At 42.4% G+C, this 144,179-nt stretch overlaps 1 protein-coding gene across 1 annotated transcript; it reads left to right on the top strand.

Annotated features, from left to right (window-relative positions):
• Window positions 1-60,976: 60,976 nt before the first annotated feature.
• LOC115155023 (zona pellucida-like domain-containing protein 1) lies at window positions 60,977-133,404 on the top strand. The gene is made up of 11 exons (XM_029701811.1): window positions 60,977-61,238; window positions 61,876-61,989; window positions 62,733-62,953; window positions 63,681-63,862; window positions 64,298-64,370; window positions 68,055-68,152; window positions 112,346-112,426; window positions 112,527-112,698; window positions 112,863-112,965; window positions 132,049-132,078; window positions 132,667-133,404. The coding sequence occupies exons 2-11, from the start codon at window positions 61,884-61,886 to the stop codon at window positions 132,840-132,842; spliced, it is 1,242 nt and encodes a 413-aa protein (XP_029557671.1). The 5' UTR covers window positions 60,977-61,238; window positions 61,876-61,883; the 3' UTR covers window positions 132,843-133,404.
• The last annotated feature ends 10,775 nt before the right edge of the window (window positions 133,405-144,179 follow it).

Here is a 144,179-nt window from a genome sequence, read left to right as displayed (position 1 = left end):
TTCTGTTACTATGCCATACGGCAGAAAACAGGTTTTGGGTTGAGGGGTTCAGATTGAAATAAGAATTTAAGTGGGATGCAATTAAGGTTGGTGTAGGGTTAGAGTTAAGGTCAGTGAAAATGTGTGTATATCTGTAGGTGTGGTGTTATGTGTTTTGCCTACCTTTGTTGTAATCTTTGTTAAATTTGTGGAGCGATGTGTTATCTGGTTGTCCCACTGTAAAATTATGGGAAGTTTTGGGTTGGGTTTGCTGCTGGGTTTGCTGCTCCTCTAGTGTTTGGTGGGTGTGGCCCAGTTGGTGTGGACCTTTTTGGTTGGTCCGTACTGTTGCTTTGCCGTGTGGCAGAGAACAGGTTTTGGGGTAAGGGGTTCAGATTAAGGTGAGAATTTGAGTGGGATGCAGGTAAAGTTGGTGGGGGGTTAGAGTTAAGGTCAGGCACACATGACAACAATACATTGGTGACCCAATATGACAAGGCTTGTTAAAACGTTATTCGGGATGGATAAAACTAAGGAGTGTGACAAAATGGGGATCACAATACATTATAAGGGGCAGACACATATACCCAACTCCATACATGCACACATGTATAGGGGTTAGGGTTAGGGTTGCGATGGTGGTTAGGGTTAAGGGTTAGGATTGGGGTTGGGATGGGGATTAGGGTTGGGGTTTAGGGTTGCGATGGTGGTTAGGGTTAAGGGTTAGGATTGGGGTTAGGGTTGGGATGGGGATTAGGGTTAGGTTTTTGTTTGTAAGGAATCTACAAGGTCGATCTGATGCCTTCAAACTAATGCAGAGACCGGGGAGGAGGGATGCACTCCGCTTGCCGAATGGGGGAGTCGAGGGGTCCGGGCACAGATCCGCCCAGGTTGTAGAACCCTATAGTTGCCCACTTTAGTAGAGTTGGTCTTACGTTCGTTTTAAGTCCAGGTAGGGGGTAGGGTTACGGTAAGAGTGAGGTTAGGGTTAGTGTTAGGATAAGGATAGGGTTAGGGGAGTCCTTCTATTGGTCAAGGTGTCAATGGTGGTGAAAAAGATCCACCAGAGAGGAAATTGCCCCCGGAACCGTCCTCCACTGCGTCTGTCAGTCGTTGGGTTAGGGGTAGAGTTAGGGTTGGTTAAGGTTAGGGTTAAGGATGGGGGTTAGGGTTGGTTAAGGTTAGGTTTTGAATTTGGGTAGGGTTAAAAAGAGACTGGTTTGTCTTGTGGTGCGCAGGCCTATTTTTGTGTGCCCCTCCAATATAATGCTCTAAAAAATTCCACTGTTAAAATTAACTAGATTGCCTCCTAAGAACCTCACCAAAAGTAAGTAGGTTAATATTGTTTCTAAAATGATAGTCTGAGTGGTTACCTATGACTATGAAGGGACCAAGATATTAAAATATCAGGGTTGAGGTCAGGGGAAGGGGGGGATTTGGCAGTGCCTCCAGAACCTCTATAATGAAGGATGGGGTAAGAAAGAATGATGGACAGACTTGTGTTATGTGAGTGTGTTGGCTGAATGGGAGAGAGGGCCACCTTAAGTGCATGAAATAGTGTTTGAATTCTGTGTGAGGCTAATTTCTAATAATTGTATGAATTCATTGCCTGGTCTATTCCTATCTGGGTGGGCATGGAAAATATTTCTGACTGTCTGTATTCCTGTTGCTATATTTATGTTGGTGTATAAGCTATCAATGTCTTTAGTGAATATGTGTGTGTGGGAGGGAACAACTATGGGTCCAATCCTCTCCATAAAGTGGAGATAAAGTGTCCCTGAGAAAGCTGGGGTGCCTGTGGAGAGAGGGTTAATATGATGATCTATATATTGAGCTATGTTGTACGATTCACTATTGCAATCTGATACGATTGGCCTGCCAGGAGGAACTTCGTGGGGAATTGTCCAGGTTTCTGGTTCTTTGTGAATTTTGCAAAGCAGGTTAAACAGTCTGGGTCGTGGGGTGTCTGGTCCAAATAGAAAGTCTTGTTGTTTCTTAGTGATGTGCCGTTTATCATGGAGTGTTTGTATGATTCTACGTAGTTTATTCTGAGTCTGTGGTTGTAGGCTGTTTTTTATTGGTACATAGTACTTGGTGTTAGATAACTGTCTGTTTGCCTCATATGTGTATTGATGTTTGTCTAGGATCACTGTTTTGGATCCCTTATCTGCTGGTTTCAATATTATGTGAAGGTTGTTTTTAAGTTCTTGTATAGCTTGTCTTTCTATGCGAGTGAGGTTGTCCTGTCTATCTGCCTGGGTGTGGTAGTTGTGAAGGGTGTCTTGATCGGTTCTGCTTAGATTCTATCTACCTGGGACAGTTTAGGTTCCCAGGTTGAAGGAAGGGTGAACGGTAAGTAGTTGTCATTTGCCTGATAGTTTAAGTCGTCTATGGTATTTGTGGGTGTCCTGTCCCTATGAAGTTCCTCCCAGTTGAATTTGAAGGGACAGGGAATGAAGGACAAACCTCTCTCCAGGAGTTGGGTCTGTGCTGCTGTAAGTTGAAAAGACTTTGACAAGTTCATGATGTTGGATAAGGAGGGGCGAACTGCCCCCTCTGCTGGGGGATCTAAGGAAGGAACTGGGGGAGGAAGGGAGGGGGAGAGTGAAGGAGGTTGGGGAGAAGTCAAAATGGCGCAGCTAGGTTGGTCCAAAATATGGGTAGAACCTATTCTAAATTTAGCTGATCACACCAATTCTTAAAAATGAGATCTGCTGTGGTTGTTGTCCAGTGTATCAGGTCTGTTGTGTGAAATGTGTCATGCTGTATCTCCAAGAGAAATGGGCTATGTGTGGTGATGTAACCATTAATGACTTTAAGGTTTTGTTTCTGGTCTGGTGAAAGGAGGTGTGAGTGGTTAATGATGGGGATGTAGATAATTGCATTAGGGAAAGTGACTCTGGCTTCCTTGTGCATTGGTGCATGCAGCATGCAATCTGTTTGATTGAAGTTTTGTATGGGTCATTATCCATATTGTTTATGCCCATGGATAGAACCACTATGCTGGTGTCTACGTGAACCTCTTTTCTCCAGACCTTTGTGAAATGGTTAAAAGTTGCTCCGGGGTAGCTGTCAACTTGTATTTTTGGGTTATGAAATGGAGGGATTCTGTTAACATTGGAGTCTCCCAACACCAGTATTGGTTTATTTCCCTGGAAATTCCAATCCGCCACCTTGCCTTTTGGTCTGGCTTTATGGTACGATGGTTTCTGGAGGGTTGCTGGGGTTGGGGGTTGATGCTGAGGTTGGAATTCGGACTGGGGTCGGTGTGTTGAGGCGCCAGTTATACAGGGGTCTCGGACTGACAGTGACATGGTGTCTTTTTGGGAGGGTTAGTGTTAGGGTTTTGGGTTAGGAGAAAATTGCCCTTGAAGAGGACCAAATACATGGGCACATGTTCTCTAATTCTATTGCTCCTAGGGATAAATAATTATTCTACGGGAAATTAGGAGATATTCCCCAGAGGAAGGGGTTTTGGTTCATACCTGAATAAGGATAGGTAAAAATAAAATGTTCCTCTAAGAGGATAAACACTCAGACAGTACACCAACACATGCTCTCTAATTACCTGGCTCCTCGGGATACATCTTTATGGAGCCAGGGTTAGAGGTTAAGATTCAGGTTAGAGTTAGAATGGTGTCATGGTTAGAATTAGGGTTAGAAGGGTTAAGGTTCTCTCATACTTTTCATTCAGGCCTGAGGGATTCCTGATACCCACTTTTTGAGTCCAAGGGGTTAAGCTTGAGGTTAGGGTTAGGTTTGAGGCTATGGTTAGAATTAAGGTTGGTGTCAGAGTTCAGGCTTAGGGCTTGAGGTGGAGTTAAGTTTAGGATTGTGATTATGATCAGGGTTAGGATTAAGGTTATAGTCAAGGTTAGGTTTAGGATTAAGGTTAGGGTTAGGGTGAGCTGGGGTTTGGATGGTTCAGGTTAGTATTCAGATCAGGGTTAAAAAAAAGGTTAAGGTCTCTAATACTTTTCATTAAGGCCTGCAGGATTGCAAGTACCCAATTTTTTAATCCAACATCGCTCCTTGATCTGTCTGTTTTAGCGACCACCCCTGGTTAGATTCCAACCCTGCTATTCTTAACTAAGCTACTGGATGAGATCTAAAGTGGGTGTATAGTGTGGTTTTAACCGACTCTTTACTTATATGATATAGATGTTCGAGTCTGACTTCCAAGGAATTCCTAGTTTTTCCAATATACAGGTTTTTTTAGACATTCAATTCCATATACAATGTTGGTGGTCTTCAATTGAAATACCTCCCATACTGGATCCCCTAGACCCGACCATTTATTCTGAATATATTTACTTGTCTAAAATGTGATCCGCTTCTCCCTGAATCCAGAGTGTACCAGCACATCTTTCAAATTTTTATTTCGCCGATATGCTGATATTACTCTGAACTGTTGGAGAATCTCCACATCCTCCCTTGTCTGCTTAAAATGATCCTTCACTATGGAGTTAAACTTCATAGAAGCCTGTGAATATGTGGTGACAAATGGGATAGTACATCCGTCATTACTAGTCCTAACATGTATAGGTTCAGTTACAAAACATAGTGTTCACCTCTGCTCTTATAGTGTGGAGGAAACGCTTCGAGTATCCTCTGGGTCTGAGAGCCTTAAAAATAATTCCTATAGCCTCCTTGACATGTTTTCCCTGTGTACAAATCCTGTGAAATCTGATACGGTGCGACTTTATCAACCCTCTGTAGGTGTGTTTTGGATGAAAACTGGATTTATGTAAGAGGGAATGAGTGTCTGTAGGTTTAAAATAAACCTTTGTTGCTAATTCCTTCAGGTTATCACTCCCCTCTACAAAAAATACCTCAGTGTCCAAAAATTCTATTAGTTCCGGCTGAACATTGTGTTTAATCGTAATTGACGGATGATGCGTATTCAAAATCTTCACAAATACCATAAATTCTGAGAGGGAATGTGTCCATAACCCAAATATATCATGTAGATACTGTAAATAGAAGATTGGAAGTTTTATGCATTTTGGGAAGGCTGATTGTTCCCATTCCGCCATATAAATATTGGCATATGACAGGGCAAACTTCTTCCCCATAGCTGTACCATGTGTTTGAAGAAACCAATTATATTTAAATTCAAAGTAATTTCTTGTTAGGCTAAGTTCCAGTAATTGTAATAAAGCCCCATCTTGTCTACCTAGGTCTGGATATTTATGTAAGATGTTTTTTGATTGCTCTAAGACCCAAGTTGGTGTACAAGTAGTCAATATCAATTGAAAAAAAACAGTTGCTTGAGGCACACTAATTTCTTTCAATTTGGCCACAAATTCATACCTGTCTTTAATGAAGTCTTTAATGATGTTTTCGTGACAGAGGATTTATGAAATAATCTAAGTACTCCACTATTCTATACGAGTTCGAACCACAGTCCGATACAATCGGCCTACCACATGGAACCTCTGAAGGAATTGTCCAAGTCTCAGGAGGTTTGTGGATTTTAGGCAACAAATAAAATTGTCTAGGGCGTGGGGTATCTGGTCCATATAGGTAAAACATTTGTTTGTCTGTAATGTAATTATTCTCATAAAGTTCCACCTATAATCTGCCTCTGGGTCTCCTGCTGCAATGAATGAGTCAGTGGTCTATAATGTTTAGAATTACTCAATTGCCTTTTCGCCTCTATCAGATACTGGGTTTTATCCAATATAACAATCTTTGATCCTTTATCCGCAGGTTTTAGAACTGTTGGAATTCTTACTTAAGGATTTACGTTCTTGTTTTGTAAGATTATCTTTCCCTGCTATATAAAACCTAAATGTACTAAAATAAATAGAGTCCCTTTGAATTAAAGTCTGGGTTAGGGTTACGAGTTAGGGGTTAGGTTTATGGGAAATTCTGTTTATTGAGGTTTTGCACCTTGAGTTGCACTGGCCTATTGTGAGCTCCTCTGTTATTATTTCCAATCCTGGGTTTATGGAAAGATCTGTGTGTGTGAAAATGTAAAATGTTTGAATAGTTGACCTACCCTTATATTTTGCCATTCAGTCCAAGTGGAGCGAAAGATCTAAGGGGGGCTATCCACTTGGATTCTGTGGCCTTTCTCTGGGCTATGGTCCAGGTGGAGACAGTTTCTAGCCCAGGTGGAGACAGTTTCTAGCCCAGTGATGTTCAGGTGTATAATGGGGTGTGTGACTAGATGTGTGGACAATTTATTATTAGTGATTGTATATAGGTGTTGTTTAAGATGTGTTAAGATTGTAAACCCAGTTTCCTGACATAATGCACAGGTGATTGCATAGATGATATTGGTGCTGTTTATGTTCATTAGTTGTTTGATTGGGCTGAAGGTGTGTGCGTGTAGGTTGTGTATGTTTGTTGTTTGTCTGTAGTAGTGATATTCCATGGGTAATGAGGGAGAGGGCCTGTTCAAAAATTTAGCATGGACTAAGAGGTCCTTTAGGTTGGAATTCCTACTGTACGCTGAAATGGGTCGGAATGGTTGTAGTGGGAGGAAGGCATGTTGTGTATTTAAAAATGCGCTTTTTAATCTTGAATGTATACGTTGATTTGTGTGTGAATAGGTGCTGATGATAGGTAACCTCTGGGGTTCAGGCCCTGTAACCAAGATGGGGAGTGGGGGTTCTAGGGAAAGTCTGAGGGTAGCGGAAAGGAATTGGATTGGGATTTAGACCCTGGTTAGGGAAAGGGAGAGTAAGGGATATAGGTGGCTGGCCCAGAGGTCTGTGGTGGTGGTATTGAGGGTGAAGGTCAGAGTTAGCCCCAGTGTTCTGGTGGTCCTTATAGGCATTCTGGTCCTGATCCTGGGGGTTAGGGTAAGGGTTGGGATTAGGGTTAGAAACCGGGTTCTGTGAGTTAGGGGTTTAGGGTTAGGTTTTTGTTGTTTAAGGAATCCACAAGGTTGATCTGATTCCTTCAAGCTGATGCAGAGACCGGGGGGGAGGGTTGCACTCCGCTTGCCAAATGGGGGAGTCGAGGGGTCCGGGCACAAATCCGCCCAGGTTGTAGAACCCTATAGTTGTAGAACCCCACTTTAGCAGAGTTGGTTTTGGGGTGCGTTGGTTTTAGGAGTCTTCATCCTTGGTCATACGTACATTTTAAGTCCATCTAGGGAGCAGGGTTGGGGTAAGGGTGAGGTTAGGTTTTATATTTGGTAGGGTTAAAATAAACTTTTGTCTTTTTAGGTGCACAGGCCTGTTCCTATGTGCCCCTCCAATGTCTTAATAAAATCTTATTCAAATGCAGTATAAGAGTTGCTAGATGGCAGCATAGGATCATAAATAAAACAAAGATGGTACTGAGTGAGTCTGAAAAGCAGTAGGTCAGGCCTCTGGAGGGCTGAATTTTTCTAAGTCATGTATAAACAAGATCATGCTCTAAAATCAATCAGACTGTTGGTTTTAGTACTATTTATTAACACCTTTCTTTCCTTTGTCATTGACATGTTTGTATTACAACTAAAAAGGTTCAATCCCTCCAACCCCTCCTCACCGCCCTATCCCGGTTTCTCATTTTAACCCTCCAGTGTAATGGTTTTTAAAACTCTGATCTAATTGCGTTCTGCTGCCCCTCGCTGTCTCCCGGTCCACCCAGGACGCGACTGCAGACCCGATACACTGAGGTTGGTGATGTGATTAAAGTGATTAACCAGTACTGTATGTAACTATGCTTGTTTGATGTTGTACAGATGCTGTTTCAACCGGGTTTCTATTGTATGTTTTGTTTGACCGATATAGGGTTTATTGCATATTGTACAGGTGATAATATAGATAACATTGGAGGTGCTGAGGGAGAGGCTATCTGTGATCGGGGCAGAGGTGTCACTGTGGGGATTGGAGATACATTTTCTGTCTGTAGTGGTTGGTATGTTACTGAACTTTGCCTGACTGAGTAAGTCTGAGATTTTTATTCTTCCTGAATGCTGAAATGATTCTGTAAGGTTGAAGGGGTGGGTAAACCTGTTGTGCTATGGAGAAGTTGTGTTTTATTGCTTGATGTAGGGGTCTGACTCTATGTGAAAATGTTGATACCAAGGGGATGAGTATTTTCTGTTGATGGGATGATGAGGAGGAAGGGTTAGGGTTAAGGTTGGGAGCGGGATGCAAACCTGGGTTAGGGTTGGGGTGGGAGTGGGATGCAAACCCGGGTTAGGCTAATGGATAAGGTTAGGGTTAGGGGTGGGATGCGAACCCGGGTTATGGTTAGGTTCTTTGGTAGTTGTGGAGTCGGTTGATCCACTTCCATCTCTGCCATGTGGAAACCGGAGGGGATTAGGGATTAGGGGATTCACAGCATTGACGCATGAGCGAGAGGGGACTTGGTACACCCGGCCAGTTGTAGACCCCTTGGTTGCCCACCTATAATAAAAATGCCCTGGGGTGCGATGGCTGGGCGTTAGGGTCAGTCCGTCAGTAGGGTTGGGGTTAGGGTTGGGGTGAGGGTACAACACACATACAGTTGAAGTCGGAAGTTTCACACACTTAGGTTGGAGTCATTAAAACTCGTTTTTCAACTTTCACTCCACAAATTTCTTGTTAACCTGTTGGGGGTAGGGGGCAGTATTTACACGGCCGGATAAAAAACGTACCCGATTTAATCTGGTTATTACTACTGCCCAGAAACTAGAATATGCATATAATTATTGCCTTTGGATAGAAAACACCCTAAAGTTTCTAAAACTGTTTGAATGGTGTCTGTGAGTATAACAGAACTCATATGGCAGGCAAAAACCTGAGAAGATTCCTTACAGGAAGTGGCCTGTCTGACCATTCCTTGAGCTTCTTGCCTCTGTTTATTGAAGACAGGATCTTTGCTGTAACGTGACACTTCCTACGGCTCCCATAGGCTCTCAGAAGGCGGGAAAAAGCTGAATGATGTCATTCCAGCCCCAGGCTGAAACACATTTGCGCTTTTGGCAAGTGGCCGATCAGAGGACAATGGGCTTAGGCGCGTGCACAAGTCGATCCCATGCTTTATTTTCTTTCGTCTTTTTACCTAAACGCAGATTCCCGGTCGGAATATTATTGCTTTTTTACGAGAAAAATGGCATAAAAATTGATTTTAAACAGCGGTTGACATGCTTCGAAGTACGGTAATGGAATATTTAGAATTTTTTTGTCACGAAATGCGTCGTGCTCGTCACCCTTCTTTACCCTTTCGGATAGTGTCTTGAACGCACGAACAAAACGCCGCTGTTTGGATATAACTATGGATTATTTGGGACCAAACCAACATTTGTTATTGAAGTAGAAGTCCTGGGAGTGCATTCTGACGAAGAACACCAAAGGTAATAACATTTTTCTTATAGTAAATCTGACTTTGGTGAGTGCTAAACTTGCTGGGTGTCTAAATAGCTAGCCCTGTGATGCCGGGCTATGTACTTAGAATATTGCAAAATGTGCTTTCACCGAAAAGCTATTTTAAAATCGGACATATCGAGTGCAAAGAGGAGTTCTGTATCTATAATTCTTAAAATAATTGTTATGCTTTTTGTGAACGTTTATCGTGAGTAATTTAGTAAATTTTTTGTAAATTCACCGGAAGTTTGCGGGGGGTATGCTAGTTCTGAACGTCACATGCTAATGTAAAAAGCTGGTTTTTGATATAAATATGAACTTCATTGAACAAAACATGCAGGTATTGTATAACATAATGTCCTAGGTGTGTCATCTGATGAAGATCATCAAAGGTTAGTGCTGCATTTAGCTGTCTTCTGGGTTTTTGTGACATTATATGCTAGCTTGAAAAATGGGTGTCTGATTATTTCTGGCTGGGTACTCTGCTGACATAATCTAATGTTTTGCTTTCGTTGTAAAGCCTTTTTGAAATCGGACAGTGTGGTTAGATTAACGAGAGTCTTGTCTTTAAAATGCTGTAAAATAGTCATATGTTTGAGAAATTGAAGTAATAGCATTTCTAAGGTATTTGAATAACGCGCCACAGGATTCCACTGGCTGTTACGTAGGTGGGACGATTTCGTCCCGCCGACCCTAGAGAGGTTAACAAACTATAGTTTTGGCAAGTCGGCTAGGACGTCTACTTTGTGCATGACACAAGTAATTTTTCCAACAATTGTTTGCAGACAGATTACTTCACTTATAATTCCCTGTATCACAATTCCAGTGGGTCAGAAGGTTACATACACTAAGTTGACTGTGCCTTCAAACAGCTTGGAAAATTTTCTGGAATTATGTAATGGCATTAGAAGCTTCTGATAGGCTGACTGACATCATTTGATTCAATTGGAGGTGTGCCTGTGGATGTATTTCAAGGACTACCTTCAAACTCAGTGCCTCTCTGCTTGTCATCATGGGAAAATCAAAAGAAATCAGCCAGACCTCAGGAAAAAAATTGTAGACCTCCACAAGTCTGATTCATCCTTGGGAGCAATTTCCAAATGCCTGAAGGTACCACGTTCATCTGTGCTGTTGTTCTGGGATTGATTTGCACTTTTTGCACCAAAGTACGTTCATCTATAGGAGACAGAACGCGTCTCTTTCCTGAGCGGTATGACGGCTGCGTGTTCCCAGGGTGTTTATACTTGCGTACTATTGTTTGTAAAAGACCTTGTGAAGATACTGGAGGATACAGGTACAAAAGTATCTATATCCACAGTAAAACAAGTCCTATATCGACATAACCTGAAAGGCCGCTCAGCAAGGAAGAAGCCACTGCTCCAAAACCGCCATAAAAAGCCAGACTACGGGTTGCAACTGCACATGGGGCCAAAGATCGTACATTTGGAGAAATGTCCTCTGGTCTGATGAAACAAAAATAGAACTGTTTGGCCATAATAACCATCGTTATGTTTGGAGGAAAAAGAGGGAGGCTTTCAAGCTGTAGAACACCATCCCAAAACGTGAAGCACGGGGGTGACAGCATCATGTTGTGGGGGTGCTTTGCTGCTGGAGGGACTGGTGCACTTCACAAAATAGATGGCATCATGAGGGGTGGCCATCATAAGGCCCTGACCTAAATCCTATAGAAAATTTGTGGGCAGAACTGAAAAAGCATGTGCGAACAAGAAGGCCTACAAACCTGGCCAAAATTTAAAATAGCTTGTGGAAGGCTACCGAAACGTTTGACCCAAGTTAAACAATTTAAATGGCAATGCTACCAAATAATAATTGTATGTAAACGTGATTAAAGAAATAAAAAATTTGAAATAAATAATTCTCTGTACTATTATTGTCACTGTCACGTCCTGACCAGTATAGAGGATTATTTGTATTATTTGGTCAGGGCGTGGCAGAGGTATGTTTGTTTTGTATGGTGGTTTTTTTGTGTGTATAGCTTAGAGGGGTGTGTTATTTATGTGTTCCGGGGTTTTGTGGTGTATGTTTTAGTTTGAGTAGGTTCTAGGTTAAGTTTTCTATGTGCAGATTTGGTTGCTGGACTCTCAATTGGAGGCAGGTGTTTCTAGTTGCCTCTGATTGGGAGTCCTATAAGTAGGTGTGTGTTTTGTTTGTCACTTGTGGGTAGTTGTATGTTAGCACTGCTTTTGTTTAGCCTGCTACACTGTTCCTGTCGTGAGTTTTGTTTATTGTTTTTTTTCCTCGTGTTCACATTTAAAATAAAAGATGATGAGCACGCAGTCCGCTGCATATTGGTCCACTTTGTCCGACAGCGATTTCAACATATCTTCTGACGAAGAGGAATGTGACAGTCACGACATCCACCGAAGGTGGCTCCTCTCCCTGTTCGGGTGGTGCTCGGTGGTCGTCGTCGCCGGTGTACTAGCTGCCACTGATCCTTTTTTATTTTTCGTTTAGTCTTGTCTGTTTTGTTTGTGCACCTGTTCCTTGTTTAGGTTGATTAGTGTGGTCATTTATTTTCTCTCTGCCCGCTTTGTTTCGTGCGGGTTTATTTTCATTTCCCTGTTTTATGTTGGGTGACATTATTTTTGTTCATAATTTTTCATTCAGGTGTATGTCCTTAGGATTTTGTTCTATTGGTTATTTTGGACTGTGTATTTTTGGTCCTGTGCCTGTATGTTTTTGATGGACTTTATTAACCTCTCTTGAGTAGGGGGCAGTATTTTCACGTCCGGATAAAAAAACGTACCCGATTTAATCTGGTTATTACTCCTGCCCAGAAACTAGAATATGCATATAATTGTTTGATTTGGATAGAAAACACCCTAAAGTTTCTAAAACTGTTTGAATGTTGTCTGAGTATAACAGAGCTCATATGGCAGGCCAAAACCTGAGAAGATTCTATACAGGAAGTGCCCTCTCTGACCATTTCTTGGCCTTCTATAGCCTCTTTATCGAAAACAGAGGATCTCTGCTGTAACGTGACATTTTCTAAGGCTCCCATAGGCTCTCAGAAGGCGCCAGAATGGGGAATGATGACTCTGCAGTCCCTGGCTGAAAAACAGCAGCGCATTTGGAAAGTGGTCGATTTGAGAACAATGACACGGGGGCGCGCGTGCACGTGAAGACACCATTTTCTTCTTTCAGTCTTTGAACAAAAACAACATCTCCCGGTCAGAATATTATCGCTATTTTACGAGAAAAATCGCATAAAAATTGATTTTAAACAGCGTTTGACATGCTTCAAAGTACGGTAATGGAATATTTTAAAAAATTTTGTCATGACATGCATCCGCGCGTCACCGTTCGGATAGGGACCTGAACGCACGGACAAAACAGAGGATATTTGAACATAACTATGGATTATTTTGAACCAAAACAACATTTGTGGTTGAAGTAGAAGTCCTGGGAGTGCATTCTGATGAAGAACAGCAAAGATAATCCAATTTTTCTTATAGTAATTCTGAGTTTAGTGAACGCCAAACTTGGTGGGTGTCAAATTAGCTAGCCCGTGATGGCGAGCTATCTACTCAGAATATTGCAAAATGTGCTTTTGCCGAAAAGCTATTTTAAAATCTGACACCGCGATTGCATAAAGGAGTTCTGTATCTATAATTCTTAAAATAGTTATTATAATTTTTGTGAACGTTTATCGTGAGTAATTTAGTAAATTCACCGGAAGTTTTCGGTATGTTTGCTAGTTCTGAACGTCACATGCTAATGTAAAAAGCTGGTTTTTGATAAAAATATGAACTTGATTGAACAAAACATGCATGTATTGTATAACATAATGTCCTAGGAGTGTCATCTGATGAAGATCATCAAAGGTTAGTGCTGCATTTAGCTGTGGTTTTAGTGACATTATATGCTAGCTTGAAAAATGGGTGTGTGATTATTTCTGGCTGAGTACTCTCCTGACATAATCTATTGTTTTGCTTTCGTTGTAAAGCCTTTTTGAAATCGGACAATGTGGTTAGATTAACGAGAGTCTTGTCTTTAAAATGGTGTAAAATAGTCATATGTTTGAGAAATTGAAGTTATGGCATTTAAGGTTTTTGAATATCGCGCCACTCGATTCCACTGGCTGTTGACTAGGTGGGACGATTTATACCTGAGAGAGGTTAAACTCTTGTGATTGCATTTCTCTTCTCCTGCGCCTGACTCCTACACCCACCTCTCGTAGAGAGACGTGACAATTATTCTGACATTTCACATTCTTAAAATAAAGTGGTGATCCTTATTGACCTAAAACAGGGAATGTTTACTATGATTAAATGTCAGGAATTGTGGAAAACTGAATTTAAATGTATTTGGCTAAGGTGTATGTAAACTTCCGACTTCAACTGTACTCATCTGCCAAAACAGCAGCTTCAGATGCAGTCCGTACTTTATGTTCATTTATATAGTTAGCAAGACGATCAGGGATAGATTCTTTAAATTGTTCGGGGACAAACAGGTTGCACAAACCCTCAAAACTAGTGACTGCTGACACAGTACACCAACAATTGAATTGAGTTAACAAATCCTATGAAAACTCAACATGGGACTGTTTTTCACCTTTCTTCAGCGTTCTGAAACAGTGTCGATACGCTTCAGGGACCAACTCGTAAGCGTGCAGGACAGCAGTGTTAACCTTCGTGTGATCGTCACTATTTGTAGGGCTAAGAGATGAGTAAGCCTCCTGAGCCCTACCGGTCAAAACACACAGTAGCAGCAAAGTACAGTCTGTATCAGGCCAAGCCCGAGAGTCTGCTACACTTTCAAATCTCGTAAAAAATAGATCAGGATCCTTTTCAGTAAATTTAGGCAAAAACCGGAGATTACCAGCAACATCAAAAGGCGGAGAACAATCAAGGGAAGAGCGTCCCATTGGGGAAATTGAGTAGACATTCTCAAAAGAATTCACCTGAAAGCTTGCCTTCTGACAAGTTCTAACCGCTGATGTTGCAACCGCAGTTCAGCTTGTTCCGTATCCTCATTCAACATTTCCAGATCTTTGTCATGATTTAGCTGCAATAAAAGTAACTATTTTTTTTCTGCTAAAATGTCAAACTAGCACTAGACACAATTGGTATATCCAATAGAGCTGGACTAGGTTCACCCAATTCTGCCTTCAAAATACCAGCTGAAAGCAAATTAGCTGACAGAATAGACCTCACTGTAGCCTTGAGACGTGTGTCACTACTCCCAACATGATAACTCTCTCAACTTCAGCTGTTCCTCTGTAAACTGCATAAGCAACTCTTCAGAAGGAGCATAGGACAAAATCCTCAATAGATGCCATAATGCTACAACCAAATGAACAGATTAGTTGCCCAAACTTTGAACTGCCTTAGTGAGCACATCGACTACAGAATAAGAAGTACATAGCTGACTTAACAATGCAAAAACAGATGAGTATTACTTGAGTTTCCCCAAATCATATTGTTTATCTAACCCTAGTCTTCGGTGGCTTTGTGGCGGGTATTGATGCACTAGAGCCCGCTGGCACGAAGGAGGAACCAGCTTGCTGGTAACCAACCCCGAACCACGGATGTGCTCCCGAGACAACTGCTCTGACCGCTATCACCACACAAAAATAACAAACGACGCACAACGTGCCCCCAGTGGGAACATGCCACTATACCTAACAGGGTGAAAGACCAAAACTCTGGGCAATGAGTCATGTCTGCCTCAAAACTTCTCACTGTCATACAATGCAAAGACATCTCACCTCCATAATCCGATGACCCAACAGGGAACAGAACAAAGTGTCTCTAGACTGTACAGGAAAAGTGGCTTTGTGGTCTTCTCTCCACCGATGCACCAAATCAAAACTTGTAATAAATAAACAAGTCTTCAAACCGATACCTTAAAGGCAATTTCCCTAAACAGCTACAAAAAAAATCTACATGCAACCACCAATATACAATAGGGCATACAAATGGACAAATAGTCATACATGCTTCTGGGACAATACCAGAACTAAGCAAATCACAAGAACCACCAGAGTCACCAATTAGCTCTAATCAATTACCATGTATACTAGGGATAATGTCAAAATAGCCAAGGCAAGATCCAGGATGAGCACCCATTTGTCACAACCTGGCTCTTAGATGGTGACAAACAAGGGAGTCCACACGTTGGCAGTTAAGGACTAACAAAAATTACAAAGGAAGGCATGTGAGGGGTGTAATGGAGATGCATGGATGAAGGTAAAATGTGTGTAGCGGTATTTATTAGAGAGGGGTAAAGAAAGATTTTGTTGGGGCGCCAGGCAGGCATTAACCACGTCGAAAGGTAAAGAGTAGAATAGAGAGAGTACCGGTACCAGACCCACAGACTACCTGGAGTGCAGCCTGTTTTCCAGATAGCCAGTGGATAGAAAAGACACCATATAAAACCCACGTCACACCACAGGAGTAACCCCACCAATAATACCTCATACAATAATAATAATAATGGCAAAGCAATTTCATCGAAACAATGTACAAGAAAGAACCCAGTCATCAACATTAGAGGATTTGCAATAATCTGTATTACCTTCCTGTGGAGGAGTGCAGAGGGTATGAATGTGGGAGTGGTCATAGATAAAACAAAGGCTTTAAAATGTCCAAAATCTTCTGGCCACATGCCATTAGTACCACATCAATACAGTTAAAATACAATACACAACTTACAAGTAGTGGTGACAACAGGCACCGCTGTCTCACCCCATCTTCTTTAAGTACTGGTTTACTGAGAAACCCGTTAATTTGCACTCTACTATATGCTTTATTATACATTGTCCTATTCCAATTAACAAAAATCATACCGCAATTCATTCTTTCTAGAAATGAGAACAGGAAATCATGACTGACCCTGTCGAAAGCCTTCTCCTGATCAACATTCAACACGCACAAAGGTAAGTTTCTGTCTTTGGCCCAAACAATCACATCCTTGGTTAACTGTAGGTTGTATGTTGCGGACCTATTCATAACCCCGCATGTCTGGTCTTCATTAACCAGGCTAGGCATCACCTCTTTCAGTCTATTTGTTATTACTTTCCCCAAAACGTTATTGTCCACATTTAGCAAAGTAATGGGTCTCCAGTAATGGGTCTCCCTTCTTGTACACTGCTCAAAAAAATAAAGGGAACACTTAACCTGTTACATCTAGGGGGCAGTAATTTCACGGCTGGATAAAAAACGTACCCGATTTAATCTGATTATTAGTCCTGCCCAGAAACTGGAATATGCATATAATTATTAGCTTTGGAGAGAAAACACTCCAAAGTTTCTGAAACTGTTTGAATGGTGTCTGTGAGTATAACAGAACTCCTATGGCAGGCAAAAACCTGAGATGCTTCTGTTCAGGAAGTACCCTGTCTGAACATTTCTTGCCCTTCTTTATTATCTCTGTCGTTTACAAAGGATCTCTGCTCTTACGTGACACTTCTCACGTCAACAATGGAGTCTCACAGCCCGGGAAAAACAGGAATGATGTCATTCAAAGCCCTGGCTGAAGCACACGAGAGCAAATGCTGAGTGGTCAGTCAATGGACTAAGCCTTAGGCGCGTGACACGCCCCGCCCCCGGCTTTTGTTTTTTTCCTCAGTTTACAGACAGGCAGATTCCCGGTCGGAATATTATCGCTTCTCTACGAGATAAATTGCATAAATATTGGTTTTAAACAGCGGTTGACATGCTTCGAAGTACGGTAATGGAATATTTCGAAATTTTTTGTCATATTTTGCGTCATGCTCGTGGCCGAGATTTAGCGTTGGGATAGTGTCTAGAACGCACGAACAAAACGTCGCTGTTTGGATATAACGATGGATTATTTGGGACCAAACCTACATTTGTTATTGAAGTAGAAGTCCTGGCAGTGTATTCTGATGAAGAACAAGCAAGGTAAGAACATTTTTCTTATAGGAAATGTGATTTTGGTGAAGGCTACACTGGGTGGGTGTCTAAATAGCTAGCCCTGTAACGCCGGGCTATGTACTTACATTATTGCAAAATGTGCTTCATCCGAAAAGCTATTTTAAAATCGGACATATCGAGTGCATAGAGGAGTTCTGTATCTATAATTCTTAAAATAATTGTTATGCTTTTTGTGAACGTTTATCGTGAGTAATTTAGTAAAATCACCGGAAGTGTTCGGTGGGAATGCTAGTTCTGAACGTCACATGCTAATGTAAAAAGCTGGTTTTTGATATAAATATGAACTTGATTGAACAGACATGCATGTATTGTATAACACAATGTCCTAGGTGTGTCATCTGATGAAGATCATCAAAGGTTAGTGCTGCATTTAGATATGGTTTGGGTTTATGTGACATGATATGCTAGCTTGAAAAATGGCTGTGTGATTATTCCTGGCTGGGTACTCTGCTGACATAATCTAATGTTTTGCTTTCGCTGTAAAGCCTTTTTGAAATCGGACAGTTTGGTTAGATAAAGGAGAGTCTTGTCTTTAAATAGCTGTAACATAGTCATATGTTTGAAAAGTGTAAGTTTTCGGATTTAGAGGAGTTTGAATTTCGCGCCCCGCCCATCATTGGATATTGGAGCAGACGTTCCGCTAGCGGAACGTGTAGATGTAAGAAGTTAAACAACACATCCTAGATCTGAATGAAAGAAATAATCTTATTAAATACTTTTTTCTTTACATAGTTGAATGTGCTGACAACAAAATCACACAAAAATAATCAATGGAAATCCAATTTATCAACCCATGGATGTCTGGATTTGGAGTCACACTCAAAATTAAAGTGGAAAACCACACTACAGGCTGATCCAACTTTGATGTAATGTCCTTAAAACAAGTCAAAATGAGGCTCAGTAGTGTGTGTGGCCTCCACGTGCCTGTAAGACCTCCCTACAACGCCTGGGCATGCTCCTGATGAGGTGGCGGATGGTCTCCTGAGGGATCTCCTCCCAGACCTGGACTAAAGCATCCGCCAACTCCTGGACAGTCTGTGGTGCAACGTGCCGTTGGTGGATGGAGCGAGACATGATGTCCCAGATGTGCTCAATTGGATTCAGGTCTTGGGAACGGGTCGGGCCAGTCCATAGCATCAATGCCTTCCTCTTGCAGGAACTGCTGACACACTCCAGCCACATGAGGTCTAGCATTGTCGTGCATTAGGAGGAACCCAGGGCTAACCGCACCAGCATATGGTCTCACAAGGGGTCTGAGGATCTCATCTCGGTACCTAATGGCAGTCAGGCTACCTCTGGCGAGCACATGGAGGGCTGTGCGGCCCCCCAAAGAAATGCCACCCCACACCATGACTGACCCACTGCCAAACCGGTCATGCTGGAGGATGTTGCAGGCAGCAGAACGTTCTCCACGGCGTCTCCAGACTCTGTCAGGTCTGTCACATGTGCTCAGTGTGAACCTGCTTTCATCTGTGAAGAGCACAGGGCGCCAGTGGCGAATTTGCCAATCTTGGTGTTCTCTGGCAAATGCCAAGTGTCCTGCACGGTGTTGGGCTGTAAGCACAACCCCCACCTGTGGACGTCGGGCCCTCATACCACCCTCATGGAGTCTGTTTCTGATCGTTTGAGCCGACACATGCACATTTGTGGCCTGCTGGAGGTCATTTTGCAGTGCTCCTCCTGCTCCTCCTTGCACAAAGGCGGAGGTAGCGGTCCTGCTGCTGGGTTGTTGCCCTCCTACGGCCTTCTCCACGTCTCCTGATGTACTGGCCTGTCTCCTGGTAGCGCCTCCATGCTCTGGACACTACGCTGACAGACACAGCAAACCTTCTTGCCACAGCTCGCATTGATGTACCATCCTGGATGAGCTGCACTACCTGAGCCACTTGTGTGGGTTGTAGACTCCGTCTCATGCTACCACTAGAGTGAAAGCACCGCCAGCATTCAAAAGTGACCAAAACATCAGCCAGGAAGCATAGGAACTGAGAAGTGGTCTGTGGTTACCACCTGCAGAACCACTCCTTTATTGGGGGTGTCTTGCTAATTGTCTATAATTTCCAACTGTTGTCTATTCCATTTGCACAACAGCATGTGAAATGTATTGTCAATCAGTGTTGCTTCCTAAGTGGACAGTTTGATTTCACAGAAGTGTGATTGACTTGGAGTTACATTGTGTTGTTTAAGTGTTCCCTTTATTTTTTTGAGCAGTGTACTTTAGTGTCTGAGGAGGGGTGCTTAAGTGTGGGTGCCCCGGTTCGCCTGGTGTGCGAGGTTATGGACGGGGGGTGGCCTCGGCTGGGACTCGGGGCCCAGAGAGAGGGGTGTTACCCGGACAGGGAGTGTAGGCCAAGAGGCCTGGAGGTACTTACTTCCAGGGAGTACAAAAATAGGATTTTGCATGAATTTTATTGAACACTGAGCAATTCTTCTATTAACAGCCGTGCTTGGCAAGCATTTCTGGGTATAGAGGCAAAATTGTAGTGTCCATATTGAGTTTCAAGGGAATGTAGCACGGTTGTCGTCGGGAATGGAGGACCAAAACGCATCAGGAATGTGGAATGCTCATCTTGTATTTTATTTTAACCAAGAAAACACCAAAATAACAAAAGAAGAACGAACAACAAAACAGTCTTGTCAGGCTCACACACGCAAAACAATAAACAATCTCCCACAAACACTAAACAAAAACAATTACCCATATAGAGGACTCTCAATCAGAGGCAACGAGAAAGCACCTGCCTCCAATTGAGAGTCCAACCCCCCATTAACCTACACATAGAAATACACCAACCAAGAAAGAACATAGAAGTACAAAACATAGAACATAAACCAAAACCCGGAAATAATAAATCAAACACCCTACTAAATAAACCACCACCCCGAACCACATAAAACAAATACCCTCTGCCACGTCCTGACCAAACTACAATAACAAATAACCCTTATACTGGTCAGGATGTGACAGTCATTACATTTGGCAAAGTTCAGTGTTGCGTTCGAACGGCATATTGTTCCAAATGTCACGGGATCACCGATACCATATTCATGGAGTATATTTTTCAAGGCATTTCCTATTGTGGTCAGTGGTTTGCCTTTTGACCCGAAAAAAAATGTCTGTGACTTCCCATAACCATTCAACGAGGGCAGTATTTGTTGAAAACGCGTGAACCAGGCTACTTCCTCTCGGGATAAGACGATTCTGGATCCGTGTTGGTAAACACACATTTGGAAGGTGGTTCCGTCCAGGGCAATGCCATTAAATTTGGCTTCTTTGAAAGACATTGGACATTAGCGTTCCCCAACGAGATCCATTAAAAATGGCCAAGCCCTCCGCAAAACATAATATGTCTTTGTTTAATGGAAACTCTTCCAATCAAACTGATGAAATGCTTTTATCCGGAATCGTGTGAATTTGTTCTGCGTTCAGGATGGAATCCTGGCATTTAGTTCGATATTGGGCCCGCTCTGCTGCCAGACCCATCCTGCAATCACGATCTACCAAAGTTAACAGGGTCTTCCTAACTCTTGGGGCATTGGCTGCAAACCTACATGGCTGAAATTCCAGGCAAAACTTTATAAATTGTCAAATATCAGCACGGTAACTTTTTAATGTAAGTTCCGGTCTTGAACATTCCGAAACCAGTCCTTTGGTAGTTTTCCAGAGATTTCAATCTGATATCGGGGTCCGTACCTGCCATTGTACTTAGGAATTCTCGAGATTGCCGATTGGGAGTTATCTTTACATTGAAATTAAGGATTTGTTCCCATAAGGTTATCGGCGTATTCCAATAGTACATCTTTATGCGTTCCGGATCGTTCTTTATCCTCCTCGGGTGCAGAAGCTCTCAGATTCGGACTCAGAGTCACTAATTAATCTCTGAAAGTTGGCTCTGTTCGGCAGCGGGAAGTTCCATCCCTTCGGTCCCTGGAAGTTGCCCGGGTGGAAGTTGGCTCTGTTCGGCAGTGGGAAGTTCCATCCCTTCGGTCCCTGGAAATTCGCCGGTTGACGAAACCACTTGCATAGTGTTTTTGTAAATATGGCTATAAATTTTAAGTTGGTGAACTGAGTGTAAATGTCTATCTAATCTTGCAAGTTTACGTTTCCCACAGATCACACAGTCTCGTATTGGTCTGCCCATTGTAACTCTTGTACGCTAATGCACTTCCCTTCCAGCCATTTAACCTAACCAGGAAGGGAGATCAGGTGCAGTTTGACGTGGAAGAGGATCCATCAGATATAAAAACCAGCATTCGGACACCCGGCCCCGTCTCGCTCATACTGATCCGACCACTACAAGACTTGAACAACATAGCGACAACACCTCACTGGCTAAGAATGACACCCTATGGGGAACCACGATCCTGGAAGGGAGTGGCCTCACTAGTTCTTGCCATCTGAACCACTGAGTAAGATGGATTGACACTTGGGGTTGATGCATGGCAACCATAGAGGTTATACTTTCTGGGTTTTTGTCTGCTCAAACTCTCAAGGCCGACTGACTGACATGCTTGGGAAGGATACATGGCAACCGACTGAGAAGCTGGGTCCATGGAAGGGAGCACCCCTCTATGGTTTTTGCCTGACCCTAAACCAAGTATGTACAGTATCTACGAGGACGATGGACGGAGCATGCATGACAACTGTAGAGAAGGTTCACCTTCAGGGTCTTTGTCTGCTCAAACCACAAGAACTCAATGACAGACCGTATTGGTATGGACACATGGCACGCAACAGACACCGGACCCGCACAGGGTACGCAACTCAACCGCATTGCCTGATCCTACACCAAACACGCCGCGACAGCACCAGCTAGATGTGAATACACTGCAATCGCTTCAGAGTAAGGATCCTGGAAGGGAATTACTCTTAAACGTATTGACGAACTAAAACATCCACGACCCAATGACGGATGTACACGGAGTGACACTCGGCCAACCAGCGGTGCAGGACGGCTCCGGGGGCAATTTCCTCTCTGGTGGCCGGTTTTCACCACCTTTGAAACCTTGACCAATAGAAGGACTCCCCTAACCCCACCCTTATCCTAACCCTAACCCCCACCCTAACCCTACCTGGACTTAAAATGGATGAAAGACCAAGTATAACGACATCTAAAACCAACGCAACCCAAAACCAACTCTACTAAAGTGGGCAACAACAGGGTTCTACAACCTGGGCGGATCTGTGCCCGGATCCCTCGACTCCCCCATTCAGCAAGCAGAGTGCAACCTTCCCCCGCATGGGTCCTCAGATCCTCAAAAGGTTCTACAGCTGCAACATCGAGAGCATCCTGACTGGTTGCATCACTTCCTGGTACGGCAATTGCTCGGCCTCTGACCGCAAGGCACAACAGAGGGTAGTGTGTACGGCCCAGTACATCACTGGGACTAAGCTGCCTGCCATCCAGGACCTCTACACCAAGCGGTGTCAGAGGAAGGCCCTAAAAATTGTCAAAAGACCCCAGCCATAGACTGTTCTCTCGACTACCCGCATGGCAAGCGATACCGGAGTGCCAAGTCTAGGACAAAAAGGCTTCTCAACAGTTTTTACCCCCAAGCCATAAGACTCCTGAACAGATTATCAAATGGCTACCCGGACTATTAGCGTGTGCCCCCCCAAACCCCTCTTTCACGCTGCTGCTACTCTCTGTTTATCATATATGCATAGTCACTTTAACTATACATTCATGTACATACTACCTCAATTGGCCCGACCAACCAGTGCTCCCGCACATTGGCTAACCGGGCTATCTGCATTGTGTCCCGCCACCCACCAACCCTTCTTTTCATCATATATGCATAGTCACTTTAACCATATCTACATGCACATACTACCTCAATCAGCCTGATTGACCGGTGTCTGTATATAACCTCGCTACTGTTATTTTATTTCTTTACTTACCTATTCACCTAATACCTTTTTTGCACTATTGGTTAGAGCCTGTAAGTAAGCATTTCACTGTAAGGTCAACACCTGTTGTATTTGGAGCACGTGACAAATAAACTTTGATTTGGTTTGATTGACAAACGAAAACATCCAGCACCCAATGACGGATGGACATGGAGTGACACCTGGCCATCCAGCAGTGGAGGACGGCTCCAGGGGCAATTTTCTCTCTGGTGGCCGGTTTTCACCACCGTTGACACCTTGACCAATAGAAGGACTCCCCTAACCCTAACCCCTTATCCTAACCCTATCTCCAACCCCACCCTTATCCTAATCCTAACCTCACTCTAACCCAACCCTAACTCCCACCGTAACCCTAATCCTACCCGGATTTAAAATGGACGTAGATACCTAAAAAGCAATGCACCCCAAAACCAACTCTAATGAAGTGGGCAACTATAGGGTTCTACAACCTGGACGGATCTGTGCCCAGACCCCTCAACTCCCCCATTCCGCAAGCATAGTACAGCCCTCCCCCCGGTCTCTGCATTAGCTTGAAGGCATCAGATCGACCTTGTGGATTCCTTAACAAACAAAAACCTAACCCTAACCCTGCCACAACATTTATATAGGAGAAACCGGTCAGTCTTGACACGCCTCAAACAGCACCTCTGCACAATTGAAAAAAACATATTACAAACACACCTGGTCAAACATTTTCAAATCCACCCAACAACCTCCCTCCGCATTACTTTTCTCTGGTCCACAGGCCAGAGAAAAGCAGCCGAATCCAGGTGGATTTCAAAACGTAATACTTTGGCCCCACTTGGAATGAATATTAAGGAGTAGTATAAAACACTAACAGTGGGAGTGGGTGGGGGCCTAATTAAGAGAGCTGGAGGGACCACCGACACGAGGAGGAAGTTCAAATAAAAAATGATGCATTTGATTGCTCAACCTGGTTGTCTTTTTTAATATTATGCACTTTAGCATGGCATCCCTTCATCCCCCACTTTTTTGGGGCGGGATAACTAATAATATACTTGATTATTTAATTGATCTTGTATGCATGTTTTGTGATTTTATATGAAATTTGGTTTCAAGTTAAACCCTTTACTCACAGGTTTTTATTGATGATTGTCTTCCTCCTGTTTTTAAAATTGTTGTGAGTGGGCTCTCGGCCTCATGTCCTCCCACTTTCTCCAGACCGGTCAAATGTACAACACAGAAACAGGGTAGAAAGTTGCAATAGGCCCATGCAACCAAGGTTTGATACCAATATAAACCCTCTTAACCCCTAACCCAAGTGGATAGCCACCCTTAGATCTTTGGCAAAATATAAGGGTAGGTCAACTATTCACACATTTTACATTTTCACACACACAAATCTCCCCATAAACCGAGGATTGGAAACAATAACAGAGGAGATCACAATAGACCAGTGCAACTCAAGGTAAAAAACCTCAACAAAACAGAATTTACCATAAACCTAACCTTGACCCTAACCCCTGACCCTAACCCTGTTAGACATCCCAACACAGGGAGAAAGAGATTGGTGATTAACCTCTTACATCTAGACGTTCCGCTAGCGGAACACCACTCCAATATCCAATGATTGGGCGTGGCGCGAAATACAAACTCCTCGAAAATCCGAAAACTTCCATTTTTCAAACATATGACTATTTTACACCATTTTAAAGACAAGACTCTCCTTTATCTAACCACACTCTCTGATTTCAAAAAGGCTTTACCACGAAAGCAAAACATTATATTATGTCAGCAGAGTACCCAGCCAGAAATAATCAGACACCCATTTTTCAAGCTAGCATATAATGTCACAAAAACCAGAACCACAGCTAAATGCAGCACTAACCTTTGATGATCTTCATCAGATGACACTCATAGGACATTATGTTATACAATACATGCATGTTTTGTTCAATCAAGTTCATATTTATATCAAAAACCAGCTTTTTACATTAGCATGTGATGTTCAGAACTAGCATTCCCACCGAACACTTCCGGTGAATTTACTAAATTACTCACGATAAACGTTCACAAAAAACATAAATTATTTTAAGAATTATAGATACAGAACTCCTTTATGCAATCGCGGTGTCCGATTTTAAAATAGCTTTTCGGTGAAAGCACATTTTGCAATATTCTGAGTAGATAGCCCGGCCATCACGGCTAGCTAATTTGACACCCACCAAGTTTGGTACTCACCAAACTCAGATTTACTATAAGAAAAATTGGATTACCTTTGCTGTTCTTCGTCAGAATGCACTCCCAGGACTTCTACTTCAATAACAAAATGTTGGTTTGGTTCCAAATAATCCATAGTTATATCCAAATAGCGGCGTTTTGTTTGTGCGTTCAAGACACTATCCGAAGGGTAACGAAGGGTGATGCGCGGACGCGTATCGTGACAAAAAAAATCAAAATATTCCATTACCGTACTTCAAAGCATGTCAAACGCTGTTTAAAATAAATTTTTATGCGATTTTTCTCATAAAATAGCGACAATATTCCAACCGGGAAACCCTGTTTTCGTTCAAAGACTCAAAGTTGAAAATGGAGTCGTCTCGTGCACGCGCGCACCCGTCTCATTGTTCTCAGATCGACCACTTACCAAATGCGCTACTGTTTTTCAGCCAGAGACTGCAAAGTCATCATTCAACATTCTGGCGCCTTCTGAGAGAGTATGGGAGCCTTAGAAAATGTCACGTTACAGCAGAGATCCTTTGTTTTGGATAGAGATGACAAAGAAGGCCAAGAAATGGTCAGACAGGGTACTTCCTGTACAGAATCTTCTCAGGTTTTGGTCTGCCATTTGGGTTCTGTTATACACAGACACCATTCAAACAGTTTTAGAAACTGTGGAGTGTTTTCTATCCAAAGCTACTAATTATATGCATATTCTAGTTTCTGGGCAGGAGTAATAACCAGATTAAATCGGGTATGTTTTTTATCCGGCCGTGAAAATACTGCCCCCTATACATAACAAGTTAAACCCATTGTAGTTTTGTGAGATTCTTATTTGTCACGTATCCCGACCTTCTCGGATGGAGGTGGACAGCTTCCCGGGAGCTGCCTTTCATCATTTGAAGGGGGTTTTAGAGAAGTTAGAACCAAACCCGGCAATAGAGAAGGTGATTCTGTTGGTAGGCTTAAACAACTGCCTTTTGAGACAGACATCGAGTACCAGCTGGAAACAGCTACAGCAGTTGCTGAGAGTGTGTAGGAATAAGTCCCCCAATGCAAAAACTTATGTCCCACTCATAAACCTTTTGGATAGGCTGGAGATCAACAGTCCCTTATAAATAGATTGAAATGCAATTATTTACCGGAACTCAATAGACTCCGGTTCCATCTATGTCCCCGTGATCCAGAGACAGCAACTGAGATGCTTAAATCCTGGCTAGATACATTAAACATGTGAGGGGAGATCAGTGTCAGGATACGGCTCCCCAATCGAACATTACCAACCTCTCCCTATCGTATAGACTCACAGAGATGGAGGGAAGTTTTGGAGCGAGGACTTACTTTTATTCCCACCAAATCAGATAGACCGCATGGAGCTTTGTAGGGACTTGTATACTTATCATAGGAGGCTGAAGTTATTGGACCATTTTGAGTACGAGACAGAGTTTCCTCATATGCCCTTTACGGACAGCTCCACTTGGGATCCTGCATTAGAATCCGTCTCACATCCCATACAGACTCTCATACGGAGGGACTTGGAGTCCTTTGTGAAGTTTAAGCCTAAACCAGCTGCTAATTTTAATCTTACTCAACAACAATTGAATACTATTAAGAATCTTGGTATAAAACCAGCTGATAAGGGGGTCAAATTGTTAAGTGATGAGAAATATTATGCCATGCTACCCCACACTTGGAGACACAGAGTAGGATCCGCGATGTAGTATTAGAGTTGTATGAAAATAAACTTAATTACGGTAAAACAAATGTTTTATTTGTTGGGACCGGATTTACCCAGACCTAGACAATTTCATTTGCTCCCCAAGATCCACAAATCTCCAGAGAGTTGGACAGTTCCCTTCCGGGTTCCATGCGGTCGTCCGATCGTTAGTGACTGTGGCTCAGAGTTGTACCGAGTTGCAGAGTACGTTGACTCTTTTATTAATCCTCTTTCACAGAAACACGCATACGACTTCGTAAATAAACTAAAAGGCTTGAAGTTGCTGATGGAGGCATTTTTTTTCTCTATAGATATCAACTCACTGTATACTAACATTGAGACGGCTCTGTGCCTACAGGCAGTTAAACATGCTTTTAATAGATTCCCGGACCCTAAACGCCCAGAGAGGATTATTTTGGATTTGTTAGAACTGAGCCTGACTAGGAATGACTATGAATTTAATGGCAAGTTTTATCTCCAGACCCATGGAACAGCTATGGGGGGAAAAATGCCCCAGCTTTTGCCAACCTGTATATGTGTTTTTGGGAGGAAACAGCATTGATGAAATGTAAGACCATACCACTGCTTTATTGCAGATACCTCGATGACATCTTTGGTGTATGGGGGAACTCCCGTTTAGAGTTAACCTGTTGAGGATCTTATCCCGATCTTATCCCGGTATTGGGATTCATTGTCATGTGACCATGGCGGGGAATTCAAAACTGCAAGAGTAATCATTTCAAAAAATCAAATAATCAACTATTTTCCTCCATTTGAAAGATATATCTCCTAAATCTAACCACGCTGTCCGATTTTCAGAGGCATTACGGAGAATGCATAAAGTTAGGTTATGTGAGGAGAGTACATTGACAATAGCTGCGTGTAATGTTTAGCCAATTCAAAGAAGGGCATCAACAGACAGAAAACTAGCTAGAATTATGCACTTACCTTTGACAATCTGCATCAGATGACACTCATAGGACATTATGTTATACAATACATGCATTTTTAGTTCCATCAAGTTCATATTTATATCCAAAAACAGCATTTACAGTCGCGGTGAAATTCAGAATTTTTTTCGGCTCGAATGCACCCAGTGAATCCAGCATTACAAATCACGGAATTACTATTCGAAAACATTGGTAAATTATAATATTGTCATTCAAAGAATAATATATTATCATCTCGTAATTGCTACCGAATGGCCAGATCTCAAAATAACTTTACTGGGAAATCACATTTTGCATAAACTGGGTACTATGCTAACAACAATAAGCTATATGCTAAGCTAAGCTAAACCGTTAGCATTAGCATCATCTAATATCGATAATAACATTCTAAATATCCCCTTACCTTTGATTATCTCCATCAGAAGGCGCTGCCAGAGATCCCAGGTCCAGAACAAATGTGGTTTCTTTTGACAAAGTTCATAATTTATGTCCAAATAGTTAGCGTTCAGTAGGCTCCCACAAAATGAGGTGGGCAGTGTAAAGTCACGTCGAAAAGCTAAAGAAAACCTAGTAAATAATCTATTTACGTTTGTTTAAACATGTCAAACGTTGTTTAGCACTAATCTTTTGTTCCATTTTTAACGTGAAACATCAGTGAACATCAGTAATATTTTCACACAACCTATCAAGTGTCTAGAATAAACGATAATGACAAAGGCACTCTTCTCAGATTCATGCGCAGGCGCAAAAAATGAAGTGATGACGTGTCAACTTGTAAGCTTTCTAATTCGGTCTGTATTCATGACAGATGCTTCCAACAACTTTCTAAAGATCGTTGACATCTAGTGGAAGCAGTAGGAGTTGCGAACTGAATCCTTTCTCACTGTGGTATCTTTAAAACAATGACACTAAATAGTACAGTCACAAAATTCTCATTTTTTTAAATCTATTTTTCACAGGTTTTTGCCTGCAATATGAGTTTTGTTATACTTACAGACACCATTCAAACTGTTTTAGAAAATTCAGAGTGTTTTCTATCCGAATGTGTTAATAATATGCATATCCTAGCTTCTGAGTTGGTGTAGGAGGCAGTTAAAAATGGGCACATATTTCTTTCAAAATTCTCAATACTGCCCCCGTGGCCCGTAGAGGTTAAGAATTTTTGAGTGGGTTAAATACACACCATTCAGCAATTACCATCACACTTAACATACAGGAGGAGAAACTATAGATACTAGTATTTTTTATCCCCGAGGGGGGAAAAACTAAATCATTGGCAACAAGAGTTTAAGAAACAGATAGACATGCTCTTTGCCCAAATCCAGCTTCCACCCAAAACATACATACAGGGGGTTGATTAAGTCCCAACTGATACGCTTCCATAGAATTTGCAGTTCCCCTGAGGACAGAGACCACAAGAATACTCTTTTCAGCCTTGAGGCCCAGGGGCTATTCCAGGCGTTTCCTGAGGGAGGTTAGGACTGAGGTAAATCAGACCTTCCAGATTCATGGAGCATATCAGATGGAGAGTGACAACCGCCCGGTGGTACCATTTGTGGCGACGTATTCTCAGGCTTTGAGGGGACTCAATTTTGAAATTAAATCTAATTTCCAACGAGCCCAGAATGATTGTGAGGACCTGAGAGGGTTAAGGGTAATTTCAGCGTATAGGAGGAATAGGAATCTGAATGATATCCTAATACATTCAAGTTTGACTAAGAGTAAATTGAGAAAGAATAAACATTTTACTCAAACAAAGTTTCTGTCCAATAGGTATTCAGGCTTGGGGGCCCTAATTAGGCATCATGTCCAACTGGACACTGGGAATATGGTATATGCGATCAAGTGCCTGGTCTGTAATAAACTTTATATTGGAGAGAGACAGAACGCACTAAAATGCAGATTGAAACAACACCTGTACCACATTCAGAAGGGTGATAGACCTACTGTGTTGTATGCCCACTTTAGGGTCCATACAGTTGAGAACCTTTATTGGTTTGGAGACAAATACAGGGTGGTCAAACACTCAAAGACAAAAGGCGGAGATACAATGGATTAGAGCAGTAGGAACCATTGACCCTGCTGGTCTCAATGAAAAATACTAGGACATCTAGAATGTCACTTGGAGTCCCTATTGGGACTTCTGAAATGGTTTAGGATAAAGTCACAGATCTATTGTACTTGTTATGATGATGTACTGCCTGTATTCCTGCAGAATCCCATCTCTTTTACTATTTTTTACATGGTTTGATAAATAACCCCGTAGATGGAGATTTTAGTGTGAGTGAATTTGTATAGGAATTGAATTTGTGCTCCCTCTTTTAGGGATTTTATTTTTTACATTTACATTTAAGTCATTTAGCAGACGCTCTTATCCAGAGCGACTTACAAATTGGTGCATTCACCTTAAGATATCCAGTGGAACAACCACTTTACAATAGTGCATCTAAATCTTTTAAAGGGGGGGGGGGGGTTAGAAGGATTACTTTATCCTATCCTAGGTATTCCTTAAAGAGGTGGGGTTTCAGGTGTCTCCGGAAGGTGTTGATTGACTCCGCTGTCCTGGCGTCGTGAGGGAGCTTGTTCGACCATAGGGGTGCCAGAGCAGTGAACAGTTTTGACTGGGCTGAGCGGGAACTGTGCTTCCACAGAGGTAGGGGGGCCAGCAGGCCAGAGGTGGATGAACGCAGTGCCCTTGTTTAGGTGTAGGGCCTGATCAGAGCCTGAAGGTACGGAGGTGCCGTTCCCCTCACAGCTCCGTAGGCAAGCACTATGGTCTTGTAGTGGATGCGAGCTTCAACTGGAAGCCAGTGGAGAGAGCGGAGGAGCGGGGTGACACAGACGGGTTGCGGCGTTCTGGATGAGTTGTAGGGGTTTAATGGCACAGGCAGGGAGCCCAGCCAACAGCGAGTTGCAGTAATCCAGACGGGAGATGACAAGTGCCTGGATTAGGACCTGCGCCGCTTCCTGTGTGAGGCAGGGTCGTACTCTGCGAATGTTGTAGAGCTTGAACCTACAGGATCGGGTCACCGCCTTGATGTTAGTGGAGAACGACAGGGTGTTGTCCAGGATCACGCCAAGGTTCTTAGCACTCTGGGATTTGCACTTTTGCACTTTTGACTTGCACTTATTGTAAGCACTTTGGATGTATTATCCTTGACTGGCACTTATTCCCCATCCCTGACATTCCTATTGGAAAGCACTTCGGATGTACTACTCTTAATAAATATGTGTTGTTGCGTCTTCTTTTTAAATATATATGTATAGATCTTGTGGCTATTACCTGACCCCCCTGTCAAAGCCTTTACCACTCTTGAGCTCCAACCCTCCTAATCTTAATCATCTGAGTCCTAATCTGAACCCTTTGACCTTTGTCTGACCTTAACCATCCCGGACACCTGAACCCTAACCTTAACGCTCAAGGGTGGTTAGGATTAGGCCTGGGGGGCGGAGAGGTTAACTTAAAACTCTTTGACCTCTATGTCTAATTCTAACCATCCCTGAGGCCTGAATCCTAATCCTAACCCCTAGGTCTAAATTTAACCATTTTGGGATATACCTAAACATAAATCCTCTCCTTCCCTTTCTTATTTTTCCTCCCCCCTTTGTTTACCCCCCTCTTCTTTTATCCTTTACCCTTGTTGGGGACTCAATTGTAATGTCTTGTCTCTCCCGTGGGCGGGGATATCGCTAGGTTCATTTATAACAAAGCCTTGAAACTGAACTGAAAAGCAAACAGAAGAAAGAGGAGTTTAACATACAAGCCCTTGAAATGCCATAATTTTCCCATCTTTTAGTAGCTCATGCTGGTAAATTGGACCAACAGGGTAACAGAATGATAGAGACCCCCACTTTGGGAGCAGTGGGTGGGTCTCTCCCTCCTAATTGTTCCCATTTTAAAAGGTACGGGGGTTCTCAGTCAAGGAAAAGATCCCTCTGAAGAAGCAGAAAACTCTGCGAAATGTCAGGGTTTGTAAACAGGGCTTCACAGTGGATTTTAAGATTGTTTGGCTTTTAATCACCTTTTGATTTTAACCAATGGTATTAAAAGTTACATTTTAGAGTTAAGATGTGGAGGGGTAAGGGGGAGCTCATTGCCTAAGGTGCACAGACACTTGGAAAAACAATCAGGATTTTAACCTCTTGACGGTCGCCTAGGATAGGGGCGCTACAGCGATTTTTGAAAAAAAATTGTGCCCATTTTAAACGGCCTCCTACTCAAACTCAGAAGCTAGGATATGCATATAATTAATACTTGTGGATAGAAAACACCCTAAAGTTTCTAAAACTGTTTGAATGGTGTCTGAGTATAACAGAACTCATATGGCAGTCAAAACCCCGAGACCGATCGTAACAGGATGTGGAATTCTGAATTGCGGACTCAACTTCATCACTTTGCCTATAAATCACACCGTGAGCAATGGTTCATTGAGCACTTCCTGTTGCTTCCACTAGATGTCCCCAGTCTTTACAAAGTGGTTTGAGTCTCCTACTGTGAAAACTGACAGAATGAGAGGCTGTGGAAAGTGGTCACATGAGGAGGGCCATCACCATTATGACGCCGGTGCCCCTGGCTACCCTCCCCTTTCGAAACGTTTAGAAAGACAATGCAATCGTCCCCCTTGAATCTTATTGGAGCTCTGGTTGAAAAAGGCCCTAAAGATTTATGTTATTCAACGTTTGACATGTTTGAACGAACCTAAAAAAAAATGCTATTTATTGAAAGAGGAGTCCCGCGGCCGACGGCGCTTTTGGAGCAGCCTTCAGAACGCGCTAACAAGAGCAAGCTATTGGGACGTAAAGGATTAACTTTTTCGAACGAAAATACATTTGTTGTGGACCTGGGATTCATGGAAGTGCTTTCTGATGAAGATAATCAAAGGTAAGGGATTACTGACAATAGTATACAAGAGTAGATTTGATATGCGATTGTTCCAAGATGGCGCTGACCTGTAACGGTAGCCTATTTTTCTGAGTATCGCATCCCCTTTTATCGCAAAGTGTGATTACCCAGTAAAGTTATTTTTAAGTCTGGCATTGCAGGTGCTTTCAAGAGATGCTAATCTATAAATCTTAGAATGACAATATTACATTTTAAAAATGTTTTCGAATAGTAATTTAGTAAATTGTAGCGCTGTTTCACCGGACGCATTTGAGGGAAAATAGTTAGTCAACTTTACGTGCCGATGTAAAATGCTGTTTTTATATATAAATATGAACTTTATCGAACAAAAGAATGCATGTACTATGTAACATGATGTCCTAGGAGTGTCATCTGATGAAGATTGTCAAAGGTTAGTGCTGCATTTAGCTGTTTTTTACGGGACGGAGCCCGACCAGGGGTTAACCTTACATTTTACATTTTTACATTTTAGTCATTTAGCAGACACTCTTATCCAGAGCAACTTACAGTAGTGAATGCATACATTTCCTTTTTCATACTGGTCCCCCGTGGGAACCGAACCCACAACCCTGGCGTTGCAAACACCATGCTCTACCAACTGAGCCACACGGGACCTGTGTAGGGTCTGGAACCAGATCTTTTAACAGGATTGGACTCCCAGAAAGAATGGATCACAGCCCTGGAAGCAGCTCTGGAACTCGGGAAAGCCAAGAAACAACAATTGGTAAACTCATCTCCATATCGCAATAACCCGGCCTACAAAAACACAAAAGTCTTGTGCTGTTCAGGCCTTCACATCTTTTATTCTAAATATAGTATTGCCCTGCTTTTTTGAATTACACTGTCCGGTCCTCCTCGACTGAGAACACCCTGGTTGTATTGCATTAACGAGGAAGTATAGTATTTAGTTATTTTAGCTTCATGGTTTAGTAACTATGCAGTCATTAATGAATGACAGCCAAGTCACATGACAGGATATCACAACCCCAACCCTACGCATACAGACAGCCTGGCCTATACAAACCCCCAGATGAGGAGACAAGGCAGACTGCCGAACTGTACTTTAAATTAATACAGGCAACCCACCACATGGAGGTGGTGAAGGCAATTAAAAATCATGCATTCCCTACTGGTATGATGAGACAGGTGCATCGTGTCACCAACTTTATCAAACCATCTTCACCCACAGACTACACCACACCACAACTATCACAGAACACACACCAGTGGATGCAAAACAACATGCACATACTACCAGGGGTGGAAATCCCGGGGGGGACGGGGGGGGACACGACCCCCCCCATCCTGGGAAAAATATGATTAGTCCCCCCCAATATATCACTGAAACATAACTATGTAATTTAAATAATATTAATAATACGCAATGAAAGCAATTGTGCTGATTATAGACACTTAATAGCGCGTTTTTAAGTTTCAAAAGATTGCGACCCCCCCCACCCTTTGCCTCACAATGGTTTGATCCACTGCCAGTTCCTTAGTTAGCAAGGAAACAGAGGGGTGGTATCCACTGTCTGAAAGGCACTCAATGAATGTAACTGACATGAGGTTAATCCAGTCAATCACGCACACACACTAGCTGAATATGCAGAGCTAGCGGGCAAATATTAGCTATTAAGCTAGCTAGTACCTATTCCATTTATGTGGCCTCGTCAAAGATGGAATCTTTGCTATCGTCAATTTATTCCAAGATCAGCATGCAGATGATGTAAGTTAAGAGCGTCTGCTAAATGACTAAAATGTAAATGTAAATGTAAAATGTAAGTTAGTGCTTCAAAGTCCCTGTGATAAGGTTAGCGATAAACTGAAGTCCAAACTGAACAGAACTACACTCTCTTCTACCATTGTCTTAAATATATTTAATGGTCTCGTTGCAAAAGCTAAATTGTCGCAAGGGAACTTTTATTTATTTATTTTATTTCACCTTTATTTAACCCGGGTAGCAAAGATTATTGCAAACACCACTGAAACGGAATTGGTGCTCACTAGCTTTGCAAATTCAGCTATTGTTGGAAGCCAGCCAATATGAAACAAACGATTAAAATTACAAAAGGATGCAGCATATGTTGTGTAAATGATAAACTCATACAGCTGTCAACTCTTGTCGCTGCAATCCGTTTCACATTTGCTAGCTACCTTTTAGATTGAAGTCCATATAGAATGATATTAGATAAGATGATAGAAGCCCATCTCCTACTGTAAATAACCTACACACTGTGTGTGTGTGTAGCCAGCCAGCCAGCCAGCCAGGTAGAAAAATGGCAGAAAAAAGAAAAAAGACAGAGTATTTTTCAGTACACCAAAACGCATAGTAAGAACCCTAGTAGCCTAATATCTCAAAGACTAGTTGATAAAATGTTCATAAGAAAGAAGTGAAATGCTAATAGAAATGTTTCACATTGATGTCATTAGGCAGAGCAGGCAACAGATGGCACACAGACAGCAGAGTTGGGGACAGATATGCAGGGACAGACTGGCAGAGACAGGGAGTCTCAGGTAAGTTTGAGTCTTTGTTTGGCAACATTATGAAAGGTTCTAATTTTTTTTAACTTGTAAAATAGGGACATAATTGGAAAATGCCATAGATACCCACACTCTCAACTTAAACAAATCTTAGTTCAGTCACCAGTTTAAGGCAATGGTATTGCTGTTTTGATTAATTGTGTAGTTTTGGGTACAGGTAGTTAGGAGTACGGCAAACACCTTATTTATTTTCTAGGAGACAGACTGAGTCAGTGAGGGTGGTGAAAGGGAAAGAGCCAGGGAGAGAGACTTCAGAGGACAGTGTCACAGCCACGGCAGAACCAGGTGTCACCCTTGTTGCCAGCAGCACCAGTATAGGGGACAGTGGCACAGCATTGTCCAGTTACCTCAGTGATGGCACAAAACCATATCAGCCACACCCACAATTTATAGAAGCTTCAAAACTCTTGCCAACAGAGTGTTGACGTTTCAAGAGAGATGGTTTCACGATTTCCCCTGGCTTCATTATAACCCATCAATAAAAGGAGTGTTGTGTTTTCACTGTAGCCAAGGGTTTTCAAGCCAGCAATCTTTTGGCCAAAGAGCAGATGCTGCCTTCATTAGTGCAGGATTTAGGAACTGGAGAAAAGCCATTGAAAAATTCACAGCACATCAAAACTGCCAAACCCACCGCTACTTTGTAACTGTAACAGCAAACCAGCTAAATCCAATCAGTGCCCAGTTATCCAGCACGTGGGGTAAACAGCAGGAGGACGCAAGGCATTGCTTGATGAAAATTGTTAGTTCGGTGCGGCATGTAGTAAGACAGGGGCAAGCCTTTAGAGGCCACACGGATGACAGTGGGAATTTATACCAGCTTTTGAAACTTAGGGCAGAAGAGGATGATCCCATTTTACTGAAGTGGTTAACAGAGCGTACCACAATGTACACAGGCCCCAAAGCACAGAATGAAATTCTGAACATCATGGCCAATACAGTCATTCAAGGCATTGCAGCTGAGATTAGGTCTCTTCCGATTGTACAATTTTCAGTAATTGTTGATGGTACTCAAGATGTCTCTGGTGCTGAACAGGAGAGTGTCTGCCTGCGTTATGTTGACCATGACCTTGTCCCTCACGAGGAGTTTATTGGGATATACAGGGTGTCGGAGACAACAGGTGAGGGCATTGCGAAAGTGGCAACTGATGTGTTGTTGAGGCTCAATTTGCCCATGTCTGGCTTATGTGGGCAGAGTTACGATGGTGCCTCAAACATGGCAGGAAAATACACAGGTGCACAGGCAATTGTGAGGAGGCAGCAGCCATTAGCCCTCTATGTGCATTGTGGAGCACACTGTGTAAATCTGATTACACAGGCTGGCTGCACAGCCTCCCCACTGATCCGGGATTCCCTTTCTTGGGTCCATCAGTTAGGTGTCCTCTATGGCCAGTCAGGAAAGTTTAAGAGCATGTTTGAATCAATTGCCACGTCCAAAGATACAAATCTGACCACCCTGAAACCCCTATGTCCAACGAGGTGGACTGTGCGGAATACTGCTATTAGAGCTGTGCTAGGGCAGTATGAGCGGGTACTAAGCAGCCTAGAGGAGATGGCAAAAACTGCATCCAAGACAGCTTCAACTGCCAGTGGCTTATTCGAGCACTTCAGCAAAGGCAAGACTGTGTTGGGCCTCACACTTGCCTCTGCTGTTCTTGGAGAGCTTGAATGTTTAAACATTTCACTGCAGAAGAAAACTCAGACTGTCTCTGGTATGCAGGCTGCAGTCGAGTGTGTGCGGTCCTCTCTTAGGGGCAAGAGAAATGACGAAAGCTACCTTGCACTGTATGAGAAAGCAACAACATTGATTGACTCTATTGAATCCATTGAGACGCACTCAAGACGATTTGCTGGCAAAGCAGTGGATCACTGTAGGGCAGAATTTTTTTAAGTGTTTTAACCTCTCCCGTCTCTCCCGTTTTAATCATTAAAGCTGTGATTTTAGGGTTAGGGTTGATTCGGAATAGCACTTTTTTAAACAAATTTACTTTAACATGTTTTCATGTCTAGAATATTTTTTACTTTGTTAAAATCATTCGTACACATTTTAAATGGCTTTTACAATGGGATGTTTTACAAGAAAAAAATATTTTATTCATGATTGTTTATTGTTTAACACATTTAAATGTAATATTCAAATGCTGTTTTTATGTGTATACATGTTGTACGAAAAGGAAATGTCACAACTTTTCAAAAAACATTTTTATGTTCTTAGTGTAGTTTCTTGGACACTTGCTGTATTTGGCCGGAGGGCGCCCGGTTAATTGTGCTCTGAGTTTTTTTGTTAACCTCTTTGGGTAGGGGGCAGTATTTTGACATCCGGATGAAAAGCGTGCCCAACGTAAACTGCCTGTTTCTCAGGCTCAGAAGCTAGGATGAGCATATAATTGGTAGATTTGATAGAACACACTCTAAAGTTATATCTGTGAGTATAACAGAACTGATATGGCAGGCGAAACCCCGAGGACAAACCATCCCCCCAAAAAAAGAAATTCAGCCTGCCACTTTTTTCAATGTTTATCACTTTTATTATAAAGGCCAAGTCCTCCCAGATTGCAGTTCCTAGGGCTTCCACTAGATTTCAGTCTTTAGAAAGAGTTTCAGGCTGGTTTTTGGAAAAATGAGCCAGAAATTTTCGTTTTTCTAGGTGGCTCCCATTTTGGCTGTAGTGTTTCCAAGCGCGTGGAAGAGAGCGCGTTCTTTGGTATTTTTCTTCGGTAAAGACTAAAGATTCTCCGTCTTAAATGTTATCGTTTATTTACGTATTAGGGTATCTAAGGTTTGATTACAAACGTTGTTTGACTTGTTTGCGATTCATTTTGTATGTATTTTGATGGAGGGAAACTGGGTGGATTATTGACTTAAGCGCACTAGCTAAACAAAGTTATGGATATAAAGAAGGACATTATTGAACAAAAGGACTATTTGTGATGTAACCTTTTGGAGTGCCAACAGAAGAAGATCAAAGATAAGGCATTTTTTATATCGCTATTTCTGACTATCGTGTCGCACCTGCCTGGTTGAAATATGTTTTTCATGTGTTTGTATGCAGGGTGCTGTCCTCAGATAATCGCATGGTTTCTTTTGCTGTAAAGCCTTTTTGAAATCTGACACAGCGGCTGGATTAACAAGAAGGTAAGCTTTATTTTGATGTATTACACTTGTGATTTTATGAAAGTTAAATATTTATAATACTGTCGTTTGAATTTCATGCTCTGCAATTTCACCGGATGTTGGCCAGATGGGACGCTACCGTCCCACCTGCCCATAAGAAGTGTATTATTGTTGTTCTGTTTCACAATTGGTTAAGGGGTAAGGCGGTGGTCTTGGTGGTAGACTAAAGGCCCGCTGGTCCTTTTCCTTTCTTTATATTTAGTTTTTCTTTTTTGCTTGTTCTGTTTTGCATTTCCCCTCCCCTGTGTATCCTTTTGTCTTCCCTTAGCTCTTCCCACTGTCTTCAGTTTTGTGTTGTCTGCTAGCTGGGGTGGCCTGCAATCTCATCTGATCTCGGAAGCTAAGCAGGGTCAGTGATTGAAGAAGTTGTTGCAGGCAAGTTGGTTTTGTAGGAGAGGGAATTGTTTGCTGCTTTTTGGTATATATAAATATATTTTGTTTGGCAATTTGTTTGAAATAGTTAGTTTAAAAAAAAATTCTTAGTTGAGTTGATTTTCCCCTAGCAGCTTGTGGTGTTGGGGGAAAGGTCTCTTTGGGCATCCGGACGGATTACAATGGCTTCTATGACCAACGTGAGGAAACTGAAAGTGTGCGGGACATGGAGAAAATAATCCTGGTGCACCACCATCGAGGGAGAAGTCCTATGATAGGGCTTGTACTGTGGCGGTGGATATCACTGGGAATCGTAAACTAATGATGGAATTGCTGCGAGGGATAAAGGAGGCATGCGGAGCGGTGACAAGGTGCAGATTCAAGGGGGATCAGAAGTACGAGATAACGATGTCGCATGTCCATGGGAAGGAGCGATTGATGGATGGACTGAAAATCAAATTGTGTACGGTAATGGCAAGGGACATTTCATCGGAAGAACTGGTTGCGTCCTTCATGAATATATCTGTGTATATTAGCGATGATGCTATTGTTACCAAATTGGAAGGATGGGGTGTGTCGGCGGTTTCTGATTAAGAGATTATGGCTGGTAACGGAGATTACGGATGTCATAAAATTCTGCAAGGTCCGGTTCACAGACGTGGTGCGCTCGCTACCGTATTCTACAAAGTTTGAGATGTTGGAGGGGCCTGAATACTTCCATGTGATACACATCAGGCAAGTTAAAGTGTGCCGAATTTGTATTCAGCCTGGCCACGTAGTCCGGGACTGCCATGATTTTTTTATGTCGGCGATGCAGAATACAAGGGCATTATGCGAGAGTGCGTCGCAGAAACAGGGAGACCTTGCAATGGCTGTGGTGAGAGCGGCATCCACTGCACGTGTACTGGGCCGACAGACAGTGTTGACATGGAACAACAGAAGGAGGCGGTAGAAGAGTGTGGCGGAGGAGAGGACGGGAGGGAGAAAATGGAGGCCAGGATGGTGAAGGAGAAAAGGGCGATGAATCTTCTGTGTCAGATGGAATCGGGTCTAGCATGGACGGAGAGTTCTTGGACGGCGTCGTCGAAGATGGAAAGGAGCCCGGAGGAGTGTCGGCCACGGATCCGTCTGAAGGTGCAGGTGGTGCTGATCATGAAGGTTTTATATCTGACACTAGTCCTGAAAGTATGGAGTTGAAGGGTGAATCCTCAATGAGGAAGGACTCTGTGGGTGACGTGTCCTCAGATGAAGTCCAAAGAGTGAGGAAAGAAGCGAAGGAGGCTGGTCAAGATCAAGAAGAAGAAAGACTGGGTCTTGATGATGGAAACAATAAACATCATACTCCTACTCATGGTGAGCGTTATCTGTCAATATTAATGAGACTAAGACATATGGAAAAGTTAGACCAGACAGTAAGCCTACTTCAGGCTGTTATTTTATGCCTTCAAGAGAAACTGGACTAACAGTATGATGGATAGATTTGCTTTATTTTAATAATGGCAGGGAGAGGACGTGTGGGGTTGCCATTTTAATTAAGCGGGATGGTCTGCAGAATATTAGGGAAGTGCACACAGATGAAGGTAGGCTTTTAAGCGTTACATTTTTTGAATGTTTATGCACCTAATAATGAGATTGACCGAGCCGTGTTTTTTTTAGTCACTTGAGCAACATTTTGTGGGTAACTGTATATTGGTTGGGAGACTTTAACGTTCGTTTCACTAAACTGGACATGTCAAGGAGTACATTGTTGTGCTCTGATCCGTCTAGGCTAGTCTTGCTGGGGGTAATGAAGGATCATTGAGTGATGTAAGTCGGGGTATGCATCCAGGTGAGAGCTTTCTCAAGGAGGCAGGTTGTTTTAAACGGTCGCAGGCAAAGCCGCATTGATTATTGTTTAGCGGCTGTAAATGTGGTGCAATATGTTCACAAGATTAGGTATGATTTAAATTTGTGATTATGCCTCTCTTGGGTTCCTGCTGGGTCATAGTGTGCCTACTAGAGGGGGTGGTGTACGGTGTTTGAATGCTGAGCTACTAAAAGAAGAAAAATATATTGATATGAATGCCGATTGTATTAAACAGAGAAATGTTGAGTGATTTTAAAACCTCTCTGGCGCATGTGGGACGAACTCGTCCCACCTACGTAACAGCCACTGAAATCCAGTGGCGCGATTTTTGAATCGTTAGAAATACTATTACTTCAATTTCTCAAACATATGACTATTTTACAGCTATTTAAAGACAAGAATCTCGTTAATCTAACCACACTGTTCGATTTCAAAAAGGCTTTGCAACGAAAGCAAAACATTAGATTATGTCAGCAGAGTGCCCAGCCAGAAATAATCAGACACCCATTTTTCAAGCTAGCATATCATGTCACATAAACCCAAACCACAGCTAAATGCAGCACTAACCTTTTATGATCTTCATCAGATGACACACCTAGGACATTGTGTTATACAATACATGCATGTCTGTTCAATCAAGTTCATATTTATATCAAAAAACAGCTTTTTACATTAGCATGTGACGTTCAGAAAAAGCATAACCCCCGCAAACTTCCGTGGAATTTACTAACAGTTTGCTAAATTACTCACGATAAACGTTCACAAAAAGCATAACAATTATTTTAAGAATTATAGATACATTACTCCTCTATGCACTCGATATGTCCGATTTTAAAATAGCTTTCCGGATGAAGCACATTTTGCAATAATCTAAGTACATAGCCTGGCATCACAGGGCTAGCTATTTAGACACCCACCCAGATCAGCCTCCACCAAAATCACATTTCCTATAAGAAAAATGTTCTTACCTTGCTTGTTCTTCGTCAGAATGCACTGCCAGGACTTCTACTTCAATAACAAATGTTGGTTTGGTCCCAAATAATCCATCGTTATATCCAAACAGCGATGTTTTGTTCGTGAGTTCTAGACACTATCAGAATGCTACATCACGGTCTCGCGCATGGCGCATTGACGTGACAAAACCTTTCTAAATATTCCATTACCGTACTTCGAAGCATGTCAACCGCTGTTTAAAACCAATTTTTATGCCATTTATCTCATAGAAAAGCGATAATATTCCGACCGGGAATATGCATTGAGCCTAAACAGCCGAATTAAATTTCTCCTCAGGAGCGAATCGTGCACGCGCCTCATTCAAAGGTCCTCTGATCCGCCACTTACCAAAGGCGATAATGTGTTTCAGCCTGAGGCTGCCTCGTCAACCTTCAGGTATTTCCCGGGTTCTGAGAGCATATCGGAGCTCTGGGAATTGTCACGTTACAGCTAAGATCCTTACTTTTCAATAAACAGATGCAAGACGCACGACTCATTGTCAGACAGGGTACTTCCTGCATGAAACCTTGTCAGGTTTTTGCCTGCCATAGGAGTTCTGTTATACTCACAGACACCATTCAAACAGTTTTAGAAAATTCAGAGTGTTTTCTATCCAAACCTGAACAATAATATGCATATTCTAGCTTCTGAGTTGGTGTAGGAGGCAGTTAAAAATGGGCACATATTTTTTCCAAAATTCTCAATACTGCCCCCTATCCCAAACAGGTTAAATGTGTTAATATTGGATTGTAGTGGGAGGGTCTAAAAGAGAAGATTAGAGGGTTGAGTGTTGACTATTCAAGACGGAGGAATTTTCTTTTAAAGAGGGAGCGTATAGCTTTGAATAAACGACTTGACATTGAGCTAGAAAAAGTTGATACGGTGGAGGGTTATGATGTGGCAGACTTTATGGAAGCTCATGCTGCTGTACATAACTTTGAAAAGAGTGCATGTATGGGGGCAATGGGGGGGGGGGCCATCAAGGCTGTAGTGAGGTTTTAGGTTTTATTGATGCTAAACGAAAAATGTATGACAAAGATATGACGATTAAGGAGGCCATCTTGGCCAGCAATAGGAAAAAAAGTCCAGGATCAGATGGGTTGAAAAGTGAGTTATCATTAATTTGTGGATATTTTAGCACCTGCATTGCTGGACTTGTATTTGTACATGGAACGGGCACAGGTAGTTCGAGAATCATTGTCCACAGGATTGTTAAATATCATAAAACAAATGGAGCAGGGAGAAGCTGGAACATTTTAGGCCTTTAAGTTTACGGAATACTGACAAGATTTTGGCAAGGGTGTTCGCTAACTGTGTTAATAAAGTGATGGGGAGTATCATATCTGAGTCAGACGTACAGTGTTCCTGGGAGGGATATTATGGATATTACTTGTACAATAAGGGATGTTGTTCGACATATGACTGTTGAGGGAGGCATAGTGCTTAGCCTTGATTTGAACAAGAAACTAACTTGTGAAGTGTGAAAGTAGGCATGTGAGGGATGTAGTGGAAATGCATGGATGAAGGTAAAATGTGTGTAAGTGTTAAAGGTGCACCTAATCAAAACCAATCAACCAGAACACAAAAAAATTGTGCTTGTGGAGCGAGAGAGAGGCAGGACTGGGCACCAGGAACTTTTATCACCTAGTTGATCCCAAACCCAGGTGCAACTTGTTACCTTAATAACGACCCAATCAGCTCCACCTGTCCCCAATCTACAAATATAAACACAAACACAGAGAAGGAGGCAGGGAAACCGAGGGGGTGTAACACCCCCCCCCCCCCCCCCCCCCTATGAAAAGAAAGGAATTAACAAAGACCTGAAAACAAAACCCACAGCCACACAAATACGCCAATACAACTGATCAAAAACCATAACTAATAAAGGTTAAGACACAAAATACTATACAAACCATAAAGGTAAGAGGCCCACCGGATGCCCATGGTACCAACCCAACCAAATCACCTGACCCCATCCAACCTCAGCAACCACGGTACCTGGAAGCAAATTAAAACAATTGAAGAGAAAGAAATGGAGACCAAGTGACAGGAGAGCAGAAGACAGAGCAACAGGAAGGACAAAATAAACCCTGTACAGACCAACCGAAAATGAAAACAAACAACGAAGGCGTCCGAAGATCGACTAAATCGGTGCACGGGAAAGCGCATCAGCCACCACATTATCCACACTTTTTACATGTCGTACATCCAAATGGAACGCCTGCAGGAACAAACACCAGCGCATAATCCTGTGAATTGGGCAAAGCATGGTGTGCAGGAAAGTAAGGGGGTTGTGGTCAGTGTAAACCACAATAGGGACCACACATATGCTGCAACGCCCAGATTAAAGCAAGGGCATCCTTCTCCCTCACTGAATAATTCAACTGATAGTTATTTCTCCCAAAAGTTTAACAGCTAACAGGATGTTCAACACTACATCTGCCCCTAAGTTACTGGCATCCACATATAGGCTGAAGGCAGTTCCAATCATGGGGCAGCCAACACAGGGTCAGAGCTAAGAAGCAGTTTCACATTTTCAAAAGCACTCTGACAGCAGGAAGACCAGATTAAATCAGCCCTCTTCTTCAACAGATCTGTCAGAGGTGCTACAACCGTGGAGAAGTTGAAGCAAAACCCCCGATAATACCCAACTATACCTAGGAAGCGTTGCAGCTCCTTCCTGGTGGTGGGCGGTGGAAACAGATCGATAGCGGCCACTTTAGCCCGCACCTGGGAGAACACGACCCTACCCGACAACTCTGCCGAGGTAGGTCACTGTTGCCTGGGCACTCACATTTGGCTAAGTTCACAGTGAGACAGGCCTCAGTCAAACGTTCAAACAGAGTCCGTATCTGCACCAGATAGCGCTCCAAAGTGTCACTATAAAACAACCACATCATCTGGATAGACAGCACAGCCTTCAAGGCCAGAGATCACCCTATTCATAAGACGCTGAAACATAGCAGAAGCATTGCGTAGGCCTAAACTCCTGACCGTATAGGAGAAAAGACCTGAAGGAATAATAAAAGCAGATATTTCATGAGCCCTTGATGCCAAAGGCACCTGGCAGTAACCCTTCTGCAAATAAAACTTGATGAAAAACCGGGCAGCCAATCTGGTAAACACAATCTTCCATCCGTGGGAGTGGATAACAGTCCGGTTGTGTCACACTAACCTTCCGGTAGTCAAGAAAATCTAAGAGAACCATCTGGCTTGCTCACCAAGAGACACGGGGAGGCCCAACTGGAGAATGATGGTACACTGATATCATTAACCAGCATGATCTTAAAACTTGTTAAGGCTAGGCATTCCGCTAGCGGGACAACTTCCGCTGAAACTGAAGGGCTCACAATTCAAATAAATAATCTTAAATTATGGATATTAAACATTTAGATACATACAAGTGTCTTATATTGCTTAAATTCTTGTTAATCTAACTGCACTGTCTGATTTACAGTAGGCTTTAGAGCGATTGTTTGAGGACAGAGCCCATACAACATATTTTTCCACCATCACAGATTTCATATAATCACAAATAGCGATTTAATATTCACTTTTTGAAAAAATTCCTCTGATTTGTCATCCAAAGGGTCCCAGCTATAACATGTAGTGTCATTTTGTTAGATAAAATCCTCTATTTAGTCCTCAGGTACCCTAAAATGTAATTAAACTATAATATTTCATATGGAAAGAAGTATGTTCAATAGGAAAGCAATATTAGCAGGTGCGCGTCCTCTTCATCACACGCACAAATACGGATTTACAAACTGGTGTCGTTGTACTAAAACTCATATTTATTACTCGTTATTCAAGTTACAAGACTGTTGGCACCTTGTGGGAGCTGGAATTGGATATGCCCCTATGCTTTCCATTGTAAGAACATGGGCTCTCAAAGAAAATAATATTCAGGTTGGTTATGCTTTGGGTTTTCTCCTACCATATCTATGTGTCAGCAAAACAAGACTGAAAATCAGTGATCAAATCAGTTAACTCTGCTTGACAATCAGACAGGTGACCCAACAAACTCTCCAAGTTTGCAAGGGACTCTGAATTCAACCTACCCTGCAAAATACCACCATCAGGGCCCGGCCCCCCCTGTTCATCACACTGCATGTGAAGGTGAAGTGGCTGACCTCAGATCAACGGATTCCACCAAAAGAACAGGACTAACCACGTCAGTTTTAGCACATAGCTCTGCTTTGGTCAATTCAGAAGACAAACGAGTATAATGGGGCTTAACAAATTGACATGGCAGAGCTGATTCGCCTTTCTGCGCTCAGGGGTAGCAGTCAGAGAGTTCAGATCAGACAATTGGCAAACCACAGTGTATGGGCAGCTGACTTTGGCCTGAAAAGGAGAACCAACAATAGGCAGCAGAGCCAGAACCTGGTCCTCTGGACTAAATTGTCGCGGCTCAGCTCGCCGGTCAAACAACCTTTTCATCCTCACCTGAGAGGAAGCTAGTTTTTTTTGCCATTTCACAAGCTACATATGACAACAAATTTGGGGGAGGATCAACCACCTTCCAATCCTCCTTTAATACAGCAAGAGGACCATGCACAGTATGACCAAAAACAAGGTCATTAGGACTAAAACCAGTGCTCTCTTGATACATCTTTAACAGTGAGTAGCAACCAGCGTAACCTCTCTTCGCAGTCACGTTTTAATTCAGTGCAGTACGCACGTAAAGTCTGATCAAAGTCTGATAAACACTCAAGGGCCCCTTGACTCTGCACATGATAAGCACTGGCCTGATTATGTTTTAAACACAGTTGGCACAAGACTTGTAAAACTATGTGCGATGTGAAGTTGGAACCCTGATGGCTCTGAATCAACTGAGGTATTCCAAAAATGTAGATGAAAGGTGACAAAGCCTTCACAACATATTTAGTGGTAATGTTGTGAAGTGGATCGGCTGCAGGATCTCGTAGCTTGACACATCACAGTTAACATGTAGGTGCTACCAGCTTTAGAACGGGGTAGGGGCCAACACAATAAGCAAATGCTCAAATGGCTTGCCTGTAACAGTAATAGGTTGTAGCGGGACGGGCCTTAACGTCTGATTAGACTTCCCAGTCAGCTGACAAACATGGCATGTTTTGATGTAAGCGGAAATGTCTTTAAACGAGGCCAATAAAAATGATGCACAATTCGATCATAGGTTTTACTTACCCCTAAGTGATCAGAAACGCCATGAGATGTTTTCAAACTAGATCACAAAGCTTAGAAGGAACGCGATCTGAACAATAGCATCACCCACAACTTTTGCTGTGAGGTGTCCATTTCCTCATCAACAACTGATCTTGAACGTTGCAACCCTGGGCAGCACTCCTTACCTCAACCAGAAGTACTTGATCAAATAAACCTTAAGGTAGGATCAGCAGACTGCTCCATCACAAGATCACTACTGAACATAGATAATCCATTCAATTATTTACCTTTGCCTAACTGTTCGGTTATGTGTTGTGTATATTCCGTTTTGACCGTAGTGTCAGCACGGCTCATAGCACGAGTCAAATCAAATCAAATCAAATCAAATCAAATGTATTTATATAGCCCTTCGTACATCAGCTGAAATCTCAAAGTGCTGTACAGAAACCCAGCCTAAAACCCCAAACAGCAAGCAATGCATGTGAAAGAAGCACGGTGGCTGGGAAAAACTCCCTAGGAAAAACTCCTGAGAAAGGCCAAAAACCTAGGAAGAAACCTAGAGAGGAACCAGGCTATGAGGGGTGGCCAGTCCTCTTCTGGCTGTGCCGGGTGGATATTATAACAGAACATGGTCAAGATGTTAAAATGTTCGTAAATGACCAGCATGGTCAAATAATAATAATCATAGTAGTTGTCGAGGGTGCAACAAGCACGTCCGGTGAACAGGTCAGGGTTCCGTAGCCGCAGGCAGAACAGTTGAAACTGGAGCAGCAGCATGGCCAGGTGGACTGGGGACAGCAAGGAGTCATCATGCCAGGTAGTCCTGAGGCATGGTCCTAGGGCTCAGGTCCTCCGAGAGAAAGAAAGAAAGAGAGAAAGAGAGAATTAGAGAGAGCATATTTACATTCACACAGGACACCGGATAAGACAAGAGAATACTCCAGATGTAACAGACTGACCCTAGCCCCCCGACACATAAACTACTGCAGCATAAATACTGGAGGCTGAGACAGGAGGGATCAGAAGACACTGTGGCCCCATCCGATGATACCCCCGGACAGGGCCAAACAGGCAGGATATAACCCCACCCACTATGCCAAAGCACAGCCCCCACACCACTAGAGGGATATCTACAACCACCAACTTACCGTCCGAAGACAAGGCCGAGTATAGCCCACAAAGAACTCCGCCACGGCACAACCCAAGGTGGGGGCGCCAACCCAGACAGGAAGACCACGTCAGTGGCTCAACCTACTCAAGTGACGCACCCCTCCCATGGACGGCATGGAAGAACACCAGTAAGTCAGTGACTCAGCCCCTGTAAAAGGGTTAGAGGCAGAGAATCCCAGTGGGAAGAGGGGAACCGACAAGGCAGAGACAGCAAGGGTGGTTCGTTGCTCCAGCCTTTCCGTTCACCTTCACACTCCTGGGCCAGACTATACTTAATCATAGGACCTACTGAAGAGATAAGTCTTCAGTAAAGACTTAAAGGTTGAGACTGAGTCTGCGTCTCTCACATGGGTAGGCAGACCATTCCATAAAAATTGAGCTCTATAGGAGAAAGCCCTACCTCCAGCCGTTTGCTTAGAAATTCTAGGGACAATTAGGAGGCCTGCGTCTTGTGACCGTAGCGTACGTGTAGGTATGTACGGCAGGACCAAATCGGAAAGATAGGTAGGAGCAAGCCCATGTAATGCTTTGTAGGTTAGCAGTAAAACCTTGAAATCAGCCCTTGCCTTAACAGGAAGCCAGTGTAGGGAGGCTAGCACTGGAGTAATATGATCAAACTTTTTGGTTCTAGTCAGGATTCTAGCAGCCGTATTTAGCACTAACTGAAGTTTGTTTAGTGCTTTATCCGGGTAGCCGGAAAGTAGAGCATTGCAGTAGTCGAGCCTAGAAGTAACAAAAGCATGGATTAATTTTTCTGCGTCATTTTTGGACAGAAAGTTTCTGATTTTTGCAATGTTACGTAGATGGAAAAAAGCTGTCCTTGAAGCAGTCTTGATATGTTCTTCAAAAGAGAGATCAGGGTCCAGAGTAACGCCGAGGTCCTTCACAGTTTTATTTGAGACGACTGTACAACCATCCAGATTAATTGTCAGATTCAACAGAAGATCTCTTTGTTTCTTGGGACCTAGGACAAGCATCTCTGTTTTGTCCGAGTTTAAAAGTAGAACATTTGCAGCCATCCACTTCCTTATGTCTGAAACACAGGCTTCTAGCGAGGGCAATTTTGGGGCTTCACCATGTTTCATTGAAATGTACAGCTGTGTGTCGTCCGCATAGCAGTGAAATTTAACATTATGTTTTCGAATGACATCCCCAAGAGGTAAAATATATAGTGAAAACAATAGTGGTCCTAGAACGGAACCTTGAGGAACACCGAAATTTACAATTGATTTGTCAGAGGATGAACCATTCACAGAGACAAACTGATATATTTCCGACAGATAAGATCTAAACCAGGCCAGAACTTGTCCATGTAGACCAATTTGGGTTTCCAATCTCTCCAAAAGAATGTGGTGATCGATGGTATCAAAAGCGGCACTAAGATCTAGGAGCATGAGGACAGATGCAGAGCCTCGGTCTGACGTCATTAAAAGGTCATTTACCACCTTCACAAGTGCAGTCTCAGTGCTATGATGGGGTCTAAAACCAGACTGAAGCATTTCGTATACATTGTCTTCACGAAGGCAGTGAGTTGCTGTGCAACATCTTTTTCTAAAATTGAGAGGAATGGAAGATTCGATATAGGCCGATAGTTTTTTATAATTTCTGGGTCAAGATTCGGCTTTTTCAAGAGAGGCTTTATTACTGCCACTTTTAGTGAGCTTGGTACACATCCGGTGGATAGAGAGCCGTTTATTATGTTCAACATAGGAGGGCCAAGCACAGGAAGCAGCTCTTTCAGTAGTTTAGTTGGAATAGGGTCCAGTATGCAGCTTGAGGGTTTGGAGGCCATGATTATTTTCATCATTATGTCAAGAGATATAGTACTAAAACACTTTAGTATCTCCCTTGATCCTAGGTCCTGGCAGAGTTGTGCAGACTCAGGACAATGGAGCCCTGGAGGAATACCCAGATTTAAAGAGGAGTCCGTAATTTGCTTTCTAATGATCATGATCTTTTCCTCAAAGAAGTTCATAAATTTATTACTGCTGAAGTGAAAGCCATCCTCCATTTGCGAATGCTGCTTTTTAGTTAGCTTTGCGACAGTGTCAAAAAGAAATTTCGGATTGTTCTTATTTTCCTCAATTAAGTTGGAAAAATAGGATGATCGTGCAGCAGTGAGGGCTCTTCGATACTGCACGGTACTGTCTTTCCAAGCTAGTCGGAAGACTTCCAGTTTAGTGTGGCGCCATTTCCGTTCCAATTTTCTGGAAGCTTGCTTCAGAGCTCGTGTATTTTCTGTATACCAGGGAGCTAGTTTCTTATGACAGATGTTTTTAATTTTTAGGGGTGCAACTGCATCTAGGGTATTGCGCAAGGTTAAATTGAGTTCCTCGGTTAGGTGGTTAACTGATTCTTGTCCTCTGACGTCCTTGGGTAGGCAGAGGGAGTCTGGAAGGGCATCAAGGAATCTTTGGGTTGTCTGAGAATTTATAGCACGACTTTTAATCTTCCTTGGTTGGGGTCTGAGCAGATTATTTGTTGCAATTGTAAACGCAATAAAATGGTGGTCCGATAATCCAGGATTATGAGGAAAAACATTAAGATCCACAACATTTATTCCATGGGACAAAACTAGGTCCAGAGTATGACTGTGGCAGTGAGTAGGTCCAGAGACATGTTGGACAAAACCCACTGAGTCGATGATGGCTCCGAAAGCCTTTTGGAGTGGGTCTGTGGACTTTTCCATGTGAATGTTAAAGTCACCAAAAATTAGAATATTATCTGCTATGACTACAAGATCCGATAGGAATTCAGGGAACTCAGTAAGGAACACTGCATATGGCCCAGGAGGCCTGTAAACAGTAGCTATAAAAAGTGATTGAGTAGGCTGCATAGATTTCATGACTAGAAGCTCAAAAGACGAAAACGTCATTGTTTTTTTTTTTTGTAAATTGAAATTTGCTATCGTAAATGTTAGCAACACCTCCGCCTTTGCCGGATGCACGGGGGGTATGGTCACTAGTGTAACCAGGGGGTGAGGCCTCATTTAGCACAGTAAATTCATCAGGCTTAAGCCATGTTTCAGTCAGGCCAATCACATCAAGATTATGATCAGTGATTAGTTCATTGACTATAACTGCCTTGGAAGTGAGGGATCTAACATTAAGTAACCCAATTTTGAGATGTGAAGTATCACAATCTCTTTCAATAATGGCAGGAATGGAGGAGGTCTTTATACTAGTAAGATTACTGAAGCGAACACTGCCATTTTTAATTTTACCCAACCTAGATCGAGGCACAGACACGGTCTCAATGGGGAAAGCTGAGCTGACTACGCTAACTGTGCTAGTGGCAGACTCCACTAAGCTGGCAGGCTGGCTAACAGCCTGTTGCCTGGCCTGCACCCTATTTCATTGTGGAGCTAGAGGAGTTAGAGCCCTGTCTATGTTCGTAGATAAGATGAGAGCACCCCTCCAGCTAGGATGGAGTCCGTCACTCCTCAGCAGGCCAGGCTTGGTCCTGTTTGTGGGTGAATCCCAGAAAGAGGGCCAGTTATCTACAAATTCTATCTTTTGGGAGGGGCAGAAAACAGTTTTCATCCAGCGATTGAGTTGTGAGACTCTGCTGTAGAGCTCATCACTCCCCCTAACTGGGAGGGGGCCAGAGACAATTAATCGATGCCGACACATCTTTCTAGCTGATTTACATGCTGAAGATATGTTGCGCTTGGTGACCTCTGACTGTTTCATCCTAACATCGTTGGTGCCGACGTGGATAACAATATCTCTATACTCTCTACACTCGCCAGTTTTAGCTTTAGCCAGCACCGTCTTTAGATTAGCCTTAACGTCGGTAGCCCTGCCCCCTGGTAAACAGTGTATGATCGCTGGATGATTAGTTTTAAGTCTAATACTGCGGGTAATGGAGTCGCCAATGACTAGGGTTTTCAATTTGTCAGAGCTAATGGTGGGAGCCGTCGGCGTCTCAGACCCCACAACGTGAGGAGCAGAGACCAGAGAAGTCTCGGCCTCTGCCTCCGACTCGCTTAACGGGGAGAACCGGTTGAAAGTTTCTGTCGGCTGAATAAGCGACACCGATTGAGCATTCCTACAGCGTTTCCCTCCAGAAACCATGAGAAAGATGTCCGGCTGCGGGGACTGTGAGAGGGGGTTTATACTAACGTTACTATCTGTACTTGCTGGTGGCACAGACGCTGTTTCATCCTTTCCTACACTGAAATTACCCTTGCCTAACGATTGCGTCTGAAGCTGGGCTTGCAGCACAGCTATCCTTGCCGTAAGGCGATCGTTCTCCTGTATATTATGAGTACAACGACTGCAATTAGAAGGCATCATGTTAATGTTACTTAGCTTCGGCTGTTTGAAGTCCTGACGAACCATGTCCAGATAAAACCTCCGGGGTAGGAAAGTTGAATGAAAAAAAAAAAAAAAAAGTTGAGTGAGGGAAAAAGTAAAAATATACGGTAATGAAAAAGTAAAAACCGTCAGGTAGCAAAGTAAAAACGGCAACAAAAACGCACAGCAGCGTAAACAAGTCTGCAAGTTGTGACCGGAAATATCTGATTCATAGCTGGGTAGATCTGTAGTCGTGCATGCAGAGAATACCTCCAGGAATCTCTGTACATTTTCATCAATAATCCCTACATGGGATGGGGTATGAGAAACCACCAGAGGTACATCACGCCAGACACGACTACAGGCTAAGTTGTTACCGAAATCACATGAACACCATTAATGGATAGAAATGGACACACCCCAAGGGAAACTTCACCTTGCACTAGGTCAGATATAAGTTTGACTTTGTGCAAGGGTACAGACAATGTATTCAAACCTATCCCTTGAATCAGGACACCTAAGAAAAAGGCAGAACAGACTCCAAAACAAACAATTCAGAGGCACCATTGTCTCACAATCTTTACTGGCACATCACTTCCCAATAGTGAAACAACCCTCTGTGACAAATGGCAAATAATCAGTACTAAAAGGTTTGGACAACTCTTGAGCTTGCGCAACAGGATTATCATGAGGAACAGGCCCAGCTAATGCAACAGGTTGTACATTTGTGCTGGCCAATCTGCTGGCCTTTTTACCAAGAACAGGACATTCATTCTTCCAGTGGCCTTTACCCTGACAATAATTACAGATTTTACTTACATCATTCTGTCCACATGAACCATGTTCGGATCTAGATGGAAATACGTCATTACCAGAACCAAAGGAATTTGCTGAACGAAATCCACTTGAACTGTTCCTCTGCCCTCAATCTCGCATACGGGATCCTCCAAAACTGCCATTGTGGGTCAGTACACTAGGTTGAAGTCATTAAAACTTGTTTTTCAACCACTCCACAAATGTCTAGTTAACAAACTATAGTTTTGGCAAGTCGGTTAGGACATCTACTTTGTGCATGACACAAGTCATTTTTCTAACAGTTGTTTACAGACAGATTATTTCACTTATAATTCATTATCACAATTCCAGTGGGTCAGAAGTTTACATACAGTGCCTTTACGCGACTTGGAAAATTTCAGAAAATTATGTCATGGCTTTAGAAGCTTCTGATTGGCTAATTGACATAATTTGAGTCAATTGGTGTTGTACCTGTGGATGTATTTCAAGGCCTACCTTCAAACTCAGTGACTCTTTGCTTGACATCATGGGAAAATCAAAAGAAATCAGCCAAGACCTCAGAAAAAAATTGTAGACCTCCACAAATCTGGTTCATCCTTGGGAGCAGTTTCAAAATGTCTGAAGGTACCACGTTCATCTGTATAAACATCATGGGGCCACGCAGCCGAGATGAACGTACTTTGGTGCGAAAAGTGCAAATCAATCCCAGAACAACAGCAAATGACCTTGTGAAGATGCTGTAGGAAACAGGTACAAAATCATCTATATCCACAGTAAAACGAGTTCTATATCGACATAACCTGAAAGGCCGCTCAGCATGGAAGAAGACACTACTCCAAAACCGCCATAAAAAAGCCAGACTACGGTTTGCAACTGCACATGGGGACAAAGATCGTACCTTTTGGAGAATTGTCCTCTGGTCTGATGAAACAACAATAGAACTGTTTGGCCCTAATGACCATCGTTATGTTTGGAGGAAAAAGGGGGATGCTTGCAAGCTGAAGGACACCATCCCAACTGTGAAGCACGGGGGTGGCAGCATCATGTTGTGGGAGTGCTTTGCTGCTGGAGGAACTGGTGCACTTCACAAAATAGATGGCATCATGAGGAGGAAACTTATGTGGATATATTGAAGCAACATCTCAAGACATCAGTCAGGAAGTTAAAGCTTGGTCACAAATGGGTCTTCCAAATGGACAATGACCCCAAGTATACTTCCAAAGTTGTGGCAAAATGGCTTAGGACAACAAAGTCAAGGTATTGGAGTGGCCATCACAAAGCCCTCACCATAATCCTATAGAAAATTTGTGGGCAGAACTGAAAAAGCATGTGCAACCAAGGAGGCCTACAATCCTCACTCAGTTACACCAGCTCTGTCGGGAGGAATTTGCCCAAAATTTAAAGTAGCTTGTGGAAGGCTACCCGAAACATTTGACCCAAGTTAAACAATTTAGTGGCAATGCTACCAAATAATAATTGTGTGTATGTAAACGTGATTAAAGAAATAAAATATTAAATAAATCATTCTCTCTACTATTATTGTCACGACTTACACCAAAGGTGGCTCTTCTCCCTGTTCGGGTGGTGGTCGGCGGTTGTCGTCGCCGGTCTACTAGCTGCCACTGATCCTTTTTTCTTTTTCGTTTCGTCTTGTCTGTTTTGTTTGTGCACCAGTTCCTTGTTTAGGTTGATTAGTGTGGGTATTTATTTTCTCTCTACCTGCTTTGTTTCGTGCGGGTTTATTTTCGTTTCCCTGTTTTATATTGGGTGACGTTATTTTTGTTTATCATTTTTCATTCAGGTGTATGTCCTTAGGATTTCGTTCTATTGGTTATTTTGGACTGTGTATTTTTGGTCCTGTGCCTGTATGTTTTTGATGGACTTCATTAAACTCTTGTGATTGCATTTATCTCTTCTCCTGGGCCTGACTCCTACACCCACCTCTCGTAGAGAGACGTGACAATTATTCTGACATTTCACATTCTTAAAATAAAGTGGTGATCCTTATTGACCTAAAACAGGGAATGTTTACTATGATTAAATGTCAGGGTTTGTGAAAAACTGAATTTAAATGTATTTGGCTAAGGTGTATGTAAACTTCCGACTTCAACTGTACTCATCTGCCAAAACAGCAGCTTCAGATGCAGTCCGTAATTTATGTTAATTTATATAGGTAGCAAGACGATCAGGGATAGATTCTTTAAATTGTTCGGGGACAAACAGGTTGCACAAACCCTCAAAACTAGTAACTGCTGACACAGTACACCAACGATTGAATTGAGTTAACAAATCCTATGAAAACTCAACATGGGACTGTTTTTCTCCTTTCTTCAGCATTCTGAAACAGTGTCGATACGCTTCAGGGTCCAACTCGTAAGCGTGCAGGACAGCAGTTTTAACCTTCGTGTGATCGTCGCTATTTGTATGGCTAAGAGATGAGTAAGCCTCCTGAGCCCTACCGGTCAAAACACACAGTAGCATCAAAGTACAGTCTGCATCAGGCCAAGCCCGAGAGTCTGCTACACTTTCAAATCACGTAAAAAATAGATCAGGATCCTTTTCAGTAAATTTAGGCAACAACCGGAGATTACCAGCAACATCAAAAGGCGGAGAACGATCAAGGGAAGAGCGTCCTATTGAGGAACTTGAGTAGACATTCTCAAAAGAATTCACCTGAAAGCTTGCCTTCTGACAAGTTCTAACCGCTGATGTTGCAACCGCAATTCAGCTTGTTCCGTATCCTCATTCAACCTTTCCAGATCTTTGTCATGATTTAGCTGCAATATAATTAACTATTGTTTTCTGCTAAAATGTCAAACTAGCAGTAGACACAATTGGTACATCCAATAGAGCTGGACTAGGTTCACCCAATTCTGCCTTCAAAATACCAGCTGAAAGCAAATTAGCTGACAGAATAGACCTCACTGTAGCCTTGAGACGTGTGTCACTAATCTCAACATGATAATACTCACTCAACTTCAAAAGCTGTTCCTCCGTAAACTGCATAAGCAACTCTTCAGAAGGAGCATAGGACAAAATCCTCAATAGATGCCATAATGCAACAACATTTTACATTTACATTTTAGTCATTTAGCAGACGCTCTTATCCAGAGTGACTTACAGTAGTGAATGCATACATTTCTTTCTCCGTACTGGTCCCCCGTGGGACCAAATGAACAGATTAGTTGCCCAAACTTTGAACTGCCTTAACTTCTCTAGGGTAGGGGGCAGTATTTTGACGTCCGGATGAAAGGCATGCCCAAATTAAACTGCCTGCTACTCAGGCTCAGAAGGTAGGATATGCATATCATTAGTAGATTTGGATAGAAAACAGTCTGAAGGTGCTAAAACGGTTTGAATGATGTCTGTGAGTATAACAGAACTCACATGGCAGGCAAAAACCTGAGAAAAATCCAACCAGGAAGTGTGGAAATCTGAGGTTTGTAGTTTTTCAAGTGATTGCCTATACAGTATACAGTGACTTAAGGTTCATTTTGCATTTCCTAAGGCTTCCACTAGATGTCAACAGTCTTTAGAACGTTGTTTCATGCTTCTACTGTGAATATGGAGCGAACAAGAGGGCCTGGAAGTAGATGAGTGAGAAAATGACATGAGCTCAGAGGCGCGCTCACGTGAGAGTTTGCTGTGTTCCTATTCTTTTCTGAAGACATTGGAATTGTCCGGTTTTAATATTACTGAATATTTGTTAAAAATGTCCTAAAAATTGATGCTATACATCGTTTGACATATTTCTATGAACGTAAATATAACTTTTTTTGACTTTTCGTTGTGACATTTAGCGCACGCTTCATGCATTTGGAGTAGTGGACTGAATGGGCGAACAAAAAGGAGTTATTTGGACATAAATTATGGACTTTATCAAACAAAACAAATATTTATTGCGGACCTGGGATTCCTGGGAGTGCATTCTGATGAAGTTCATCAAAGGTAAGTGAATATTTACAATATTATTTCTGAGTTTTGTTGACTCTACAAAATGCCGGGTTTGGTTTCGTGTCTGAACGCTGTACTCAGATTATTGCAAAGTGTGCTTTTGCTGTAAAGTTTTTTGAAATCTGACACAGCGGTTGCATTAACCTGTTGGGGCTAGGGGGCAGTATTTGCACGGCCGGATAAAAAATGTACCCGAATTAAACTGGTTACTACTCTTGCCCAGAAACGAGAATATGCATATAATTAGTAGATTTGGATAGAAAACACTCTAAAGTTTCTAAAACTGTTTGAATGGTGTCTGTGAGTATAACAAAACTCATATGGCAGAACAAAACCTGAGAAGATTCCATACAGGAAGTGCCCTGTCTGACAATTTGTTATCCTTCTGTTGCATCGCTATTGAAAATATCCTCTGCTGTAACGTGACATTTTCTAAGGCTTCCATTGGCTCTCAGAAGGTGCCAGAAAGTGGAATGACGTGTCTCCTGTCTCTGGGCGAAGAACAGCAGGAGATTTTGTGAGAGGTCAGGCTGGGGACAGTGACACTGGAGATGCGCGTTCATGAGAATTTTCAATTTTTTTCTTTCAGCCTTTGAATAAATACAACGTTGCCCGGTTGGAATATTATCGCTATTTTACGAGAAAAATAGCATAAAAATTGATTTTAAACAGCGTTTGACATGCTTCGAAGTACGGTAATGGAATATTTTGAATTTTTTTGTCACGAAATGTGCTCGCGCGTCACCCTTCGGATAGTGACCTGAACGCACGAACAAAATGGAGCTATTTCGATATAACCATGGATTATCTGGAACCAAAACAACATTTGTTGTTGAAGTAGAAGTACTGGGAGTGCATTCTGACGAAGAACAGCAAAGGTAATCCAATTTTTCTAATACAAATTCTGAGTTTAGTGAGCACCAAACTTGGTGGGTGTCAAATTAGCTAGCCTGTGATGGCCGAGCTATCTACTCAGAATATTGCAAAATGTACTTTCGCCGAAAAGCTATTTTAAAATCTGACACCGCGATTGCGTAAAAGAGTTCTGTATCTATAATTCTTAAAATAATTGTTATGTATTTTGTGAACGTTTATCGTGAGTAATTTAGTAAATTCACCAGAAGTTTGCGGTGGGTATGCTAGTTCTGAACATCACATGCTAATGTAAAAAGCTGTTTTTTGATATAAATATGAACTTGATTGAACAAAACATGCACGTATTGTATAACATAATGTCCTAGGTGTGTCATCTGATGAAGATCATCAAAGGTTAGTGCTGCATTTAGCTGTGGTTTTGGTTTTTGTGACATATATGCGTTCTTTGAAAATGGCTGTGTGATTATTTTTGGCAGGGTACTCTCCTGACATAATCTAATGTTTTGCGTTCGCTGTAAAGCCTTTTTGAAATCGGACAATGTGGTTAGATTAACGAGAGTCTTGTCTTTAAAATGGTGTAAAATAGTCATATGTTTGAGAAATTGAAGTTCTAGCATTTTTGAGGTATTTGTATTTCGCGCCACGTGATTCCACTGGCTGTTGACTAGGGTGGGACGCAAGCCTAGCCCATAGAAGTTAAGGGGAAGTGTATCTATAATTCTTTAACCTCTATGGGCTACCTACTCAACAGCCAGTGCAATCCCGTGGCGCGATATTCAAATACCTTAGAAATGCTATTACTTCGGTTCTGACTTAGAATATGTGGACAACTACAAATACCTAGGTGTCTGGCTAGACTGTAAACTCTCCTTCCAGACTCATATTAAACATCTCCAATACAAAATTAAATCTAGAATTAGCTTCCTATTTCACATCAAAGCCCCCTTCATTCACGCTGCCAAAACATACCCTCGTAAAAATGACTATCCTACTGATCCTCGACTTCGGCGATGTCATTTACAAAATAGCTTCCAATACTCTACTCAGCAAACTGGATGCAGCCTCTAGTCGGCTGGCCCTCGCTACATATTCGTTGCCAGACCCACTGGCTCCAGGCCATCTACAAGTCTATGCTAGGTAAAGCTCCGCCTTGTCTCAGCTCACTGGTCACGATAACAACACCGACCCATAGCACGCGCTCCAGCAGGTATATTTCACTGGTCATCCCCAAAGCCAACACCTCTTTGGCCGCCTTTCCTTCCAGTTCACTGCTGCCTATGACTGGAACGAATTGCAAAAATCGTTGAAGCTGGAGACTTATATTTCCCTCACTAACTTTAAACATCAGCTGTCTGAGCAGCTAACAGATCGCTGCAGCTGTACATAGCCCATCTGTAAACAGCCCGCCCAATCTACCTACCTCATCCCCATATTGTTTTTATTTACTTTTCTGCTCTTTTGCAAACCAGTATTTCTACTTGCACATCACCATCTGCTCATCTATCACTCCAGTGTTAATTTGCTAAATTGTAATTACTTCGCTACTATGGCCTATTTATTGCCTTACCTCTTCATGCCATTTGCACACACTGTATATAGACTTTCTTTTTTCTATTGTGTTATTGACTGTACGCTTGTTTATTCAATGTGTAACTATGTGTTGTTGTTTGTGTTGCACTGCTTTGCTTTATCTTGGCCAGGTTGCAGTTGTAAATGAGAACTTGTTCTCAACTAGTTTACCTGGTTAAATAAAGGTGAAATAAAATGTTCAAATACTCTCTCTCACGCAACCGCCTTAAGAGGTCCCTGAACCAAAGTGTAGAAAAGGGAAGTTTGGTTATTGGGACTGACTCCTGAATGTTTCTGCCACTGTCTCTGCGGCCTTAACTGTACTTCACCTGCATCACCTGTACACAACACTGGAATGAAAGGTCTAGAACATTGAAAAAGGATAGCGCTCGTACTGTATATCCAATATGGACTTACTAAGACAGGTAAGAAGGACACACGGACACACCCACACACATTACAGGTTAATTTATACTGATGTGAGTTAAAATTCCAAAGAGAGAACAATCTGGCAACATTAACCAGCTATCAATTTTTGTGATGTCTGTTAATTAATCACCTGAATTACCCTTCATGGATAATAATGGATCACTTGACTTGTGTGTCATCCAGCATAAGAAATAATGAGCTCTTTATACCAAACTATGGGGGAGAGGGGGGGGGGGGGGGCGGTTTCACAGATTAAACCTAGTCCTGGATTTAAAATAATTTTTATGGATATTCTCTATTGATCTTGCTTTTTAGTCCAGGATTAGGTGATATTGGCCCTATCAATACAGGAAAAAACATACAATTGAGAGATAGGTATACAATATGTCACTGATGGGCAAACTGGTGAACTAGCTAACATAATGACCAATTGAGTAATGAGAACAAGTGTGAGTTTTGTTTTAGCTTTTTCCTGACCTTAATTCAGAGTTGAGCAAAAATGTAATACCTAGAACTCCGCACCCACAGAAGAGGTCCTATCTGCACTTTGTCTATATGGCTCACATTATCTAGCCCTGCACATATAGTGCTGTCCATATGGAACATAGGACACTAGGGACTTGCTAATCCCATAAAAATTACTGTTAGGCCTTTTGGGAGCCTGAGAGCAGGAGTCAAAGTTGAGACATCAGGGGGACAGGTGGTGGCTCACTGCCCCAGAGAGGAGACCAGGGAAGGCCAGCAGAGATGTGTTGATGGAGGAAGGCTGGACACAAAGCGTGAAAAGACCTGGGCCCACTGCTGGCAAGAGAGAAAGAGCTGCTCAGTCAGCGCGCTGCACCCACTCCGTAGGCCGATGAAAAGATAATTCCCCCAGCACGGACCTCATGCGGCGTCAAACCGTTTGTGTGCGCTGACAGAGCCAGATCAAGCAGAAAGGATATGAGTGGGAAACTTCAAAACCTGCTCATGTTTCTGGATCTGTGAAAGGATTTGTATAACACATTCAGATGTGATGGACTTTCCCATGTTCTCCTGGACAGCCCTTTTTTTGTTGACGTGTTCAAATAATGAATCTCTTATGTTGCCGGGCTCTTTTCCCCCCCGACCCACACCATGTTTCTAGTTGTGGTGTAGGGATGCTGTGCGGATCATTCCATCACATGCAGCAGTCCCGAGCATATGGAGAACCGCTGATTCGTCGACTTCCAAGGACCAGGGTGAGTAGCACTGGGGCTGTTTTTTACCTTGACAACCTTGAACAACTCAACTCCACTGATAGCCAGGGAAGCTCAACAAGCATTGACCAAGGGAACCCAGCTGCTTGAGAAGTTGCTGTTTCTCCACAACAAAAACCCTTATCTGATCATCATTAGATACAATATGTATATTATCATCATCTGATAAAAGGTTTTTAGACGTTGAGAAAACAAAGACAAGACTTAGCCCATTGTGCTTAGTAATGTTGCGGTGACAACCAAGCCAGTGGATTATATCAATATTTGGCTGTTTTGTCCATGGTTTTACCAAATAATCGTATCTTAACGAGTGCATTTGAGATAGATAATGTTCAGACGTCAAAAGACTAGCAGAATAATTGTCTTTGTGTTAACACTATTGCTGTTGGCAATAACTAGGATTTACAAAGTAACCCTTTTTGAATAAAATTGAAGGTGGATTTCTTGCACCTTATTCTTCATAGAAGTTAATCTTTGTCTCACTGTGATTTCTGAAATAACTAACAAAATCATGTTACTTTTTTATTCCCATGATGTACACTAAACTGAAGCTCTTAAACCAAAATATGTATGATATGGAAGATGGCAAAGACTGATGAAAAACATTGTTTTCCTCCAGGTGCTGAAATGGAACAAATATGTTTGATCCTTTTGCTTATAAGTAAGGCATTATCAGTTGGAGCACAATTCAATGGATACAACTGTGATGCCAACTTCCACAGCCGCTTCCCTGGTGAGAAAATAAAGACATTATATTCATTTAAACTCAATACAACTTCAATGCAGGTTATTCAAATAACTTTATGAATGTAACATATAACTTTAACTTTACTCATATTGGACTGATGCATGTAACATATTTAGGATAGTGAATTGTTGCTATGTCTTATATATTTCAGAAAGTTTACATGGTTTATTCCGTCTTCGGAAAAACAGTGGAACCTTTATTTACACTTATAATGAAATACAATTTTATTGTTAGCTGTTCAACTGTCTGACGGCCTGGTGGTAGAAGCTGTCTTGGAGCCTTTGGTCCAAGACCCGATGCTACGATACTGCTTGCTAGATGGTAACAGGGTTAACAGTCCATGGTCTGGGTGACTGTAGTCCTTGACGACCTTCGGGTCTTCCTCAAGCATTGCCTGCTGTAGATGTCTTGGAAGGCAGAGAGCTCATCCCAAGTGAACTATTGGGCCATCTGCACCACCCTCTGTAGAGCTTTGCGGTTGTGGGCAGTGCAGTTTGCCGTACCAGGCGGTGATGCAACCCATCAAGATGCTCTTGATATAGACATTTCCAAATTGAGCTCAAATCAATAAAATGATCATTGTTTTATTTTATGTGCCAGTGTAAGCCTTCTTTAGTCTTTTTCTTTAGCCTTGTTTAGTTATCCCTCTTTGAAAAAAATGCATGTAAGGCCATAATATGATTTGTGCTGTGATAATAACTGTTGTTGTTTTCTCTGCTCTCTCCCAGCGGAGCGGGACATTAGTGTGTACTGTGGGGTGCAGACAATCACCCTCAAGATCAACTTTTGTCCTGTTCTCTTCTCCGGCTACACCGACACTGACCTGGCCCTCAACGGTCGCCATGGAGATGCCCACTGTCGTGGTTTCATCAATAACAACACCTTCCCCACCGTGGTCCTCTTCAGCATTAGCCTAGCCACCCTGGAGACATGTGGCAATGCCCTGGTGGTAAGGGGCCCATGCTTATTCCAACCACCTGTTTATAATGCCTTCTATCACACCTATGGGTCAGTTTCCTGGAAACAGATTAAGTTCTGGACTAAAAAGCACTTTTGATGGAGATTATTTATTGAGCATGTCTTGAAGTCCAGGACTAAGGTTAATCTGTATCCGTAAAACCCTAAAAGAGTTCATGACAGATCATGGCTCCTCTTACCGTGGCTCCAACCACAGAGCACTTACATCACTCCCAAGCCTTCAATTCTTCTAAAAGGCAGCAAAAAACGAAAGGAGATAAACAACTAAATAAAATGTCCTACTATTAGGAATGATCTTAAAAATGTACACAGTCATCTACAGTGTCTATGTTTTGATGTTGACAACCTACATTTTAGTTTCCAAAAGTTGTTCAGTAATTGTAGTGGTGGTTGGGGTTGGGAGAATGGAAGCCTTGGAGAGGTGATTGCTTGTTCCTAGAAACAGTGGGAGAGATTCGAGAGGAGCCTTTACTAAGGTTGCCTTCTTCCCCATTTTGTTGTTTTGATTGTAGGGTGGTTCCTGGGCCGCTGATGCTGTGATAAAGGGAATTGAGTTAGGGATTAGCACGATGAGGGGGCATTAGCTTAATAGTATGGTTGATGTTATCGCCACTGGCCCTCTCTACTGATGGGACCTTTACTCCCATAATGGTGGGGATGGGATGGGGCAGGCATTCACCACTGATTTTGTGTTGCAGGTTTCCACGGCTCAGGGGCCTAATGCTTATGGGAACCTCTCACTGGTGCAGATTGGGAACATATCAGGGTACATCGATACACCAGATCCCCCGACTATCATTAGCTACCTGCCAGGTCTGCTCTACAAATTCAGCTGTAGCTACCCTCTGGAATACCTGGTGAACAATACACAGCTGGCTTCGTAAGTGCTGTGAAATAATCCCTCAAGTTTCTATGATGATTTCTATCCATTCATATGTCTACAATTCCTCTGAATTCATAATACAATTAATAATAGAGATAATTCAAAGTCAATGAAAAGTGTCAGAATTGTGTTGTCAATGGACTTAATTGATTACCATTTTAGATATACTGTACATAGGGATGCAGTAAACTGAAAATGACCAAAATGAAAAATTATTGGAGAGCACAATGAAGATAACACATGATTTGAGAAGGTCATAGAATCTAAGTTTTATGTTAAAAGAGAATGATGTATCACACTGACATATGGTCCATTTGTCAAGATATCTGAAAGTAAACCAAGATAAACAATATGCAAATGTGACTCAATGTTGGATATTAATCAGGCAATAAAACATGTTTAGCATAACTTTCATTTTCATGTTTATTCAAGGTCAGCTGCTGCAATATCAGTGAAGGACAGCAATGGTACTTTTGTCAGTACTTTGAGTCTACTGCTTTACAATGTAAGTACATTTTACAAATTACACAATTGCATTTTTGCTATGATACACTTTCACTGCTAGATTTACTAACCATATTATACAAAATGTGCATAGAGTGCCTTCAGAAACTATTCACACCCCTTGACCTTTTCCACATTTTGTTGTATTACAAGGTGGGATTAAAATGGATTTAATTGTACTCTGTAATGTCAGTGGAAGAAAAATTCTAACATTTGTAAAAAAAAAAATAATAATAATAATAATAATAAAAACATGTCTTGATTAGATACTGTATACCTTCAACCCCCTGAGTCAATACATGTTAGAATAACCTTTGGCAGCAATTACAGCTGTGAGTCTCTCTGGATAAGTCCCTCAAAGCTTTCCACACCACCTGGATTGTACAACATACACCCATTATTATTTTCAAAATTCTTCAAGCTCTGTAAAATTCGTTGTTGATCATTGCTAGACAACCATTTTCAGGTCTTTCCATAGATTTTCAAGCAGATTTAAGTCAAAACTTTAACTCGGCCACACAGGAACATTCATTGTCTTCTTGGTAAGCAACTCCAGTGTAGATTTGCACTTGTGGTTTAGGTTATTGTCCTGCTGAAAGTTGAATTCATATCCCAGTGTCTGGTGGAAAGCAGACTGAACCAGGTTATCCTCTAGAATTTTGCCAGTACTTAGCTCCATTCCTTACATTTTTTATCCTGAAAAACTACCCTGTCCTTAATGATGACAAGCATACCCATAACATTATGCGGCCACCACTATGCTTGAAAGTATGGAGAGTGGTACTCAGTAATGTGTTGAATTGAATTTGCACCAAACATAACACTTTATTCAGGATAAAAAGTTAATTCATTTGCCACATTTTTTGCAGTATTACTTTAGTGCTTTGTTGCAAACAGGATGAATGTTTAGGGATATTTTTATTCTGTACAGGCTTACTTCTTTTCACTCTGTCAATTAGGTTAGTATTGTGGAGTAACTACAATGTTGGTGATCCATCCTCAGTTTTCTCCTATCACAGCCATTAAACTCTGTAATAGTTTATAGAGTCAGCATTGGCCTCATAGTGAAATCCCTGAGCGGTTTGCTTCCTCTCCGGTAATTGAGGTAGGAAGGATGCCTGTATCTTTGTAGTTACTGGGTGTTTTGATACACATCCAAAGTGTAATTAATTACTTCACCATCCTCAAAGGGATATCCAATGTCTACCAATAGGTGCCCTTCTTTGCGAGGCATTGAAAAACCTCCCTGGTCTTTTTGGTTGAATTTGTGTTTGAAATTCACTGCTTAACCTTACAGATAATTGTCTGCGTGGGGTACAGAGATGAGGTAGTCATTCAAAAATCATGTTAAACGCTATTATTGCACACAGAGTGAGTCCATGCATGTTATTATGTGACTTGTTGAGCAAATATTTGGTCCTGAACTTATTTAGGCTTGCCATAACTTGGGTATTGAATATGTATTGACTCAAGATATTTCAGCTTTTCATTTTTTATTAATTTATTTAATAAAATATGAAAAACATAATTCCACTTTGACATTATAGGGTATGGTGTGTAGGCCAGTAACAAACAATCTCAATTTAATCAAATTCAGGCTGTAACACAACAAAATGCGGAAAAAGTCAATGGGTGTGAATACTTTCTGAAGACACTGTAGAGCAAAATGGTCAAATAGAAGTCAATCATAAACAATGTACCACAAATATATACTGCTCAAAAAAATAAAGGGAACACTAAAATAACACATCCTAGATCTGAATGAATGAAATAATCTTATTAAATACTTTTTTCTTTACATAGTTGAATGTGCTGACAACAAAATCACACAAAAATAATCAATGGAAATCCAATTTATCAACCCATGGAGTTCTGGATTTGGAGTCACACAAAATTAAAGTGGAAAACCACACTACAGGCTGATCCAACTTTGATGTAATGTCCTTAAAACAAGTCAAAATGAGGCTCAGTAGTGTGTGTGGCCTCCACGTGCCTGTATGACCTCCCTACAACGCCTGGGCATGCTCCTGATGAGGTGGCGGATGGTCTCCTGAGGGATCTCCTTCCAGACCTGGACTAAAGCATCCGCCAACTCCTGGACAGTCTGTGGTGCAACGTGGCTTTGGTGGATGGAGCGAGACATGATGTCCCAGATGTGTTCAATTGGATTCAGGCCTGGGGAATGGGCGGGCCAGTCCATAGCATCAATGCCTTCCTCTTGCAGGAACTGCTGACACACTCCAGCCACATGAGGTATAGCGTTGTCTTGCATTAGGAGGAACCCAGGGCCAACCGCACCAGCATATGGTCTCACAAGGGGTCTGAGGATCTCATCTCGGTACCTAATGGCAGTCAGGCTACCTCTGGCGAGCACATGGAGGGCTGCGCGGCACCCCAAAGAAATGCCACCCCACACCATGACTGACCCACCGCCAAACCGGTCATGCTGGAGGATGTTTCAGGCAGCAGAACGTTCTCCATGGCGTCTCCAGACTCTGTCACGTCTGTCACATGTGCTCAGTGTGAACCGGCTTTCATCTGTGAAGAGCACAGGGCGCCAGTGGCGAATTTGCCAATCTTGGTGTTCTCTGGCAAATGCCAAACGTCTTGCACGGTGTTGGGCTGTAAGCACAACCCCCACCTGTGGATGTCGGGCCCTCATACCACCCTCATGGAGTCTGTTTCTGACCGTTTGAGCAGACACATGCACATTTGTGGCCTGCTGGAGGTTATTTTGCAGGGCTCTGGCAGTGCTCCTCCTGCTCCTCCTTGCACAAAGGCAGAGGTAGCAGTCCTGCTGCTGGGTTGTTGCCCTCCTACGGCCTCCTCCACGTCTCCTGATGTACTGGCCTGTCTCCTGGTAGCGCCTCCATGCTCGACACTATGCTGACAGACACAGCAAACCTTCTTGCCACAGCTCGCATTGATGTGCCATCCTGGATGAGCTGCACTACCTGAGCCACTTGTGTGGGTTGTAGACTCTGTCTCATGCTACCACTAGAGTGAAAGCACCACCAGCATTCAAAAGTGACCAAAACATCAGCCAGGAAGCATAGGAACTGAGAAGTGGTCTGTGGTCACCACCTGCAGAACCACTCCTTTATTGGGGGTGTCTTGCTAATTGCCTATAATTTCCACCTGTTGTCTATTCCATTTGCACAACAGCATGTGAAATTTATTGTCAATCAGTGTTGCTTCCTAAGTGGACAGTTTGATTTCACAGAAGTGTGATTGACTTGGAGTTATATTGTGTTGTTAAGTGTTCCATTTATTTTTTTGAGCAGTGTATATTAACCATAAAGACACTGTATTCATTTTATCTCCTTCTGAAATGCAAATCAAAGTTATGTCATATCTTAATAGAAGTTCTATCACATCCAGACAAAGGAAGTATTGAGTAGTTTTCATGATTGGAAATTTGACAGTGGATAGGAAATACAGGGGTAGCTATTATACATTTACAGGTCAAATAACTGTAAATACAGATTATTCCAGTAATGGAGGAGGTTTCTGCCAATTTACCCTACATTTTTTGCAAAAATGAATAATAATATTGAAAAAAGGGTATTTTTTCGAACTCAGATTACCAATCCAGTGCAATTCATGAATCCTGTCCTCATCTAAATGTTAATGAGGGATTAAAACAATTGTGACTTGATTTCTTTGTGTGTTTGTCTCTGTAAAGGACTCGTCATACGTTCAGCAGCTGTCAATCCCTATGGCGGGGCTCACACTGAAGACACGTGTGTTTGCAGCAGTCAAAGCTACCAACTTGGACAGGAGGTAACCAATCATTTAATTTCATCAAGAACTTCCAAGAGCCATATAACATGTCTGCAGACCCTTCTTGAACTTCGGGCAATAATGGAATGTACATTAGGGACTTGATTGGTGGGAAAGTGACAACCACGGCAGAGGCAAAAATGTTTCCGCAGTGCAAACGTATGTATTGTCAGAGTAGGACGCTGATCTAGGATCAGGTCTCTTCATGTCCATGTGAATCTTGTTTATTATGATCCAAAAGTTAACATTGATCTTAGATCAGCATTTGGACTCAGATGCTTTATGAATACTGGCCCTGAACTGTATGTTCCACCTTAGTGAGTGTACATTTTTTTTTTTACTTTTGGAGTTAAACAATATTATAATATTACTTAGCAGGAACGTAAAAAGACACATATTTTCACTACACACAATGCTAATCATTATCCCACTGCCCTACATACAGCTCTGCAGTAGATCAGATTTGCTGTGAATGCGAAAGAAATTCACACCCCTTTAGGCTTGGTGCTACAGTTGCTAGCGGAGTAGAAGGCTTCTATACAGCTTCTACCCCCAAGCCATAAGATTTCTGAACATCTAGTCAAATGGCTACCCAGACTATTTGCAGTGCACCCCCCTCCCCACCCCCTCTTTACACCACTGCTACTCTCTGTTGTCATCTATGCATAGTCACTTTAATAACTCTACCTACATGTACATACTACCTCAACTAAACGGTGCCCCCGCACATTGACTCTGCATCGGTACCCCCCTGTATATAGTCTCGCTATTGTTATTTTACTGCTGCTCTTTAATTACTTGTTACTTTAATTTCTTATTCTTATCCATATTTTGTTTTAAACTGCATTGTTGGTTAGAGCCTGCAAGTAAGCATTTCACTGGAAGGTCTACACCTGTGTATTCGGCGCATGTCACTAATAACATTTTATTTTATTTTATTTTATTTGAACACTTGAAAAAGAAAAAAGGAGATCCTCACACTCTAGGAGCTCAATTGCAATAATTCAATTACCAACATTTCGACAGCCAAGCTTCTGATAGGCTAATTGACATAATTTGAGTCAATTGGAGGTGTACTTGTGGATGTATTTCAAGGCCTACCTTCAAACTAAATGCCTCTTTGCTTGACATCATGGGAAAATCAAAAGAAATCAGCCAAGACCTCAGAAAAAATATTAGACCTCCACTGGTTCATCCTTGGGAGCAATTCCCAAATGCCTGAAGATACCACGTTCATCTGTACAAACAATAGTACGCAAGTATAAACCCCATGGGACCATGCAGCCTTCACACCGTTCAGGAAGGGAGGTGTTCTGAGGGAAAAAAGGGGGGCTGCAACTCAATATTATTATATTTATCAATCTAGCTTATGAGTTTTAAATTTCCACTTCGTCAGATGGAAGGAATTCCAACCATAAGTTTAAAGTGTGAAAATGGAGCATAATTCAGTTTTAATACACTTTTTTAATGAACTTAAGCATGAGAATAACATGCTACTCACCTGCTATTTGTCTGGGATGGAGATCAAAGAAATTAAGGTGTGGTGGAGGTGTGTTTACAGATACGCCGTATTTTGACCTTGACTTCATTCCCTCATTCCACCACTTTCATGCACAGTGAAACAATGAACAAGGTTGAAGTGGAACAACCTCTTTATTTTTTCAGATTAAAATAACAACATTCTCCATGCACTAATTTACAAATTGATAAGCGCTATTGATAAGAGCTAGGTAAATGAGTAAGCTGTTTGGTTAAGGGGATTGTACATATACATGACAATTGTTTTAGATCTATTTTACCTTATGATCGCTGGAGACAAAGTTTAGGAAATGCTGGCCTTATAACTTGCAGATATGTAAGGGAATACCCCCCTGATTTGGACAAAATAACATGGCAACATATTGGCATAGCACGAATCATACACACGATTGCAAAAACCACCCAAAGCGGCCCATCTCCGGGCCAATCATATGGCAATTTTCCGATGGCAATTGCCAATTGTAACACCCCAAATTTCCTTTAGATGGCGAGCGTGCCCCACCTTGGATTTTCATACAGCAAATGATACCCAATTCTTACCCAAGTCTCAGATTTTGATAAAATGATTTTTTTTTTTTTAACTTAGCACCTTGTAAAAAAGTGGTTTCTGGACCGTTTTTCGAATTTTTTTCGATTGTTATGTCAATTACACATGTATAAGAGCTGTATGAACATGCTTCTGACGTTTTTTATTGATGTCGTTTTTTGGGTTGCTTTTGCTTGTGCACAAGGCATATGTTTTGTGCATTTTGAATATGATTTCATAGGAAAAAAGTGACTTTTTTTTCCATTTTTTTTGCAAAATGACATATCCAATGCTTTTTTTTGTCAATTGTGGAAGTATTGCATGTGCCAAATCACAGCAAATATCCAAAAGATAGCTAGAGCTCTCCGCAGTGAATTTTCATATTGCAAATGTAACACAATTCAAGTCCCAAGAGTCAAATTTTGAAAAAATGACATATTTTTTGAAAACTTTTCAACCCTTAAAAAGTGGTTTCTGGACAGTTTTTCGAATTTTTTTTGATTTTTATGTCAATTACACATGTATAAGAGCTGTATGGACATACTTTTGACATATTTTATTGACAATTTTTTGGGTTGTTTTTGCTTGTGCATAAGGCATATGTTTTGTGCATTTGGAATATGATTTCATAGGAAGTCAAAAGTGACATATTTGCTTGTGCATAAGGCATATGATTTGTGCATTTGGAATATGATTTCATAGGAAGTCAAAAGTGACATATTTATATTTTTTGCCAAATGCCATTAGAAATGTGCAAATGAAATGTCCAATTCTTTTTTTGTCAATTATACATGTATGAAAGTATTGAATGTGCCAAATCAGTATGTTTGTCCGTTTGCCATGTACAATCATAGGAAGTCGGTTTCCAAACCCAAAAGTCAGTGAACCATGGTCCAAATGGCATTTATACTGCCCAAATGATATATATCCCTATATTAAGCCATGAATCAACGCAGATGGTCTACTTATCATGTATGATGAGGGAGAAGTGGGACTCTGTTGCTTTTAACATTTTTAACGAATTTGACATGCTCAGAATGCATAATTGACTGGCCCGATGATCTCGGGATGGCCGTGCAGTGACTGTGGTTCCTCTCCATCGCTCGTTGTGTTGATTTCATCATGTCAACTTTGGTGATATTTTTTGCTGTTGAATCATATTGCAAATGCACGTTACATTTGCAATATTGCGCGTTACGTTTGCAATATGATTCAATAGGCATTTAGCATCACGAATTTAGGCATGCTCAAAAATACTGCAGAAATTCATTATTGACTGGCTCGATGAACTCGGGATGGCCGGGCAGTGACTGTGGTTCCTCTCCATTGCTCGTCACCCAGCAGTCAGCGTCCATCAGTCAATTAGATGTCATTTTGACACCAAACTGATAGCATCTGACACCAAATCCACTTTTTCCAACTCGTATAGAAGCCAACTATCACATATGTCAGAGAAGGCCCATAATTCACAGTGCTTTCAATTTTAACCATAAAAAAACATAAAACACATAGTTACGTTATAGCTGCGGGTCCAGCTCTGACATTATGTGTAGGCCTATGTGAGGCGACCCCGAATCCCAAGTTTCGGCTCGATAGGTCATTCGGTGCCCGAGCAATGGCCTTAATTGGTGCTGAAAATCCACTTTTTCAGGGCGTTACTACGGGGTCCCTGAATGAGCTATCGGACAGAGACATTGGGGTCCGTCTCTATGGGCCGAGGCGGTTTCAATGAACCTAGTCTTGCGACTCTGGGACATTTCTACATGTCGCCATGTCCGTGATATTCAAAATGAATTGAAAATATTGCAAATGTACGAGGCGGTTTCTCGGTCAGAGAACCTTCTAGAGCCCCATAAATCACCGTGCACTATCGACTTGAGCTCTAGAACAGGTTTCTAATATTTCGGAGCTCTAGGTCTGACGGTTCTTGAATCGTTTGAACGAAAGTAACTATTGAAGGCGGTATAAGCCTCTAAGCCCCACACTATGTACCTATGGTCAAATTGTGTGTGTGTGTTTTTGTTTTTTTTGCAAAAAGAATAGACACACGTTGTCTTTGGGGTAGGCATAAACAGAATTCTGAATATGAAGTCTCTACCTTAAGAATTGACTGAATGACACATGGTTGAGTTGTGTGATTTTCACTATCTGCAGGTGGCAATATGACAATAGCTCTTGGGTGTTTTTAACCACTTCCGGTTGTCACAGGAAGCTCTTGCTTCACACACGTTGTCTTTGGGGTAGACATAAACAGAATCCTGAATAAGAAGTCTCTACCTTAAACCTCTTACATCTACACGTTCCGCTAGCGGAACGTCTGCTCCAATATCCAATGATGGGCGGGGCGCGAAATTCAAACTCCTCTAAATCCGTAAACTTACACTTTTCAAACATATGACTATGTTACAGCTATTTAAAGACAAGACTCTCCTTTATCTAACCAAACTGTCCGATTTCAAAAAGGCTTTACAGCGAAAGCAAAACATTAGATTATGTCAGCAGAGTACCCAGCCAGGAATAATCACACAGCCATTTTTCAAGCTAGCATATCATGTCACATAAACCCAAACCATATCTAAATGCAGCACTAACCTTTGATGATCTTCATCAGATGACACACCTAGGACATTGTGTTATACAATACATGCATGTCTGTTCAATCAAGTTCATATTTATATCAAAAACCAGCTTTTTACATTAGCATGTGACGTTCAGAACTAGCATTCCCACCGAACACTTCCGGTGATTTTACTAAATTACTCACGATAAACGTTCACAAAAAGCATAACAATTATTTTAAGAATTATAGATACAGAACTCCTCTATGCACTCGATATGTCCGATTTTAAAATAGCTTTTCGGATGAAGCACATTTTGCAATAATGTAAGTACATAGCCCGGCGTTACAGGGCTAGCTATTTAGACACCCACCCAGTGTAGCCTTCACCAAAATCACATTTCCTATAAGAAAAATGTTCTTACCTTGCTTGTTCTTCATCAGAATACACTGCCAGGACTTCTACTTCAATAACAAATGTAGGTTTGGTCCCAAATAATCCATCGTTATATCCAAACAGCGACGTTTTGTTCGTGCGTTCTAGACACTATCCCAACGCTAAATCTCGGCCACGAGCATGACGCAAAATATGACAAAAAATTTCGAAATATTCCATTACCGTACTTCGAAGCATGTCAACCGCTGTTTAAAACCAATATTTATGCAATTTATCTCGTAGAGAAGCGATAATATTCCGACCGGGAATCTGCCTGTCTGTAAACTGAGGAAAAAACCGAAAGCCGGGGGCGGGGCGTGTCACGCGCCTAAGGCTTAGTCCATTGACTGACCACTCAGCTTTTGCTCTCGTGTGCTTCAGCCAGGGCTTTGAATGACATCATTCCTGTTTTTCCCGGGCTGTGAGACTCCATTGTTGACGTGAGAAGTGTCACGTAAGAGCAGAGATCCTTTGTAAACGATAGAGAGAATCAAGAAGGGCAAGAAATGTTCAGACAGGGTACTTCCTGAACAGAAGCATCTCAGGTTTTTGCCTGCCATAGGAGTTCTGTTATACTCACAGACACCATTCAAACAGTTTCAGAAACTTTGGAGTGTTTTCTCTCCAAAGCTAATAATTATATGCATATTCCAGTTTCTGGGCAGGACTAATAATCAGATTAAATCGGGTACGTTTTTTATCCAGCCGTGAAATTACTGCCCCCTAGATGTAAGAGGTTAAGAATTGACTGAGAAACAGATGGTTGAGTTGTGTGATTTTCACTATGCGCACGTAATATGACAATAGCTCTTGGGTGTTTTTAACCACTTCCGGTTGTCACAGGAAGCTCTTGCTTCACACACGTTGTCTTTGGGGTAGACATAAACAGAATCCTGAATAAGAAGTCTCTACCTTAAGAATTGACTGAGAAACAGATGGTTGAGTTGTGTGATTTTCACTATGCGCACGTAATATGACAATAGCTCTTGGGTGTTTTTAACCACTTCCGGTTGTCACAGGAAGCTCTTGCTTCACACACGTTGTCTTTGGGGTAGACATAAACAGAATCCTGAATAAGAAGTCTCTACCTTAAGAATTGACTGAATAACAGATGGTTGAGTTGCGTGATTTTCACTATCTGCAGGTGGCAATATGACAATAGCTCTAGGCTATTTTTAACCACATCCGGTTGTGACAGGAAGCTCTTGCTTCACACACGTTGTCTTTGGGGTAGACATAAACAGAATCCTGAATAAGAAGTCCCTACCTTAAGAATTGACTGAGTAACAGATGGTTGAGTTGCGTGATTTTCACTATGAGCACGTAATATGACAATAGCTCTTGGGTGATTTTAACCACTTTCGGTTGTCACAGGAAGCTCTTGCTTCACACACGTTGTCTTTGGGGTAGACATAAACATAATCCTGAATAAGAAGTCTCTACCTTAAGAATTGACTGAGTAACAGATGGTTGAGTTGCGTGATTTTCACCAACTGCAGGTGGCAATATGACAATAGCTCTTGGGTGTTTTTAACCACTTCCAGTTGTCACAGGAAGCTCTTGCTTCACACACGTTGTCTTTGGGGTAGACATAAACAGAATCCTGAATAAGAAGTCTCTACCTTAAGAATTGACTGAATGACAGATGGTTGAGTTGCGTGATTTTCACTATATGCAGGTTGTCCATATGACAATAGCTCTAGGCTGTTTTAACCACTTCCCGTTGTCACAGGAAGTTCTTACTCAACACACGTTGTCTTTGGGGTAGACATAAACAGAATCCTGAATAAGAAGTCTCTACCTTAAGAATTGACTGAGTAACAGATGGTTGAGTTGCGTGATTTTCACTATCTGCAGGTAATATGACAATAGCTCTTGGGTGTTTTCAACCACTTCCGGTTGTCACAGGAAGCTCTTGCTTCACACACGTTGTCTTTGGGGTAGACATAAACATAATCCTGAATAAGAAGTCTCTACCTTAAGAATTGACTGAGTAACAGATGGTTGAGTTGCGTGATTTTCACTATCTGCAGGTGGCAATACGACAATAGCTCTTGGGTGTTTTTAACCACTTCCGGTTGTCACAGGAAGCTCTTGCTTAACACACGTTGTCTTTGGGGTAGACATAAACAGAATCCTGAATAAGAAGCCTCTACCTTAAGAATTGACTGAATGACAGATGGTTGAGTTGCGTGATTTTCACTATGCTCACGTAATATGACAATAGCTCTTGGTTGTTTTTAACCACTTCCGATTGTCACAGGAAGCTCTTGCTTCACACACGTTGTCTTTGGGGTAGACATAAACAGAATCCTGAATAAGAAGTCTCTACCTTAAGAATTGACTGAGTAACAGATGGTTGAGTTGCGTGATTTTCACTATCTGCAGGTGGCAATATGACAATAGCTCTAGGCTATTTTTAACCACTTCCGGTTGTCACAGGAAGCTCTTGCTTCACACACGTTGTCTTTGGGGTAGACATAAACAGAATCCTGAATAAGAAACCTCTACCTTAAGAATTGACTGAATGACAGATGGTTGAGTTGCGTGATTTTCACTATATGCAGGTTGACCATATGACAATAGCTCTAGGCTGTTTTAACCACTTCCCGTTCTCACAGGAAGTTCTTACTCAACACACGTTGTCTTTGGGGTAGACATAAACAGAATCCTGAATAAGAAGTCTCTACCTTAAGAATTGACTGAGTAACAGATGGTTGAGTTGCGTGATTTTCACTATCTGCAGGTAATATGACAATAGCTCTTGGGTGTTTTTAACCACTTCCGGTTGTCACAGTAAGCTCTTGCTTCACACACGTTGTCTTTGGGGTAGACATAAACAGAATCCTGAATAAGTAGCCTCTACCTTAAGAATTGACTGAATGACAGATGGTTGAGTTGTGTGATTTTCACTATGTGCACGTAATATGACAATAGCTCTTGGTTGTTTTTAACCACTTCCGATTGTCACAGGAAGCTCTTGCTTCACACACGTTGTCTTTGGGGTAGACATAAACAGAATCCTGAATAAGAAGTCTCTACCTTAAGAATTGACTGAGTAACAGATGGTTGAGTTGCGTGATTTTCACTATCTGCAGGTGGCAATATGACAATAGCTCTAGGCTATTTTTAACCACTTCCGGTTGTCACAGGAAGCTCTTGCTTCACACACGTTGTCTTTGGGGTAGACATAAACAGAATCCTGAATAAGAAACCTCTACCTTAAGAATTGACTGAATGACAGATGGTTGAGTTGCGTGATTTTCACTATCTGCAGGTAATATGACAATAGCTCTTGGTTGTTTTTAACCACTTCCGATTGTCACAGTAAGCTCTTGCTTCACACACGTTGTCTTTGGGGTAGACATAAACAGAATCCTGAATAAGAAGTCTCTACCTTAAGAATTGACTGAGAAACAGATGGTTGAGTTGCGTGATTTTCACTATCTGCAGGTGGCAATATGACAATAGCTCTAGGCTATTTTTAACCACTTCCGGTTGTCACAGGAAGCTCTTGCTTCACACACGTTGTCTTTGGGGTAGACATAAACAGAATCCTGAATAAGAAACCTCTACCTTAAGAATTGACTGAATGACAGATGGTTGAGTTGCGTGATTTTCACTATATGCAGGTTGACCATATGACAATAGCTCTAGGCTGTTTTAACCACTTCCCGTTGTCACAGGAAGTTCTTACTCAACACACGTTGTCTTTGGGGTAGACATAAACAGAATCCTGAATAAGAAGTCTCTACCTTAAGAATTGACTGAGTAACAGATGGTTGAGTTGCGTGATTTTCACTATCTGCAGGTTGACCATATGACTATAGCTCTAGGCTGTTTTAACCACATCCGGTTGTGACAGGAAGCTCTTGCTTCACACACGTTGTCTTTGGGGTAGACATAAACAGAATCCTGAATAAGAAGTCTCTACCTTAAGAATTGACTGAGTAACAGATGGTTGAGTTGCGTGATTTTCACTATGAGCACGTAATATGACAATAGCTCTTGGGTGATTTTAACCACTTCCGGTTGTCACAGGAAGCTCTTGCTTCACACACGTTGTCTTTGGGGTAGACATAAACAGAATCCTGAATAAGAAGTCTCTACCTTAAGAATTGACTGAGTAACAGATGGTTGAGTTGCGTGATTTTCACCAACTGCAGGTGGCAATATGACAATAGCTCTTGGGTGTTTTTAACCACTTCCGGTTGTCACAGGAAGCTCTTGCTTCACACACGTTGTCTTTGGGGTAGACATAAACAGAATCCTGAATAAGAAGCCTCTACCTTAAGAATTGACTGAATGACAGATGGTTGAGTTGCGTGATTTTCACTATGCGCACGTAATATGACAATAGCTCTTGGTTGTTTTTAACCACTTCCGGTTGTCACAGGAAGCTCTTGCTTCACACACGTTGTCTTTGGGGTAGACATAAACAGAATCCTGAATAAGAAGTCTCTACCTTAAGAATTGACTGAGTAACAGATGGTTGAGTTGCGTGATTTTCACTATCTGCAGGTGGCAATATGACAATAGCTCTAGGCTATTTTTAACCACTTCCGGTTGTCACAGGAAGCTCTTGCTTCACACACGTTGTCTTTGGGGTAGACATAAACAGAATTCTGAATAAGAAACCTCTACCTTAAGAATTGACTGAATGACAGATGGTTGAGTTGCGTGATTTTCACTATATGCAGGTTGACCATATGACAATAGCTCTAGGCTGTTTTAACCACTTCCCGTTCTCACAGGAAGTTCTTACTCAACACACGTTGTCTTTGGGGTAGACATAAACAGAATCCTGAATAAGAAGTCTCTACCTTAAGAATTGACTGAGTAACAGATGGTTGAGTTGCGTGATTTTCACTATCTGCAGGTAATATGACAATAGCTCTTGGGTGTTTTTAACCACTTCCGGTTGTCACAGTAAGCTCTTGCTTCACACACGTTGTCTTTGGGGTAGACATAAACAGAATCCTGAATAAGTAGCCTCTACCTTAAGAATTGACTGAATGACAGATGGTTGAGTTGCGTGATTTTCACTATCTGCAGGTAATATGACAATAGCTCTTGGTTGTTTTTAACCACTTCCGATTGTCACAGTAAGCTCTTGCTTCACACACGTTGTCTTTGGGGTAGACATAAACAGAATCCTGAATAAGAAGTCTCTACCTTAAGAATTGACTGAGAAACAGATGGTTGAGTTGTGTGATTTTCACTATCTGCAGGTGGCAATATGACAATAGCTCTAGGCTATTTTTAACCACTTCCGGTTGTCACAGGAAGCTCTTGCTTCACACACGTTGTCTTTGGGGTAGACATAAACAGAATCCTGAATAAGAAACCTCTACCTTAAGAATTGACTGAATGACAGATGGTTGAGTTGCGTGATTTTCACTATATGCAGGTTGACCATATGACAATAGCTCTAGGCTGTTTTAACCACTTCCCGTTGTCACAGGAAGTTCTTACTCAACACACGTTGTCTTTGGGGTAGACATAAACAGAATCCTGAATAAGAAGTCTCTACCTTAAGAATTGACTGAGTAACAGATGGTTGAGTTGCGTGATTTTCACTATCTGCAGGTTGACCATATGACTATAGCTCTAGGCTGTTTTAACCACATCCGGTTGTGACAGGAAGCTCTTGCTTCACACACGTTGTCTTTGGGGTAGACATAAACAGAATCCTGAATAAGAAGTCTCTACCTTAAGAATTGACTGAGTAACAGATGGTTGAGTTGCGTGATTTTCACTATGAGCACGTAATATGACAATAGCTCTTGGGTGATTTTAACCACTTCCGGTTGTCACAGGAAGCTCTTGCTTCACACACGTTGTCTTTGGGGTAGACATAAACAGAATCCTGAATAAGAAGTCTCTACCTTAAGAATTGACTGAGTAACAGATGGTTGAGTTGCGTGATTTTCACCAACTGCAGGTGGCAATATGACAATAGCTCTTGGGTGTTTTTAACCACTTCCAGTTGTCACAGGAAGCTCTTGCTTCACACACGTTGTCTTTGGGGTAGACATAAACAGAATCCTGAATAAGAAGCCTCTACCTTAAGAATTGACTGAATGACAGATGGTTGAGTTGCGTGATTTTCACTATGCGCACGTAATATGACAATAGCTCTTGGGTGTTTTTAACCACTTCCGATTGTCACAGGAAGCTCTTGCTTCACACACGTTGTCTTTGGGGTAGACATAAACAGAATCCTGAATAAGAAGTCTCTACCTTAAGAATTGACTGAGTAACAGATGGTTGAGTTGCGTGATTTTCACTATCTGCAGGTGGCAATATGACAATAGCTCTAGGCTATTTTTAACCACTTCCGGTTGTCACAGGAAGCTCTTGCTTCACACACGTTGTCTTTGGGGTAGACATAAACAGAATCCTGAATAAGAAACCTCTACCTTAAGAATTGACTGAATGACAGATGGTTGAGTTGCGTGATTTTCAATATATGCAGGTTGACCATATGACAATAGCTCTAGGCTGTTTTAACCACTTCCCGTTCTCACAGGAAGTTCTTACTCAACACACGTTGTCTTTGGGGTAGACATAAACAGAATCCTGAATAAGAAGTCTCTACCTTAAGAATTGACTGAGTAACAGATGGTTGAGTTGCGTGATTTTCACTATCTGCAGGTAATATGACAATAGCTCTTGGGTGTTTTTAACCACTTCCGGTTGTCACAGTAAGCTCTTGCTTCACACACGTTGTCTTTGGGGTAGACATAAACAGAATCCTGAATAAGAAGCCTCTACCTTAAGAATTGACTGAATGACAGATGGTTGAGTTGTGTGATTTTCACTATGTGCACGTAATATGACAATAGCTCTTGGTTGTTTTTAACCACTTCCGATTGTCACAGGAAGCTCTTGCTTCACACACGTTGTCTTTGGGGTAGACATAAACAGAATCCTGAATAAGAAGTCTCTACCTTAAGAATTGACTGAGTAACAGATGGTTGAGTTGCGTGATTTTCACTATCTGCAGGTGGCAATATGACAATAGCTCTAGGCTATTTTTAACCACTTCCGGTTGTCACAGGAAGCTCTTGCTTCACACACGTTGTCTTTGGGGTAGACATAAACAGAATCCTGAATAAGAAACCTCTACCTTAAGAATTGACTGAATGACAGATGGTTGAGTTGCGTGATTTTCACTATATGCAGGTTGACCATATGACAATAGCTCTAGGCTGTTTTAACCACTTCCCGTTCTCACAGGAAGTTCTTACTCAACACACGTTGTCTTTGGGGTAGACATAAACAGAATCCTGAATAAGAAGTCTCTACCTTAAGAATTGACTGAGTAACAGATGGTTGAGTTGCGTGATTTTCACTATCTGCAGGTAATATGACAATAGCTCTTGGGTGTTTTTAACCACTTCCGGTTGTCACAGTAAGCTCTTGCTTCACACACGTTGTCTTTGGGGTAGACATAAACAGAATCCTGAATAAGTAGCCTCTACCTTAAGAATTGACTGAATGACAGATGGTTGAGTTGCGTGATTTTCACTATGTGCACGTAATATGACAATAGCTCTTGGTTGTTTTTAACCACTTCCGATTGTCACAGGAAGCTCTTGCTTCACACACGTTGTCTTTGGGGTAGACATAAACAGAATCCTGAATAAGAAGTCTCTACCTTAAGAATTGACTGAGTAACAGATGGTTGAGTTGCGTGATTTTCACTATCTGCAGGTGGCAATATGACAATAGCTCTAGGCTATTTTTAACCACTTCCGGTTGTCACAGGAAGCTCTTGCTTCACACACGTTGTCTTTGGGGTAGACATAAACAGAATCCTGAATAAGAAACCTCTACCTTAAGAATTGACTGAATGACAGATGGTTGAGTTGCGTGATTTTCACTATATGCAGGTTGACCATATGACAATAGCTCTAGGCTGTTTTAACCACTTCCCGTTGTCACAGGAAATTCTTACTCAACACACGTTGTCTTTGGGGTAGACATAAACAGAATCCTGAATAAGAAGTCTCTACCTTAAGAATTGACTGAGTAACAGATGGTTGAGTTGCGTGATTTTCACTATATGCAGGTTGACCATATGACTATAGCTCTAGGCTGTTTTAACCACTTCCCGTTGTCACAGGAAGTTCTTACTCAACACACGTTGTCTTTGGGGTAGACATAAACAGAATCCTGAATAAGAAGTCTATACCTTAAGAATTGACTGAGTAACAGATGGTTGAGTTGCGTGATTTTCACTATGTGCAGGTTATATGACGATAGCTCTTGGGTGTTTTTAACCACTTCCAGTTGTCACAGGAACCTTAGAATCGACACAGGTAGACCTCACAGTAGCCTGATGGATTGTTGTAGAAGACAGGTTCATAAGGCATTCATAACCCACATACGCTTCAGGTTGAATTTTGGAGAATAGTCTATGTGTTCCTATGGGGAGAGAAGTCATTGCACACAGTTTGATCTAAACACCTTCTTTTCACTGTGAAGGTTTAATGCCACAGGGTCAAGGTTGGCTTGCACAGATCGGGAGGACCTCAGGAACGCTCCTGGTTCCTCTCCATCGCTCGTTGTGTTGATTTCATCATGTCACCTTTGGTGATATTTTTTGCTGTTGAATCATATTGCAAATACACGGATGCGCATTTGCAATATGATTCAATTGGCATTTAGCATCACAACTTTGGCATGCTCAAAACCACTGCAGAAATGCATAATTGACTGTCCCGATGAACTGGGGATGGCCGTGCAGTGACTGTGGTTCCTCTCCATCGCTCGTTGTGTTGATTTCATCATGTCAACTTTGGTGATATTTTTTGCTGTTGAATCATGTTGCAAATGCGCGTTACATTTGCAATACTGCGTGTTACGTTTGCAATATGATTCAATGGGCATTTAGCATCACAACTTTGGCATGCTCAAAACCACTGCAGAAATGCATAATTGACTGTCCCGATGAACTGGGGATGGCCGTGCAGTGACTGTGGTTCCTCTCCATGACTTGATGGTGACATGAGAGAAGTGGGACTGTCGATTTTTAGCGATTTTTTGAAAAATATCCAAAATGACTAGGGGTGCCTTATACTGTATGGGCACTGATGGAAGGTGCTCCCTACCCAACCGTGCACCCCTTGCACCACCCTAAAGGCATTTAAAACCATTCTAAAAAATTACTCCTGGTAACCCATTTCGGGTCACCATGTCCACGGATGCGCATTTGCAATATGATTCAATGGGCCTCAACATCACGAATTTGGCATGCTCAAAAACACTAAAGATATGCAAAATTGACTGTCCCGATGAACTGGGGATGGCCGGGCAGTGACTGTGGTTCCTCTCTATCGCTCATTGTGTTGATTTCATCATGTCAACTTTGGTGATATTTTTTGCTGTTGAGTCATATTGCAAACGCACGTTACGTTTGCAATATAGCGCGTTACGTTTGCAATATGATTTAATGGGCATTTAGCATCACAAATTTAGGCATGCTCAAAAATCCTGCAGAAATGCATAATTGACTGGCCTGATGAACTCGGGATGGCCGTGCAGTGACTGTGGTTCCTCTCCATCGCTCGTTGTGTTGATTTCATCATGTCAACTTTGGTGATATTTTTTGCTGTTGAATCATATTGCAAATGCACGTTACATTTGCAATATTGCGCGTTACGTTTGCAATATGATTCAATAGGCATTTAGCATCACGAATTTAGGCATGCTCAAAAATACTGCAGAAATTCATTATTGACTGGCTCGATGAACTCGGGATGGCCGGGCAGTGACTGTGGTTCCTCTCCATTGCTCGTCACCCAGCAGTCAGCGTCCATCAGTCAATTAGATGTCATTTTGACACCAAACTGATAGCATCTGACACCAAATCCACTTTTTCCAACTCGTATAGAAGCCAACTATCACATATGTCAGAGAAGGCCCATAATTCACAGTGCTTTCAATTTTAACCATAAAAAAACATAAAACACATAGTTACGTTATAGCTGCGGGTCCAGCTCTGACATTATGTGTAGGCCTATGTGAGGCGACCCCGAATCCCAAGTTTCGGCTTGATAGGTCATTCGGTGCCCGAGCAATGGCCTTAATTGGTGCTGAAAATCCACTTTTTCAGGGCGTTACTACGGGGTCCCTGAATGAGCTATCGGACAGAGACATTGGGGTCCGTCTCTATGGGCCGAGGCGGTTTCAATGCACCTAGTCTTGCGAATCTGGGACATTTCTACATGTCGCCATGTCCGTGATATTCAAAATGAATTGAAAATATTGCAAATGTACGAGGCGGTTTCTCAGTCAGAGAACCTTCTAGAGCCCCATAAATCACCGTACACTATCGACTTGAGCTCTAGAACAGGTTTCTAAAATTTCGGAGCTCTAGGTCTGACGGTTCTTGAATCGTTTGAACGAAAGTAACTATTGAAGGCGGTATAAGACTCTAAGCCCCACACTATGTCCCTATGGCCAAATTGTGTGTGTGTGTTTTTGTTTTTTTTGCAAAAAGAATAGACACACATTGTCTTTGGGGTAGGCATATACAGAATCCTCAATATGAAGTCTCTACCTAAAGAATTGGCTGGATGACATAGGGTTGAGTTGCGTGATTTTCACTATGTGCAGGTTATATGACAATAGCTCTTGGGTGTTTTTAACCACTTCCGGTTGTCACAGGAAGCTCTCACTCAACACACGTTGTCTTTGGGTTAGACATAAACAGAATCCTGAATATGAAGTCTCTACCTTAAGAATTGACTGAATAACAGATGGTTGAGTTGCGTGATTTTCACTATATGCAGGTTGACCATATGACAATAGCTCTTGGCTGTTTTTAACAACTTCCGGTTGTCACAGGAAGCTCTTGCTTCACACACGTTGTCTTTGGGGTAGACATAAACATAATCCTGAATATGAAGCCTCTACCTTAAGAATTGACTGAATGACAGATGGTTGAGTTGCGTGATTTTCACTATCTGCAGGTTGCTTATATGACAATAGCTCTAGGGTGATTTTAACATTTTCCGGTTGCTCCAGGAACCTTAGAATCGACACAGGTAGACCTCACAGTAGCCTGATGGATTGTTATAGAAGACAGGTTCATAAGGCATTCATAACCCACATAGACTTCAGGTTGAATTTAGGAGAATTGTCAATGTATTCCTATGGGGAGAGAAGTCATTGCACACAGTTTGATCTAAACACCTTCTTTTCACTGTGAAGGGTTAATGCCAAGGTTAGGCTTGCACAGATCGGGAGGACCTCAGGAACGCTCCTGAGGTTGAATTGTGCTTCTAACCCTAATGGTTCTCTCACTGTCACCCATAAGCACTTGACATATTGGTGCAGGCCTCATTTTGGGCCTAGTTTTCTCACGGTCGCTGCGCTCATACCGAGCAAGCTACGGTCAAGCGGGGCGTCTCATTGAACTCGTCTCAGCCTAGAGATAATGGTAATGCCATTGCAGGCTCTTTGTGTCTTTAAGAACCGCACTGTGTCACTCCGTCCTTGCTGTGTGTGTGTTTGAGAGAGCTTTTCTTTGACATCTGATGGGATAAATGACTGATTTACAGTTCATGAGGGTTGCCTAGTCACACATATGAAGTTGTGGAAAGATCTGACCTTTTTAACCCTTCAAAACAGCCCCTATGACACCATTATAAGGCTTTTCTGGTTGACACAGGAATCTGAACGTTAGGCTCTTATAGAATATTGAGTTTTAAGTGTTTCTGTTAAGAACTGACTTATTTACAGAGGGTTGAACAAGTGTGTGTTGTTTCAGAAAATCACAGAAATCTCGCAGAGCTCCGAAACCTGCCTTAACGGACTCATCTGAACACGCTGCAACTGGATATGTAACTTTTTTTAAAAAAAACCCTCTTGTTGTTGAATATCACCAATGTGTCATTGTACAATTTCTCTGAAATGAACATTGGTAAATGCATGGTTCCTTTTCTCCTGACACCGTAGGCTCATGTAGTTTGATGTGAAGCGGTCAAATCAGCACTCTATTTTCCTGTTTGACTTTCAATCCCAGAAAAATAGCCTTAACTCGAAAAGCGTCGAGGCCTCGACTCCATCCTGTTCGGGGCCAACTGCCCATTATGCCAAACCCACGCAGACCGAGTTTCGTCTTCGAATAATCTTCCGTTTAGGAGAAAAAGCCGTGTCGCGATTGGTGATATATGTTACATTTGCAATATGATTCCATACGCCCTCTCGTGGAATAATCCGGGACTGCAAGGAAATGACCAAAATGTGAAAATTTAATTAAACGGAAACGGAAGGTCCGAGAGACTCCGTTCGATGACTTCCTGGAAGATCCGGCCCCTGTGAGCGGCCCGACGCCGTCCGCGGATTAATCGGACGTGGTCGGACGTCTAGTAAGGGAGCGTACATTTGCAATATGGACTTTCTCACTAACGATACGGATGGCGCACGTGACGTCCCTTCATGTATGAAATGTGGAGACCGAAGTTATACGCTTCTGTAGCCATGCGTAAATGTAACCCACCAAGTTGATTTATGATTTCTAGAGTGCCCCAACTTTTCACTGTATTTTTTTACCATCTATATTGTGTTAAATATTGTCCACTATCAGTAGACAACATCAGTTATACCAGCATACATTTATTTCTGTCACTTCAGTGTTACTTTCCTTACATTTTGTATCATTCCATTCCATTGTTAGTTTACCTTTCTTTCCTCTGTCACGTTCGTGTGGTTGTTCCTGAGGATCGCTAGCAATAGTGAATCATATTAGGCTAACAAATTCAAAGTTGTGCAGTAATTTGGAACTTGTAACCTACTTGAATCATTATGGAATGCAGACAACAAAAGGCAGTTTAAACCTTGAGCCTGGCGACTGGACAGTTGAGCTGTTGTCAGAGTTCATTGATTATTAGGGTATATTTATAGGACTACTGTTCAACCCCTATTGTACTGTCACGGTTGTCGTATGAAAGAGACCAATGCGCAGCGTGCGTATCGTTCCACATTTTTATTACTATGTGTGTCACACTTATCGTCGTCGTCAGACGATATGGCGAAATCATCGTCGGAAAAGGAGGACCAATATGCAGCAGAATTGTGAATGCTCATCTTGAAGTTTATTTAACTCAAAAAATGAACACAAAATAATAAACAACGTACTCACGATTTACTAGACAGTCCTGTTAGGCTCACACACGCTAAACAAGAAACAATTTCTCACAAATGACAAACACAAACACACCCTAATATATGGGACTCTCAATCAAAGGCAAAGAGAAAACACCTGCCTTCAATTGAGAGTCCCAACCCCAATTAACCAACCATAGAAACACACTCACTAGACTACACATAGAAATACATAAACATAGACCATAAACCAAAAAACCCGGAAATACTAAATCAAACGCCCTTCTACCAAAACACCATCCCGAACCACATAAAACAAATACCCTCTGCCACGTCCTGACCAAACTACAATAACAATTAACCCTTATACTGGCCAGGACGTGACAATGTGAAACTATGCAAGTAAGACAGACAAACTATAAACAAAAACAACAAACTGTGACGAAGAGGTGCTACATGCATAAACTCAAAACAATCTCCCACAAACACTAGTGGGAAAAACAACAACTTAAATATGATCCCCAATTAGAGACAACGATGACCAGCTCCCTCTAATTGGGAATCATACAAAAACCCCAACCTAGAAAACATAGAAAATGTAAACTAGACAAAAAACCCAACATAGAAAAAAGAACATAGACCACAACAGAAATGTTAAACTAGACAAAAAAAAAATAGAAAAAAGAAACTAGAACCAAACATAGAAATAAATAAACTAGACAAAACCCCCCAGTCACGCCCTGACCTACTCTACCATAGAAAAATACGAGCTCTCTATGGTCAGGACGTGACATGTACACTTTTCTCACCTTCCAATATTTAATGGATTAAACAATTTAATATGGCAACTTTCAGAATGAATCAAAACACTGAATTTTTGAGTCCCCAATACTGTATGTGTTGTGTGTAAAGGCTCTCCAAATCTGTTTTTTATTTTTCATAAATACTTTCCAATCTCTAAATAATATACAAGATCAAAGTATCTTTAAATCTACCAATTAGTGCTGAAAAGGAGACAAAATATGTATGTATTTACATAGCTTTCTGTCATTGATCCCTAATATTGTAAACCGTTCTATTTATTCTAGTGAATATTATTTAACATACAGTACCAGTCAAAGGTTTGGACTCATTCAATGATTTTTCTTTAGTTTGACTATTTTGTACATTGTACAATAATATTGAAGACATCGAAACTATGATAAACACGTGGAATCATGCAGTAACCATAAAAGTGTTAAACAAATTAAAATATGTTATTTGAGATTCTTCAAAGTAGACACGCTTTGCCTTTATGACAGCTTTGCACACTCTTAGCATTCTCTCAAATGGCTTCACCTGGAATTTTTTTCCAATTCTCTTGAAGGACTTCTCACATATGCTGAGCACTTGTTGGCTGCTTTTCCTTCACTCTGCGGTCCAACTCATCACAAACCATCTCAATTGGGTTGAGGTCGGGTGATTGTGGAGGCCAGGTCATCTGATGCAGCACTCCATCACTCTCCTTCTTGGTCAAATAGCCCTTACACAGCCTGGTGGTGTGTTGGGTCATTATCCAGTTGAAAAACAAATGATGGTCCCACTAAGCGCAAACCAGATGGGATGGCGTAATGCTGCAGAATGCTGTGGTAGCAATGCTGGTTTAGTGTGCCTTGAATTCTAAATAAATCACAGACAGTGTCACCAGCAAAGCACCCCCACACAATCACACCTCCTCCTCCATGCTTCACGGTGGGAACCAAAACTGCGGAGATAATCCGTTCACCTACTTTGTATCTCACAAAGACACGGTGGTTGGAACCAAAAATCTCACATTTGGACTCATCAGACCAAAGGACAGATTTCCACCAGTCTAATGTCCATTGATCGTGTTTCTTGGCTCAAGCAAGTCTCTTCCTCTTATTGGTGTCTTTTAATAGAGGTTTCTTTGCCACAATTTGACCATGATGCCTATTTGAACTCTGTGAAGCATTTATTTGGGCTGCAATGTGAGGTGCAGTCAACTCTAATGAACTTGTCCTCTGCAGCAGAGGTAACTCTGGGTCTTCCTTTCCTGTGGCGATCCTCATGAGAGCCAGTTTCATCATAGCTCTTGATGATTTTTGCCACTGCACTTGAAGAAACTTTCGAAGTTCTTGACATTTTCCAGATTGACAGACCTTCATGTCTTAAAGTGATAGACTGTCATTTATCTTTGCTTATTTGAGCTGATCTTGCAATAATATGGACTTGGTCTTTTACCAAATAGGGCTATTTGTATATTATACCACCCCTACCTTATCACAACACAACTGATTGGCTCAAACGCATTAAGAAGGAAAGAAATTCCACAAATTAACTTTAAACAAGGCATTGTCTCATGAAGCTGATTGAGAGAATGCCAAGAGTGTGCAAAGCTGTCATCAATTCAAAGGGTGGCTACTTTGAAGAATCTCAAATATAAAATACATTTAGATTTGTTTAACACTTTTTTGGTTACTACATGATTCTATATGTGTTATTTCATAGTTGTGATGTCTTCACTATTATTCTACAATGTAAAAAATAGTAAAACTAAAGAAAACCACTGGAATGAGTAGCTGTGCCCAAACTTTTGACTGGTACTGTATATTATTACTAATTTTCTTCATATACTATTCTTCAGACATACCACATATTCTATCCATATATATCCCATATGATATACATTATATACACAAAAGTATGTGGACACCCACAAATTAGCGGATTTGGTGGTTTCAGCCGCAGGTGTATAAAATCAAGCACCATTTGTTGTCATTTAGCAGACGTAATTAGGTGCCTTGCAGACGTAAAAGTGCCTTGCTCAAGGGCACGTTGACATATTTTTTTCACATTGTTGGCTCTGGGATTCAAACCAGCAACCTTTCAATTACTAGTCCAACTCTCAAACCGCTAGGCTACCTGTCATCCATGCAATATCCATAGAAAACATTGGCAGTAGAATGGCCTTACTCATGTCAAGTCCAGCCCATCCATAATCTCAGCCATTCATGGCTAGCCGGAAGGTTCCTGCCTTTTTCCGTGGCTAAACCAACTTGGCTCGTAATTGAAGGTTCACGTGTTCTAGAAAGGAATTTTTTTAAAAAGTACTTTTGTCACGGGCGTCGTATTGATTAGACCAAAACGCAGAGTCTGTATACTCATCTTCTTTTTATTTGGCAGAAAGAAGGAAAACCAAAACAAAACACACGTATTCAAAAACAACAACGACGACAAACAGTCCTGTAAGGCATACAGCTATACACGAAACAACTACCCACAAAATTCCATAGAAAAAACACCCCTCTTAAATAGGACCTTCAATTAGAAGCAACTAGGAGCAGCTGCTTCCAATTGAAGGACAACACAACAAACACCACATAGAAATAGACATACTAGAACTAACATAGAAATAGACTAACAAGAACATAACCCAACAAACCCTGAAACACTCTAAACAAACACACTCCTGTCACGTCCTGACCAAACTACAATAACAAATAACCCCTTATACTGGTCAGGACGTGACAACTTTGATAAAAAAATGTGTTTAAGTTCAAATGCCTCTCCTGTGAAGAAGTGATGCGCGACACATGCCTAGTTTCCTGAAAACGAGTCAAATATGTAACTGCTTTGCTATAAATAGCAACACTTTTTAAAATTGCTTTAGCAAGCCCGACAACTGTACTTGTAAAGTTAGCATCTAGTTTGTAATGTAAATTTTTCATCCTGTGAAAATGTTTGTACTCAGGGGCACCCTGGGCTAGCCTGAATAAATACACACATGGGTGTCTGAGCTGTGTTCTTATTGTTGGAACAGACAGCTCAGTTCTTTCAACATGTTAATACCTCTCACAAAGACAAGTAGTGATGCAATCAATCTCTCTTCTACTTTGAGCCAGGAGAGATTGATTGCATGTCATTGATATTATCTCTCTGTGTACATTTAAGGGCCAGCCGTGCTGCTCTGTTCTGGGCCAACTGTATTTGCCTATGTCCCTCTCTGTGGAACTTGACCATATGACTGGACAGTAGTCCAGGTGCGAAAAAGCTAGGACCTTTAGGACTTGTTTTGTTGATAGCAATGTCATGAAAGCAGAGCAGCGCTTTATTACAGACCTCTCCTCATCTTAGCTACAGTTGCATCAATATGTTTTGACCATGACAGTTCAGACTCCTCAGCATGCTCAATTTCCAAATTATTCATTACAAGATTTAGTTGAGGTTTAGGGTTTAGTGAATTACCTCTTGTTAAGTGATTTCACTTGCTGTGGTAGCTGACGTGTATAATGTTGAGTCATCAGCATACATTGACACACAGGCTTTACTCAGTGCCAGTGGCAGGTCGTTAGTAAAGATTGAAAAAAGTAAGGGGCTTAGAGAGCTGCCCTGGGGAATGCATGGATTATGTTGGAGAGGCTTCCATTAAAAAGCCCCCTCTGTTAGACAGGTAACTCTCAATCCACGATATAGCAGGGGATGTAAAGCCATAACACATGTGTTTTTCCATCAGCAGATCATGATCCATGTCAAAAGCTGCACTGAAGTCTAACAAAACAGCCCTAACAAATCTAATTATTATGAATTTATTTCAACCAATCATCAGTCATTTGTTAGTGTCATACATGTTAAGTGCCTTTCCCTATAATCGTGCTGAAAGTCAGTTGTTAATTTCTTTACTGTAAAATAGCATTGTATCTGGTCACATTTCTTTCCAAAAGTTCACTAAGGTTTGGTAACAGTCTGTTTGGTCAGGGTACTTTGCAATTCTTGGATAGCGGAATTACTTTTGCTTCCTTTCAGGCCTCAGGCAGACACTTTCCTGTAGCCTTAGATTGAAGAGATGGCAAATAGGAGTGGCAATATAGTCCGCTATCCTCCTAAGTAATTTCATAGACAACAATACTCACTTTGTGGAATTGAAAATTACAAAGCTTGTCTTTCATAATTTGGTCAGTTAAACATGGATGTGTAGGTTCAGAATTTGTTGTTGGTATGTCATGCCTAAATTAGCTAATCTTGCTAATGAGTTTTGTGACAAATAAGCCATCTGATTCAATGAATGATTGGGCTGAGTTCGCCTTTTTGCCCAACATTTCATTTAAGTTGCTATAAGGCTTGTTACTATTATTATTTACACATTTATCTTTATGTCATAGTATAGTTTCTTCTTATTTTTATTCAGTTTAGTCACATGATTTCTCAATTTCAAGTATGTTGGCTGATCAGCTGTGCAGCCAGACTTTCCCATCCCACAAAGGATGGGAAACTAACCTAAATCACTCATACTTTTCACATATAGTTCACTTTTATAATACTCAAATATTCAATTAATGGTGGCCAATATTGAGAGATGAGGCTACCCTCATGTTTCTGAAATTACATGAGCAATTTATGTTTACTGATCACGAAACGCATGCAGTTACTTGCTCTATAACTTTGATGATAAAGCACAATTGTTTTGCATGGAATGATTGACCATTTTTTGTTCTGACTATGCTCTTCAAGAGTTGATGCTATAACAACCATATAGTTAACATTCCCTTGATAACGGCACACAGTTGTCAATGGTTTTGGCGGAGCTGGGGATCTCCTTGCCCCCCAGCAGCCAAGTCGAACATTCTGTGATGTATTGTGATGTTTTACTGATAATGACCTACAGTGCATTCGGAAAGTATTCAGACATCGTGACTTTTTCCACATTTTGTTACGTTACAGACTTATTCTAAAATTGATTAAATTGGTATTTTTCCTCTTCAAGCTACATACAATACCCCATAATGACAAAGCAAGAGCAGTTTTTAGAACTTTTTGCCAAATTATTACAAATAAAAAACTGAAATTTACATAAGTATTCAGACCTTTTACTCATTACTTTGTTGAATCACCTTTGGCAGTGATTACTGTTGTGGAAAAATGCAAGATTATGTTATAATGCTTGTATTGTATTATAATGGTTGTTTTATACGACAGGATAGAGTATTCTTAACTATTGTGTGTGTGTTCTACTGAGGATGGGCCTCTATGAGAACACTGACAGAGGAGATTTACGATGTCTTTGGGAGATAAAACCTAAAGAGCATTCCAGATAACATGAGCTAATGTTTTTGTGCTATACCGTACCAGGGTGAGACGGTTCCAGTTTGGAGTAGGAGGACCAGACACTGGTCTATACAATGAAAACTGTTGACACAGCAGTTGCTGTCTGCTATGTTTTACAGATATCTTTCATACAAATCTCAAGCTTGTGACCATTCTATGTATCTGTTGTTCGTCATATAGGTTGAGAGGGGTGTATCTTGGCTATAAAAGATCTTTGTACTTTTGTGTTGCCACTATCAACGGTTCATTAGAAATAGTGAATCGTTGAAAGTCATTGCTAATGCAAAGCTCTTATTATTAAAAATCTAGTTTAAGTATAACTCTGACTGGTGTGTGTGAAGTTTGTTTCTCCTCATTTGGTAATACAGAAATTAGCCACCACATTACAGCCTCGAGTCTTCTTGGGTATGATGCTACAAGCTTGGCACACCTGTATTTGGGGAGTTTCTCCTATTCTTCTCTGCAGATCCTCTCAAGCTCTGTCAGTTTGGATGGCACCAAATCGTCCCACCTACGTAACAGTCAGTTGAATCCTGTGGCGCGATTTTCAAATACCTTAGAAATGCTATTACTTCAATTTCTCAAACATATGACTATTTTACAGCTATTTAAAGACAAGACTCTCGTTAATCTAACCACACTGTCCGATTTCAAAAAGGCTTTACAACGAAAGCAAAACATTAGATTATGTCAGCAGAGTACCCAGCCAGAAATAATCAGACACCCATTTTTCAAGCTAGCATATAATGTCACAAAAACCCAGAAGAGAGCTAAATGCAGCACTAACCTTTGATCTTCATCAGATGACACACCTAGGACATTATGTTATACAATACATGCATGTTTTGTTCAATCAAGTTAATATTTATATCAAAAAACAACTTTTTACATTAGCATGTGACGTTCAGAACTAGCATACCCCCCGCAATCTTCCGGCGAATTTACTAACAATTTACTAAATTACTCACGATAAACGTTCACAAAAAGCATAACAATTATTTTAAGAATTATAGATACAGAACTCCTCTATGCACTCGATATGTCCGATTTTAAAATAGCTTTTCGGTGAAAGCACATTTTGCAATATTCTAAGTAGATAGCCCGGCATCACAGGGCTAGCTATTTAGACACCCAGCAAGTTTAGCCTTCACCAAACTCTGATTTACTATTAGAAAAGTTTGATTACCTTTCCTGTTCTTCGTCAGAATGCACTCCCAGGACTTCTACTTCAATAACAAATGTTGGTTTGGTCCAAAATAATCCATAGTTATGTTCCAACAGCGGCGTTTTGTTCGTGCATTCAAGACACTATCCCAATGGTAAATAAGGGTCATGCGCATTGCGCATTTCGTGACAAAAGATTTCAAAATATTTCATTACCGTACTTCGAAGCATGTCAACCGCTGTTTAAAATCAATTTTTATGCCATTTTTCTCGTAAAAAAGCGATAATATTCCGACCGGGAATCTGCAATTAGGTAAACAGACGAAAGAAAATATATCACTGGGTCGACTCGGGCACGCGCCTAAGTCCTTTGTCCTCTGATCGGCCACTTGGCAAAGGCGATAATGTGTTTCAGCCAGAGGCTGCCTCGATATCGTTCAGCTTTTTCCCGGGCTCTGAGAGCCTATGGGAGCCGTAGGAAGTGTCACGTTACAGCTAAGATCCTGACTCTTCAATAAACAGAGACAAGAAGAACGACACCTTGTCAGACAGGCCACTTCCTGCATGAAATCTTCTCAGGTTTTTGCCTGCCATATGAGTTCTGTTATACTCACAGACACCATTCAAACAGTTTTAGAAACTTTAGCGTGTTTTCTATCCAAAGCCAATAATTATATGCATATTCTAGTTACTGGGCAGGAGTATTAACCAGATTAAATTGGGTACGTTTTTTATCCGGCCGTGTAAATACTGCCCCCTAGCCCTAACAGGTTAACATTGTTTCCAAATGACATCACCAAGAGGTAAAATATATAGTGAAAACTATAGTGGTCCTAAAACAGAACCTTGAGGATCACCGAAACTTACAATTGATTTGTCAGAGGACAAACCATCCACAGAGACAAACTGATATCTATCTGACAGATAAGATCTAAACCAGGGCAGAGCTTGTCCGTGTAGACTAATTAGAGTTCCCAATGTCTCCAAAAGAATGTGAGGATCGATGGTGTCAAAAGCAGCACTAAGGTCTAGGAGCATGAGGACAGATGCAGAGCCTTGGTCTGATGCCATTAAAAGGTCATTTACCACCTTCAGTGCAGTCTCAGTGCTATGAGGGGGTCAAACCAGACTGAAACATTTTGTATACATTGTTTGTCTTCAGGATGGCAGTGAGTTGTTGTGCTACAGCTTTTTCTAAAAATGTTGAGAGGAATGGGACATTCCATATAGGCCGATTAGTTTTTTACATTTTCTGCGTCAAGGTTTGGCTTTTCAAGAGAGGCTTTATTACTGCCACTTTTAGTAAGTTTGGTACACATCCGGTGGATATGGAGCCGTTTATTATGTTCAACATAGGAGGGCCAAGCACAGGAAGCAGCTCTTTCAATTGTTTGTTGGAATAGGGTCCAGTATGCAGCTTGAAGGTTTAGAATCCAAGACTATTTTCATGAATGTTTCAAGAGATATAGGATAAAAAAAACTTGAGGGTCTCAATTGATCCTAGGTCCTGGCAGTGTTGTGCAGACTCAGGACAACAGAGCTTTGGAGAAATACGTAGATTCAAAGAGTCCGTAATTTGCTTTCTTATGATCATTTCGTCAAAGAAGTTCATGAATTCATCACTGCTGAAGTGAAAGCCATCTTCTCTTGGGGAATGCTGCAATTTAGTTAGGTTTGCGACAGTATCAAAAATAAATTAATTTTGAAAAATAGGATGATCAAGCAGCAGTGAGGGCTCTTCAGTACTGCACAGTACTGCTTTTCCAAGCAAGTCGTAAGACTTCCAGTTTGGTGTGGCGCCATTTCCGTTCCAATTTTCTGAAAGCTTGCTTCAGGGCTTTGGTATTTTCTGTATACCAGGGAGCTAGTTTCTTGTGTTTTTTTGTATTTTTTGGGGGGTATTCTAGGGTATTCTAGGGTATTTTAGGGTATTCTAGGGCATCTAGGGTATTACGCAAGGTTAAATTTAGTTCCTCAGTTAGGGGGTTAAAATAATTTTGTACTCTGACGTTCTTGGGTAGGCGGCGGGACTCTGGAAGGGCATCTAGGAATCTTTGGATTGTCCGAGAATTTATAACACGGCTTTTGATGATCCTTGGTTGGGGTCTAAGCAGATTATTTGTTGTGATTGCAAACATAATAAAATGGTGGTCCGATAGTCCAGGATTAAAAGGAAAAATTTTAAGATCCACAATATTTATTCCACTGGACAAAACTAGGTCCAGGGTATGACTGTGGCATGTTGGACAAAACCCACTGAGTTGATGATGGCTCCAAAAGCCTTTTGCAGTGGGTCTGTGGACTTTTCCATGTGAATATTAAAGTCACCAAAAAATGGAATATTATCTGCCATGACTACAAGGTCAAATAGGAATTTAGGGAACTCAGTGAGGAGTTACAGTAGCTATAACAGTAGCTATAACAAGTGATTGAGTAGGCTGCATAGATTTCATGACAAGAAGCTCAAAAGATTGTCTTTTTTTGTAAATTGAAATTTGCTATCGTAAATGTTAGCAGCACCTCCATCTTTGTGGGATGCATGGATGATATGGTTGTCACGGTTGTTCAAATGATCGGACCAAAGCGCAGCGTGTTCATAGTTCCACATCTTTATTAACCGTGAAACTAAATGCAATACACCAAACACTTGAAATAACAGAACAACAAACCGTGAAGCAGAGAGGAAAACACACTACTCAAAATATAACAACCCACAAAACCAAAAGGAAAAACCCCCTACATAAATATGATCTCCAATTAGAGACAACGAGAACCGGCTGCCTCTAATTGGAGATCATCCCCATAACTCCAACATAGAAATAGAAATCTAGAAAACCCACATAGAAACAGAAAACAAGAAAACCACCCAAAACACCCCCTGTCACTCCCTGACCACTCTACTATACAAAATGACCTCTTACAAGGGTCAGGACGTGACAATGGTCACTAGTGTAACCAGGAAAAAAGGCCTAAATTCATCAGGCTTGAGCCATGTTTCAGTCAGGCCAATCACATCAAGATTATGATCAGTGATTTGTTCATTGACTATAACTGCCTTCGAAGTGAGAAATCTAACATTAAGTAGCCCTATTTTGAGTTGTGAGATATCACAATCTCTTTCAATAATGACAGGAATGGAGGATGTCTTTATTCCAGTGAGATTGCTAAAGTGAACACTGCCATGTTTAGTTTTGCCCAACCTAGATCGAGGCACAGACACGGTCTCAATGGTGATAGCTGAGCTGACTACACTGACTATGCTAGTGGCATACTCCACTAAGCTGGCAGGCTGGCTGACAGCGATGAAGTCAATCTCTCCTCCACTTTCAGCCATGAGAGATTGACGTGCATATCAGTAATGTTTGCATGTGAACATTATTCATTACAAGATTTAGTTGAGGTTTAGGGTTTGGTCAATGATTTGTCCCAAATACAACGCTTTTAGTTTTAGAAATGTTTAGGAAGAACTTATTCCTTGCCACCCATTCTGAAACTAACTGCAGCTCTTTGTTGTGTTGCAGTCATTTCAGTCACTGTAGTAGCTGATGTGTATAGTGTTGAGTCATCCGCATACATAGACAAACTGGCTTTACTCAAAGCCAGTGGCATGTCATTAGTAAAGATTGAAAAAAATGAGGGGCCTCCAACTCCTTTGTTGGAGACGCTTCCATTAAAGAACATCCTCTGTGTTCTATTAGACAAGTAACTATTTATCCACAATATTGCAGGGGGTGTAAAGTCATAACACATACGTTTCTCTAGCAGCAGACTATGATCGATAATGTCAAGAAACACTGAATTCTAACAAAACAGCCCCCAGAATCTTTTTATTATCAATTTCTCTCAGCCAATCATCAGTCATTTGTGTAAGTGCTGTGCTTGTTGAATGTCCTTCCCTATAAGCATGCTAAAAGTATTTTGTCAATTTGTTTACTGTAAAATAACATTGTATCTGGTCAAACACAATTTTTCTAAAAGTTTACTAAGGGTTGGTAACAGGCTGATTTGGTCGGCTATTTGAGCCAGTAAAGGGGGCTTTACTATTCTTGGGTAGTGGAATTACTTTTGCTTCCCTCCAGGCCTGAGGGCAAACACTTTCTAGTAGACTTAAATTGAAGATGTAGCAAATAGGACTGGCGATATCATCCACTATTATCCTTAGCAATTTTCCATCCGGGTTTTCAGACACCGGTGGCTTGCCACACTCACTTTACGGAATTCAAAAGTACAACGCTTGTCTTTCATAATTTGGTCAGATAAACTTGAATATGTAATGTAAGTGTTTGTTGCTGGCATGTCATGTCTAAGTTTGCTAATCTTGCCAATGAAAAATATCAGTGGGTTTTGTGATGAATGAGCCATCTGATTCAATGAAGGCTGGAGCCGAGTTTGCCTTTTTGCTCAAAATGTAATTTAAGGCGCTCCCAAACTTTTTACTATCATTCTTTATATAATTTATTCTTGTTTCATAGTATAGATTAGTTTCCTTTTGATTTGCAGTAGTTTAGTCACATGATTTCTCAATTGCAGTACATTTTCCAATTTTGCTGCCAGACTTATTTGCCTTACCTTTTGTCTCATCCTGCTCAACCATATAATCCAAGGGGATTTAACAATTTGTACAGTAATTTTCTTAACCAGGTTGCTGGCACTGGTTACAGTTTGAAGTTTTTTCTTGTCAATACCCCTGTGACAATGTAAATTTGCAGCAGCACTATGACAACTCAGCGACACAATGGGAGGGATTATCTGAGCTTGGATCACTGAACCACTCATTGTCTCAACGTGGCCTTCAAATGTGATTTGAATGGACTTGTCATTCCTGTAGAAAATCTTCTATTTCCAAAAGGTGCCAAAGTTATCTGTAAAAGTTATGCCAAACAAGTTACATTAGGCTTTTGTGTAATGCCAGTAGCCTGCTGAATCTCTGGTCTTTCAGAGCTAGAATCAGTTCTTTAAAATCCAGTTCCAGCAGTTCCGATCTAGCCCTCCTAATGACTTTTGACCCCACTTGGACTAGGACAGCGTCAGCCCCCCGGCAACTGTTGTAGAAATGTAGGAAAGCAGCCTTGTAATGTCCTGTACTTGGGCTCCAGGATAGCACAGGATTTTTGCCCCGGGAACAGAGATGTTTTTCCCCATAGAGCTGCCAATGATGATAGCTGGTGAAATGACCGAGGAGGTCCGGACGTTTTTTCACCTCGAGTAGTTTGGGAGACCCCTAGAGGACCGATGGGAGGTAGGGATAATAGACCTGAGCCAGCCGTAGAATCCATCGTGGCTGACAAAGCGGCCAGAGTCTGACACCCTCGCGGCCCGATGAGGGGGGAAGCTTGGAAGATCTGAACCCGAGGTAGGATCCCCCTAGGTTGGAAACAGGGTAGAGGCCGATAGCGCGGAAACCTCCAAGGCCAGGCTGGCGAAGCTGTTTGATGTCTAGATGGGCTTCCCAAAGTCAAAGAAGCCACGTTCACCATTGACCGCTGCCTTCCATTAGGGGCAGCAGGTAGCCTAGCAGTTAAGAGCGTTGGCCCAGTAACTGAAAAGTCACTGGTTCAAATCCCTAAGCTGACTAGAGGAAAAATCTACCAACGTGCCCTTGAGCAAGGCTCTTAAACCTAATTGATCCTCTGGAAGCGTCAGTCCTGTTACATTTTCCACAGGCGGAGGTGACTTCCCCGGTGAGAGGTCCCTGAAGTCCCATTCAGTGGTGACAGGGCTTTTATACTCTCCCCATATCAGAACTACGTCAAGCCTGAGGTGTAGAGAAGAAGGTAGGTGGCCGTGATCTACCCAGCAAATTGTGCAACAGCAAGATTTGCTAGCTTAAGGTAAAGAGCTCGGTCCTCCGCAAGTAGGCAGTTGTTCCATTGAAAATCCGGTCGGTTCACAGTGTCCCGGAAAAGAGCATAGTAAACTCCTGTAACACAAGAAGCGCTCATCTCTTCCTCTGAATGGGGAGGCTTCCATGAGAAAAGGCAGTTCCAAATTGGGAAAATCCAAGCAGCTATTTTCGTTAGCTTGATGTCTTGTCTCTTAAGGATCTGCCCCTTGTTTCAATTTTCACCTAAAATTACATCTAACTGCCTGTAGCTCAGGCCCTGTAGCAAGGATATGCTTTTTCTTGGTACCATTTGAAAGGAAACACTGAAGTTTGTGGAAATGTGAACGGAATGTAGGAAAATATAACACAATAGATCTGGTAAAAGATAATACAAAGAAAAAAACAACCGTTCTTTTGTATTTTTTTGTACCATCATCTTTGAAATGCAAAGGAAAGGCCATAATGTATTATTCCAGCCCAGGTGCAACTTAGATTTTGTCCACATGATGGCAGAAGTGTATGTGCAAAGTTTTAGACTGATCCAATGAACCCATTGTATTTCTGTTCAAAACTTTGTATGAAGGCTGCCCAAATGTGCCTAATTTGTTTATTAATAACTTTTCTTGTTCAAAATTGTGCACATAAATAATAGCATGGTATTCTTTCACTGTAAGAGCTACTGTAAATTGGACAGTGCATCTAGATTAACAAGAATTTAATCTTTCTGCCAATATCAGATATGTTTATGTCCTGAGAAATGTTCTTGTTACTTACAACCTCATGCTAATCGCATTAGCCTACGTTAGCTCAACCGTCCCATGGAAGGGACACCAATCCCAAAGAAGCTATTAATAAAGATAAAAAATCTCCAAAAAACAGACGAACATAAATAAAATAACATGGGTAAAATAACCCGTCGCGCACCAATACAAATGCACAATCACATAACAACAAACAATCTCTGACAAGGACATGAGGGGAAACATAGGGTTAAATACACAACATGTAATGAATGTGATTGGAACCAGGTGTGTAGGAAGACAAGACAAAACCAATGGAAAATGAAAAATGGATCAATGATGGCTAGAAGACCGGTGACGTCGACCGCCGAGCACCACCCGAACAAGGAGGGGCATCGACTTCAGCAGAAGTCGTGACAGTACCCCCCTGATGCGCGGCTCTAGCTGCGCGTTGACACCGGCCTCGGGGACGACCCGGAGGATGAGGTGCAGGGCGATCCGGATGGAGACGATGGAACTCTCGCAGCAGGGAAGGATCTAACACATCCTCCACCGGAACACAGCATCTCTCCTCCGGACCATACACCTCCCAGTCCATGAGGTACTGAAGGCCCATCGCCCGATATCTCGAATCCAGGATGGATCAAACGGAGTACGCCAGGGGCCCCTCAATGTCCAGAGGGGGTGGAGGAACCTCCCGCACCTCTGCCTCCTGGAGTGAGCCAGCCACCACCGGCCTGAGGAGAGACACATGGAACGAGGGGTTAATGCGGTAATGGGGGGAAGCTTTAACCTATAACATACCTCGTTCACTCTCCCCAGGACCTTAAACGGCCCCACAAACCGCGGACCCAGCTTCCGGCAGGGCAGGCGGAGGGGCAGGTTTCGGGTTGAGAGCCAGACACTGGGGCCTCACTGGGGCCTCACTGTGGTGACAGTCTGCGCCAACTTTCTGGCGCCGTACGGTGCGCTGATGGTGGACGTGAGCGGTGTCCCAGGTTTCCTCCGCGTGCCTAAACCAGTCATCCACCGCAGGTGCCTCTGTCTGACTCTGATGCCAAGGGGCCAGAACCGGCATATACCCCAACACACACTGAAAGGGAGAGAGGTTAGTGGGGGAGTGGTGGAGCGAGTTCTGGGCCATCTCTGCCCAGGGCACGAATGCCGCCCACTCCCCCGGCTGGTCCTGGCAATAAGACCTCAGAAACCTACTACATCCTGGTTAACTCTCTCCACCTGCCCGTTACTCTCAGGGTGAACACCTGAGGTAAGGCTGACCGAGACCCCCAGACGTTCCATGAACACCTTCCAGACCCTTGACGTAAACTGGGGGCCCGATCAGACACTATATCCTCAGGCACCCCGTAGTGCCGGAAGACGTGTGTAAACAGAGCCTCCACAGTCTGTAGGGCCGTACAGAGACCGGGCAAAGGGAGGAGACGACAGGACTTAGAAAAATGATCCACAACGACCAGGATCGTGGTGTTATCTTGTGAAGGTGGAAGATCGGTTAGGAAATCCACCGACAAGTGCGACCATGGCCGTTGTGGAATGGGTAAGGGTTGTAACTTACCTCTGGGTAGGTGTCTAGGAGCCTTGCACTGGGTGCACACTGAGCAGGAGGAAACATAAACCCTGACGTCCTTAGCTAAAGTGGGCCACCAGTACCTCCCACTAAAGATAGCGCATTGTCCGACCAATCCCAGGATGACCATAGGAGGGTGACGTGTGAGCCCAGTAGATCAATCGGTCGCGGACAGCAGATGGAACGTACAGACGCTCAGCTGGACACTGAGGGGGAACTGGCTCTGCACGTGACGCCCGCTCAATGTCCGCGTCCAGCTCCCACACTACCGGTGCCACCAAACAAGAGGCTGGGATTATGGGAGTGTGATCTATGGACCGCTCCTCTGTGTCATACAGCCGGGACAGTGCATCTGCCTTAACGTTCTGGGAGCCTGGTCTGTAAGAGAGGGTAAACACAAAATGGGTGAAAAACATGGCCCACCTTGCCTGGCGAGGATTCAGTCTCCTCGCCTCCCAGATGTACTCAAGATTGCGGTGGTCAGTCCAGATTTGAAAAGGGTGTTTAGCCCCCTCAAGCCAATGTCTCCACGCCTTCAAAGCCTTGACGACAGCCAACAGCTCCCGGTCCCCAACATCACAGTTTCGCTCCGCCGGGCTGAGCTTCTTAGAGAAGAAGGCACAGGGGCGGAGCTTAGGTGGCATACCCGAGCGCTGAGAGAGCACAGCTCCTATCCCAGCCTCAGACGCGTCCACCTCCACTATGAATTGCAAAGAGGGATCCGGATGAGCCAAAACAGGAACCGAGGTAAACCGAGCCTTCAGTTGCCTAAAAGCCCTGTCCGCCCCAGCCGACCACTGCAAACGCACCGGACCCCCTTCAGCAATGAGGTAATGGGAGCAGCTACCTGACCAAAACCTCGGATAAACCTCCGGTAGTAATTGGCAAACCCTAAAAATCGCTGCACCTCCTTCACCGTGGTGGGAGTCGGCCAATTACGTACGGCTGCAATGCGGTCACTTTCCATCTCCACTCCTGACGTGGATAGGCGATACCCTAAGAAGGAGACGGACTGTTGAAAGAACAGGCATTTCTTAGCCTTGACATACAGGTCATGCTCCAACAGGCGACCAAGCACTCTGCGCACCAGGGACACATGCTCGGCGCGTGTAGCGGAGTATATCAGAATGTCATCGATATACACCACTACACCCTGTATGTGCAGGTCCCTGAAAATCTCGTTTACAAAAGATTGAAAGACTGATGGAGCCTTCTTCAACCCATACGGCATGACGAGGTACTCATAATGCCCTGAGGTGGTACTAAATGCCGTCTTCCACTTGTTTCCCTCTCGGATACGCACCAGGTTGTACGCACTCCTGAGATACAGTGTGCTGAAGAAGCGTGCCCCGTGCATTAAAGGAAAAAAAAAGTTTTCTGCCAGTTCATGGTGAGTAATCGCAGTTCTGATGTTCAGAAGTTATTTTCGGACAGAGGCGATAGCAGCAATATTATGTACAAAGTAAGTTACAAACAACGCAAAGAAATGAACAAAAAAACACAATTGGATAGGAACACATAAAATGTCAGCCTTCTTCTCAGGCGCATCTTATCCTTATTCTTAAAGGAAACACTTTGAAGTTTGTGGAAATGTGAAATTAATGTAGGAGAATATTTAACACATTAGATCTGGTAAAATATGTTTTTTTTGTACCAACATTTTTGAAATGCAAGAGAAAGGCCATAATGTAAACTTAATTTTTAAGCCTAACTTAACATTTGTAAATATTTGTATGAACATAACAAGATTCAACAACAGAGACCACAAACTGAACAAATTCCTCAGACATGTGACTAACAGAAATAGAATAATCTGTCCCTGAAAAAAGGGGAGTTCAAAATCAAACATAACAGTCAGTATCTGGTGTGGCCACCAGCTGCATTAAGTACTGCAGTGTATCTCCTCCTCATGGACTGCACCAGATTTGCCAGTTCTTGCAGTGAGATGTTACCCCACTCTTCCACCAAGGCACCTGCAAGTCAAATCAAATCAAATGTATTTATATAGCCCTTCTTACATCAGCTGATATCTCAAAGTGCTGTACAGAAACCCAGCCTAAAACCCCAAACAGCAAGCAATGCAGGTGTAGAAGCACGGTGACTAGGAAAAACTCTCTAGAAAGGCCAAAACCTAGGAAGAAACCTAGAGAGGAACCAGGCTATGAGGGGTGGCCAGTCCTCTTCTGGCTGTACCGGGTGGAGATTATAACAGAACATGGCCAAGATGTTCAAATGTTCATAAATGACCAGCATGGTCAAATAATAATAATAATAATCACAGTTGTCAAGAGTCAGCACCTCAGGAGTAAATGTCAGTTGGCTTTCCATAGCCGATCATTGAGAGTATCTCTACCGCTCCTGCTGTCTCTAGAGAATTGAAAACAGCAGGTCTGGGACAGGTAGCACATCCGGTGAACAGGTCAGGGTTCCATAGCCGCAGGTAGAATAGTTGAAACTGGAGCAGCAGCATGGCCAGGTGGACTGGGGACAGCAAGGAGTCATCATGTCAGGTAGTCCTGAGTTATGGTCCTAGGGCTCAGGTCCTCCGAGAGAGAGAAAGAAAGAAAGAATTAGAGATAGCATACTTAAATTCACACAGGACACCGGATAAGACAGGAGAAATACTCCAGATATAACAGACTGACCCTAGCCCCCCGACACATAAACTACTGCAGCATAAATACTGGAGGCTGAGACAGGAGGGGTCAGGGGACACTGTGGCCCCATCCTACGATACCCCCGGACAGGGACAAACAGGAAGGATATAATCCCACCCACTTTGCCAAAGCACAGCTCCCACACCACTAGAGGGATATCTTCAAACACCAAGTTACCATCCTGCGAGAAGGCCGAGTATAGCCCACAAAGATCTCCGCCACGGCACAACCCAAGGGGCCAACCCAGACAGGAAGACCACGTCAGTGACTCAACCCGCTCAAGTGACGCACCCCTGCTAGGGACGGCATGGAAGAACACCAATAAGCCAGTGACTCAGCCCCTGTAATAGGGTTAGAGGCAGAGAATCCCAGTGGAGAGAGGGGAACCGGCCAGGCAGAGACAGCAAGGGTGGTTCGTTGCTCCAGAGCCTTTCCGTTCACCTTCACACTCCTGGGCCAGACTACACTCAATCATAGGACCCACTGAAGAGATGAGTCTTCAGTAAAGACCTAAATGTTGAGACCGAATCTGCATCTCTCACATGGGTAGGCAGACCATTCAATAATAATGGAGCTCTATAGGAGAAAGCCCTGCCTCCAGCTGTTTGCTTAGAAATTCTAGGGACAATTAGGAGGTCTGCGTCTTGTGACCATAGCGTACGTGTAGGTATGTACGGCAGGAACAAATCGGAAAGATAGGTAGGCGCAAGCCCATGTAATGCTTTGTAGGTTAGCAATAAAACCTTGAAATCAGTCCTTGCCTTAACCTCTCTGGCGCATGTGGGACGAACTCGTCCCACCTACGTAACAGCCACTGAAATCCAGTGGCGCGATTTTTGAATCGTTAGAAATACTATTACTTCAATTTCTCAAACATATGACTATTTTACAGCTATTTAAAGACAAGAATCTCCTTAATCTAACCCCACTGTCCGATTTCAAAAAGGCTTTACAACGAAAGCAAAACATTAGATTATGTCAGCAGAGTGCCCAGCCAGAAATAATCAGACACCCATTTTTCAAGCTAGCATATCATGTCACATAAACCCAAACCACAGCTAAATGCAGCACTAACCTTTTATGATCTTCATCAGATGACACACCTAGGACATTGTGTTATACAATACATGCATGTCTGTTCAATCAAGTTCATATTTATATCAAAAAACAGCTTTTTACATTAGCATGTGACGTTCAGAAAAAGCATAACCCCCGCAAACTTCCAGGGAATTTACTAACAGTTTGCTAAATTACTCACGATAAACGTTCACAAAAAGCATAACAATTATTTTAAGAATTATAGATACATTACTCCTCTATGCACTCGATATGTCCGATTTTAAAATAGCTTTTCGGATGAAGCACATTTTGCAATAATCTAAGTACATAGCCCGGCATCACAGGGCTAGCTATTTAGACATCCACCCAGTTCAGCCTCCACCAAAATCACATTTCCTATAAGAAAAATGTTCTTACCTTGCTTGTTCTTCGTCAGAATGCACTGCCAGGACTTCTACTTCAATAACAAATGTTGGTTTGGTCCCAAATAATCCATCGTTATATCCAAACAGCGACGTTTTGTTCGTGAGTTCTAGACACTATCAGAATGCTACATCACGGTCTCGCGCCAAAAAAATTCTAAATATTCCATTACTGTACTTCGAAGCATGTCAACCGCTGTTTAAAACCAATTTTTATGCCATTTATCTCGTAGAAAAGCGATAATATTCCGACCGGGAATATGCATTGAGCCTAAACAGCCGAATTAAATTTCTCCTCAGGAGCGAATCGTGCACGCGCCTCATTCAAAGGTCCTCTGATCCGCCACTTACCAAAGGCGATAATGTGTTTCAGCCTGAGGCTGCCTCGTCAACCTTCAGGTATTTCCCGGGTTCTGAGAGCCTATCGGAGCCCTGGGAATTGTCACATTACAGCTAAGATCCTTACTTTTCAATAAACAGATGCAAGACGCACGACTCCTTGTCAGACAGGGTACTTCCTGCATGAAACCTTGTCAGGTTTTTGCCTGCCATAGGAGTTCTGTTATACTCACAGACACCATTCAAACAGTTTTAGAAAATTCAGAGTGTTTTCTATCCAAACCTGAACAATAATATGCATATTCTAGCTTCTGAGTTGGTGTAGGAGGCAGTTAAAAATGGGCACATATTTTTTCCAAAATTCTCAATACTGCCCCCTATCCCAAACAGGTTAAAAGGAAGCCAGTGTAGGGAGGCTAGCACTGGAGTAATATGATCAAATTTTTTGGTTCTAGTCAGGATTCTAGTAGCCGTATTTAGCACTAACTGAAGTTTATTTAGTGCTTTATCCAGGTAGCCAGAAAGTAGAGCATTGCAGTAGTCCAACCTAGAAGTAACAAAAGCATGGATTAATATTTCTGCATCATTTGTGGACAGAAAGTTTCAGATTTTTGCAATGTTACGTAAATGGGAAAAAGCTGCCCTTGAAACAGTCTTGATATGTTCTTCAAAAGAGAGAGCAGGGTCCAGAGTAACACCGAGGTCCTTCACAGTTTTATTTGAGACGACTGTACAACCATCAAGATTAATTGTCAGATTCAACAGAAGATCTCTTTGTTTCTTGGGACCTAGAACAAGCATCTCTGTTTTGTCCGAGTTTAAAAGTAGAAAGTTTGCAGCCATCCACTTCCTTATGTCTGAAACACAGGCTTCTAGCGAGGGCAATTTTGGGGCTTCACCATGTTTCATTGAAATGTACAGCTGTGTGTCATCCGCATAGCAGTGAAATTTAACATTATGTTTTCGAATGACATCACCAAGAGGTATAATATGTAGTGAAAACAATAGTGGTCCTAAAACGGAACCTTGAGGAACACCAAAATTTACAGTTGATTTGTCAGAGGACAAGCCATTCACAGAGACAAACTGATATCTTTCCGACAGATAAGATCTAAACCAGGCCAGAACTTGTCCGTGTAGACCAATTTGGGTTTCCAATCTCTCCAAAAGAATGTGGTGATCGATGGTATCAAAAGCAGCACTAAGATGTAGGAGCACGAGGACAGATGCAGAGCCTCGGTCTGACATCATTAAAAGGTCATTTACCACCTTCACAAGTGCAGTCTCAGTGCTATGATGGGGTCTAAAACCAGACTGAAGCATTTTGTATACATTGTTTGTCTTCAGGAAGGCAGTGAGTTGCTGCGCAACAGCTTTTTCTAACATTTTTGAGAGGAATGGAAGATTCGATATAGACCGATAGTTTTTTATATTTTCTGGGTCAAGAGTTGGCTTTTTCAAGAGAGGCTTTATTACTGCCACTTTTAGTGAGTTTGGTACACATCCGGTGGATAGAGAGCCATTTATTATGTTCAACATATGAGGGCCAAGCACAGGAAGCAGCTCTTTCAGTAGTTTAGTTGGAATAGGGTCCAGTATGCAGCTTGAAGGTTTAGAGGCCATGATTATTTTCGTCATTGTGTCAAGAGATATAGTACTAAAACACTTTAGTGTCTCCCTTAATCCTAGGTCCTGGCAGAGTTGTGCAGACTCAGGACAACTGAGCTTTGGAGGAATACGCAGATTTAAAGAGGAGTCCGTAATTTGCTTTCTAATGATCATGATCTTTTCCTCAAAGAATTTATTACTGCTGAAGTGAAAGCCATCCTCTCTTGGGGAATGCTGCTTTTTAGTTAGCTTTGCGACAGTATCAAAAATAAATTTTGGATTGTTCTTATTTTCCTCAATTATGTTGGAAAAATAGGATGATCGAGCAGCAGTGAGGGCTCTTCGATACTGCACGGTACTGTCTTTCCAAGCTAGTCGGAAGACTTCCAGTTTGGTGTGGCGCCATTTCCGTTCCAATTTTCTGGAAGCTTGCTTCAGAGCTCGTGTATTTTCTGTATACCAGGGAGCTAGTTTCTTATGACAAATGTTTTTAGTTTTTAGGTGTGCAACTGCATCTAGGGTATTGCGCAAGGTTAAATTGAGTTCCTCAGTTAGGTGGTTAACTGATTTTTATCCTCTGACGTCCTTGGGTAGATAGAGGGAGTCTGGAAGGGCATCAAGTAATCTTTGGGTTGTCTGAGAATTTATAGCACGACTTTTGATGCTCCTTGGTTGGGGTCTGAGCAAATTATTTGTTGCGATTGCAAACGTAATAAAATGGTGGTCCGATAGTCCAGGATTATGAGGAAAAACATTAAGATTCACAACATTTATTCCACGGGACAAAACTAGGTCCAGAGTATGACTGTGGCATGTTTCAGTCAGGTCAATCACATCAAGATTATGATCAGTGATTAGTTCATTGACTATAACTGCCTTTGAAGTGAGTGATCTAACATTAAGTAGCCCTATTTTGAGATGTGAGGTATCACGATCTCTTTCAATAATGGCAGGAATGGAGGAGGTCTTTATTCTAGTGAGATTGCTAAGGCGAACACCGCCATGTTTAGTTTTGCCCAACCTAGGTCGAGGCACAGACACGGTCTCAATGGGGATAGTTGAGCTGACTACACTGACTGTGCTAGTGGGAGACTCCACTAACCTGGCAGGCTGGCTAACAGCCTGCTGCCTGGCCTGCACCCTATTTCATTGTGGAGCTAGAGGAGTTAGAGCCCTGTCTATGTTCGTAGATAAGATGAGAGCACCCCTCCAGCTAGGATGGAGTTTTTCACTCCTCAACAGGCCAGGCTTGGTCCTGTTTGTGGGTGAGTCCCAGAAAGAGGGCCAATTATCTACAAATTCTATCTTTTGGGAGGGGCAGAAAACAGTTTTCAACCAGCGATTGAGTTGTGAGACTCTGCTGTCGAGCTCATCACTCCCCCTTACTGGGAGGGGGCCAGAGACAGTTACTCGATGCCGACACATCTTTCTAGCTGATTTACACGCTGAAGCTATGTTGCGCTTGGTGACCTCTGACTGTTTCATCCTAACATCGTTGGTGCCGAAGTGGATAACAATATCTCTATACTCTCTACTCTCGCCAGTTTTAGCTTTAGCCAGCACCATCTTCAGATTAGCCTTAACGTCGGTAGCCCTGCCCCCTGGTAAACAGTGTATGATCGCTGGATGATTCATTTTCAGTCTAATACTGCGGGTAATGGAGTCACTAATGACTAGGGTTTTCAATTTGTCAGAGCTAACGGTGGGAAGCTTCAGAGTCTCAGACCCCGGAACGGGAGGAGTAGAGACCAGAGAATGCTCTGCTTCTGACTCCGACTCGCTGCTTAAACCCTTTACACTGAAGATCTGTGAAGTTATTGGATTTTTACAAATTATCTTTGAAAGACATGCTCCTGAAAAAGGGATGTTTCTTTTTTTGCTGAGTTTATTATTCTAGCCCAGGTTCAATTTAGATTTTGACCACTAGATGGCAGCTGTGTATGCAAAGTTTTAGACTGATCCAATGAGCCATTGCATGTCTGTTCAAAATGTTGTATCAAGACTGCCCAAATGTGCCTAATTTGTTTATTAATACATTTTCAAGTTCATAGTTGTTCACTCTCCTCCAACAATAGCAATGTATTATTTCACTGTAATAGCTACTGTAAATTGGACAGTGCAGTTAGATTAACTAGAATTTAAGGTCTATGTCCTGGGATTTTTTTTGTTACTTACAACCTCATGCTAATCACATTAGCCTAGTTAGCGCAACCATCCCATAGAGTTTAATTTGAGCTGAATCCTGCTGGAACAGGATCCGGCACCTCTCCATTTTGGACTGTTTTGTTCCAGAACCTATTTGGCCGGATCCTGTACCTCTCCTGGCATGAAATTATTTGAAATGTAAGATATTATTTTTAATGTAAAAAGTCTAATAAAAGCGATCAAAGTTCATTCGAGTTGTCTATTATTTAATTATCCTGCCCCCACCAAACAGTGTAATGTTAAAAAATAGAATTTCAGCCTGGGCCTAACATTCTAAAGTTGATTTGGGTTGGCCCGGGTTTATGCTTTCTAACTTTTTAACTTTCTATGATCTTGCTCTCTCTCTCTCTACTCTGATAGACATGAGCCTGCATCTCTCAAGCATTGCACTACATCATTTATTTCCTTATAGAATCATAGCCACATGAAGGGTTCTGAATGAACTGCATCACCCCTGATCAATTGAAATACATTTGCCAAAGTTATAGAATTACTGCTGTCTGTTCAGAAATGAATAATAATTCAGAATAGCCTATTACACAATGAGAAGGCCTATAATTTAGCGACAGAGGATCAATAGCTGTGGATTGTAGCCTAATAACATGGACTAGCCTACAGTCAGGAACGTGCAGTAAATCTGGCAGTGAAAAAACAGCATGCAGACAAAACAGGCCTTTTGCAATATTTCAAATAAAATCGAGAGAAAATACAGGTTGGAAAGCAAATGGCTCCTGCTGAAAATATTTGATCAACTTTCAAATATTGTTGAGAGAGACTCTCTTTTGGCACGAGTGCATCGGCCATCACCAGCGAGTGAGCTGTGCATCATTGGGTGAGCCATTGAAACTGGAAAGCATTTTTAGGGCTAACGTTTTGTATGGTATGTATAATTTCAGAATGTCCATCCATTTTTGTATATGTTGCAAATTTGCTAAAAGTACAATATGTTGTGAATTTGCAAAACGTACAAAATGTGACTTTTTGGGCAATCCGACCAAATTCATATATAAATGTTCAGTTAGAGATCTCTCATTCTCATTGAAAGCAAGTCTAAGAAGTAATAGATCTGTTCTATGTGCACTATTCTATGCTTCCCATTAAGTTTTTTTTTGAAAATACAATATTTTTAGTTATTGAAAATGTATTTCACAGCGGTTTAGATGGTACAATGATTCTCTACAGAATGACTGCTTTTTTTGTCACAAACTGAAATTAGTCAAACTATTCAATTTTAGCAATCAGGAAATGGCGGCACGATTTCTGCATATTGCACCTTTAAGTAACCTTCTGCTTTATTTAATGATACCAAACGTAACATATCATACTAATTTAAGTGTCCCGGATTTACATTTACTACGTTTACTATGTCTAGTCTATGAAACCAGGCTGCCTTCACACACCGCAGAGCGCCCTGTCCATAATGCTGACACAGCGCTGCGGAGATACAGATTTTTTGGGGGCGCCAACCTGTCACTCAAGCATTTTAAACTTTTTAGCTATTTTTAAATAGGAACATAAAACTAAAACTGAGGGGGCTAAAGTTTGAATCTTTAGCCCCCTCGTTGTGCAGGCCCACCAACTGAGATACAGAGGACCATGGGATAATTATACAGACTCATTACATTTTTAGCTCTTCTTGACCAAATAAAGTGTTGAACAAAAATCAAAGGGAAATTCAAGAGGAGGGGCCCATAATACTATTAACTGTGTCACTACTGTGTCAATTAAGAAACGCCCCACAAACATCACCCCATTGGTCCCATGTGGGTATTCGGTGGATAAGGCTGGCATGGGCTAGCCCACAACAGCCTAACATGGGCCAGACCACAACAAGCCCACACCAACCCAACACGGGCCATTGTGCCAATGTGGGCATGTTGCTGGGAAAATATGGCATTATTTCAGGCAAAGTGAGGGCTGCCTTTCCATATGGGCTGCCCACACTGGGAAACAAATGGCAAATGCCTTGGTGGCCAATGTAGTCAATGATCAAAGGCTCATTGGCCCAAATGTTGGCAGCCATCATGGGGACAATATTTTAGCCCACATCGTGCCAATGGGACTTGTTTGCTGGGGCCCCGCTGTCACTGACCTACTATCCCTGCCGATAACACATGGTAGGACAGACGCCACGACTGAAAGGGACGGAGCCTAATCCTCAGTGACTCAATGCTAACCTTACTGGAGAAAGGGAGGCCCTTGTCCTGAGGTGATAAAACCAGACCCCTCTTTCAGATTGTTTGATCCTAGTTGCGCAATCATACCTATTTTCATGACCATTTACCATATTTCCTTCTCCCTGCTAAAATAGATGGAATGTTCTGATGGACTACTGTTACACCACCGCCTCTGGGAATCCAAATGATGAACTTCGCTATGACCTCTTCTTTAGGTAATTCTTATGCATGTTTCTCTGAAGCAATTTCCTTGAACAGTGCGGTAGTGTGATTTTTCCAATCTGTTTTGTTGTTTTGCCTTTGTTTCTGAACCAGCTGTGACAAAGACCCACAGACAACTGTGTTTGAGAATGGGAAGAGTCAAATGGGCCGTTTTGCCTTTGAAGTGTTTCGCTTTGTCAAGCACAAGAACCAGAAAATGTCTACTGTCTTCCTGCACTGCGTTACCAAGCTGTGTCGAGCCGATGACTGCCCCATGCTCATGCCGGTGAGGTTCTGAGGGTGACCTCTGGCAATATTAGTCCAAAAGGCATTCACACCAAGATGAGAAACAAAGCAATGACTTGGTACCTTTTAGTAACATGCTGGTAATTTGAACTCAAAGCAAAAATATTTGGATTAAAGCCACATATCCCTGTCTTGTCTCCACAGATCTGTGGTAGTAGAAAGAAGCGGGACGTCTCAGAGAGGACGGAATCAAACTCTGCATCAGGAAACGCTATCATTACTGCTGGGCCAATAATCACAAGGAGCGGTATGCCTCGCCACTGTCCACCTCCTCCCTCCCCCTCAATCATCCACCCCTGGCACATGCCCTATTCTAAATCCACCCCTGTTCTAAAGAGTTGAATGAACAGGAGAGAATGCAGACCTACCCAACGCAAGATCCAATTCAAATGTTGTGCTCCCGGGTGGCCCAGCAGTCTAAGGCACTGCATCTCAGTGCTAGAGGTGTCACTACAGACACCCTGGTTCGAATCCAGGCTGTATCACAACCGCCTGTGATTGGGAGTTCCATAGGGCGGTGCACAATTGGCCCGGGCTCGTGTAGGCTGTCATTGAATATAAGGATTTGTTCTAAAACTGACTTGCCTAGTTAAATAAATGTTTTTAATGTACTCTTTGAGGTATTATACTACTATATGTGACCCGATTCAGGAAACTAGGCGTAAGTCGCAAGTCACCACTTCACAGGAGAGCAGTTTGAACGTAAACATTTTTTTTTTGTCAAATGCGTTTTTTGGCAGAAATGCCTAATCGAACATGTGAACTTTCATGTACGTTAATAACAAACTTGTATGCCATCTGTAAATAAGAATAAAGTTGTTAAATTATGAGCCTTGTTGGTTAAGCCACAGAAAAAGTTAGCAACCTTCCCACTAGCCATGATTGACTGAGATAATGTGGGCTGGACATGCTGAAAGAGGAGTTTGGATTGGTCTGCCGTAAAGAAAGCGTCTGTCTATTTGAGCTCGTCAGTCTGTGTTGGTAATCCTGTCGAACGCTGCTTTTTTATAAACGTATTGTGTAGTGGAGCTGCATAAGTGTTGCTCTCCATTTTCTGGAGGATCAAGTTTTGATAGCTAAAGAGATGGAGAAAACCCCTGTCTCCGGATTACGTCTTCAAACTAAGGATGGCATTCCTGACAGAGAGATGTGTCCATGATGCATGTTGATAGTCTAGCCTTAGGTAGCTACATTTTCATATATTACACATCTCAAATTTTGACAAAGTGGTTTCTTTTCAAGCTAAAGTGTACTGTTAGCTAGCTAGCTAACGTTAGCTGACTGGCTCCCTATCTGACATTATTATTTGTTTCCCAGAGCCGTTTGCTTTTCTATTTAGTCTAATGTTAGCTAGCTAACATTGGACCTGGTTGGTTAGTTCCCAGCACTGTGGCATTGTTGCCACTTTGGTCATTGTTTAACTGGCTAACGTTAGCTGGCTGGCTCATTTTCTAACATGACGTGTGTGTGATCTTAAACGTTGTTTACCTAGCTAGGTTCATTGTTTAGCTAGCTAGCTATATGTCTTAAGCTAAAGTGTACTGTTAGCTAGCTAGCTAACATTAGCTAGCTGGCTCCCTAGAGGATGTTAATTTTTGTTTCCCAGAGCTGTTTGCTTTTCTAGTTAGAACCTAATATTAGGCAGTGTTGGCACTTTGTTCACTGTTGTTGAACTAGGTTACTTTGATGGAGACGGGCTTAGTCCGGCACACGTAAGATTCTCAATTTGGCTTGTTATCAGAAAAGCTGTGTGGGGCAATAGATAGTGTAAATGTTGTGGGTTCAAGTCCCACTAGAGTCAAATGTAACATTTTGTCTCCTCCTTCCCTGGACAATGGAATGCAAAGAGTGATCTTTTACAAAATAGCAAATGGTCTAATCCGGGGACCTATATTTCGCACCTAAACTCAGCAAAAAAAGAAAAACCCTCTCACTGTCAACTGTGTTTATTTTCAGCAAACTTAACATGTATAAATATTTGTATGAACGTAAGATTCAACAACTGAGACAAACTGAACAAGTTCCACAGGCATGTGACTAACAGAAATGGAATAATGTGTCCCTGAACAAAAGGGGGGGGGTCAAAAGTAACAGTCAGTATCTGGTGTGGCCACCAGCTGCATTAAGTACTGCAGTGCATCTCTTCCTCATGGACGGCACCAGATTTGTCAGTGCTGTGAGATGTTACCCCACTCTTCCACCAAGGCACCTGCAAGTTCCCGGACATTTCTGGGGGGAATGGCCGTTGCCCTCACCCTCCGATTCAACTGCTCCCAGGCGTGCTCAATGGGATTGAGATCCGGACTCTTCGCTGGCCATGGGAGAACACTGACATTCCTGTCTTGCAGGCAATCACGCACAGAATGAGCAGTATGGCTGGTGGCATTGTCATGCTGAAGGGTCATGTCTGGATGAACCAGCAGGAAAGGTACCACATGAGGGAGGAGGATGTCTTCCCTGTAACGCACAGCACTGAGATTGCCTGCTATGACAACAAGCTCAGTCCAAAGATGTGACACACCAACCCAGACCATGACGGACCCTCCACCCCCAATTCGATCCCGCTCCAGTGTACAGGCCTCAGTGTAATGCTCATTCCTTCGACAATAAACGCAAATCCTACCATCGCCCCTGGTGAGGCAAAACCGCGACTCAGTGAAGACCACTTTTTGCCAGTCCTGTCTGGTCCAGCGATGGTGGGTTGTGCCCATAGGCGACGTTGTTGCCAGTGATGTCTGGTGAGGACCTGCCCTATTTCAAATCCAATCAAGGGAAAATACAGGTTGGAAGCAAATGGCTCCAGCTGAAAAGAGAAGACTATGCTGTAGGCTACCAAAATATTTGATCAACTTTGAAATATTGCTGAGAGAGCCTCTTTTTTTTGCACGAGCGCATCGGCCACCACCAGCGAGTGAGCTGTGCATCATTGGGTGAGCCATTGAAACTGGAAAGCAATTTTAGGGCTATAATTTCCTCCTCATATTGTAGCATACAATATGTGTCTCCACACACCTAGGCTGTTGGACTCACGACGATGTCATTTTTATTGCTCTCAGATTCTGTTTGTCATTGTCAAAGTAGCCTCCAGTCTCCAGTCAAATGACGTAGAATTGCGTTTATAAAAGGCCAACATTTTCCCTGGCCCCTAGTCTACATTGTTGTTTAACTAGCTAACGTTAGCTGGCTGGCTCGTTAGTTAACGTTACATGACGTGTATACAACACCCGTTGAATGTGGCCGGTGTCAGTAAATGTCTGGAAAAAAGTGTAATGAAATTGTTGTCAGCAGAGCTGGTTAGGCTGTTTTCATGTTATCCAGAGGTAAACAAAAATCATCGGCCAGAGCGTCAACTGTGCGCTCCGAGTGAAATGAGATGGGTGGGGCAAAAGCTTACGAGGTTGTGAACGATGCTGAATGGTTGTAGACAAAGAGCTCTTCACTAGATACCAAAACATTTTAAGGTGATTTTCTCAAAAGTGAGTTTACAAGTTGATCAACTTTCAAAGCCCAATTACTTTCCATTGTTCCTCAAATGCAGTGTATGATATACCATTTGTAGCTCTGCTTTTATCAATGTAAAAAACACTTTCACATTTTGCTACATTAGTGTCACGGCCGTCGTAGGAATTAGACCAAAATGCAGCTGGAGTCTGTATACTCATCTTCTTTTTTATTGGCAGAAAGAAGGAAAACCAAAACAAAACACACGTATACAAAAACAACGACGACACAGTCCTGTAAGGCATACAGCTATGCACGAAACAACTACCCACAAAAACCCCATGAAAAACACCCCTACTAAATAGGGCCTTCAATTAGAGGCAACGAGGAACAGCTGCCTCCAATTGAAGGTCAAAACAATAAACTAGACATAGAAATAGAAAAACTAGAAAATAGAACATAGAAATACAAAACATAGAACACAACCCAAAAACCCCGACAACACAAAACAAACCACGTCCTGACCAAACTACAATAACAAATAACCCCTTATACTGATCAGGACGTGACAGTACCCTCCCCAAAGGTGCAGACCCCAGAAGCACCTCAGACAAAAAATAAACACAAAAAAATAAACCCCAAAACAAAAAAATAATCCTAACTAAAGGGAGGGAAGGGAGGGTGGCCACCGTCACCGACGGTTCTTGTGCTACACCCCCCCCCTCCCCAACCTCCTACTACGGAGGTGGCTCAGGCTCCGGCCTTACTCCCCAATCTAACCTGTCCACCCCCGCTAAATGCTTAATGTATTTTACCCCTCCCGAAGTCTCTGGAGCATTGCTGAAGACCTCCGAGCTCCGGACTGGAGGGCGACTCTGGCTGCGCCGGTTCCGGACTGTAGGGTGACTGTCGGTTCCGGACTGTGGGCCATCTCTGTCGCTGGAGACCTCGGGCTGATGAGCGTCGCTGGAGACCTCGGGCTGATGCGCGTCGCTGGAGGGCGACTCTGGCTGCGCCGGACTGGAGGGCGACTCTGGCTGCGCCGGACTGGAGGGCGACTCTGGCTGCGCCGGACTGGAGGGCGACTCTGGCTGCGCCGGACTGGAGGGCGACTCTGGCTGCGCCGGACTGGAGGGCGACTCTGGCTGCGCCGGACTGGAGGGCGACTCTGGCTGCGCCGGACTGGAGGGCGACTCTGGCTGCGCCGGACTGGAGGGCGACTCTGGCTGCGCCGGACTGGAGGGCGACTCTGGCGGTTCTGGACTGGGGGCCGTCTCTGCTGGTGCCGGACTGTGGGCCATCTCTAGACGGGGCACTATCGCCGGAAGCTCTGGACGGGGCACTGTTGCCGGACGCTCTGGACGGGGCACTGTTGCCGGACACTCTGGACGGGGCACTGTTGCCGGACACTCTGGACGGGGCACTGTTGCCGGACACTCTGGACGGGGCACTGTTGCCGGACGCTCTGGACGGGGCACTGTTGCCGGACGCTCTGGACGGGGCACTGTTGCCGGACGCTCTGGACGGGGCACTGTTGCCGGACAATTTGGACGGGGCACTGTTGCCGGACAATCTGGACGGGGACTGCGCACTGAAGCCCTGATGCGTGGGGCTGGCTTAGGAGGCGCCAGACTAGGGACACGCACCACAGGGCTAGTGCAAGGAGCAGGAGCAGGACGAGCTGGACTGGGCTGACGCACTGGAGGCCTGGTGCGTGGGGCTGGTACTGGAGTTATCAGACTGGAGACACGCACCCCAAGGCTAGTGCGAGGAGCGGGAACAGGACGCACTAGACTGGGCTGACAAACTGGAGGCCTGGTGCGTGGTTCTGGCTTTGGAGGCACCAGACTAGAGACACGCACCTCAGGGCTAGTGCGAGGAGCAGGAACTGGATACACCGGGCCATGAGTAGGCACTGGAGGTCTGGAGCGCACCTCCTGCACAACCCATCCTGGCTGGATGGTAAATGTAGCCTGGCCACGCTGAGGAGCTTCCACCGATCGCACCGGCCTTTGAATGCTTCTTCTCAATACAGTGCGCATTTCCCCATAGCTCGGTGCTTTCTTGACTCGTTGCTCCCCATAATAAGCACGGGGAGTTGGCTCAGGTCTCCATCCTGACTCTGCCCAACTCCCCGTGTGCCCCCCCCAATTTGTTTTGGGGATGCCTCTCTGTCTTCCTTAAATTCTCCATAGCCCTGGATAAACTCAACCTCATCTCCTTCCATGTCCATCCCTCTTCCTGTTGCTCCTTCCTCCGCTGCTTGGTCCGTTGGTGGTGGGTAGTTCTGTCATGGTCGTCGTAGGAATTAGACCAAAATGCAGCAGGAGTCTGTATACTCATCTTCTTTTTTTATTGGCAGAAAGAAGGAAAACCAAAACAAAACACACGTATACAAAAACAACGACGACAAACAGTCCTGTAAGGCATACAGCTATACACAAAACAACTACCCACAAAAACCCCATGAAAAACACCCATACTAAATAGGACCTTCAATTAGAGGCAACGAGGAACAGCTGCCTCCAATTGAAGGTCAAAACAATAAACTAGACATAGAAATAGAAAAACTAGAAAATAGAACATAGAAATACAAAACATAGAACACAACCCAAAAACCCCGACAACACAAAACAAACACACCCCTGCCACGTCCTGACCAAACTACAATAACAAATAACCCCTTATACTGGTCAGGACGTGACAATTAGACCGAATCCAGGTGGTGAGTCACATATACAGTGCCTTCAGAAAGTATCCATTCCCCTTGACTTATTCCACATTTTGTTGTTACAGCCTGAATTCAAAATGTATTAAATATTATTACACACAATACCCAATAATGATGAAGTGAAAACCCATTTTTAGAAATGTTTACAGATTTATTGAAAATGAAATACAGAAATATCTAATTTACATAAGTAATTACACCCTTGAGTCAGTATATGTTAGAATCCCTTGTGAATCCCCAGTGATTACAGCTGTGAGTCTTTCTGGGTAAGTCGCTAACAGCTTTGCTCACATGGATTGTACAATCTTTGAAAAGAACAATGGTTCTTTTCAAAATTCTGACAAATTGGTTGTTGATCATTGCTAGACAACCATTTTCAAGTCTTGCCATAGATTTTCAAGCAGATTTAAGTTGAAAGTGTAACGTGGCCACTCAGGAACATTCACTGTCTTCTTGGTAAGCAACTCCAGTGTAGATTTCGCCTTGGGTTTTAGGTTATTGTCCTGCTGAAAGGTAAATTTATCCCCCAGTGTCTGGTGAAAAGCAAACTGAACCAGGTTTTCCTCTAGAATTTTGCCTGTGCTTAGCTCCAGTCCGTAATTTTTTTTTTATCTTGAAAAACTCCCCAGTCCTTAACAATTACAAGCATACCAATGACATTATGCAGCCACTACTATGCTTGAAAATACGGACTGTGGTAATCGCATTGGTGCCGCATTGGATTTTCCCCCAAAAACATTTTTTTCAGAACAAAAGTGAATTGCTTTGCAACATTTTTGCAGTATTACTTTAGTGCCGTGTTGCAAACAGGATGCATGATTTTGAATTTTTTTCTGTGCAGGCTTCCTTCTTTTTAACTCTGTCAATTAGGTTAATATTGTGGAGTAACTACAATGTTGTTGATCCATCTTCAGTTTTCTCCTATCACAGCCATTAAACTCTGTTTTAAGGTCACCATTGGTCTGAAGGTAAAATCCCTGAGCGGTTTCCTTCATCTCCAGCAACTGAGATTAGAAGGATGCCTGTATCTTTTTGTAGTGACTTGGTGTATTGATACACCATCCAAAGTGTCATTAATAACTTGAACATGCTCAAAGTGATATTCAATGTCTGCTTTTTTACCCATCTACCAATAGTTGCCCTTTTTTGCAAGGCATTGGAAAACCTCCCTGGTCTTTGTGGTTGAATCTGTGCTTGAAATTCACTGCTTGACTGAGGGACCTTAGAAGTATCTGTATGTGTGGGGTATAGAAAGGAGGTAGTCATTCAAAAATCATGTTAAACACTATTATTGCACACACTGTGTCCATGCAATGTATTATGTGACTTGTTAAGCAAATGTTTAAATCTGAACTTGTTTAGGCTTGCCGTAACAAAGGGCTTTTATACTTATTGACTCAAGACATTTCAGCTTTTCATTTTTTATTAATTTGTAAAAATGTCAAAAACATAATTCCACTTTTACATTAGGGGACCAAAACTTTTCACATTTAATCCATTTTAAATCCAGGCTGTAACACAACAAAATGTGGAAAAAGTCCAACATTGTTGGCACTCCTGATAATGATTAGCAAAAAAATACTGAGCCTTATTGTATGCTCAAAACATTTGAAAATTCTGTTTTATTTTAATACAATTGCTCAGATATTAAGAAGTAATATTTGTTTCCCTTAAAGATATAGGTCAAAAGCCTTGGCACCTATGTTTCAATACTTTTCAATATCTCACCTTGCGAGGTTAATGGCAATGAGCCTTTTTTGAATGTTTTCTGAGGTTGGAGAACACATTGAGAGGGATCTTAGACCATTCCTCCATGCAGAACTTTTCCAGATCATTGATATCCTTAATCTACATATAATATAACTTGTTAAACAATCTCTTTATCGGAACAGATGTATTCGTATAAAATAATTATTTTTGCCTCCCGAGTGGCGCAGCGGTCTAAGGCACTGCATCGCACAATTGGCCCAGCGTTGTCCGGGTTAGGGGATGGTTTGTCTGGGGGGGGCTTTACTTGGCTCATTGTGCTCTAGCGATTCTTTGTGGTAGGCCGGGCGCCTGCAGGCAGAACTCGGTCGTCAGGTGAGCGATGTTTCCTCTGACACGTTGGTGCGGCTGGCTTCCCGGTTAAGTGGGCAGGTGTTAAGAAGCGTGGTTTGGCAGGTCATGTTTCGGAGGACGCATGACTCAACCTCCACCTCCCGATTCCGTTTGGGAGTTATAGCGATGAGACAAGATCGAAATTGGGGAGAAAAAGGGGGTAAAATACAAAAGCATTTAAAATAAATTATTGAGCATACCGTATAGCTCATATTATTGATTTTTTGCTCATCTTTATCAAGGGTGCCAATTCTCTTCAATCTGACTGCATATGGTATAACTGGTGTCTTTGCCACAATTGAAAATGTGTTATTTGTTTTCTTAAAAAGCTACTTTTTCAGTCATATTCAATCTGGTCTAAAAAGTGATATCATTGCCGATCTGTAGATGGGGTTAACTACTATGTAAAGAAATATAGGTGGAGAGTAATACAAACAAGTAACATCTGACATCGACCTGTGGTCACCTACTGTATCTCCTGTTCATTTAAACTTATTGGTATAACCAATATGGTAACATCTTCACACTGCCATACGACCATAGAACCTTCACCATACAGTACCAGTCAAAAGTTTGGACACACTTACTCATTCAAGGGTTTTTATTTTCAATATTTTCTACATTGTAGAATAATAGAAGACATCAAAACTATGAAATAACACAAATGGAGTGATGTTGTAACCAAAAAAGTGTTAAACAAATCTAAATATATTTTAAAATGCTCAAAGTAACCACCTTGATGACAGCTTTGTACACTGTTGACATTCTCTCAACCAGCTTCACCTGGAATGCTTTTCCAAAAGTCTTGAAGGAATTCCCACATATGCTGAGCACTTGTTGGCTGCTTTTCCTTGACTCTGCGGTCCAACTCATCCCAATTGGGTTGAGGTCTGTTGATTGTGGAGGCCAGGTCATCTGATGCAGCACTCCATCACTCTCCTTCTTGTTCAAATATCCCTTACACGGCCTGGAGGTGTGTTGGGTCATTGTCCTGTTGAAAAACAAATTATAGTTCCACTAAGCGCAAACCAGATGGGATGACGAATTGCTGCAGAATGCTGTGGTAGCCATGCTGGTTAAGTGTGCCTTGAATTCAAAATAAATCAGTGTCACCAGCAAAGCACCCCCACACCATCACACTACACGAGAGACTACACGAGAGACAGTTTCATCATAGTACATGATGGTTTTTGACACTGGACTTGAAGGAACTTACAAAGTTCCTGACATTTTCCAGATTGACTTGGACTGTTGTTTATCTTTACTTATTTGAGCTGTTCTTGCAATAATATGAACTTGGTGTTTTATCAAAGAGGTTGACCTTCTGTATACCACACCTGCCTTGTCACAACACAACTGATTTCCGCAACTGCATTAAGGAAAGAAATTCCACAAATGTGTTTTTAACAATGCACACCTGTTAATTGAAATGCATTCCAGGTGACTACCTAATGAAGCTGGTTGAGAGAATGCCAAGAGTGTCACGCTCGTAGAAAGGGTCGGACCAAGGCGCAGCGTGATTTGAGTTCCACATATTTTATTAAAGTGAAACTAAGAAAACAACAAACATACAACGAACGTGAAGTCATAGTGCTCAACACACTAACACAAAACAATATCCCACAAACACAGGTGGGAAAAATGGCTATGTCACGTCCTGACCATTAGAGGGAGTATTTGTTTTTAATTTTGGTCAGGACGTGGCAGAGGATATTTGTTTTATGTGGTTTGGGGTGTGTGTGTGTTGTATTTAAAGGGGGTTTGATTTGTTAGTTCCGGGTTATGTTCTATGTTTGTATTTCTATGTTCTTTCTAGTTCTTTGTATTTCTATGTCTGGGTTTGGGTGTTGGACTCTCAATTGGAGGCAGGTGTTTTTAGTTGCCTCTGATTGAGAGTCCTATATATAGGTATGTGTTTTGTTTTGTAGTTTGTGGGAGATTGTTCCATGTATAACTTATGGCCTTACAGGACTGTTTATTCGTCATTGTGTTTCTTTTGGTGTACGTGTTTATTTTGGTTTTTCCTTCTTTCCTTAATAAAAGAAGATGAGTACACACATACCCGCTGCGTTTTGGTCTCAATCCGACGACAACCGTGACAGAATCTCCCACCAAATAAGGACCAAGCAGCGGAGGAAGGAGCAACGGAGGGACTATCGTGAGACATGGGCAGAGTTGAGGATAGGCATTTCCAGGGCTGTGGAGGAGTTAAGGGAGCCCGAGAGGCAGCCCCAAGATTTTTTTTGGGGGGGGCACACGGGTAGTTTGGCTGGGCGAGGATTGAGCCCCAGGCCAAATCCCTGTACCTTTTTTGGGCAACATAAGACTGGACAGGTCCCGTGCTTAGGGGTGATGGGTGCTGTGGCGAGGCCGGGTATTTTCAGGCCGGTATGCGCAGTACCAGTGCCCCGCATTTTCCAGGGGGAAGTGGGCATCCAGCCAGTACGGGTGATGCCAGTCCTGCGCTCGAGACCGCCAGTACGCCTCTACGGTCCAGTGTTTCCCGCTCCACGCACTAGCCCTGAGGTGCGTGTCCCCAGACTGGCACATCCTAAGCCAGCACCACGCACCAGGCTTCCAGTGTGTCAACCCAGTCCAACCCGTCCTATTCCTGCTCCCCGCACTGGCCCTGAAGTGCGTGTGCATAAACTGGCACTTCCAGCACCATGCATCAGGCTTCCAGTGCGTCAGCCCAGTCTGACTCGTCCTGTTCCCGCTCCCCGCACTAGCCCTGAGGTGCGTGTCCCCAGACTGGCACATCCAGTACCACGCATCAGGCTTCCAGTGTGTCAGCTCAGTCTCGAGCATCCGGCAACAGTGTCCAGTCCAGAGTATCCGGCAACAGTGTCCAGTCCAGAGTATCCGGCAACAGTGTCCAGTCCAGAGTATCCAGTAACAGTATCCAGTCCAGAGTATCCGGTAACAGTGTCCAGCCCAGAGTATCCGGTGACAATGCCCCATCCAGAGTATCCGGTGACAATGCCCCATCCAGAGTATCCGACGACAATGCCCAGTCCAGAGTATCCGGTAACCGTGTCCAGTCCAGAGTATCCGGTGACAATGCCCCATCCAGAGTATCCGGTGACAATGCCCCGTCCAGAGTATCCGACGACAGTGCCCCGTCCAGAGTATCCGACGACAGTGCCCCGTCCAGAGTATCCGACGACAGTGCCCCGTCCAGAGTATCCGACGACAGTGCCCCGTCCAGAGTATCCGACGACAGTGCCCCGTCCAGAGTATCCGACGACAGTGCCCCGTCCAGAGTATCCGACGACAGTGCCCCGTCCAGAGTATCTGACGACAATGCCCCGTCCAGAGTATCCGACGACAGTGCCCCGTCCAGAGTATTCGGCAACAGTGCCCCGTCCAGAGTATCCGACAACAGTACCCCGTCATGAGTATCCGGTAAGAGTAGTAAGCCCGGAACCGAGTGAGATGGCCTACAGTTCGGAACCAAGGGAGACGGCCCACTGTGCAGAACCGAGTGAGACGGCCCACAGTTCAGAGAGGGGTGAATGGGTCTGCAGTCTGCAGTCCGGAACCGAGTGAGTCTGCCTGCGATCCGGATCCGAGTGAGTCTGTCTGCGACCCGGAACCGAGTGAGTCTGCCTGCGGTCCGGAACCGAGTGAGTCTGCCTGCGGTCCGGAACCGAGTGAGTCTGTCTGCGGTCCGGAGCCAAGGAAGTCTGCCTACAGTCTGGAGGGCAGTAGGCCAGAACCGGAGCCACCTCCAGTATAGGTGGGTTGGGGGGGGGGGTGTAGCACAGGTGCCGTCGTTCACAGCAGCCACCCTCCCTTCCCTCCCTTTAGTCCATATTTTTATATTTTTTATTTTTTTATTGTGTTTTTGTTTAGGTGCATTCGGGGTATGCACCTTTGGGGGGGGGGGGGGGGGGGTAATGTCACATCCTGACCAGTAGAGGGAGTATTTGTTTTTAATTTTGGTCAGGACGTGGCAGAGGATATTTGTTTTATGTGGTTTGGGGTGTGTGTGTGTTGTATTTAAAGGGGGTTTGATTTGTTAGTTCCGGGTTTTGGGTTATGTTCTATGTTTGTATTTCTATGTTATTTCTAGTTCTTTGTATTTCAATGTCTGGGTTTGGGTGTTGGACTCTCAATTGGAGGCAGGTGTTTTTAGTTGCCTCTGATTGAGAGTCCTATATATAGGTATGTGTTTTGTTTTGTAGTTTGTGGGAGATTGTTCCATGTATAGCTTATGGCCTTACAGGACTGTTTATTCATCATTGTGTTTCTTTTGGTGTACGTGTTTCTTTTGGTTTTTCCTTCTTTCCTTAATAAAACAAGATGAGTACACATATACCCGCTGCATTTTGGTCTCAATCCGACGACAACCGTGACAGGCTACCTAAATATGATCCCCAATTAGAGGCAAAGATTACCAGCTGCCTCTAATTGGGAACCATACAAAACACCAACATATAAATATTGAACTAGAACACCCCCAGTCACGCCCTGACCTACTACACCATAGAGAACCAAGGGCTCTCTATGGTCAGGGTGTGACAGAGTGTGCAAAGCTGTCATCAAGGCAAAGGGTGGCTATTTTGATGACTCTCAAATATATTGTTTAACACTTTTTTTTGATCCTACATGATGTGTTAGAAAATAGTGAAAATTAAGAAAATCCCCATAATGAGTAGGTGTGTGACTGGTACTGTATACACTGAACAAAAATAGAATTGCAACAATTTCAAAGAGTTACAGTTCATATAAGGATGTCAGTCAATTGAAATAAATTCATTCGGGCCCTAATCTATGGATTTCACATTCAGATATGAATCTGTTGGTCACAGATACCAGTATCTGGTGTGGCCACCATTTTCCACATGGAATGCAACACATCTTCATCGCATAGAGTTGATCAGGCTGTTGATTGAGGCTTGTGGAATGTTGTACTACTCCTCTTCAGTTTATGTGCGAAGTTGCTGGATATTGGTGAGAACTGGAACACGCTGTCGTACACCTCGATCCAGAGCATCCCAAACAGGTCCAATGGGTAACATATCTGGTGTGTATGCAGGCCATGGAAGAACTGGGACATTTTCAGCTTCCATGAATTGTGTACAGATGCTTGCGACATGGTGCCGTGCATTATCATGCTGAAACATAAGGGGATGGCGGTAGATGAATGGCACGACAATGGGCCTCAGGATCTCGTCATGTCATCTCTGTGCATTCAAATTGCCATCGATAAAATGCAATTGTGTTTGTTGTCCTTAGCTTATGCTATGGACAATGGGGCACTCTGTTCACAATGTTGACATCAGCATACCGCTCGCCCATCCAACGCCATAAATGTGGTCTGTGGTTGTGATGCAGGTTGGACGTACTGCCAAATTCTCTAAAACGATGTTGGATGTGGCTTACGGCAGAGAAATTAACATTAAATTCTCTGGCAACAGCTCTGGTGGAAATTCCTGCAGTCAGCATGCCAGTTGTATGCTCCCTCAAAACTTGAGACATCTGTGGCATTGTGTTGTGTGACAAAACTGCACATTTTACAGTGGCGTTTTTTGTCCCCAGCATGCTGTTTAACTTCTTTGGGAAAGGGGGGCAGTATTGAGTAACTGGGGTGAAAAGCGTGCCCAAAGTAAACCCTGCTACTCAGGGCCAAAAGCTAGAATATGCATATAATTAGTAGATTTGGTTAGCCTGTTAGGGCTAGGGGGCAGTATTTACACGGCCGGATAAAAAACGTACCCGATTTAATCTGGTTACTACTCCTGCCCAGTAACTAGAATATGCATATAATTATTGGCTTTGGATAGAAAACACCCTAAAGTTTCTAAAACTGTTTGAATGGTGTCTGTGAGTATAACAGAACTCATATGGCAGGCAAAAACCTGAGAAGATTCTGAACAGGAAGTGGCCTGTCTGACAAGTTCTTGTTAATCTTGGCTCTTTTTATTGAAGACTGAGGATCTTTGCTGTAACGTGACACTTCCTACGGATCCCATAGGCTCTCAGAACCCGGGAAAAAGCTGAATGATATCGAGGCAGCCCCAGGCTGAAACACATTATCGCGTTTGGAAAGTGGCCGATCAGAGGGCCGTCAGACTAAGGCTCGTGCACGAGGGGATCCCATGCTTTTACTTTCTCTCTCGTTGAATGTAAACAGGCTTTGCCGGTCAAATATTATCGCTTTTTTATGAGAAAAGTGGCATAAAAATTGATTTTAAACAGCGGTTGACATGCTTCGAAGTACGGTAATGGAATATTTAGAATTTTTTTGTCACGAAATGCGCCATGCTCGTAACCCTTATTTACCCTTTCGGATAGTGTCTTGAACGCACGAACAAAACGCCGCTATTTGGATATAACAATGGATTATTTGGGACCAAACCAACATTTGTTATTGAAGTAGAAGTCCTGGGAGTGCATTCTGACGAAGACAGAAAAGGTAATAACATTTTTCTTATAGTAAATCTGACTTTGGTGAATGCTAAACTTGCTGGGTGTCTAAATAGCTAGCCCTGTGATGCCGGGCTATCTACTTAGAATATTGCAAAATGTGCTTTCACCGAAAAGCTATTTTAAAATCGGACATATCGAGTGCATAGAGGAGTTCTGTATCTATAATTCTTAAAATAATTGTTATGTTTTTTGTGAACGTTTATCGTGAGTAATTTAGTAAATTCACCGGAAGTGTTCGGTGGGAATGCTAGTCACATGCCAGTCACCTGCTAATGTAAAAAGCTGGTTTTTGATATAAATATGAACTTGATTGAACAGACATGCATGTATTGTATAACATAATGTCCTAAGATTGTCATCTGATGAAGATCATCAAAGGTTAGTGCTGCATTTAGCTGTGGTTTGGGTTTATGTGACATTATATGCTAGCTTGAAAAATGGGTGTCTGATTATTTCTGTCTGGGTACTCTGCTGACATAATCTAATGTTTTGCTTTCGTTGTAAAGCCTTTTTGAAATCGGACAGTGTGGTTAGATTAACGAGAGTCTTGTCTTTAAAATGCTGTAAAATAGTCATATGTTTGAGAAATTGAAGTAATAGCATTTCTAAGGTATTTGAATAACGCGCCATGGGATTCAACTGGCTGTTGAGTAGGTGGGACGCAAGCGTCCCACCTAGCCCAGAGAGCTTAGAAAACACTCTGAAGTTTCTAAAACTGTTTGAATGATGTCTGTGAGTATAACAGAACTCATATGGCAGGCAAAAACCTGAGAAAAAATCCAACCAGGAAGTGGGAAATCTGAGGTTTGTAGTTTTTCAAGGGATTGCCTCTCCAATATACTGTGTCTGTGGGGTCAGATTGCACTTCCTAAGGCTTCCACTAGATGTCAACAGTCTTTTGAACGTTCTTTCAGGCTTCTACTATGAATGGGGAGAGAATAAGAGCTGATTGTATCAGTTGTCTGGAAAATTGCATGAGCTCAGTCATGCGCATGGCCGTGAGAGCAAGCTGTCTTTCCTTTCAATTCTAAAGACAAAGGAATTGTCCTGTTGGAATATTATTGAAAATGTATGATAGAAACATCCTAAAGATTGATTCTATACATCGTTTGACATGTTTCTACAAACTGTACTGTAACTATTTTGACTTTTCGTCTTGACTAAACTCGCGCGCTTAGTAAATTTGGAATGCTGGACTAAACGCGTGAACAAAATGGAGGTATTTGGACATAAAGATGAACTTTATCGAACATTTATTGTGGAACTGGGATTCCTGGGAGTGCATTCCGATGAAGATCATCAAAGGTAAGTGAATATTTATAACACTATTTCTGACTTTGGTTGACTCCACAACATGGCGGATGGCTTGTTTTGATGGCTGAGGGCTGTACTCAAATTATCGCAAGGTGTGCTTTCTCTGTGAAGCTTTTTTGAAATCTGACACAGCGGTTGCATTAAGGAGAAGTTTATCTATAATTCTGTGCATGACACTTGTATCTTTTAAAGTTTATGATGAGTATTTCTGTAAATTGATGTGCTCATTCACCGGATGTTTTGGCGGCAAAACATTTCTGAACATTACACACCAATGTAAAATGTGGTTTTGGGATATAAATATGAACTTTATCGAGCAAAACATACATGTATTGTGTAACATGAAGTCCTATGAGTGCCATCTGATGAAGATCATCAAATGTTAGTGATTCATTTTAGCTGTATTTCTGGTTTTTGTGACTCCTCTCCTTGCTTGGAAAATGGCTGTGTGGTTTTTCTTGTCTAGGTGCTGTCCTAACATAATCTAATGGTATGCTTTCGCCGTAAAGCCTTTTTGAAATCGGACACTGTGGTTGGATTAACGAGAAGTTTATCTTTAAAATGGTGTATAATACTTGTATGTGGGAGAAATTTGAATTATGAGATTTTTGTTGTTTTGAATTTGGCGCTAGCGTCCCACATTTCCCAGAGAGGTTCAGCTGGATTATCTTGGCAAAGGAGAAATGCTTACTAACAAGTTGTAAACAAATGTGTGCACAAAATCTGAGAGAAATCAGATATTCATGAGTATGGACAATTTCGGGGTTATTTTATTTTAGCTCATGAGACATGTGACCAAAACTTTACATCTTGCATTTATATTTTTGATCAGTGTAATTTCTTATACCTAACCAAATCATGACTCAGGGTATGACCCAGATGTAGACACAGGAGGTGGATAGTACAGTTCTTAGATGATTTATTAGGAACACGGGGCAGGCAAAGGGCAGGTTGAGGGCAGGCAGAGGTTCGTGATCTGGTCAGAGTCAGGCAGGTACAGGACGGCAGCCAGGCTCAGGGTCAGGGCAGGCAGAGGTTCATAATCAGGTCAGAGTCAGGCAGGTACAGGACAGCAGGGCAAACAGAATGATCAGAACTGGGAAAAACTAGGAAACAGAACTAGAGAAACAGGAAGGCAGGAAAGAATGCTTGTAAGACCTGATAAGACGAACTGGCAACAAACAGAGAACACAGGTATAAATACATTGGGGATAATGGGAAGATGGGCGACACCTGGAGGGGGGTGGAGACAAACAAAGACAGGTGAAACAGATCAGGGTGTGACAAACCATTCCCTTAAAGTGCCTTGTGGGTCTCTCCATTTAGGGCAACCTACGTCAATAATATCTTAAAACAATAGCTCTTATTACTTCATGTCATCAATTAAATGAAATGTATTTGTAAAGCCCTTGTTACATTAGCAGATGTCACAATGTGCTTATACAGAAACCCAGCCTAAAACCCCAAACAGCAAGCAATGCAGAAGCACGGTGGCTAGGAAAAAACCCCTAGCCCTTTTACACATACAACACATGGGTGTGATCATTTTACAGTGGTCCCTACAGCGTACGCTCAAACCGGTGTGATTAGAACACTTAGAATGTCCAGTTACGATTACCCAACAGTCAGTGTTTGAGCTGGCCACACTGATTTTGCACAGAAACATTTTGCACAAACAGTCTTTACAACATTATGTCCTCAATGTGAGCAGTTTATTTTTGGATGCAATGTTCTGTGAATGTCTGAAGTGGCGACAGCATAACACAATTCTCATCCAAACCGGAAAATGTAGGCTACATTAGTTGTAGCGCTAACTGAAGAAAGAGTGACCTAACACAAGCGGTCATATTTAGCTAAGTCTTGGCTGACCGAAACCATATTTTAAATTAACTAATAGAAATGACTATTTACAATTCATCACATCATGTGTGACCTCACCAGTGATCGAAATAATTGACAAACACTTTCCAAAAATCTGAAATAATCCGACGATGGGTAGTTTGTGCGCAATCATAATTGTTTTTTCGTGTCAACCAAAGACAAGAGGTTACAAGATGAGTTGGGTCTGTTTGCATCATTCACTTCCATAATTTAATTCCAAAAGTTTACTCGAGAGATGAGTGAACCATCCCTCACCTTGTTTTATTATAACATCTTCGGTCTGACAGACGTTTACATGACAACTAGAATGCATTGTATCCCGAGGGCACTGGGTGAACGGTTGCCAGGTATAGTTCCATCTGGAGCAGGAAACCCTTGCACCCGGCAGCCGTTCCATCATACGCCCCCGGAAGCGAGAGCCTAATCCCACTGGGTCCAATTGACAGAGCGGTGGGCAGCAGTGGTGTTGGTTGAGGTGATGTGGATGAATTTGTAGGAAAAAACCCTTTTTCCCAACGCTCCATGGTGAGCAGCACGCGATCCATGGCTATGCCAAGATGTTGTAGCATTGTAGCGTGCTGCTGGACTTCTTCCTCTACTAGTACCGGAGGAACTGATGCGCCTGCTGACTCCATAATATGGTGCGTTATTCTGTCAGTCAGTATAGTGGAGGTGAGGAATAGAGTCAAGCGCAGGACACCGAACTGAGTAAAATAACTAATTTACTCTAGAAAAAACTCATGAGTCAAAATCCAAGCAGGGATAAACAATGCTGACGAAACACAACTAACACGACAAACAGGAAAACAATAACGCACAAAACATCATGAGAACCAGAGGGTTTAAATAGGGAAATAATCATAACGAGATAGGAACCAGGTGTGAACAATCAAGACATAGCAAATGGACAAAGAAACATGGATCGGTGGTAGCTAGAAAGCCGGTGACGATGACCCCCGAACGCCGCCTGAACAAGGAGAGGAACCGACTTCGGTGGAAGTCATGACAAATACACACAAATCTAAAAGTAAAATAATGGAATTAAGAAATGAATACATATTTGGATGAGCAATGTCAGAGTGGCATGGACTAAAATACAGTAGAATAGAATAGAGTATGAAAGGAGTAAAGTGGTATGTAAACATTATTAAAGTGACCGAAGTTGCTTAGGAGCTAGAAGCAGAGCTGCCATGTCTGTCAGCGTCATCTTATCATCACCCCTAATTTTAGGTCTATGTCAGGTACTTTCAAATACTTGATGTGTGCTTGATTTAATTTCACAGATACAATGGACCCAATGAAGAAGTCCTTAAAGTGCAAACTCCAAACTAAATTAAGCACACTTTAATAATTGTATGTGTATTTGACCCAGGTCTGGTACATGTAGAGAAGTGGTGTACTCTTAAATTGCCTTTTTATGTTCCACAGATGACACTCCAATGAACAACTCACAACTAGGTAAGCCCTTCATATTTAGTTCCTGATAATCAACCTAAACTCTTATTCCTTCTGATTCCCTTCTAAAATGAATATTTGCATTTTTCGCATCCAAATCATCTTAAAGTAACTTGATTTCGCTACACAATATATTTTACATACTTAAATATGATTTGGACTTGAAATGCGCATTTGGACGTGGCCAGGTCAACAAAACCTGGCCAATATGGATTGCTGTCATACCTTGTCAATAGACTGCTTACAGGGTAAAGAAACCAATATTTGTAATTTGAATGAACTATTCCTTTAACATTACAGCGCAGAAATAAGTGTCAATAACATTGTAATAGTATGGTAATAAGTTGGGTTAAAGTATGTGTAAGCTTGTTCGGATTTCTGTTTAGTGTCGCGCATTAAAAGGTACCAATAGGATTTTTACATTATTGCGACTAGTCTTCCTTTAACTACTTTGATGCAAGAAATTCTAAAGAAATACTGAAATAGCAATGTCCCTGTTACTTTTCTTCTTAGATTTTAGCAGGCATTATCATTATTGTAATAATAATCAACTGCCCTATTGCTTTCATTGGTCTTTTTTGTTTGTTGTAGCTCAGCTAAACAGCCCAGTGTTTCGGATGAACACGGTGACCAGCGCACTTATCTCAGGCATCATCATCCTTGGTGTAATGAGCCTGTGTTTCTTCATCTTATCCCTTACCCTCCTCAAGGGCAAGAGGGCCCCACCGACCATCTTGTCGGGGGCTCGCAACCCAGCTTTCAACTAACTCCAGCGATCGCCCCTGCTCCCAAGATCTTGCCTTCCCCCTCCCCATGAGTACACTACATAGAAGGAGAGAGTGGGACTCACATGTACACATTTACAGTAGAGTGAAAATCCCAAATTGTTCATTTATATGAATGTAAACTGTACTGTATAATTCATGTTAGCATAGGTATAGTTGACATCTCGAGAATGTATATTTCTTTGTATGTATTGTACTTATATTGTTTCAACCCAGTGACAGTCCGGTTATTGTTAGGCGTTTAATTTGCAAAGTGGATTTCAGTTAAATTTAATACCTCAGCTACTCGGCGTCCTATTGCAGGGTAAAGGATAATTTACAAGAAATACGTATAGCGTAGAATAAACTGGTCTAACACCAAATTCTTGTTTAGTTGGTATGTTTACAGGGAGAAATGTAAACGGTATCCTTGAACTGGATATAACATGAGTGACCTCTAAACAACATCCTATGCAATTATTAAAAAACTCAGAAAAGAGCCTGGGGTTGGATTTCGTTAATTTCCTGAAAAGACTTAGACCACTGTGTAAGGGTTGTAATGAATGAAAAGCTAACAAAAAAATATACTAGTTACATTTTATATCCATTATGTTATTAATATTGCTGATAAGTACCATAGTTAGTATAATGATTATAATACATTAATTGATAGGTCATTACTCATGAATGCTAGGTAAATGCTCTACCTAAATTAATGCAATCTTCAAATTGTTTTACTAGTTTAAATTACATTTTGGATTGTTATTAGGCTTTTTAGTGAAATGTGTACCAAGAGTTTCATTCCAAAACGCTATAATATACATTTTCAGAAATGTTGGTTATATTAGCTTTTATTGTTTAAATAAATTATGAAAGGGATTGGTCTGTTTGTTTGAAATCTACAAAAAAATGGTTTCATTTCAGAGAGAAAAATAATCATGTTTTGTTGCAAAATGCTATATATCTGCCTCCCTTTCAGAGAAAAAAGTAGCACAGCTAGGTTTTATGAAGTCAAATGTGACATAACTACATTTTTTATAAAAAACTGTACAAACTATACCTTTGTGACATCAATATATAATGACGAAAATGTTTATATATATATATATTTGCAAAATTATAAATAATTTTTTGTGTGTATATATATATATATATACACAAACAATTATTCAATGCAGTAATATGAGATCTGTATGTAAAATATAAACATTTTTGTCATTTAGCAGACGCTGATATCCAGAGTGACTTACAGTTAGTGCATTTATCTTATAGCTAGGTGGGACAACCACATATCACAGTCAAATATAGAGTGAATTCGGAAAGTATTCAGACCCCTTCCATTTTTCCACATTTTGTTACATTACAGCCTTATTATAACATTAAATAAATATAAATACTCAACAATCAACAAACAATACTCTATAATGACAAAGTGAAAACAGGTTGAGACATTTTTGCAAATGTATTAAATAAAAACAGCAAAACCTTATTTACATTTGTTTTCAGACCCTTTACTATGAGACTCGATATTGAGCTCAGGTGCATCCTGTTTCCGTTGATCATCCTTGAGATGTTTCGACAACTTGATTGGAGTCCACCTGTGGTAAATTCAATTGATTGGACCTGATTTGGAAAGGCACACAACTGTCTATATTGCAAAACCAAGCTATGGTTTTCAAAGCAAAACCAAGTTATGAGGTCGACGGAATTATACGTACAGCTCCCAGACATGCTACACATCTGGAGGAAACCTGGCACCATCCCTACGATGAAGCATTGTGCTGGCAGCATCATGCTGTGGGGATGTGTTTCAGTGGCAGGGACTGGGACTCTAAGATTGAGGGAAATGTGAACGTAGCAAAGTACAGAAAGATCCTTGATGATAACCTGCTCCAGAGCTCTCAGGACCTCAGACTGGGGCGACGGTTAACCTTCCAACAGGACAACAACCCTAAGCACACAGCCAAGACAACGCAGGAGTGGCTTCAGGACAAGTCTCTGAATGTCCTTGAGTGGCCAAGCCAGAGCCCGGACTTGAACCTGATTGAACATCTCTGGAGAGACCTGAAAATAGCTGTGCAGCAACGTTCCCCTTCCAACCTGACAAAGGTTGAGAGGATCTGCAGAGAAGAATTGAAGAAACTCCCCAAATACAGGTGTGGCAAGCTTGTAGCGTCATACCCATGAAGACTCAAGGCAGTAATCGCTGCCAAAGGTGCTTCAACAAAGTACTGAGTAAAGGGTCTGAATACTTATGTAAAAGTGATATTTCAGTTTTTTAATTGCAATAAATGTGCTAAAAGTCTTTAAACCTGTCTTTGCATTGTCATTATGGGGTATTCTGTGTAGATTGATGAGGAACAAAAACAATTTAATCAATTTTAGAATTAGGCTGTAATGCATCAAAATGTGGAAAAAGTCAAGGGGTCTGAATACTTTCCGAATGCGCTGTATGTCATTATCAGTAAAACATCACAATACATCACAGAATGTATAATTTTTGCTTCTGGGGGAAAAGGAGACCCCCAGCTCCGCCAAAACCATTGACAACTGCGTGCCGTTTTCAAGGGACTGTTCAATAAATGTTAACTATTTGGTTGTTATAGCATCACCTCTTGAAGAGCATAGTCCGAACAAAAAATGGCCAATCATTCCATGCAAAACAATTGCGCTTTATCATCAAAGTTATAGAGCAAGTAACTGCATGCCTTTCATGATCAGTAAACATCAAATGCTCATGTCATTTCAGATACGTGAGGGTAGCCTCATCTCTCAATATTGGCCACCATTAATTTAATATTTGAGTATTATAAAAGTGAACTATACGTGAAAAGTATGAGTGGTTTAGGTTAACTTCCCATCCTTTGTGGGCTCTGCCTGGCAAGCAGCAGAAGGTTGCATTCGTCAATATAATTTTAGTTAATAATTTTTTACGTTGCAAGCTAGAAACTTTGTACAGTTTCTATATGTACAGTGAGGGAAGAAAGTATTTGATCCCCTGCTGATTTTGTATGTTTGCCCACTGACAAAGAAATGATCAGTCTATAATTTTAATGGTAGGTTTATTTGAACATTGAGAGACAGAATAACAACAAAAGAATCCAGAAAAACGCATTTGAAAAATGTTATAAATTGATTTGCATTTTAATGAGGGAAATAAGTATTTGACCCCTCTGCAAAACATGGCTTAGTACTTGGTGACAAAACCCTTGTTGACAATCACAGAGGTCAGACATTTCTTGTAGTTGGCCACCAGGTTTGCACACATCTCAGGAGGGATTTTGTCCCACTCCTTTTTGCAGATCTTCTCCAAGTCATTAAGGTTTCGAGGCTGACGTTTGGCAACTCGAACCTTCAGCTCCCTCCACAGATTTTCTATGAGATTAAGGTCTGGAGACTGGCTAGGCCACTCCAGGACCTTAATGTGTTTCTTCTTGAGCCACTCCTTTGTTGCCTTGGCAGTGTGTTTTGGGTCATCCATGACCCATTTTCAATGCCCTGGCTGAGGGAAGGAGGTTCTCACCCAAGATTTGACGGTACATGGCCCCGTCCATCGTCCCTTTGATGCGGTGAAGTTGTCCTGTCCCCTTAGCAGAAAAACACCCCCAAAGCATAATGTTTCCACCTCCATGTTTGACGGTGGGGATGGTGTTCTTGGGGTCATAGGCATCATTCCTCCTCCTCCAAACACAGTGAGTTGAGCTGATGCCAAAGAGCTCCATTTTGGTCTCATCTGACCACAACACTTTCACCCAGTTGTCCTCTGAATCATTCAGATGTTCATTGGCAAACTTCAGACGGGCATGTATATGTGCTTTCTTCAGTAGGGGGACCTTGCGGGCGCTGCAGGATTTCAGTCCTTCACGGCGTAGTGTGTCACCAATTGTTTTCTTGGTGACTATGGTCCCAGCTGCCTTGAGATCATTGACAAGATCCTCCCGTGTAGTGCTGGTCTGATTCCTCACCGTTCTCATGATCATTGCAACTCCACGAGGTGAGATCTTGCATGGAGCCCCAGGCCGAGGGAGATTGACAGTTCTTTTGTGTTTCTTCCATTTGCGAATAATAGCACCAACTGTTGTCACCGTCTCACCAAGCTGCTTGGCGATGGTCTTGTAGCCCATTCCAGCCTTGTGTAGGTCTACAATCTTGTCCCTGACATCCTTGGAGAGCTCTTTGGTCTTGGCCATGGTGGAGAGTTTGGAATTTGATTGATTTATTGCTTCTGTGGACAGGTGTCTTTATACAGGTAACAAACTGAGATAAGGAGCACTCTCTTTAAGAGTAATCTCAGCTCGTTACCTGTATAAAAGACACCTGGGAGCCAAAAATCTTTCTGATTGAGAGGGGGTCAAATACTTATTTCCCTCATTAAAATGCAAATCCATTTATGACATTTTTGACATGTGTTTTTCTGGATTTTTTTGTTATTCTGTCTCTCACTGTTCACATAAACCTACCATTAAAATTATAGACTGATCATTTTTTTGTCAGTGGGAAAATGTACAAAATCAGCAGGGGATCAAATACCTTTTTCCCTCACTTTATAAAGCCCTTCTTACATCAGCTGATATCTCAAAGTGCTGTACAGAAACGTAGTCTAAAACCCCAAACAGCAAGCAATGCAGGTGTAGAAGCACGCTGGCTAGGAAAAACTCCCTAGAAAGGCCAGAACCTAGGAAGAAACCTAGAGAGGAACCAGGCTATGAGGGGTGGCCAGTCCTCTTCTGGCTTTGCCGGGTGGAGATTATAACAGAACATGGCCGAGATGTTCAAATGTTCATAGATGACCAGCAGGGTCAAATAATAATAATCACAGTGGTTGTCGAGGGTACAACAGGTCAGCACCTCAGGAGTAAATGTCAGTTGGCTTTTCATGGCCGATCATTCAGAGTATCTCTTCCGCGTTGTCAAGAAACTGGACATAAGCGAGTAGTATACTCGGGAGCGGTGAGCGATGTGCCCGTCTACGGATCCTGACTAGAAGACCGCTCCGTCTGCCCCTTCTGCGGTGCCATTGTTTTGGGCCACTGACTGGGATCCGATCTATTGTCCTGGGTGGTGGTCCAAACAGAGGACCCACTTCGATAAAGTCGTATTTCTGGTCTTAATTGGTACCACATGAGGGAGGAGGATGTCTTCCCTGTAACGCACAGCATTGAGATTGCCTGCAATTACAACAAGCTCAGTCCAATGATGCTGTGACACACCGCCCCAGACCATTGCAGACCCTCCACCTCCAAATCGATCCTGCTCCAGAGTACAGGTCTCGGTGTAATGCTCCTTCCTTCGACGATAAACGCAAATCCGACCATCGCCCCTGGTGAGAGAAAACCGCGACAGTGAAGAGCATTTTTTTGCCAGCGATGGTCCAGCGATGGTGGGTTGTGCCCATAGGCGACGTTGTTGCCAGTGATGTCTGGTGAAGACCTGCCTTACAACAGGCCTACAAGCCTTCAGTACAGCCTCTCTCAGCCTATTGCGGACAGTCTGAGCACTGATGGAGGGATTGTGCATTCCTGGTGTAACTCGGGCAGTTGTTGTTGCCATCCTGTACCTGTCCCACAGGTGTGATGTTCGGATATACCGATCCTGTGCAGGTGTTGTTACACGTGGTCTGCCACTGCGAGGGCGATCAGCTGTCCACTCTGCCTCCCTGCCTCCCTGTAGCTCTGTCTTAGGCGTCTCACAGTACGGATTGTATTTTATTGCCCTGGCCACATCTGCAGTCCTCATTCCTTGCAGCATGCCTAAGGCACGTTCACGTAGATGAGCAGGGACCCTGGGCATAATTATTTTGGTGTTTTTCAGTCAGTAGAAAGGCATCTTTAGTGTCCTAAGTTTTTATAACTGTGACCTTAATTGCCAACCATCTGTAAGCTGTTAGTGTCTTAATGACCGTTCCGCAGGTGCATGTTCATTAATTGTTTATGGTTCATTCATCAAGCATGGGAAACAGTGTTTAAACCCTTTACAATGAACATCTGTGAAGTTATTTGGATTTTACGAATTGTCTTTGAAAGACAGGCTGCTGAAAAAGGGACGTTTCTTTTTTTGCTGAGTTTACATAATTGTTTGACATGTTTTGTTTTTGTTTGAGTCCGTAACTTATCTCTAACAAGTTTCTCTGGTGCAATTTGGTTTGTGCATTAGGCTGGTAAGCCACAGGTTGGTGGTAAGAGCACACTCTTGTCCGACATTTTGTTCAGTTTTTCCCTCACTTGTCTGAACCGGTGGCGAAGTTATCTCTTTAAAATACATTCTGGCCAGCTCAGTCAGTAGAGCATGAGTATCTCAATCTCAGGGTTGTGGATTCGAGGCCCAAACTGACTCTAACTCACCTAGCAAACTGCAATCCAGGTCTGATTGTCAGGCAAATCCTAAATCACCCCTGATGTACATTCTGGCCAGCTCAGTCAGTAGGGCATGAGACTCTTAATCTCACGGCGGTGGGTTGAGTCGCATGTTTGGTGTTGCTTTTCTCTGGCGAATAACTAACTCACATTACAAACTGCCATACACATCCTCTGAAGAGCGGGATTCCCAAATTCAATTGCAATGTTCTTGGGCGCTATGGCTTAGCTGGAGAAAGCACCTGTCTCGCAAACAGGAGACCCTGGATTCGACTCGCAGCAACACCTGTAATCACAATGACCTGTTTTTCCACCTATGTAGTGAAATGTGTAATGTTTCTGGTCAAGAAATATACAGGTGTTTAAAAAATAGCTGTCCTCCAGGTGAGCCTCAAAATCACAACCTCAAAATCAATTTTCTGAATACTGCTGTATAACTACCGCGCGCTAACTGATTGCACCACAGGAGCCATTCAATGCACTCTCATGCTGATCACCAGACTTTGCACAAAGCATGAGACTCTTCATCTCAGGATCGTAGGTTCGAGGTCCAAACTGACTCTCTATATCACCTAGCAAACTGCAATCCAGGTATGAATGTCAAGGAAATCTCAAACTAACCCTGATTTACAGCCTAGCTAGCTCAGTCGGTAAAGCGAATATCCAACTCACCTTACAAACTGACATAAATATCCTCTGAAGAGCGGGTTTGCCAACTTGAAATGCAATCTTGTTGGGCGCTGTGGCTTTGCTGGTGAAAGCAACGGTCTTGTATATGGTAGACCTTTGGTTCGACTCCCAGCAGCTCCTGTAATCACAATGACCTGTTTTTCACTAATCTAGTGAAATGTGTTCCGTTTCTGGACAAGAAATAGACAGGCACACGGTAACAAATATAGCTGTCCTCCAGGTGAGAATCGAAATTAATCTACTGTGTGCTAAATGATTGCACCACAGGAGCCATTCAAAGCACTCTCTTGCTGATCACCAAACTTTGCACAATGCATGAGACTCATAATCTCAGGATTGTATGTTCGAGGCCCAAACCGACTCTCTGACTCACATAGCAAACTACAATCCAGGTCCGACTGACAGGCAAATCCCAAACTAATCCCCATGTACAGCCTGACTAGCTCAGTTGGTAGAGCATGAGACTCTTAATCTCAGGATTGTGGGTTTCAGCTCCACGTTGGGTGTTGGTTTTCTCCGGTGAATAACCAACTCACATTACAAACTGCCATACACATCCTCTGAAGAGCAGGCTTCCCAATTTGAAATGCAATCTCCTTGGGTACTGTGGCTTAGCTGGTGAAAGAGTCTGTCTTGTAAACAGAAGACCCTGGGTTTGAAATCACAATGACCTGTTATTTGCTTGTGTAGTGAAATGTGTTCCGTTTCTGGTCAGGAAATAGACAGCCACACGGTTAAAATAAAGCAGTCAATTTGTATAACTGCGTGGTAACCGATTGCACCACAGGAGTACTCAAAGCACTCTCTTGCTGATCACCAGACTTTGCACAAAGCATGAGACTCTTAATCTCAGGATTGTATGTTTGAAGCCCAAACCGACTCTGACTCATCTATCAAACTGAAATACAGGTCAGAATGTCAGGGAATCCCAAGCGAGCTCTTTGACGTCGAGGAAATTTCCAGTTGCAACAACCAATCATATCGCCGTCTGCAACCAAGTAACCAAGAATTGCACTCGCCAACTAATCCGAGACACCTGTGCAGCCAAGAAGTAACCAAGAAATGACCAGAGCTTGAAAACAGAGCTTGAAATATCGAGCACTAGCAGATAAGATCAGTGCATTAGGCTACATCACGTTAGTACAGTTGGCTAACAACTTAGCTAGATACAGTACTTCAAGTAACAGTAGCTAGCTGTGTGTTCTGACAGGTTGTCTAAGTAGTTTGTCACATCATCATCATCAAAATAGTCTGTCAGCTCCAATATTTCCATACTTGGCTGATATCAAAAAGTGTGATTTCATAGTAGGCCTATGTTTTGTCACAACCAGCTAGATAACGTTAGATACTTTGAAATTACTTAACAAACATTACGGTGGCTAGCTAGCAAGCAGTTGATATTGAATAAACATGTACTTGCTTGTCTGTATGTGTTTTTAAATGTGCTGAGCAAGCTAAGATGTTAGGTAAAGGTTAGACGCCATTCATTTAATGTTGCATCTATACATCCAATCTGCTCACTTGTTCGCATCTTATTCTCATCATTTCAAACACCCCCCCCCCCTTATTTCCATAGCAGACAAAGAGCGTCCCATCTTCAAAAAGTTGCCTTGTCCTGAAAGACACCAGCTTCTACAGATGCACCATTGAGAGCATCCTGTCTGGCTGCATCACAGCCTGTAAAAGCAGTTGCATTGTCCCCCGGAAGATCACAGAGGACTTCCGCCATGGCCTGTTCTCTCTGCTTCCGTCTGGCAGACTATAACAGAGCATCCACCACCAGGCCATAAGACTGTCGAAAAGCCTAGCTGTCCACCTGCACAACCTGCTGTTCACCTGCACCTTAAGAGACTATTTCCCCTGACTCTATGTAAAAGTATTGCTTCCGTCCCTCTCCTTGCCCCAACCTGAGCTCAAGTCAGGGACCCTCTAAACACAACTTGTCACGACAACTTGTCACCCATAAAGTATTGTTACTAGTCGCTCCACAAAAGCCACGGCCCTTGCACACATGTACACACAGTCACTCAATCCCATAACTGCTGCTATAATTTTTTACAATTTATTTGTACCGCTCACTTCATCTGCTTGCTGACATAGCACATTTCAAGTACATATCGTCACTGCTAGTTTTACTCCTACCTTTAAATATTTGTTTACCACTTGCCTTGTTGTGTTTTTGTTGTACATTGATTGTTGATATTTTGACATTTCACTGTTGAGAGGTAGCCCAATAATGGACTAAAGGAGCCTAGCGTTACTCCTTAGTCCAAGGACCTTAAATATTATTTTTGAAGTGCGAATTGGCTCTGGCAGCCAAAACAGCCAAATACTCCATCTAAACGTGAATCTATTCTCAATTCCAGTGCAGTTCTAGAAACATAAATCCCTCTACTTTCATATGACATCCAAATAATTTAAAATGCAAACTGTACACTGTTTTAACACAGTTGCAGCCAACCATATTTTTTAGTGACAACATGTTTGTGGCATCCATCTTCCGTTTACATATAGGTGTTAGGAGACGCAGATAGCTTTTTAGCACAGGTAGGCAACTCTGCTCATTGACTACAGCTCAGCGTTCAACACATAGTGCCCACAAAGCTAAGGACCCTGGTACTAAACACCTCCCTCTGCAACTGGACTTCCTGATGGGCAGTCCCCAGGTGGTAAGGTTAGGCAACAACACATCTTCCACGCTGATGCTCAACACAGGGCCCCCTCAGGAGTGTGTCCTCAGTCCCTTCCTGTACTCCCTGTTCACCCACAACTGTGAGGCCAAGCACGACTCCAACCAGGGTCTGGTTGAAGTAATTAATTGCAGAGCTGATCTGACCAATTTGGATCCTTACAGGACAGTATTGTCAGTCCCCCTCTGGTGGGTTCAATCTTGGAAGGATTCTGCAAGTTGCAATCCACCACAAGAATGACAACGGGGTGTTCTGGTTTGTGGATCATCGTGACAATCCCCCTCTGGTGGTTTAACCTGGTAGGATTTCTGCAAGCTGCAGACCACCACAAGAATGGCCATGGGATGTTCTGGTTGTGGATCATCGTGCCGGACCCGTCATCCAGTTGTCCGGGCTGGTGGATCTAGGCAGTAACTTAGACACACGTTAATAACGCACAAAATAACACTCACGAAATACATCAATACAGTTCTTCCCCAAATGAGTAGCGTTGTGGCACTGACTGGTGGTCGTATGGGGAACTTGTCACTTCCTAAGTGTCAAAGAGAATGAAATAAACATTTATAAAAACAAACAAAAAGATATACAAAATATAGTTACCACACCTTAATCATTTAATTCAGTGCTTCTCAATTATTTTCTGTTACGCCCCCCCCTAGGAAGAAGTAAACATTTCGCGCCCCCCAACTCTCCGCCATGACTGTAAATAGTATAATTTGTCTATAAAATTGTTATAATTACACCTCTGCATAACATTGTATCCTTATTAACATTAAAGAAAAGAAAAAAGAAAAAAATATAGATCAACTTACTGTCACAATATCCATCGTGGATTTGAAAGGAGGACCAAGGCGCAGCAGAAGTGTGGACACTCATGTTTCTTTAATTAACAAAACAAGTAAAGTATCCACTGGGAAAAACTCTGACGACTGTTGACTGGCGGGCAGCTCTGGTGACTGTTGACTGGCGGGCAGCACTGACGACTGTTGACTGGCGGGCAGATCTGACGACTGTTGACTGGCGGGCAGCTCTGGTGACTGTTGACTGGCGGGCAGCACTGACGACTGTTGACTGGCGGGCAGATCTGACGACTGTTGACTGGCGGGCAGATCTGACGACTGTTGACTGGCGGGCAGCTCTGGCAACTGTTGACTGGCGGGCAGCTCTGGCGACTGTTGACTGGCGGGCAGCTCTGGCGATTGTTGACTGGCGGGCAGCTCCTGCCCCGTCAAACAGCCCTTGTGCCCCCCCCTAAAAAATTATTGGGGGTGCCTCTCGGTCTCCCTTACCCGTCGTGTCTCCCAGTCCTCGCCAGCCTTCTTCCGCTGCTTGGTCCTGCGTTGGTGGGGAATTCTGTCACAATATCTATCGTGGATTTGAAAGGAGGACCAAGGCGCAGCAGAAGTGTGGACACTCATGTTTCTTTAATTAACAAAACAAGTAAAGTATCCACTGGGAAAAACAATAAACAAAACAATGAACAGTACTCACGATACGACAGTGTAGCAGGCTAAACCAAAAAAAAAGCAGTGCTCACCACAATTCCCCACAACCCCCAGTGACAAACATACTCCTACATATATGACTCCCAATCAGGAACAACGATC

This window comes from Salmo trutta, chromosome 19, assembly GCF_901001165.1.
Source record: "Salmo trutta chromosome 19, fSalTru1.1, whole genome shotgun sequence".
NCBI classification, from domain to species: Eukaryota; Metazoa; Chordata; class Actinopteri; order Salmoniformes; family Salmonidae; genus Salmo; species Salmo trutta.
The sequence above is the reverse complement of the archived record's forward strand: the minus strand, read 5'-3'. Positions and strand labels throughout refer to the sequence as shown.

Coding starts and splice junctions, on each gene's coding strand:
- LOC115155023 (XM_029701811.1), top strand. CDS start 61,884: ATGGAACAAATATGTTTGATCCTTTTGCTTATAAGTAAGGCATTATCA. Junction 68,153..112,345: donor GCTACCAACTTGGACAGGAG/GTAACCAATCAT, acceptor CTGCTAAAATAG/ATGGAATGTTCTGATGGACT. Junction 112,427..112,526: donor CGCTATGACCTCTTCTTTAG/GTAATTCTTATG, acceptor TTTCTGAACCAG/CTGTGACAAAGACCCACAGA.